Source organism: Neomonachus schauinslandi, chromosome 6, assembly GCF_002201575.2.
Source record: "Neomonachus schauinslandi chromosome 6, ASM220157v2, whole genome shotgun sequence".
NCBI classification, from domain to species: domain Eukaryota; kingdom Metazoa; phylum Chordata; class Mammalia; order Carnivora; family Phocidae; genus Neomonachus; species Neomonachus schauinslandi.
The window spans coordinates 102,072,650-102,197,166 of NC_058408.1; the positions used below are offsets into that span (position 1 = coordinate 102,072,650).

At 50.0% G+C, this 124,517-nt stretch overlaps 6 protein-coding genes across 33 annotated transcripts; 4 read left to right on the plus strand and 2 right to left on the minus strand.

The window, feature by feature from the left end:
• The first annotated feature begins 5,579 nt into the window (after positions 1-5,579).
• SEC24C (SEC24 homolog C, COPII coat complex component) lies at positions 5,580-30,185 on the plus strand. Of its 2 annotated transcripts, XM_044916063.1 has the most exons (24): positions 5,580-5,638; positions 7,331-7,530; positions 9,589-9,724; positions 18,198-18,373; positions 18,583-18,954; positions 19,262-19,398; positions 21,985-22,096; positions 22,530-22,657; positions 23,823-23,972; positions 24,176-24,292; positions 24,437-24,561; positions 24,711-24,902; positions 25,112-25,205; positions 25,417-25,533; positions 26,117-26,287; positions 26,799-26,895; positions 26,998-27,143; positions 27,374-27,512; positions 27,661-27,779; positions 27,872-28,051; positions 28,296-28,487; positions 28,724-28,813; positions 28,954-29,099; positions 29,693-30,185. In XM_044916063.1, exons 2-23 carry the CDS (start codon positions 7,359-7,361, stop codon positions 29,092-29,094), a joined length of 3,303 nt encoding a protein of 1,100 aa, XP_044771998.1. In that variant the 5' UTR covers positions 5,580-5,638; positions 7,331-7,358; the 3' UTR covers positions 29,095-29,099; positions 29,693-30,185. The 2 variants fall into 2 exon arrangements, with proteins under 2 accessions (XP_044771998.1, XP_044771997.1); XM_044916062.1 differs by lacking the exon at positions 5,580-5,638 and having other exon boundaries at positions 7,220-7,530; positions 28,954-30,185.
• Positions 30,186-30,380: 195 nt separating this feature from the next.
• FUT11 (fucosyltransferase 11) lies at positions 30,381-34,771 on the plus strand. The gene is made up of 3 exons (XM_021699880.2): positions 30,381-31,107; positions 31,232-31,857; positions 33,475-34,771. The coding sequence occupies exons 1-3, from the start codon at positions 30,400-30,402 to the stop codon at positions 33,620-33,622; spliced, it is 1,482 nt and encodes a 493-aa protein (XP_021555555.1). The 5' UTR covers positions 30,381-30,399; the 3' UTR covers positions 33,623-34,771.
• A 3,700-nt stretch (positions 34,772-38,471) lies between these two features.
• CHCHD1 (coiled-coil-helix-coiled-coil-helix domain containing 1) lies at positions 38,472-39,745 on the plus strand. The gene is made up of 3 exons (XM_021699692.2): positions 38,472-38,614; positions 38,736-38,854; positions 39,454-39,745. The coding sequence occupies exons 1-3, from the start codon at positions 38,491-38,493 to the stop codon at positions 39,562-39,564; spliced, it is 354 nt and encodes a 117-aa protein (XP_021555367.1). The 5' UTR covers positions 38,472-38,490; the 3' UTR covers positions 39,565-39,745.
• Positions 39,746-42,062: 2,317 nt separating this feature from the next.
• Positions 42,063-56,082, plus strand: ZSWIM8 (zinc finger SWIM-type containing 8). Its single transcript, XM_021699471.2, is given in 27 exon segments — positions 42,063-42,338; positions 44,433-44,586; positions 44,837-44,931; positions 45,120-45,160; positions 45,162-45,293; positions 45,470-45,577; positions 45,693-45,774; positions 45,909-46,029; positions 46,270-46,471; positions 46,591-46,766; positions 47,139-48,132; positions 48,881-49,012; positions 49,150-49,329; positions 49,432-49,615; positions 49,827-49,925; positions 50,513-50,637; positions 51,323-51,563; positions 51,662-51,820; positions 51,917-52,145; positions 52,322-52,611; positions 52,771-52,994; positions 53,557-54,045; positions 54,274-54,433; positions 54,582-54,758; positions 54,929-55,048; positions 55,305-55,483; positions 55,605-56,082. Coding segments are annotated over 27 exon segments (5,505 nt in total). The 5' UTR covers positions 42,063-42,130; the 3' UTR covers positions 55,809-56,082.
• A 116-nt stretch (positions 56,083-56,198) lies between these two features.
• Positions 56,199-61,900, minus strand: NDST2 (N-deacetylase and N-sulfotransferase 2). Of its 5 annotated transcripts, none has more exons than XM_021699574.1 (13): positions 60,620-61,900; positions 60,340-60,427; positions 59,896-60,050; positions 59,526-59,711; positions 59,120-59,248; positions 58,806-58,988; positions 58,615-58,711; positions 58,089-58,212; positions 57,787-57,961; positions 57,415-57,486; positions 57,199-57,308; positions 56,925-57,048; positions 56,199-56,828 (listed from the first exon to the last, which is right to left on the minus strand). In XM_021699574.1, the coding sequence occupies exons 1-13, from the start codon at positions 61,622-61,624 to the stop codon at positions 56,703-56,705; spliced, it is 2,574 nt and encodes an 857-aa protein (XP_021555249.1). In that variant the 5' UTR covers positions 61,625-61,900; the 3' UTR covers positions 56,199-56,702. The 5 variants fall into 5 exon arrangements, with proteins under 5 accessions (XP_021555249.1, XP_021555248.1, XP_021555246.1 ...); XM_021699573.1 differs by having other exon boundaries at positions 56,925-57,027; positions 57,415-57,585; XM_021699571.1 differs by having other exon boundaries at positions 57,415-57,585.
• A 3,107-nt stretch (positions 61,901-65,007) lies between these two features.
• Positions 65,008-120,155, minus strand: CAMK2G (calcium/calmodulin dependent protein kinase II gamma). Of its 23 annotated transcripts, XM_044916067.1 has the most exons (23): positions 119,992-120,155; positions 118,541-118,635; positions 107,499-107,558; positions 100,260-100,314; positions 99,306-99,371; positions 96,788-96,860; positions 96,537-96,639; positions 96,020-96,103; positions 95,500-95,594; positions 94,774-94,896; positions 90,948-91,031; positions 90,662-90,704; positions 88,064-88,126; positions 85,953-85,996; positions 78,580-78,612; positions 76,357-76,425; positions 75,155-75,199; positions 73,270-73,318; positions 71,967-72,080; positions 69,823-69,898; positions 69,419-69,513; positions 67,686-67,930; positions 66,953-67,028 (listed from the first exon to the last, which is right to left on the minus strand). In XM_044916067.1, the coding sequence occupies exons 1-22, from the start codon at positions 120,054-120,056 to the stop codon at positions 67,698-67,700; spliced, it is 1,767 nt and encodes a 588-aa protein (XP_044772002.1). In that variant the 5' UTR covers positions 120,057-120,155; the 3' UTR covers positions 66,953-67,028; positions 67,686-67,697. The 23 variants fall into 23 exon arrangements, with proteins under 23 accessions (XP_044772012.1, XP_044772002.1, XP_021555515.1 ...); XM_021699840.2 differs by lacking the exon at positions 78,580-78,612; XM_021699843.2 differs by lacking the exons at positions 78,580-78,612; positions 88,064-88,126.
• Positions 120,156-124,517: the final 4,362 nt, after the last annotated feature.

Genomic DNA, 124,517 nt, shown 5'->3' on the forward strand with positions numbered 1-124,517 from the left:
CAAAACAGAGATCCATATCCCACTGCAGTGCTGGGTGCAATATAGCTTTTAAAGCTACTGGTTTCCAAAAATAAGCACAGAGGATTAGATGATTATATAATGAAATAATCTATTAATGTATATACACAATGATTCCCAGGCCTCAGCTCTAGGAATTCAGATTTTATTGGTCTGGTACCCAGTACTGCCATTTTATTTTATTTTATTTTTTATGTTTTCCTGCTTTTGGCAACTGTTGCCATTGTCCACTTTGTGATTCCCTGTTCATTTAGACCCTGAATTTTAGGGACTTGCCAAAAATTAGAAGTAACTCCCTTTTCTGGTCTAAGCCTAATTATACTTTTTAAATAAGCAATGAGGCAAGAATGTCTAGACACCAAGAGTTTTACAGAACAGAACATGATTCTTTTTTTTTTTTTTTTAAGATTTTATTTATTTATTTGACAGAGAGAGACACAGCGAGAGAGGGAACACAAGCAGGGGGAGTGGGAGAGGGAGAAGCAGGCTCCCCGCAGAGCAGGGAGCCCGATGCGGGACTTGATCCCAGGACCCCGGGACCATGACCCGAGCCAAAGGCAGTCGCTTAACCAACTGAGCCACCCAGGTGCCCCAGAACATGATTCTTATGCCATACCTTTATTTTATGCGAACCAGTATCACAAAACACTAAGATGGTCTAATAATGGGTTCTGAATGTCCTATGTCTATGCTACTTCTCTTTTCTCTTTCTTTTCTTTTCCTTTCTTTTCTTCCCTCCCTCCTTCCCTTTCTTTCTTTCTTTTTTTCCTTTGGGATAGTCAAGCAGATCCAGACTCTAACTAATGTCTGGGAGGTAGGCACAGAGGCTTTGCCAGGCTTCCCACTCCAGACTCATGCTTCCGGGATATCTGGTTCTTTTTATAATCCCTCTTGGGGAGTAATAATAGGTAGTGTAACATTCAGTCATAGCTCTAATACATCATTCATGTTGCATCATGGACAGGCTCTCTCTATTCTTTCATAGCAACATTAAACAGGTATACTTTGGGAACACAATTTTTTTTTTTTTTTATAGAATCTTTGCAAGGATGCGTGTCCCATTTTTGCATTTTTGCAATAATATTAAATATATCTTGGCCCCCCAAAAATCTTACTGGCATTTTAAAAAAGATTTTATTTATTTACTTGAGAGAGGGAGGGAGCACGAGTTGGGCAGAGGGACAGAGGAAGAGGGACAAGCAGATTCCCGCTGAGCAGGGAGCCTGACACTGGGCTCAATCCCAGGACCCTGAGCCAAAGGCAGATGCCTAACTGACTGAGCCACCCAGGTGCCCCCTTACTGGCATTTTTATTGGTATTGTGAACTTTATAGATTAATTTAGGGAGAATTGACATATTTTTGATGTTAGGTTTTGCTACCCACTGGAATATTAGTTCCTAGATGGCAAGGATTTTCTCTGTTTTGTTCAGTTGTGTATCTCCAAAGCCTAGAAAAATGCCTGGCATATAGTAAGTGCTGTTTTTACTGAATGAATGAATGAATGAATGAATGAATGGGATGCCTTTACACTTACACTTGTTTTGATTTTATGTTCCTCAGAAGTGTTTTAAACTTTCTTTGTGTAAATCTTGTACATTTTCTTTCTTTTAAAAATTTATTTATTATGGGGTGCCTGGGTGGCTCAGTTGTTAGCATCTGCCTTTGGCTCAGGTCATGATCCCAGGGTCCTGGGATTGAGCCCCACATTGGGTTCCCTGCTCGGCAAGAAGCCTGCTTCTCCCTCTCCCACTCCCCCTGCTTGTGTTCCTGCTCTCACTCTCTTTCTCTCTGTCAAATAAATAAAAATAAGATCTTTAAAAATTATTTATTGATTTATTGATTGGTTGGTTTATTTATTTATTTAAATTCCAGTATGGTTAACTACAGTGTTACTTTTGTTTCAGATGCACGATATAGTGATTCAATAATTCTATACATTACTCAGTGATCATCACTTCATCTACTTCACTATCCCTCCACCCACTTCCCTTCTGACAACCATCAGTTTATTCTCTACATTAGAGTCTGTTCTTTTGTTTGACTCCTTTTTTCTCTGTTCATTTGTTTTGCTTCTTAAATTCTACATATGAATGAAATCATATGGTATTTGTCTTTTTCTGACTTATTTCACTCAGCATTATACCTTCTAGATCCATCCATGTTGTTGCACCTAGTATTGCCGTTTAAAAAAGTACCACAGAAGGTGTGCCTGGGTGGCTCAGTTGGTTAAGCTTCTGACTCTTCCTTTCAGCTCAGGTGATGATCTTCCTGGTCAGGATATTGAGCCCCACCTTGGGCTCCCCGCTCATCAGGGAGTCTGCTTCCCCTCTACCTCTCCCCGTGCTTGTGCACTCTCTCTCTCTCAATCAAATAAATAAATAAATAAATATTTAAAAAAAAATAAAAAGTACCACAGGTGATTATAATGTGCAGTGCTGGGCAATGTAGAGGAATTCTAATCAGCCCTACCCCAGTTGAATTGTTGCCTCTTCCATAAAGCCTTTCCTGCCCATCTCCCAATTTCCTTCCTATAGAATTAATCCTTCCTTCCTCTGGGCAACATATGTATCTCATTCATATTTTTATTGCATTTCTCAGCAATATTGTAGTTTGTTTATAGGCCTGTCTTCCTCCTAGATGGTGAGAAATTTGAAAGGACTATATGCAATAGCCCATCAACAGCCCAGAGAGCAATGCCTGATGTGATGAGTGCTCAATAAATGTTGGCTAAATTAAATAACTTCTTATAGCGCACAGGTGGTCATGGAAAGATAGATACAGATAGGTGTGCATAAACGTGCCAACCCATGTTAATAATAAAATCTCTACTTATTTTTAGGTTTCCATTCAATGAACGTACTCTAAGAGATCTCTTTCTGTTATAAATCATTACGTAATGATGCTGTAAGTAGAGTCATCAAAAGCTACAGGATTTCCTGGAATAGCTGTTGTACTAGTGTGCTAAATGCTGTTTGCCTTGATGTATGATGTAGTCATAGAAAACACTTGGGGTTTAGGGTCTAGACTGGATTTGGAATCTTGTTCCACCATTTATTAGCTGTGTAACCTTGGACAGTTACTTGACCTCATCAGTAAAAAGAGTATCTAAATGTCCTTTTTTAAAATTTAAATTTTATTATTATTTTTTTTCGAGAGAGAAAGATTTCAAGCAAACTGGGGAAGGGGCAGAGAGGAAGAGAGAGAATCTTAAGCAGGCTCCACAACCAATGCAGAACCTGAGGTAGGGCTCGATCTCACAACCCTAAGATCATGACCCCCAAATCATGACCTGAGCAGAAAGCAATGCTTAACCAACTTAATCAGATGCTTAACTGACTGAGCCACCCAGAAGCCCCTCTAAATATCCTTTCACTCACTAGTCAAATATTTATTACTTGCTACATGTCAGCCATTGTGCAATACCAGTGACTTTCAATTAACCTTGAGCGCACATTAGAATCACCTGGCAAAAAAAAATTATTTTTAAAGATTTTATGTTTAAGTAATCTCCATACCCAATGTGGGGCTCGAACTTACAACCCTGAGATCAAGAGTTGCGTGCTTTACTGACTGAGGTAGTCAGGTGCCCCTCACCTGGAAAAATTTTATTTTATTTCTTTTAAAGATTTTATTTATTTATTTATTTGACAGAGAGAGAGAGCACAAGTAGGCAGAGGCAGAGGGAGAAGCAGGCTCTCCGCCAAGCAGAGAGCTAAATGTGGGGCTCCATCCCAGGACCCCGGGATTGTGACCTGAGCTGAAGGCAAATGCTTCACCGACTGAGTCACATAGACCTGGAAAAATTTTAAAGCTACTAGTTCCCTAAAATAAGACAGTGTATATAAGATTAGATGATTGTGTAATGAAATAACCTACTAATGTATTTTATATATTTAACACCTATAGCAATTAATTTAATTACATATAGTAATATATGTATGTGTAATATATGTATTAATTACAATAGTAATATAATTAATTACATATAATAATATGTAATATAATTAATTACATGTAATAATATGTAGTATAATTAATTACATATAGTAATATATACAGGATTAGATGATTGTGTAATGAAATAATCTACTAACATATTTATATATTACATATATAATATATAAATATATATATATAAATATAATACATATTTTTCCTATGCTGATATGAGAGTTAAATGAGATCAATTATGTGAAAACGCTTAGCAAAGGGCACAGCCTAGGACAGGTGCTCAACAAATGTTAATTGAATTTGGCAAATTACTAATCTAGATTAGTAGGTCTCAATCTTCAGTATGCTATGGAATTGTCTGGAGGGCCTAAAACCTTGGTTTACTGGGTTTCACCTCCCAAATTTCTGATTCATTATGTCTAAGGTGGGTCTGATATTTGGGTTTCTAATAGGTTCCCAGGTGATACTGATACTGTTGATCCTAGGATCACACTTGGAGAACCACTGACCTCGACTATAAACTCTTGAGGACAGGAATAATCGGCCTGCTGACTAAAGCATGCTCAATGCCTAATATAGCTTCCAGCACAGACTAGAAGTGCAATCTTTTTCAATGAATGAACCACTCCATGCCTCAGAATAACTGTTATTTACTGTCAATCACAGGAGAGCAAGAACTTTTGTTCACTACTGTATTCCCAGAACCCAAACCAAGGCTTGGCACACAGCAGTGCTAAAAAAAGAAAAAAAGAAAAAAAAAAGTTAAAATTAAAACTATTATTGAAAGGATTAAGTGAGGTCATGTATGTTTTTTAAAAATCCTACAACTATTAGCTACAATATTGTTAGTCATTAAATGGGATAATAATTACTCCAGGAATTGTATTCTTCCAACAGGCTGGGGGCATTCTGAGTGCAGAGATCATCAGGCTCTGGCAGAGCTCTGCATCTAAATGAAGCCACTGTATAAAAATGGTTAACTAATAACATCTGACATCTACTGAGTGATTGTTACGGTGCCAGGCAGTCTATGTGACTTGTCTAATTCCATCCTCTCAACAAGCTATTATTAGAAGGGTATTTAGTATTCTCTCCCATTTTACAGATGAAAGAAACTAAGCTGGTGAGCTGCAGAGCCGGAACTTGAACACATGAAGTCTGAAAGCAAAGTTAGTACCCTTTACTATAATAAATTCCGTAATCTCATAACCAGCAAAAGTCAGAGGTGAAAGCAACTTCGTCGACGGAAATCAACGGGGTCGGGGGTCAGCAGGAAGTGTCTACAGGACTCTAGCTCAGAGGTCACTAATGTGTCATAAGAGGATTGTGGGGGCGTTACTAAAGATAGTTTGACCTAGTCTTCTCGATCGCATCTCAGTTAGTGGGACGGTAAAGTGACCAGAACATCTGGGGGAAAATAAAAGGCGGAAATGCATAAAAATCTGCGGAGCCTCCCAGGGCTCAGCCATAATGGGAGGGAGCAGTGGCGCATGCGCGGCATCCGGGTTCTTGAAGTCACGTCTACGGCAGACGTGGCAGAAGGAGTGTCCCGCCCCGGAGCGTGGGGGAGGAACTTCCGGGGACGACGCTCCGGCCCCCCTCGGAACCGGAAGTTGGGCCTGGGAGCCTTGACGTTAGGAACGAGGTCGAACCTGGATCTGGAGCCGGGTGAGGAGTGGCATCGGGAGGTTGGTGGGTAGGAAAGCAGGGGAGAGGCCGAGGTATCACTGGCCTGATCGGGGTCCGGTCTGAGAAGGAAGGGAGGAGCCTGGGGGCGGGGCACGGGGAGAGACCCTCACCTCACGCATCCACAGTCCTGAATCAGTTCTAGACCCTCCCTTCTCTCCTCCCGGCCCAGATTCCGGCTCCCGCTTCCTGCGCCAAGCCTGTTGAAGGGCGCAAGACGCTCGATCTCCATGCTTAATGGACCAGCCCTCTCGTCGTGGCTGGAGAAGCTAGTTTGGCTTCTTGGTCTTGATCCCCGGCGCTCCCAGCCTCCACAAGCTCGACTACTTTCAGAGTTCTAGGAAGCTTGCCCCGCCCCCTGGGTTGTCACCCTCGGCTGTCTACCCAGAATGGAGTCCAGACTTGAGCCTTACTCCAAACTCTTGGGTGTGAGATTATTTCCTGGCGAAGAAGCTCCTTTCCTCCGACCCCCGCCCCCACACTGACTTTAGGAAGATACAGGGGAAGGGTCATCTGTCAAGCTTAGTGTTGTGACCTGTGCAAGGTTTAGGATTTGGAAGAACAGTTCCTGGGATGGCTGTAAGATTAAAGAATTCTAGTCCAGAAGCAGTTCGGCTTTTCAAGATGACCCTCTCTAGCAAATGGGAGAGGCCCATTGTTCTACTGCAGCAGCTGTGAACTCTCCTGCTTCCTGTGCCCCATCTGTCTATAGAGTAGCTGGAATGATCGGGCTGTTTAGATGTGATTAGATAGTGTTGTTCTTGGAAGGACCCGGGAAAGGCCCTCTAATTCATTCCTCTGTTGCTGGTCAAGATTGTAATAACTTCAGTGGTGGCCTAGATTCATGACAGGCATATAAAGAAAGCAGAAACAGAATAGTTGGAGAAGTTCATGGGATTTGGAATACTCCTAGTTCCTCTGCTTGAAGGTTAGATGAATGATCTTTTTACATGAAATCTAACTTTGTCAATGATCCTTGGGCTGTTTTCGTAGGTTATTGTGAGAAGTTTTTGGGCCTGGCCTGCACTTGATAAAGTCTGGTACCTTGCTGGAGTTTTTGGGTGTCCTTTACATTTAATTATTTTAATGCTTCAGTTCTCAAATCCATACATTCTCTTGGTGGGAAGACTGGGAATGGAGTAACATTTGAATTATTGCAGTTCAGCCAAAGAATTTCATTTCTCTAATCGGTTACTCTAAAATTTGTCTTTTGACAAGGAAGGAATTTAGCTGATCTGTTTTATATGTGTAGCCTGAGTGATTAAAAATGACTAGCACATTAGAGAGTATTGTGTTTGTTGAATGAATCCATGCTAGAGTGAATGAATGGGAAGTGAAACATTGTTTCATTTACTTATAATATCACAGTAGGTCATCAGTGGCAGGACTCCTTGTGTGAGTAGACACTAGAAATCATTACCCCTGGGGAATGGAGGCTGTTTCCCCATTCCATTGGGCCTGTCTAAAGTTGAAATTTATACCCTCTTGGCAGTGACAAAACATGGGGTTCACAGTAACAAATTTTTACTTTGAAGGGGTAATCTGGCTACTGTCTGGGGCAGAAACTGCCTGATAAGGTCAGTCCTTTTTTCTGTCTATTTCCTATCCTGTATAGTTGATCTGTCTTTAGAAAGTTGATTTTGATTAATTTCTCTCTTCTCTTTCATCTTTTAGGTGAGACCAAGTTGGGGATGCACTCATAATGAACGTCAACCAGTCAGCTCCACCTGTGCCGCCATTTGGGCAGCCCCAGCCTGTCTACACAGGGTATCATCAATCCAGCTATGGTGGGCAACCAGGGTCCACAGCCCCACCAACTGCCTATGGCGCCTACAATGGCCCAGTACCAGGCTATCAGCAAACACCTCTCCCAGGTGTGTTTCCAAGTTTCCTTTGAGCTAAGGAGAGGAATCAGTAGTGTTCAGGTTGGGTGGTATTGCCCTACCTAAGCTGCCTAGAGAGTTGGAGTGGCTGGGATTGTGGAACATGACTCTGGCTCTCAGTCACTGAGAACTTTGTGGGCAGTCTGCCCTTCCCTGTTTTTACATAAGTTCTGCCTTAAGACATCTAGTGGAAGCACATCTTCCAGTTTCAGTGGTAGTTCATTTCATGTGAATGTCACCCTATACAGCCTCAACTGCCTGCTTTGTTCACAGCTGGATGGAAAGGTTGTGGTCAAAGCTCCTCCAGAGCCTGTGACCAGGATTAAATATTTCCTATTGACCTAAAGTCTCCCTGAAATCACTTGTTCCTCATATATATTGATAATGCCTCTCATTGGATTAATGGTTCTATCTATAAATGACCCTGTGACAGGGAAACTAATTCATGGGTAAAAAGTGTGGTGTTTGTGTGCTTCTCCATTCTTTCTGCTCATATCATTCTTTGCCTTTGCTTGAGTTTCATCTGCTTCTTAGATGCTCTGTAGTATCAGGGCAATAAGAGAAGACTAATCTGGTGCTGCCTTAGGATCAGTGTTTGGCTTTTACATTACTTTTTCAAGAAGAGCAGCTGGTACTCTACAGCTTCTCTGTATGGCTTTTTGGAAAATGGCTAACAGTAGATCTTTGGTTAGGCTAGCTGAAGACTTAGGGTATGCCAAACGTTTTATGCTTTTTAGGATAGTAAATTCTATACAGGGATATGGGGAAAACAGGGCACCAAGGAGGCATAAGTAAGATTTGGGAAATGAATGAAGTATTACCATTTTAATTATAATTTTGAGAAAAAAATTTGTAAAGTGGTGAGATTAGGTCTCAGGTCTTTGGAAGAGCCTTATTCTGGATTTGGACTTTGGCTGGACAGAGTCCACCTCTGATCTCTCAAGTCCTGGCTTATCAGGACGGAGTTTGGCATTGCCCCAAGAGGAAGCTTTGTTATTGAATGGAAAACGTATCTGGTTCTGTGATAGCTAGTGAGTAGGTTCAGATTAATTAACCTGTAGGCAGGTTCTAAATTGTCTGATCTCTACTGAGGAACAGAGCAAAAGAAAAACAACTGTTTGAACAGGGGTCAGCAACATTTCCAAAGTGATGTGCCAACTTACTAATTCCCTGCATTTCATGTGGGAAGGATGGTTGGGGATGGTATGCGGAAAGGATGGTTGGGGAGTTAGTAGAAATAGCTTTGATGCATCTCTGATGGGCAAAACGATGGAGTACAGCTTTTGTGAAGATAAAGGTGGCAGCACTAATGGGAGGGCAAATCAGTTGTCTTGACTGAACCACTGGGCAGAATCTCCAAACTGTGAGAACACTTTCCTGAGCCATGTGATATTGGGAGCATCAACACTTAGAAGTGGATAAAAAGAAGATGGTTAAGATAATTAGAATATATGAAAAAGAGGCTGACAGAATGGTCTCCCCAGGAGGAGCCTTTCTTTATAATCTAGTTTGTTATATTACTTGATCATCTTCTGCATCAACTTTCTCATATGCTCTAAGTTTCTGAGTTCTGGAGTTGGATCTTTTCCTTAAAAGAGTTGGCTTTTTGGGGTGCCTAGCTGGCTAAGTTGGTGGAGCATGTGACTCTTGATCTTGGGGTTGTGAATTTGAACCCCATGTTGGGTGTAGAGATTACTTAAAAATCTTTTTTTTTTTTTAAGAGTTGACTTTTTGTCTAGGATAAGAACATTAGATTGACCTGGATTGAGTGGGAGTGTATGTTGATCACAGGAAGCGTCTCCATTCTTGTAGCTCTGGTTACAGCTTCATCTGTAGTATATCTGTCTAGGAGAGTGGAGACACCCTGACTGGTCATCCATGTTCAGAATCTGTAACTAGAGTTGCATGTTCCTGGTATCCTTTTGATTGCAAAGCTGTAATATTGGGCCAGCGAAGGTTTGAGCTTATTTATCCTTGCTTTACATTCCTTGCTCAGGGTGGAGAAGAACGTTATTTCTCAATCATTTAGTTTCTGTCCTTTACCCTCAGGTGTGTCGAGAGCCCCACCTTCTTCAGAGGCACCTCCAGCCTCAACAGCACAGGCCCCTTGTGGCCAGGTTGCATATGGCCAGTTTGGCCAAGGAGATGTACAGAATGGGCCAAGCTCCACTGTTCAGATGCAGAGGTATGTACTTGGGTCAACCTAAAATTGGTCTGATGAAGCTAGAAGAATTAGGAATGGATGAGGGCCTGTTTCCTCTACTTTTTTCTTTGCCTTTCCCTTAGATCCTCTTTTCTCTTCCCTCCACTTTTTTTTATTTTGTTTGCATTTTTCCAGGTTACAGGTGCTGCTTTTGTCCACTCTGTAGATCATTATCCCATTAAGTTCTTTTGTGTATTCTTTCTTTTTCTGTAAACTTGAGTTTTTTCTTGACTAGACATGTATCTTCAATAATAGTTGCAATCCTACCGAATCTATCCTCAGGGGGAAACAGGAAAAAGGGATCTCAGATTTATGTCTCTTCTGACTTCTTCCTTTCCTCTCAATCAGCAGTTAGTAGGACTTCTTGGTTAAGTTTGGGTGTGACCAGTTATGAAAGGAAAGATACTCAAAGAAAAACCACATAAATGATAAAAACTTTTGTGGTTCATGATCCAATAAACACCTGTCTTTGTATGGAAGTCCATTAAAGGAAGTCAGTCATCTCTGTTGGACGGTTGTTTATTTCTTGGTAAACAAAGAATAAAGTATAACTGTGAGTAGGTTGTGTGGTAATGGCATTTTTATTTAAGTGTCCAGAATATACATATTTAGCATAGAACAATAGCCTGGAGAAAGAGCCTGGGAAGTGCTCCCTAACTTTGTATGTTGGTATAGGGAATTCATTCATTCATTCATCCACTCAAAAATATTTATTTTGTATTATTGTGTGTTGGCTCTTGTTCTAGCGGTTGGAGATAAAAGCAGTAAACAAAACAGACCAGATCTCTGTCCTGATGGAACTTATAATCTAGTGGAGTACACAGACCATAACAAGTAGACAAATAGAAATAAGAAATAAAACAGAGTAAGGATACACAGAATGCCTGGTGAGGAGGTAGGGAGCTGTTTTAAATGCATTGCTCAAGGAAAGCCTCTCTGAAGTGATATTTGAAACCTCAGTGAAATGATGAAGGGAGCTATCTGAAGAAGGGAGAAGAGTGTCTTGGGTAGAGGGAAAAACAAGGGTAAAGGCCCTGATGGAGAAATTAATTTGGCAGATGTGAGGAAGAGCAAGAAGGCCAGTGTGGCTAGAGCAGACTGGAGAGTGGAGGAGATAAGATAGGAATATAGGCAAGAGCCATATCATGTAGTGCTTTGTAAGCCATAGTAAGAAGTGTAAATTTGGGTGCCTGGGTGGCTCAGTTGGTTAAGCGACTGCCTTTGGCTCAGGTCATGCTTCTGGAGTCTGGGATTGAGGCCCGCGTCAGACTCCCTACTCAGTGGGGAGTCGGCTTCTTCCTCTGACCCTCCCCCCTCCTGCTTTCCTCTCTCATTCTCTCTCTCTCAAGTAAATAAATAAAATCTTGAAAAAAAGAAGATTTAAGAAGTGTAAATTTGATTTTAGTTGCAGTGAGAAGCCTTTGGATTTATGTGTTCGTTCATTTATGCAACGATTCTTTTCATTGTAATATAAAACACACACAAAAACCATATAGAACAAATGTATGGCTTCATAAATTATCATAAAGGGAACCCCCTTGTAACTACAACCCAGATGAAGAAATAGAACTCTGCCACGCACCCCAAAAGAGGCCCCTTCTGCATGCCTCAATTCAGTCATAACTCTCTCCTTATCCCCTTAAGTAATGATTATCCTAACTTATAGTAACCACTTTCTTGTGTTTTTAAAAACAGTTTACACCCAGGGCACCTGGGTGGCCCAGTTGGTTAAGCAACTGCCTTTGGCTCAGGTCATGATCCTGGAGTCCCAGGATCGAGTCCCAGGATCGAGTCCCGCATTGGGCTCCCTGTTCCGTGGGGAGTCTACTTCTCCCTCTGACCCTCCCCCCTCTCATGCTCTTTCTCTCTCTCAAATAAATAAATAAAATCTTTAAAAGAAAAAAATATTGTTTACACACAAATGTACATCCCTAGACACCACAGTTTAATTTTGCCTATTTAAAAAATAACAACAACAAGAACAACTTGACATGTCTTTTAAGTCTATAGGTTCCCTCTCTCTTTTTTTTTTTCTGTTTATCTGTTGAAGAATTGAAGCCGATTGACCTGAAGAGTTCCCCACAGTCTGGAATCTCCTGGTTACAAATTCATGTTACAGTTCAACATGTTCCTCTTTTCTCTGTATTCTCTGCCACTTGGCAGCCGGATCCAGAGACTTGTTATCTTAATATCTTGTGGGGTTTGTGTGTGTGTGTGTGTGTGTGTGTGTGTGTGTGGTAGTAGTTTTGTGTTAGCAGTTGTTGGTGCTTACTAATACATATATATATGAATTCCTTGGGTTTACAAAATGGGGGATACTTTTTAATTCTTTTTTCATTTATTTGTTTGAATACCATTATTGACATTTCTCCTCATGTGTTATTTGGTTACCAATTGTGCAATTCATTTACCTTTGTTTACCAGATTATAAGGGAATGAATTGGTCCTCTCTTATCTACTGAAGATGACCAGTTCTCCCTTTTTTTTGTTATTAAAGATTTATTTATCTGTTTGAGAGTGTGTGGGTGAGTGAGGGGGAGGGACAGAGGTAGAGAATCCCCAAGCAGACCCCCTGCTGAGCACAGAGCCTGACACCTGGAAATCATGACCTGAGCCGAAACCAAGAGCCAGATACTCACCCAACTAAGCCACCCAGGCACCCCTGGCTCTTCTTTTCTTGAGGCCATGGGGATGATAGAATACTGAAATATGCCATAATTTCTCATTTATTTTATCTCTTATATACAACAGTGTCAGTATAATAGTACTAACACTATCACAAATGTGATTACTAAAAACAGTATCTTTTTAAAAATTTGCATATGCTGCCTCATTCTCTAATAATTTTTTAAAAAATATTTATTTTTTAAAAAGAGGTGAGTGATGGATTTAAGAGTGGAAGTAGGGAATCCTATTAGGAGGTTGTTGTAGTAGTTCAGGTTTAGGATGGTAGTGGTAGAGGTGCTGAGAAAGAAATTTTGGATAGGTAGAGTCAATAGGATTGGATGTGAGATAAGAGAGGAAGAATAAGTCTGGATATCTTTTAACCTGCTGGCTTAAGCCAACTGGATAAATTGTAGTGCTGTTTACTGAGGTGAGGTATATTTGAGGAGCAGATTTTGGGGTGAATTGGAGGGTTTTATTTTGTACATTATAAGTTTAAGAAGCTACTAGCTACCAAGTAGAGATATTGAATAGGTAGTTGTATATACAAATCTGCAGGTGAGGAATGATGCCAGGACTAGAGATAAAAATTTGGGAGTCTTCAGCATAGAGATGTTATTTAATGGCATAGGACTGATTAGATGAAATCATTTAGAAAGTGATCACTGGGGGCGCCTGGGTGGCCCAGTCGTTGGGCGTCTGCCTTCTGCTTGGGTCACGATCCCAGGGTCCTGGGATCGAGCCTCGCATTGGGCTCCCTGCTCAGTGGGAAGCCTGCTTCTCCCTCTCCCGCTCCCCTTGCTTATGTTCCCTCTCTCTTTCTGTCAAACAAATAAATAAAATATTAAAAAAAAAAAAAAGAAAGTGATCACTGACAGTAAAGAACAGAATTGAGGGGACGCCTGGGTGGCTTAGTTGGTTGAGCATCTGCCTTCGGCTCAGGTCATGATCCCAGGGTCCTGGGTTCGAGTCCTGCATCGGGCTCCTTGCTCAGCGGGGAGCCTGATGCGGGGCTCGATCCCAGAACCCTGGGATCATGACCTGAGCCAAAGGCAGACGCTTAACGACTGAGCCACCCAGGCGCCCTGCTTACCAGCATTTTAAAAGGAGATCCGAGGAGGAGCCATCAAAAAACATTGAGAAAGAGCAGTAGTGAGATTGGAGATTAGCCAGGAGAGTGTGGCATCCTGAAACTAGGTGAAGAAAGTATTTCAGGAAGGCAAGAGAGTAACCAGCTGTGTTATTTGCTGCTGAAAGGTAAGATGAGGACTGAGAATTGGTCATTGTGTTGGGTGAGGTTCGGCATCGTTAACAAATGTGGTTTCAGTGAGATATGAAGACAGCCATCTAGTTGGAGTGAGTCAAACAGTTTCAATTGGGTAGTAGATTAATATAACCTGAAAACCCTTCTGCTACAAATATCTAGAAAGGAGAGGGGAAATAGAAGCAAAAAATGTTTTTCAAGCACATAATCAAGCTTAAAAAGAAAGAAAGTGAAATCCTCAAGTGCCAGAGACCAAGTGGGAACTGAAAATCAGAGTGGTAAGTAGACACCATGGCTGCCTTTGGAGAGGGTGGGAATGATCGTTTTGAGAACTTGGGGACTTCAGTTTAAGGAGGTACTGGGGATGGGGGGGATGAGTCTCGGCTTTTCTGAGCTGAGGTTTGGTCTGGAGACCTTATTTATGAAGTCTGGACCTGGGCTGCACCTTCAGTGAACAGGTACACTAGGAAAAAAAATATGCACACTGGCACTGGGGGATATTAAGGAATCTTATTTCTTGTGGGTTGACTGTGGGTAAGTGGAGGGAAAAATGTCTTAGGACTGCAAATGGACACAAGGGATCTTGGGGAATGAAAATGTGCTAAAATTAGATTCTGGTGATGGTTGCAGAACTCTATAAATTTACTAAAAATCATTGAATTGTACACTTAAAAGGAATGGATCTAACGGTATGGAAATTGTATTTCAAAACTTTTTAAAAAAATGTCATCTTGGGTGGCAATACCGTTGGAGTATCTTACAGAAGCAAATGTGAAACAACCACACTCCGTCAACTCAGGCTGTAAAGGATTCTCAGAGAGAAAAAAAAAAAACTGATTAGACTAACTAGAGACTATTAGAGGAGAGCAGATCGTGGACTAGTACCTGAAAGCATTAAGGGAATACAATTGTCAATGTAGAATTATGTACCTAGCTGAGAGAAAGCACAAATAAAGACATTTACAGACAGACTCAGAGTTTACCATGTATGTATAGACCTTGGTTGAGAAAATTATTAAGGGATAGACTAAAGAAAAAAAGGAAAATAAACCCAGAAAGAAGGATCTTTAAAAAGAAAGGGAAATAGGAACTAAAGACGTATTGGTAGAGCATAGACCATTCTTTTGTAATGTTTAGCTAAAGGAGGAGCAAAAGCTTGAGGGTGGTATGAGGTTTTAGGGCAGTTTTATTTGGCTGGATTTTTATTTATTTTTTTTAAGGATTTTATTTATTTATTTGAGAGAGCGTGTGAGAGAGAGAGCACAAGCAGGGGGGAGGGTTAGAGGGAGAAGCAGACTCCTTGCTGAGCAGGGAGCCCAATGCGGGACTCAAACCCAGGACCCTGGGATCATGACCTGAGCTGAAGGCCGACACTTCACCAATTGGGCCACCCAGATTCCCAGGCTGGATTTTTAGAAACAACTTAAATGAGATATAACTCACATCCCATTCAGTTCGCCCATTTAAAGTGTACAATTCAATGGTTTTTAGTATATTCACAGATATGTGCAACCATCACCACAGTTTGAGAACATTTTCATCACCTCAAGAAGAAACACCATATCCTTTAGCTCAGTAGCTACTATTATTTAGCTAGTCCTTCAATCCCCCTCAGCCCTAAGCAACCACTATAGTAGTTTCCCTTTCCGCAATCCGTAAGCAGATGATCCTCTTTCTGACGTACTATCAGAGGGTCAGTAGTAACTTCCTCACAAAGCCTTCATCATTCACTCCCTTTGTCTCATCACGTAGGCATTTTATCATCTCATTATCAGGAGAAGAAGGGTGAGTATAGTACAATAAGATAGAACATATTAAAAAGCTATTCAACTTCATAAATAATGAGAAAAGTACAAGTCAAAAAGCGTAACAAGGGGCGCCTGGGTGGCTCAGTTGTTAAGCGTCTGCCTTCGGCTCAGGTCATGATCTTAGGGTCCTGGGGATCCAGCCCCACATCGGGCTCCCTGCTCGGCAGGAAGCCTGCTTCTCCCTCTCCCACTCCCCCTGCTTGTGTTCCTGCTCTCGCTATCACTCTCTCTCTCTCTGTCAAATAAATAAAATCTTTAAAAAAAAATAACAAGATTCTACTATGTAGCCATCAAAGTGGCAAAATTAAAAAGTCTGATAGTCCCAAGTATTGCTGAGGAAAAGGAGTAGTAGGAACTCTTATCCGCTGGTGGTCAGATGCAAATTAGAACAACTACTTCAGGGAAATAATTTGGAATTATCTGTTAAAATCAAAGCTATACATACCTTCTGATCTGGCAATTCACTCATAGATATATGCCTTAGAAAAATTCATGTATATATAAACAAGTATATGAGTGTTCATAGCAACGTCGTCTATAATATTAAAAAATTAGGAAAACTTAAATATCCATCTACATTAAAATACTTAAGTAAATTATAACATTTATTTAGTGGAATAACATTTAGTGATGAAAGGCAATGCAAGTATAGATGACTTTCATAATTGTGGTTGAACAAAAGAAGCCAAACCCAAGGAGTAGATATGATGTGATTCTATTTACAAAAGTTTTAAAAAGTGACAGAACTGAACTATGGTTTGTTGTTGTTGTTGTTTTAGAGAGGGAGGAGGGAGGGACAGAGGGAGAGAGAGAATCTCTCTGCCCTGAGCAGGGCCTGACCCTGGGGCTCCATCTCAAAACCCTAAGATCATGACCTGAGCAGAAATCAAGAGTCAGACGCTTAACCAACTGAGCCACCCAGGCGCCCCTGAACTATGTTGTTTTAAAGACAAGGAAATGATTATTAGGAAGTTAAGAAAGTAGTTACCTCTGGGAGAAGAAAGAGGGCTGTGATGGAGGAGAGGCACACAAGGCCTTTGGGTACTAGTGTGTTCTATTTCTTGACTTGGTTTTTAGTTACATTGGTGTTTGTATAATTATTGAATACATATTTGTTTTATGTATTATTTCTATTTCCATTATATTTTATAATTAAAAAGTAAAGTACCTTGAACTAAGATCAAGTTTGGGCTCTAGTTCTAGCTTGGTTTTCTACTTATACTCTTCATGTCTTACTTTTCTATCTGCTCTGCCCTCATTTTGCTGTGAGGATTAAATTAAAGCACTTAGAGATGCTTTGTAAGCTGTAAGGCTATTTACAGACAATATTACTAGGGCATGTGGTGGAGTAACAGTGGGTAGTTGGTAGTATTATCCATATTAATGGAGTAGTAACCATGGAATATAATTATTCTGACAAAGGTTTGTGAGCATTGGCCATGGAGCTAACAGTATGTTAGGTGGTGTGGAAAACAAAAAATGCAAAGCCCAACAAAGACCTTAGGGAGGTGTAAGGTTCACTAGCATAACACTCAGAAAATAGTAGTTGAATGAATGAATGAGTGAAAAGTGTTAAACTGCAACACTGATAGGAACTAACCAAATATAATAAAGTACAAGTTATGTAGTAGAGACAAAATAAGCAGAAAGGATAAATCAGAATTTCAGTGTAACTGACTGTTGTGAAGATTTTGATTCATTCATGAAATCCCATGTGGAGCTTGTTATGTATAATACTCTATGTTGTAGATTTCTACAGTAATATCACCATAGAACACCAGTGCAGTTACTTGCTGATATGTAATGATACTGGAATGATTTTGTATTTATATTTTAATGTGCCATCTAATACCATGGGAATGTCCAGTGTAGCTATCCAAGTAATGAGGCTTTTGCTAGATAAACCCAGCTAGAAGGCTATCTGGTTTATGTCCTATTTCTCTAGTCCCTTTCTGGTAGAGTTGGCATCATCTTTCTGACTAGTACAGAATGTCAAACTCAGCTGACCTACTCTGCTCTTAACACCTTTGCCAGGATAAAGTAGTCAAGTACTTTGGTTTAAAAGTTAAACAATCAAACTACATTTGTTTGATCCCACATTTGTTAAGTGCCTGTTGTGTTAATGCTTCTGCACACTTTCCCTTTCAACTTCTTCAGGGCTTCTACTTAGAATACTGAGATGTTTTGTTTGTTTGTTTATTGAGGTGGTTTTTCAACAAAGGATTAAGTCAGAGGAGGTGATAATCTAGTACATATTTGAGGGTGCTTGGCATATGTTTGTGGAGTGAACCTAATGGAAAACAAGATTTGCCATGAATAATCATAGTGTAGATCATCAGGAACATAATATATCTACAAGTATACAAAAGTACAAAGCCATAAAAGAGCCCAGGCTGACAGTAAGATGCTGTAGAACAGTACAGTTTTGTTTTTTTTTTTAAAGATTTTATTTATTTATTTGACAGAGAGAAGACAGCGAGAACAGGAACACAAGCAGGGGGAGTGGGAGAGGGAGAAGCAGGCTTCCCGCTGAGCAGAGAGCCCGATGTGGGGCTTGATCCCAGGACCCTGGGATCATGACCTGAGCTGAAGGCAGACGCTTAACGACTGAGCCACCCAGGCGCCCTAACAGTACAGTTTCTTGTATGATGTGGAGCTCCTGCCAGCTTTGAAGAGTGTCCCAGCCTACTTGTCACCTCCACCTTCCTTGTCTTCACAGGTTTCCTGGGTCTCAGCCTTTTGGGTCAGTCCCACTGGCCCCTGTGGTCAGCCAGCCAACTGTGCTTCAGCCCTATGGCCCTCCCCCGACAAGTGCACAGGTGACTGCTCAGCTGGCCGGAATGCAGATCAGTGGTGCTGTGGCCCCAGCCCTTACCCCTGTGGGGCTGGGCTATGGTGAGTAGCTATGATCACAGGAATGTTACTATCCCCTTCTTTTTAGAAGCATCAGACTCTGGGGTATACCTGCATCCCTCTTATGTCTTGTGCTTCTGAGTGCCAGCAGATGGGACAATCATTCCTGCCCCTCGTGTGGAAAAGGAGTGATTTACTGAATAAGAAGGCAGAATGACTAGGGATCTGACTCTACCTCTTCTAATTCTCAGGCCCACCAACATCGCTGGCCTCAGCCTCAGGAAGTTTCCCCAACTCTGGTCTGTATGGCTCCTATCCTCAGGGCCAGACTCCCCCCCTTAGCCAGGCCCAGGGTCATCTTGGGACCCAGCCTCCCCAGCGATCTGCCCCACCACAGGCCTCCAGCTTCACATCTCCAGCATCAGGGGGTCCTCGGATGCCTTCGATGACTGGTCCACTCCTGCCTGGACAGGGTTTTGGGGGGCCCTCAGTGAGCCAGCCCAACCATGTGTCCTCACCTCCTCCTCAAGCTCTGCCTCCTGGCACCCAAATGACTGGGCCCCCAGGACCACCACCACCTATGCACTCCTCCCAGCAGCCAGGCTATCAGCTGCAACCAAATGGTGAGTTTTTCCCGAAGTCTGACTAGGAGCCAAAGGCTTCAGCTATTCAGGTGTTTTTGTTTGTTTGTTTGCTTGCTTTTAGTATTGCTTGCTAAGTGATGAACTAGATGGACAACTTTAGGGTATTTTTCCTAGGATGTAGGGTTTATAAGACATTCTTTTTTCTTTTAGTTCAGATAGTGTGGTCTTTCTCTGAATGGTTATTACCTCGTAATTCTACACTTACAGGAGTCTAGTCATTTTCCTGGGGCCTTAAGAGATAGGGAGGGGATTTTGAATTTATCAACCTTGTGCCCTTGTCTCTCAGGTTCCTTTGGACCAGCCCGGGGCCCTCAGCCCAATTATGGAAGTCCCTACCCAGGAGCACCCACCTTTGGCAGTCAGCCTGGGCCTCCTCAACCACTGCCTCCTAAGCGCCTGGATCCTGATGCCATCCCAAGCCCTGTAAGTAGATACTTATGTGGTCCTAGGGAAGGAGTTTGTGGCTGCCAGATAAGTGAGTTAACCTAGATGAGATGTTTGCCTAGCATTTTCTGATTATTTTCCCTTTTCATTCATCCTGTAGGTGTAGAACCTAGATGTAATTTTTGACGCTTTGAACTGGAACTTGAGGCCCCAGAAATCTTTTGGGGGCACTTTTACTCCATAGCTGGGCAGGGAAGGAAGGGAAGCCAAGAGTGTTCAGTAGTGTCGGTAGAGCTTGGGGTTGAGTGCTGTGTTCTGTCACTATTGGACATAGCATGGTAACCTCTGCCCTTGGAGTAGGAGTTGGGTCCAGGTCTTGTCCTCTTAGATTTGGTAGGATGGCAGTCTTTTTAATGGGTAGAGCTGGTGGGAATTCTCTGAGGGTAGGTGTTAAGAGAAGGAAAGTCTCACTGGTTTCTCTCTGCCCCTAGTTGGACAGTGTTTTAGGAGGAAACCTCCAGTACTTTGGTTGGCTAGAATCCTGCTGTGTAGATGAGGAAAAGTGATCTACAGTTTTTAGGGGCAATGTGGGGAAGCTGCTTTTCCCAGGAAGAGAGTGAATCTCAGCCTTGGAGCCATCATCAGAACCCTCAGGCCTTCCTTATCCTAGTTGGAATAGAAGTTGGGACTGTACTCCTAAGTGGGGGCTACTTTATAGTTCTGTCTACATTTGCTATGTCAGTTACCTCACCATGCTTAGCCATTGTCATATTCCATTCTGTTCTCTTCCCTCTTCCTTTGGGGAATTACCATGGTGAAGGACCCTGTTAGCTAAGAGGAACCCTAGAGGATTAAGCAGACTCTCCTTCAGGGAAAAGGAGAGTCTGGTCCGATGTAAAGAAAGGCTTCCTTAAGCATAAGCAGAGTCCTTAGATGGGAGGTTTGGCCTTTTGGAGGGAACATCCCTCTTCCTCCTCCTTAAGATTTCTCCCATTCAGCCCCTCCCTGTAAAACTCCTGCTGTTTTCCCCCTTATCTTTCTACGTCATAGTCTGAGCCATTAAAGCCTCTGTGTTGGGCCAGAGAGACTTGGAATTTCTGACCTAGGGAGGGCCTGATTTCAGCAATATGAGCTGGGCTCCAGCTATTCATGTCTAACTCATCAGGGTCGAGAGAAGTAACATCTGCTTCTTGTTCTTTTGTCTCCCTCCCTGTATTCCCCTGCTGCCTTTATTATTAAAACACTAAAAGCAACTCAATGAGCTGCCTCCTCAGCAGAAAACCAGGCACAGAATAGACCCTGATGCCATTCCTAGTCCAGTAAGTGCAGGGGGTGGTGTGTGTGTGTGTGTCATCCCTGTGTTAATGCCACCCATGCATGCCTGTGACCTCATCTTCACCTCATCCACCATGTTCATCCCTCTCCATCCTCTTCCCTTAGTCCTTCTAGATCCTCGCTTTTACAAACCAGAAGGATGTGCATGTCTCAAGTCACCATGTAATGAAATGACAAGCTGTTAGCAGTGCCTTGAGTATGGGGTGGTAGATCAGGCTCTAAGGGTGGGGTCAGGTGGCATGTTAAGCTTTGGTTTTAGTCCTGCTGGGTCCTCCAGGAGTCTGCATGTGACATTTGATAGAACAGGACAAAGTGGAGTGGTAGGTTCTTCCCCTTTGGGATTGATTTGTCTATAGCTTGTGGAGAAACTTTGGGTAGGTGACTACTAATGTACAAGTTTGGGGTACTGGCATTTCTCACAGGGGAGGAGACTGCTGCTTTGGGAAAGTGTGGGCCACTCTTTCATCGGGAGAGTCTGTTTGACTCTGATATATTTTAAGCTTCAACTCTTTCTGCTATGGGATATGGAGTCTTATTCTCCCTTTACGTTTTCTGGTTTTACCAAACCATCTTAAAGTAACTGACCAAATGTCATCAGCCTACACAAAGATCTGATTACCAACTTTGCAAATTTTTTTTTCCGCCTTTGCTGGGTCTGTCAGAATTGTGGGGGATTGAGGATTGGGCTTGTAAGGATCGGGTACTTAATCCTCTTCTCCCCTATTGACACACTGATGCTTACCTGAAAATAAGGTAGCATCTGCTTCCTCACCTTACCTGGTCATTTCTGTTTAATCCTCTCCTCACCCTGTCCCTTCTACTTTCATTGAGTGTAGAGTCATTCCAGGTAGATTCATTTTTACATGGTTACTGTTGTCTGTTTACCTGCTCTCACTCAGAATGTGTCTTGGTGAGAGGACGGGGAGGGGAGGCTTGCTGGGGGAGGGAAGCGGAATCTGATCATGTTGGAAGGTTTGTGATGAGACCTGGAGCTTTCCTGGAGTGGGGGGAATAAGGGGTGGTCACCACAGATTGGGGGTCAGGGCAATTCATAAAGAAGCCCATTCTCAGTGTTGTCTGTCCAGAGTTTTGCTGCTGACTATAGAGTGGAAGATTGGCATTGTAGCATCTTATGTGATCTCCAGAAGGAGGGCAGACCTGGTGCATGAGGTATTCTTGGCAAATTACTAGTTTCCATGCTGTAGCTCTAGCCTTTCTTTCTCCAGGCTCTCTAGGACTTGGTACTTCCCTTTCTTCTGTCACCTCACTCATTTCACTTCTTCTCTACAGATTCAGGTTATTGAGGATGACAGGAACAACCGGGGTTCAGAGCCATTTGTTACTGGAGTACGGGGACAGGTGCCACCCTTAGTCACCACCAACTTCCTGGTGAAAGACCAAGGTAAGAAGAGTATTAATTCCTCCCTGGAGGGCTTTTTCTCCTTATGGATAAGCTTTTGTCAGTCTTTTTTTTTTTTTTTTTAAGATTTATTTTATTTATTTGACAGAGAGAAGTGGGAGGAGTGCGCACAGGGGGAGGGGCAGAGGGAGAGGGAGAGAATCTCAAGCAGACTTCGCCCGACATGGAGCCCAGCGTGGGGCTTGACTATGAGATCATGACCTGCGCTGAAATCAAGAGTTGGATGCTTAACCAACTGAGCCACCCAGGCACCCTACTTTGTCAGTCTTTAATTAGAGACCAGTCCCTCCTTGGTCTCTAGGGGAAAAGCCGCCATCAGCTCTAGCATTTGTTGGGGTGGTGGGGTGGATCAGCAATGGAGAGCTGGTGTCTGGAGGGATTCTTTGATCTGACTCCGGTTTTCTACCTCCTCTAGGGAATGCAAGTCCCCGATACATCCGATGCACATCCTATAATATCCCTTGCACATCTGACATGGCTAAGCAGGCTCAGGTGCCCCTGGCAGCTGTCATCAAACCACTGGCAAGGCTGCCTCCAGAGGAGGTAAGTCAGGAAGGGACTAGAGTATAATGAAAGGGAGGAAGAGAGAGGGAGTAAGACTTCTTCCTAGAAATGATTCTGGCAGCCATAATGGAAGAAGTCTTGGTTGGGCGGGAAGGGAGAGTATCTTTAATAGCTTTCTACCCCAGGGCCCATGCCTGATGGGCATGGTTGGGATGAAGGGAAAAGCCCAAGAAATTGTTGGATGGGAGCAGGGTCCATATGGGAAACAAACTATGAAAAGAGGTAGGGCCAACTTATAGGGGAGGAGACGGCTGGATGCAGAAGCCTCTTGTAGCATGGTCATCTCCAGATGATTACAGATACATTATCCTGTTTTTCTTCCTGTACTGTCTATCATCCCAGGTAAGTTAGGGAATGTTAGGACAGCATATAAGAAAAAAAGGTAGATTAGGGTCCAATAGTCCATCTCTTACCTGACTTGGGCCCTGATTTATCACCTCAATACCTGAAATCAGCATGCAAAGAGAGAGCGAGCTTGTCAGCTGCTCTTCCAGCCTTTGGCACGTTTATGCCTAGCTTACTGAATTTAGGGTGGATTTCTCCATAACTGGAAGCTCAAGACTCAGTTTACATCCTGCCTCTCTCTGTCTTGCTCTGTGTTTTTCTCTCTCTGGGTCTCAGTGGGGTTGGTTAGACACTTGGCTTCTGATCTCTTATATGTAGGATGACATCTACTTGGGACATTGGTAGGTGTCACAGAAACCCAGGGATGGGGGAGGATCAGTGTTATAGATACTTGGCTGGGGAAGGAAGCAGAGTTAAGATCCCTAGGGTAAGATAAGAGTGAAGAGGATTGAAGATAGGGCCAGAAATGAGAATCCTAGGTAATCTTTGGCTTTCTCCTTTTATGTCTATGGCAGCCCCTGATTTGGTAGGGCCACTTACACCGTTCTTTTCTTTCAAAAAAGTGGAATTCTGGAGACAAGGAGTAAGGAGAGGGAACTATAGAATTTGGACTCTTAGGGACATTCCTGTGACCAGTACCCTCATCATTTATCTTCATTCCCCTTCACTGTCCTACCCCCTCTGGCAAAATATCTTAGCCATGCCCTCCTCCCTCCAGGTTGTTGCTCTTCATCTATTGCCACATGTCTCAACCCACTGTAGCTTTCCTCTGTCTGAGCCCCTCCCCTTTGCTCCTTAGGCTTCACCGTATGTTGTGGACCATGGGGAATCTGGCCCTTTGCGCTGCAATCGCTGCAAAGCATATATGTGTCCCTTCATGCAGTTCGTTGAGGGAGGGAGGCGCTTCCAGTGCTGCTTTTGCAGTTGTATCAATGATGGTATGTTCACTGTGGCTGGGATTGGGGGGGGTGTTCTTCTGTATTGCATCTTCATTGTTCTCTTTCTAGTGAGATAGGTGAGGTTCCCTTATTCAGGAACTGGGGAAGTAGGGCACAGATGGGGATGTGGGGCAGTAGAGTGAGCTCAGCCAGAGCCAGACTTACTAAGACTGAGAGTGGACGTTCGAGTAATACTCTGTCATGCTCCCCACAGTTCCCCCCCCAGTATTTTCAACATCTGGATCATACTGGCAAACGTGTGGATGCCTATGACCGTCCGGAGTTATCCCTGGGCTCGTATGAATTCTTGGCCACTGTAGATTACTGCAAGGTAAGGGAAAGTAGCATGGGGAGGAGTGGTGGGTATCTTTTCATTGTCTCCTCTTTCACTGTCCCCTTTGATGTTGACTTCTCTCTAGTCATTTAGCCTGCTTACCAGTACCCCTCTCTCCCCCAACGTTTCCTTCCTCTGCAGAACAATAAGTTCCCCAGCCCTCCTGCCTTCATCTTCATGATTGATGTCTCCTACAATGCCATCAGGAGTGGTCTTGTTAGGCTCCTCTGTGAGGAGCTCAAGTCACTGTTAGACTTTCTACCTAGGTGAGACCTACGGAGACAAGGTGCTTCCCTTGGATAATCGCTGGGGTGGGGGTGGTTCTGGGTTGTTGACTCAATAGGTAGAGCTTGAGGTCATGAAGCTGGCTGGTGGAGAAGGGGGCAAGTATGGGTAATGATGTTACCTTCTACAGGGAGGGCGGAGCAGAAGAGTCAGCAATCCGTGTTGGCTTTGTCACCTATAATAAGGTGCTCCACTTCTACAATGTGAAGAGCTCCTTGGCCCAGCCACAGATGATGGTTGTATCTGATGTGGCCGACATGTTTGTGCCACTGCTGGATGGCTTCCTTGTCAATGTCAGTGAGTCTCGGGCAGTCATCACCAGGTAAGAGCCAGATTGTAGAGGTAAAGTGGGAGTGGGGCAGAAACCATCACAGAAAGCCAGACAGTTGAGCAGAGGGGTCAGCAGATGGACAGGGACTGTGCCTCAGGAGTTTTCAATCTAGGGGGCCACATGATTCTTCGGAGAATTAAGGCCTGAGGAATCGAGTCTGGATAGCAGTTTTGATTGCTTCCCATCACCTATCTCTTCAGCTTATTGGATCAGATTCCTGAAATGTTTGCAGACACGAGGGAGACAGAGACAGTATTTGCCCCAGTTATCCAGGCTGGGATGGAGGCTCTAAAGGTACGGCTAGAACCCTGACAACTTCCTCTGCCTCGCTTTCCTCTGACCGTCTTGTACCCTGGGATAGAACTCCTGTTTCTTTAGTGATTGAAGACTGTCCAGTGAGTCAGCATATCTGACATAACTGGCACTGAATAAATGACGAGGGAAGGGATGAATGAATAATAGCTGAATAAAGGAAAGAATGAACAAGTAGTCCTCTCTTTCCTAGGCTGCTGAGTGTGCAGGGAAGCTGTTTCTGTTCCATACCTCCCTGCCCATTGCAGAGGCCCCAGGGAAACTGAAGAACAGAGACGACAGGAAGTTGATCAACACAGACAAGGAGAAGGTGTGGGTTTGGGAGATGGGGGGAGGACTTTCCATGACAGAGGAAGGTGCTCATTCTTGCAATGCAATGCAATGCAATACTCTTAACTTGCTTGAAGAGGTACTGGAACTAGACACTCTGCTCTTTCACATGTCAAGTCCATGACTGCCAACTTTCTTCAGTGCTCCCACACATCTCTACCCCATTTCATCCCAAAGCCCGGGACAGATTCTTTTTTTTTTTTTAGAGAATGTTCTACTACTGTTGGAAATACCTATGAAGTAGATCTGAAGTCTTACATATATTTGAATATCCCATATTAAATATATAGTTCTCGGGGTGCCTGGGTGGCTCAGTTGGTTGAGCGACTGCCTTCGGCTCAGGTCATGATCCTGGAGTCCCAGGATCGAGTCCCACATCGGGCTTCCTGCTCGGCAGGAAATCTGCTTCTCCCTCTGACCCTCTCCCCTCTCATGCTCTTTCTCACTCTCTCTCTCTCAAATGGATAAATAAAATCTTTAAAAAAAAAAAAGATATATATATATATAGTTCTCAAGTAGGGTGGAGCGGAGATATTTGAATGTTTTATTCTGTTCCTCCCCAGACTCTGTTCCAGCCTCAGACAGGTGCCTATCAGACCCTGGCCAAAGAGTGTGTGGCCCAAGGCTGCTGTGTAGATCTCTTCCTCTTCCCTAACCAGTATGTGGATGTGGCCACGCTCTCTGTTGTACCCCAGCTCACTGGTGGCTCTGTCTACAAATATGCTTGCTTTCAGGTAGGGCATGGGACTCTGGGTGGCAGGTGGAAGCAGGACTAGAATGTCTGCCTACATGCAGAGCAGCTCTTTAGCTGCTGACTCATTAATAGGAATCCTGGTGGGGGAGAAAACGCTATAATATAAAGAAGAGAGCCATAAGTGTAGTGGTTAGGAGCACGGGGCTTGTAATCAGTTTTGGGTTGTTATTCTGGCTCTCCCAGAATACTAGCAGTATGACCTAGGAGAAATTAATTATTGCTTCTTTGTTTCTTCATCTGTAAAATGGGAATTTAATATTTCTTAAGTAAGATTTGTCATCAGGATCAAGTTGTTATATGTAAAGTACTTAATGTGGTACTTGGCACATAGTAAATGCTTAAAAACTATCATTGTCATTATCATCATTATTATCATCTTCACTGTTATTGTTATTATGATTCAGCAGCTTGTAGAATGGAGGGGATGCAGGGAGATAGTCTCCAGGTTGTTATGTAATCAGTGATGTGACTCTGGGCCTGGGGGGCTGCAGGTGGAGAATGACCAGGAACGGTTCCTGAGTGACCTGCGTCGGGATGTCCAGAAGGTTGTTGGCTTTGATGCTGTGATGCGTGTTCGGACAAGCACTGGTCAGTCCTGGTTGGAGAGGAGCAGGTTGGGGACTAAACCCGGGAGGGAGGCAAGTGGCACCTATAATATCTGTAGCCCTGACCTTATCTATGTGGCCTCAGGTATCCGTGCTGTAGATTTCTTCGGGGCTTTCTACATGAGCAACACAACAGATGTGGAGCTGGCTGGGCTGGATGGGGACAAGACAGTGACTGTGGAGTTCAAGCATGACGATCGGCTCAATGAAGAGAGTGGAGCCCTCCTGCAGGTAGCAGGCGTGAGGCAGGGGCTGGGGAGGAAGTGTCAAATATCATTGTACTGGATATAAATAGGCTGCAGGGAAGAGGGAGGGTAGGAGGTGGGTGGAGAGGACTGGAAGAGGCCAGGGAAGGGATGGCTCCTATCTTTCTTCTAGCTTAATAATACAGCAAAGGAGCAGTTTTTCAGAGGGCTTTGGTGAGGGAGGGGTATGAGTTCTCCCTTTCTCCTTTCCCCTAGTGTGCCCTGCTCTATACTAGCTGTGCAGGGCAGCGACGGCTCCGTATCCACAATCTGGCCCTGAACTGCTGCACCCAGCTGGCTGATCTGTATCGAAACTGTGAGACTGACACGCTCATCAACTACATGGCCAAGTTTGGTGAGGGTAGAGGCAGGGAGGGCGAAGTGGGATTGGGGCTGAAAGGTGGTTGTCAGTGATTCCGCATTCCCAGGTAGGTGTGGTGGCAGCAAAGCAGGTGCAATGGGGTGGCCAGCCAGTGACTGCGCTATCTCCCTTTCCCATCCAGCATACCGGGGGGTGCTTAATAGCCCCGTGAAGACTGTCCGTGATACTCTCATCACTCAGTGTGCCCAGATCCTGGCCTGTTACAGAAAGAACTGTGCCAGCCCCTCCTCTGCGGGACAGGTGGGCAAACACTGGAGGAATTGTTGGGACACATGTTCGCATTTGGGAGAGATTGCCCATGATCATTCACTTTATTTTGGTAACCCCTGCAGTTGATCCTTCCTGAGTGCATGAAGCTACTCCCAGTTTACCTGAACTGTGTGTTGAAGAGTGACGTCCTGCAGCCTGGAGCTGAGGTTACTACTGATGACCGTGCCTATGTCCGACAGCTGGTTACTTCCATGGATGTGGCTGAGACCAATGTCTTCTTTTATCCTCGGCTTCTACCATTGGTGCGACTGAGGGCTGGATGAGACATTGTGTGCTGAGAAAAGGGTATCATAGGAGGAAGGGAAGGGTTAATATTATCTGTGTCTGACACTAGTGAATTTGTTTTTAACCTGCATTATCTGATGTAATTTTCACACTGAAAAAGTTACTGAGAGATTGAGCTCTCTGAAATTTCGTTGGGGTGGGGGTGCAAATGTGTCTTACAGTCTTTGGTAAATAACCTCTTGCCCCCTTCCTTTTGTCTAGACAAAGTCTCCCATTGAGAGTGCCACTGAACCACCAGCAGTTCGAGCATCTGAAGAACGTCTAAGCAATGGGGATATATATTTGCTGGAGAATGGGCTCAACCTTTTCCTGTGGGTGGGAGCAAGTGTCCAACAGGGTGTTGTCCAGAGCCTCTTCAGTGTCTCCTCCTTCAGTCAGATCACCAGTGGCTTGGTGAGGGCAGGGAGTCAAGGGGAATTTGGGTGTGGAAATGCATTTTGTGATATGAGTGGGAACCAGTAAAGTTTGTGTGCTAGTCCCCTTTAATAGCAGGGAACATTTGGAGAGGAGGGAGGGTGCTGTCATTATTCCCAGGCTTATTTCAGATGATGAATAAATCTGTGCTGGCCCATTTTTTTTACTGGACTCAGAGTATCTTACCATAAGGATAAATGAATTTTGTGTTGCAGAGTGTTCTGCCAGTTCTGGATAATCCGCTGTCCAAGAAGGTGCGAGGCCTCATTGATAGCTTGAGGGCACAGAGATCACGGTACATGAAGGTAACACTGATCTAAACCCTGGATTTCTTACCTTGGCCTCTCCTGGAAAGGGGGGTGAGAATAAGTGATTGGATAATGGGATTTTAGGGCATGTTTAATTCCTTTTGGCCCCGCCTCATGACCCTATTTTCTGGCCATAGCTTATCGTGGTGAAACAGGAGGACAAGCTGGAGATGCTGTTCAAGCACTTCCTGGTGGAAGACAAGAGCTTGAGCGGGGGAGCATCCTATGTGGACTTTCTGTGTCATATGCACAAGGAAATCCGGCAGCTACTGAGCTAGAGCAAGTGGGTAAATGGCATAGGGTGCCAGGCCAGCTTCCAGAAAGTACCCCAGGATGGCAGAGAAATTGGAACAGTTCCATATCTAAGTCATGTTAGCTGACCTCAGTCTCTTTGGGGGGAGGGGGAGGTATAAGGAGACACCTTTCTGGGATCAAGTATCCTACCACTCTGTCATGTCCTGCTGATGAAAGGTGCCCCTATCCCTTCACATTACCCTCCTTTTCCTGCTAATCCTGTCATAATGAATGTAGTTTCTCAGTTCACTGTATATGATTCGGTGTTGGGGGATTTGAAGGCACCCAGACTCTGGCAATATTATGTGTCCCCTTGGACCAGCCTCCAAGAAGAGAGGGGCAGGCAGGAAGGAATGGGAATCCCAGGGTTACCATGGGGGGGAGGGGCTAATTCAGCTCAGTGTCATCAACAACTTCCTATATTAGGGATAAAACATACAGGTGCACAAGAGCTGGGGTATAGACCATAGATGGTGGAGAGAGAAGTGGTTAGTCAGTCCTTCTTGGGCCTGGAAGTCAGCAACCAAGTCAAAGTTAGGGAGAGTGGTTGATTAGCTTTTCTCTCTCTCCTGCAATGATCAGTGATCACTCAATGGATAGAGGCACATTATCAGAGATGAATGAGCCTGGGAAATGAGTTGCAAAGAATATTAAGACCTGGGAGAGGTACCAGCCTCTTTTCCAGCTGGAGAGGCTCCAACACTGGATGGTTCTGTAGGGAGCCTGATCATCAACTTGCAATACCTCACAGAGCCAGCCCCTATCCCACTCTGAGCTCCCACTGGAAACACTGCTTCTCCAAGGTGGGAGTTGTTGGGGAGAGAGGCAGAGGCGGCTGGAGCTCTGTTCTCTCCTGCTGGGACACCACTCGAGCTTTGGTATTGACAGAGTGGCTGACAGTTATCTTCCAACCTGAACTGGCTGGGGCAGGACAAGGGCTAGGCTTGATGGTGGCCAGGCTTGTCTGCTCCCAGCCTGGGATTCCCCTGCTCTGGACCTCTCATTTATCTTCATTGGTTTATTTTTCAATGCATCTTTAATTTGTAAAGAAATAAAATAAATTAAGATGTAACAATTAGCCTCATTTTTACTTGTGATTTAAGGTTGTCCCCTGCATTCATTCCTGCTAGGCCTAGCACTTCCCAGGAAGTGGCCGGCTGAGCAGAACTGCGCATGCGTCACACGCACCGCGGGCGTAGGACCTCGTCCGTCCCGACTCACCGCAGGGCGGGGTCTGGTGCTGCCGGGAGGAGTTGGGGCCGGGGGGAAGGGGGCAGCTGCCAGTGGACATGGCGGCGGGCCGCAGCAGGGCTGTGTTTGCCGTCTTTGGCGTGCTTAGTGTTTGTGCGGTCAGCGGCTCTGGGCCCGTGGCTGAGGGGGAGACGGGCGGGGAGGCGGAGTGGACGGAGCCTTGGGATGGTGCGGTTTTCCGGCCGCCCTCAGCGCTGGGCGCGGTGGGGGTGGCGCGCAGTCCGGGGACACCCCGGCCAGGGAGGGAGGAGGCGGTGGACTTGCCGGTGCTGCTGTGGTGGAGCCCAGGGCTATTTCCCCACTTCCCTGGCGACTCGGAGCGCATCGAGTGCGCGCGCGGTGCGTGCGTGGCGTCCCGGGACCGACGGGTGCGGGGGCACTCGCGGACGCGCGCGCTGCTCTTCTACGGCACTGACTTTCGCGCGTCGGAGGCGCCCCTGCCGCGCCTGGCACATCAGAGCTGGGCGCTCCTGCACGAGGAGTCGCCCCTCAACAACTTCGTGCTGAGCCACGGTCCGGGCATCCGCCTCTTCAATCTCACTGCCACCTTCAGCCGCCATTCTGACTACCCGCTGCCGCTGCAGTGGCTGCCCGGGACCGCCTACCTGCGCCGCGCCGCGCCTCCGCTACAGGAGCGCGCGGAGTGGCGCCGTCGCGGCTACGCGCCGCTGCTCTATCTGCAGTCCCACTGCGACGTGCCTGCGGACCGGGACCGCTACGTGCGCGAGCTGATGCGTTTCATCCCGGTGGGTGGGGCCGGGCCGGGGCTGGGGTGGGGGGGCGAGGGGGCGCGTGCGGCTGAGGCCAGGACTTCTGGTGTCCAGGCCGACATGCAGCACCCACTTGACGGCCGTACTCTACCCCGCTCAGGTGGACTCCTATGGGAAATGCCTGCAAAATCGGGAGCTGCCCACTCCGCGGTTACAGGACACAGCCACAGCTACCACCGAGGATCCAGAGCTCTTGGCCTTCTTGTCTCGCTATAAGTTCCACTTGGCCCTCGAAAATGCCATCTGTGATGACTACATGACAGAAAAACTGTGGCGCCCCATGCATCTCGGGGCTGTGCCTGTGTATCGCGGCTCTCCCTCTGTGAGGGACTGGATGCCCAACAATCACTCCATCATCCTCATTGATGACTTTGAGTCACCTCAGAAGTTGGCAGAATTTATTGACTTTCTGGACAAGAATGATGAGGAATACATGAAATACTTGGCATATAAGCAACCTGGGGGCATCACCAACCAGTTCCTTCTGGATAGTCTGAAGCATCGGGAGTGGGGAGTGAATGATCCTTTGCTGCCTAACTACCTCAATGGTTTTGAGTGTTTCGTCTGTGACCATGAACTGGCTCGGCTGGAGGCCGAGAAAGCCCACGCAGCCTCTCCTGGGGACATCCCTGGCCCTGAACCTCACATTGCCCAGCCCTCACACATGGACTGCCCGGTGCCCACACCTGGCTTTGGCAGTGTGGAAGAGATTCCCGAGAATGACAGGTAAGGATAGCCGGGGTCCCTGTGGCCATCAAATCAAATGATTGACTTGCTTGCTGTGGGCAGTGAACTAGTACTAGGTGCTGAGGGGATTGTGTATGAGGAAATGATGACATGGGCTTACCCTGCCTTTAAGGTGTCAAGAGTCTAGTTGGGGAGATAGGACAAACTGAAAAAGCTCAGGAAAAGATGCAAAATATAATTCAAGGCAACAACATGAAGATCAGCTTATGTGAGCAGTGTTTGCAATAGTGATTCAGAAAAGGCTTTAACCAGAGCAGAGGGGCCTGTTCAGAGGAAGTGATGAGAGACAAAGTTGGGCAGATAAACTGGGGCCAGGCTATACATAGCCTGAATACCAGGCTCAGGAGTTGGACTCGCCTGAAAATCAACTCAGGTGTTTTATTTAGCACCTTCTAAGGGGTGGGGTCGGGAAGAGCAATACAAAGATGGATATTTTGAGAGAGGTTTGTCTGCAGTAGGGTTTACATCTGTTAACCTGGCATAATTATTAATAGTACCTCCTTTCACTCTCAAAAGTACCCTGGTTTGGATGATAAATTATATACATTCGCTTTAAACAAGGTAGGACTGCTTTCAATAGATAATAATGAACAATGGTGGGCAGTGTGAATTGGAAGAGAAGTGAGGAAGCTACTGCAGTAAGTGGCAAAAGGTGGTGCACTGGGAAACAAGGTCAGCATGGGAGGTGAGAAAATGTTGAAGACACTTGCAGCAAACCACATCTTTTCAGGGAGAGGTGATAAAAAGATTATTAAGCTTAAGAAAGCAAAGACTGCTAGAATGGCCTGCAGAGACTGACTTGCACAGTGGATGGCAGCAGAGGGCTGTTTATATACGCTGCTGACACAGTTTGGTTCTGGGAATGGAGTCCTCCATCAAGTAATTTGTATCTAGTTTATGCTGAACATAGTATTATGATTTAGTAGAAGAAAAGTGTAAAACATTAAAAAAAGAATATATGTTTTATCTAGACATTGGACAGCACTGCACCTTCATTTTGATTATTGAAATAGAGGTGCAACTTAGAAGGTAACCATCTAAAGAGGCTCCCTGGCTTTTCTTTTCTTTTTTTTTTTTTAAGATTTTATTTATATTTGACAGAGAAAGACACAACGAGAGAGGGAACACAAACGGGGAGTGGGAGAGGGAGAAGCAGACTCCCTGCCGAGCAGGGAGCCCGATGCGGGACTCGATCCCGGGACTCCAGGATCATGACCTGAGCCAAAGGCAGTCGCTTAACCAACTGAGCCACCCACGCGCCCAGCTCCCTGGCTTTTCTTACAGAGACTTCTGGTTCCATAGTCTGGCCCTTGCCCTGCCTTCCTCTGAACTCCTTCCACATTTGGGAATCCGGAGTGGGCAAGACAGGAAGTGTAACTCATTGGGGGTGGGCTGTGTGATAGATACCATGTTTGCAGCTTACTGTCACTTGTACTACTACTAGATTTATTTCACATTTCCTTCCCTTCTAAGGAGAGCCCTGTCCCAGACAGAGACTACTGTATCTGCTTAAGATTTCTTTGACCCCATTCAGAGAAGGCAGGACTCATAGCTGTGCAGAGGTTCCATAATCCAACTCCCATTTTGATGTTTCAGCTGGAAGGAGATGTGGCTGCAAGATTACTGGCAAGGTCTGGACCAGGGGGAAGCTCTCACTGCCATGATCCACAACAATGAGACAAAGCAGATGAAATTTTGGGATTACCTACATGAGATCTTCATGAAAAGGAACCAAAATCTCTAATTACCCTTGCAAGAGCCTTTAACTTGGTAGAGCTAAGGAGATGGAAGTCCTTATTCTACTATGGGACATGAGGGGCACCTGCTGCACAACCTTAATGAACACTGTCTTATCATGAGTTCAAGGAATTCCAGTTTCAGCCACTGATATTTTATCTTAATGATGTGTATCCAGTGTCTCAGCTTGTGGTAATAGGGCCTGTCCTCAAGGAGAGATGGAAGCCTCCAGTTCTTGGGATTAGTGGGAAGCAAAAGCCTGAAACACCCACTTGTTTCAAAGTGCTGATTGAACAGAATTTTAAAAGATCTGCATCTTTTTCTAGCCATTCCATCCTCTCAACTGTGATTGGAACAACTCCTTGGTACTTGTCTAAGAATGAGGTAAGATGGGTCAGGTTTATGGTCTTAAAACTTTGATGCTATTCCTTAAATTCTTCATTATTCAGTACCTTTCCTAATCTCTTTTCCTCATCTCCCGCTTTATAAACTGTTATGTTGGTGGTGAAGCAAAACTCCTGGTGGGTTGTATACTGGTTCTTGGAGTTGTATTTTTTGTATCATTTACTTGCCTTTGATGTCAAACTTTTTATTTTAAATGGATTTTTCTTTCCTGGTTGTCCACTGTATCTGATGAAGATGCAGTAGCCTTGCCACCATCCCCACATTCATTCTCCCCTGCATTAAACCGGCTATAGGTCTGACAGCTTTTTTTACTGCTGGTTTGCTTTTTTTTTTTTTTTAAGAGCATATCTGGAATTCCTTCTCATGAACAGAAAGACTCAATGGCTAATATATGCCCTGTCAATTTAATGAATTGTCCTGCTCTATTTTAGGTTAGAGATAGAGACTAAGGCTGGAAATGATAACAGAGTATATATATATCATTCATGTATATACATATATACATGAATGATATTTAAATGATTTTGAAATGTTAAAATAGACCAGTGCAAATCAAACTGCAGATTTTTATAGGTCTTTGGTCTTTTCCGTCTGCCTAATGAACTCTCTTTTATTATTTTTATATGCTACAATTTTAAGTCTCATTTTCCCCAAAGAGTCATGAAGATTATGTTGGAAAAAACAGCCCAGCAATATAGTTGTAGCAATTACCTCATATTATGTAGCATTTTTCACTTTATGTGGAATGAATATTCCAACTTCATTCTATTACCAATATCCGTCTGTACAACTTTATAGTACTTACTGAGACTACATTTTGATGGAACCCACCTAAGGTCCTAACCTCAAGAGGAGGTGAGGCAAGAGATAGCCACAAGAGGCTGGCTAAATAAAAAGCTGTTAGGCAGATTTTGGGGTACAGCCAAACCCTTTTATTGCTGTGGTTTGAAAATAAAGCTTAATGGGCAGTGAGACCGTTAGCTTTTTCTGGGCCAGTGGAACAAAAAAGAATACTTTGGACCTTAGTGCTATTCTGGTTGTAATGTAGTATTAATGAATTATCACTAGAGAAGTTCCATAGCTTATCAGTTTATCTGTTTGTAAATTATGTACTTTTACATACATATACACACACTAATTTACAACCAGATGTATGTGTGCGTGTGTATGTGTATGTATGTATGTATGTTAGATGGGTCCCACCCTTAATACTGTGACATCTAAGGATGTGGCCAAGGAGAGCTGTAATTTGGGCTGGATTTCACTGCAGCGTGGTTTTTTCCATTTTATTTTTTAGTAAAAAAATACCCTTCACACCAGCATGGAAAGTTTGCTTAGGGGTGCCTGGGTGGCTCAGTCGTTAAGCGTCTGCCTTCGGCTCAGGTCATGATCCCAGGGTCCTGGGATCGAGCCCCGCATCGGGCTCCCTGCTCAGTGGGAGCCTGCTTCTCCCTCTCCCACTCCCCCTGCTTGTGTTCCCTCTCTCATTGTGTCTCTCTCTGTCAAATAAATAAAATCTTAAAAAAAAAAAAGGTGGGGTGCCTGGGTGGCTCAGTCATTAAGCGTCTGCCTTCGGCTCAGGTCATGATCCCAGGGTCCTGGGACTGAGCCCCGCATCGGGCTCCCTGCTCGGCGGGAAGCCTGCTTCTCCCTCTCCCACTCGCCCTGCTTGTGTTCCCTCTCTCGCTGTGTCTCTCTCTGTCAAATAAATAAATAAAATCTTTTAAAAAATAAAATCTTTTAAAAAAAAGATTATTTATTTATTTGACAGAGAGAGACACAGCGAGAGAGGGAACACAAGCAGGGGGAGCGGGAGAGGGAGAAGCGGGCTTCCTGTGGAGCAGGCAGCCCGATGCGGGGCTCGATCCCAGGACGCTGGGATCATGACCTGAGCCGAAGGCAGACGCTTAACGACTGAGCCACCCAGGCGCCCCAAATAAATAAAATCTTAAAAAAAAAATAGCAACCCACAAAAGAAGTCAAATTCAGGACTCTGATTTCTGAACTTGCAATCTACTTAAATGCAGGTGCTGATTTATAGTGCAAAATACATATTACTCAAGTGCAAACTAAGGTTAGGAATCAAGTTTCATTATGTGCAATAAAAAGGGTAAGTGCAAAGTGTATAATCATCCTTACCTCTCCTAATTACAGCAGTTCACATTGGCATTCCTTTAGCACTTTTATGTTCAAAGTGGGCCAGTTGTTTATGAATGATTGTGGCTGGAGACTCATGCCTGCTTTGTGGACAGTGCTTCCCACTTTCTCCTTTAATCCTATCACCATAAAAGTACTCACAAAAGAGTACAGTAAACCAGATGCTAAATTTCCACAAGAGAAAGCAGAACCAATATGAAGAGAAAGCAAACAATGTGAATTTCCTCTGGTTTGGGCCCCCTTGCTCTGTAAACAGCAACAGGCTCAAGATTATTGGGCAACAGGCTCAAGATTATTGGTGGTAGAAGTGTCTGATTAGGAATCAGTTTTATTTGTGCTGCTGGGGTGGCGGTGGAGCATGAGACTGATGCCTTTATTACTCCATGTGTTGCAATTTTCTATTTTCTCAGGTTTCATTTTGTATAATAAATAACTTCTTTTTAAAAAGTGTCTTCTGCTTGGTTATATTTCTGGGCTGAGTATGATACACTTGGAGGCTTGGAAAAATATGTCAAAATATTTGCTTATTTAACAAGTATTTATTGTCACTATTCTAGGCACTGGGATTCAGTAAGACAGGGTCCCCTCTCTAATGGTGCTTACATTTTAAATGGATGTTGCTGGTAAGGAAGGCCGTAAATAAACAATAAAATGAACAAGGTAATTCAGACTGTGATATATGCTATGAAAAAAATGTAACAGCTTGATGATGGGGGGATGAGGGACGTAAGGGAAGGCCTCTCTGACAGGAACTGAGACTCGACAGAAGAAAAAGAACCAGTCATGCAGAGATCCAATGGGAAGATTAAACATCTGTGATAAATTATTTTAATTTTAGCACGCTAAATTTTACATAACCAAGTAAATATTGCTCCTCCAAAGTAGTCCTCTTATGAACTAAAAGCTGTTCAAGTTACGCTTCCATTACCAGAAACATTTCTTGAAGCTCATTTCTAAATGCCCTGAGAATCCCTGGCACATTTTTGAGTTTTGTAAACAGCTAAAAGTCACTTAGAACCAAGTCTGATGAAGCTAGGCATCACAACTGAAGGGTCAAGTCTATTAATAAGAATGATACCACCGGGCGCCTGGGTGGCTCAGTTGGTTAAGCGACTGCCTTCGGCTCAGGTCATGATCCCAGGGTCCCGGGATCGAGTCCCGCATCGGGCTCCCTGCTCGGCGGGGAGTCTGCTTCTCCCTCTGACCCTCCCCCCTCTCATGCTCTCTCTCTATCTCATTCTCTCTCAAATAAATAAATAAAAAAAAATTAAAAAAAAAAAAAAGAAAATTGTTAAAAAAAAAAAAAAAAGAATGATACCACCAAGTATCTTCACAGGATTGGAGAGAAGATTAAATTAGACGATAAATGCCAAAGTGCTTAAAACTCACCCTACCCAATGAGATCATTACAAAGGAGAGCAAAGAATATATAGTAGAATATATAAGTAGTAGCGACTTTATTTTTACTTATTTATTTTTAAGTAGGCTCCACACCCATCGTGGAGCCCAATGCAGGGCTTGAACTCAAAACCCACAGTTCAAGACCTGAGCTGAGATCAAGAGTGGGACACTTAACTGACTGAGCCACCAGGTGCCCCAGTAGTAGCAACTGTTTAAATGAGCCTAACTTGGGGCGCCTGGGTGGCTCAGTCGGTTAAGCATCTGCCTTCAGCTCAGGTCATGATCTCAGGGTCCTGGGATCAAGCCCCACATAGGGCTCCCTGCTCAGCGGGGAATCTGCTTCTCCCTCTGTGCTCTCCTTCTCTCTCTCTCTTTCTCAAATAAATAAATAAAAAATCTTAAAAAAATAAATAAATGAGCCTAACTTTTCTTTACGGTTTTGGGGTGGTTTTAAAGGTCGTAAGATCCAACAGTTCTTGAAAACTCGTCAAAATATAATAAGAATCTGTCCCAACCTAACATCTTAAAGTCTCATATTTTGATTCGCTCCCATACTCTGCCCTTGCCTATGTCAATCATCCTCTAGTTCAGCCGGCTACCACCATAAACGAGTGTCCTATTTATCGGGTCCTTTCCTGGATGTTCCCGGCCTAATACCGCCCGGAGCCCTCAGGGCCCGGTAGCCCACAAAAGAGCGGTCTCGGTCAGCGGACGAGCCCCAAAGACTCTCCTCCTAACCTGCACACAGGTCTTGAACAACCGATGTTGGATTCCCTCATCGGGTCTACAGGGCCAAAAGAGCAAGCTGGCCGGCCAGCTTCCCGCAGGCTGCGCGCCTAGACTCGTCGAGCTCGTAGGGGTCACGCAGGGTCACGCACGGCGACGCAGAGCCTGCCGGGAGTTCGGTGCGCAATGGCGACGCCCAGCCTGCGGGGTCGCCTACCGCGGCTGGGAAACCCCCGGAAGCCTATACTGAAGCCCAACAAGCCCCTCATCCTAGCTAACCGTGTTGGGGAACGACGCCGGGAGAAGGGCGGTGAGCAGTCGGACCCAGGGAGGCTCCAGAGCGGAAGCCGGAGGGATGCACGGGGCGGCTGGGTGGGAGGGCTGAAGGTAAGGGTTTCCTTGTGACTGAGGGTTCTCGTCTGCTCCTCCAGAGGCGACTTGTATTACAGAGATGTCGTTGATGATGGCGTGTTGGAAGCAGAATGAATTCCGCGACCAAGCGTGCAGAAAAGAGATCCAGGATTTCTTCGATTGTGCTTCGAGGGCTGAGGTGACAGAACGCTCTTAGGGTGTCCTCTTGGGAGGAGAGTGGGGCGGGGATACAAGTAATTGTTCTCCTCGCCTCTTGCTAGGTGATAGGAAGTCCTTATTTTAAAAAGGCGAGGAAAGTTGTGGGAGCGATTTCACTCACGCCACAGTGGAAAAAGTGATATTTTGAAGGCATTATGATCTTGAGCGATCTGTTTCACTGCTCTAAGCTTTAGCTATACCAGATGTAAAAGGAGGTTAATATTAATAACCACCTTACAGAATGTTGTGAGTGTTAAATGAAGGAATGAATGGGAAAATCATTTTATAAAATTTAAAGTGCTGCTCAAATAGACCTTATTGTCTGAAATAGAGCTAAAGATAGTGAAGGGCAGGTTATTTGGATTTTAGCCTAAAATTAATTGCTAGCTCGCATGGTAGCTTCAGGTCATCCAGTCATCTTTAGGTTCCACGTCCCTTTTGAAAGGGGACTGGGTAGATGACACAGATATTTCCAGGCTGGTTAATATATTAATGTGCTTTGTGGCATTGTGAGAACTATTGGCCTAGGTCAGGATAAACTGTAGAGCTGTCATTTTTGTTTTTGTTCTGTCTTTTCAGGGAGCCCGAAAGATGCGATCAATCCAGGGCACAGGAGAATCTGGGGATTTACCCCCCAAGAAACTGAATAAGTTGTTACAGAGATTTCCTAACAAATCTCATGTCACTTGAAAATGGAGAAGCATTTTCTATGACTGGACTGTAGCTACTGAGAACTATGCAGAGGTGTTTTAGAGACGTTTACACTGCCATGCTCTATTTGAAAGGTGAAAGGAGGCAAGACACCTTTTTCACCCTTTGGAATCATTGTCAGGATGGAAGTTATGCTTTATCTTGAAATAAAATCCTCTAAAGAGAACTTGGCCTTTGTTGTAGATTAGGTTCTCCCTCCATCCTTGAACTCTGTATCCTCCATGAGACTGGAAGCTCTTTGCTCTCTGATTTGCCCCAGGAGCAGGACAGATTTATTCTTGTTCTGCATTTGAAGTCCTTACACCATTTAGTACCCTTGCCTTTGGATGCAATAAGGGAGTTGAAGTTTGCCTATATGCAGAGTTTTTTGGTCATCATTCGTAAGTATTTAGTGACTGCCTATTTTGTGCATAGCCCCTGCAAGATGCTCCCAGAATAATCAGAAGTTCACAAACTGGTGCACAAAGTTACTACAGATGTATTTTATTTAGCCAACACAATTAAAAATTTCTTTTTGAATTAGATGACCACCTTCAAAAATAGGAAAGATGTCATTAAAAATCCACTTTGGAGCTTTCCATTAAAAAAAAAAAAAGGATCTGGCAACACCAATTTCTTATTCCTGCATGGCAATAATCGTGTAGAACTGATTATCATTTGTCTCTGTTCTCCATACCTGGAGAATACCTGGCATTGGCCTCTCTCAAATGGTGAAACTTAAACTTATTTGGCAATTATCTTCTTTGTGTATCACCTGTTCATTCTCATTAAGTTATCCACCTAGTTGCTAAAGGTATTAACTTCTGTGACCCCTTGATATTAGAAAGAATTGTATAGTATTTTATGTATACTCTGCCCTTTCAGGCATAACTAACTTAACCTTTCCTATATACGTTAAAGCATTAAATAGACAAAGGGATCAGTGAGGTTTCTAAATCTCCATTGGGATAATTATTCAGATAAAGAAGGGGTCTTGCCTCCCTGACCCCCACAGCTGCCTCTTCCTATAGTCCTCATTCCCCCTGGGTATGGCACTGGGCAGTTGCCTGGTTCCACAGCTGAGGCTTTTAGCAGTAGGAAGAAGCTCAGTGCTTAGGCACTTTGGACTGGACTTAGGAGTTCTTTTTTTTTTTTTTTTTTTTAAAGATTTTATTTATTTATTTGACAGAGAGAATGAGAGAGAGAGCACATGAGAGGGGGGAGGGTCAGAGGGAGAAGCAGACTCCCCGCCGAGCAGGGAGCCCGATGCGGGAGTCGATCCTGGGACTCCAGGATCATGACCTGAGCCGAAGGCAGTTGCTTAACCAACTGAGCCACCCAGGCGCCCTGGACTTAGGAGTTCTTAACCTAGGGTCAGTAGATTCCCAGTAAGAGGTCTGCGGACATGAATGGGAAACAAATTTTACCTTTAGCCACAACTGAAATTTAGTATTTCAGTTAAGACTGAGGGAAACAAACCACAGTATCAGCAATATCTATGTGAAATCATATTTTCATATAGTAGGTTGCAGATACCTCAATATCGTACCCATCACTAGCTTCAAAATGGTAGTTATTACACTTGCTGCTGGATCTTACTTAATGTGTAAATAAAGAAGTATTACTATGTTACAAATTTGTTTTATTATTTTAAAAATTGTATTTCGACATAATTGGTTTCCTTTGTAATTTTTCTTTTTATTTTGTGCACTTACAAACAATCTGAGAAGGGTGTCTATATAGAGACTTCACCAGGCTGCCAAAGGGTCCGTAGCACACAAAAAAAGCTAAAACATCTGAACTCAAAGGACCCACTGACAAAACAGTACAACCATTCCTGAAATCAAGTGCATTCTTTTCGCGGTGCTTCCCTGGTGAGACCCTGTAACAACTCTGATGGAATGCAGGCTTCTGGACTACAACTCCCAGAAGGTGATGCGGTCCCAGGGCCTATCCGGAGTTAAAACAATAACTCCACCCAATAGTTCCTGTGTTATCGCTTGACAGCCTACGATTCCCGGCATTCATGGCGGCTGTTTATTCCTTGGGGACACTATGGACGCCGAGTTATTGCTGGGATCTGTAGTCATTTCATATACCTCTGGGGGTTGGCTTCCTCTTACGGTATCTGAGGCTGGGTTCGAGAAAAAAGGGCAGGAAATGCAGCAATTAAACAAACAGGTCCTCTACATCTGCCCGTACCGTGTCCGGTTCCCAAGCGCGTGAGGGCGGAAGTGGTGGTGGCCGGCGCGGCCGGAAGTTCAGATCAGCTGATGGGGGAGGCGGCGCCGCAGCCGCCTAGAGGCCCCGGCTGCCGAGGGCTTCGTCCGGGCCCTGAGTCTCGGATACTGGCCACGATCCCCGTTCGCACCTCGCAGTTGGGCGAGGCCCGGTTCCATATCCCTTCCAGGCTTGAGATCCTCGTCCGGCACGGCCGCCCTGAGCGCCCCGGCCACCCCCAGCCCCGGCTCGCCCCTCAGGCCCCGGGCCTCCCCTCAGCCCCCGGCCGGCGGCCCAGGCCCCGGATCAGCGGGGGGGGGACCCGGCCCCGGGGGGTGCAGGCCCCATGGAGCTGATGTTCGCGGAATGGGAGGACGGAGAGCGCTTTTCATTCGAAGATTCGGACCGCTTTGAGGAGGATTCGCTCTGTTCCTTCATCTCCGAGGCCGAGAGCCTCTGCCAGAACTGGCGGGGATGGCGCAAACAGTCCGCGGGGCCCAATTCCCCCACTGGCGGCGGTGGCGGAGGTGGCAGTGGCGGTACCAGAATGCGAGGTGAGGGTGAGCGGAGGGGGAAGGGAGCGGGCTGGCTCTGCTCAGGCCTTGCTGGGGAGCTGTCCCTGCTCGGGAGCTGTCCCGGACCGCGAGCTGTCCCAAGCCCAGAACGGACTTCTGGATTCGCTTTTCCAGTCTTCCTGGGGTTGGCTTCTCCACACCAGCGTGTGTGTGTGTGTGTGTGTGTGTGTGTGTGTGTTGGAGTGATGGCTGGGAAATCCTGGGTTCGATAGGATTAGCGACAGAAAGTAGATCTTTTGTGGTTCATTTGCCTTAGAGATGGGGTAGGAGAAAAAACTCGTCTGACTTGGGAATACTCACCGAGTTCAGCGTGGCGAGCCAGAAAATAGAAGAGAAGTTGGGTAAGAGGTGGACTGTGAAGAAGGGACCACTTGAGGTGTGTCAGCTCCATTGTAAAGTGCATTGGGAGCTTCCTCTTAAGGGTGATGACCATCTCTGATCCTGGCTACACCAAGAAGGGATTCCATCCAGAGGAAAGTGGAGGTGAACTGGCCTGTGAGAAGAGATTCCACAGTTACATAGGTTCACATCAGAGGCTTAGTTCTGGGCCATATTGAACATCTGTCAGGAGCCGAGGCTGGGACCACTGGATTAGAGCCTTAGATTTCTATCATCTGGGGCCCGGGGAAGAGTGTAGGTAATTGGCTCTAGAGTCTCCATAAGAAACACTCTTCCTGCTTTTTTGCTGTAAGCTTCTTTCATCCTTGGGTCTTTCAGTGAATTAACTGATTACTGCTGTGAAGACTTTTCCTTTTATTAAAGGGGATTGAGGGGAGAGTGATGATAAGTGATGCTCCCTAGGCTCAAGACTCACCACATCCTTTCCCTGCCTTCCTCATGGCACAGTTTTTGTCCTGGTCCTCAGTGCAAGCTGACTTTTTCCAGCAGTTGGGGTTGTGATTCTACTCTGGCCATTCCAAGAGTCCTGTTTTCCAAACTGCCCTACAGAAATTTTTAGCACCCCTCTGGGACAGAGAGAAATGTACACATGTCACTTGTTAGGAGTGGTAGTGTTCAACTTCAGTTGGAGAGGTGGCATATGTTCTGTGTACACAGACCCACAAGCCCACAAAGATCATAGGCAGTTTCACTGTGGGTCTTCTGTGGTCTCTTTGCTTCTTTCACATTTGCATGTGTGGGTAGTCTTGGGGCTTAGAGCTCCTTCACTTTGAGGGAAGTAACCAAAGTCATGTTGGTGAACATTCTCAGCATACCAATATCTTCCTGAATAGGTTACGATCTAGGAAAGCATGTCCTTCCCCAAGCCCCCTGCCATCCCGGGCTATCCTCAGTTGCTCACTTGTGAAATAAGGAGATTAACTTTTTAAAAAAAGGTTTCTTTCAGCTCCATGATTTTCTGATCTTTCTTCTAATCTGACTAGCAATTTGTGGAGATATGTATGCAGTCTATTGTGTTTCACCACTTTTTGATTAAAACAGTGTAGGAAAGCTTGAGTGGCAATTCCATCCTGCTCCAGGTGATAACAGGTTCCCCTGGGATAACCCATCTTCCCCCCATCCCATCTTCCCAGGCTTCCATTGTAGGAAGCCAAGGTTCAGGTGTGCCAAAGGACATGCAGCCTCTCTTAACTCCTCTGGGCTCTGGCCCATCCTCACTCCTTGGGTAGAGGTTTAGAGTCATCTAGAGAAAAAGGGATAGTAAAAAAGCAATTAGAGAAGAGAATGTCAGAGGAGAGACATTAACAACGTAATATGAATCTAAAGTGCTAGGTATAAGGGAAATTAGATGCCGAGCCATGTGAGAGGGGTTACCTGCTAGGATCCTGGAACACACCTGTTTGGCCAGGAGTTTCTGGGATATCCCTGGTATCTTCTGTTCTAGACCTTAGGTAGCGGGCTGTGGGCTGCGGTTGATTAGCTCCCCACCCCCGGATGGGAGGCTTAAGGGTTAATGTATCCTAACAGGGGGTCCCTTGGTTTTTTATCCAGCTCTCCCCTTCCTTTCATAGTGAAGTGGGGCCCAAGAAGTTAGGCACTGGCATTGGTGCCAAGTAATCATGGCCCTTTTCATTTCCCCTTCTCTTTACCCTCACCCAAACATTTGTTTCCAAGATGGACTGGTGATCCCATTGGTGGAGCTATCAGCAAAGCAGGTGGCATTTCATATCCCATTTGAAGTGGTGGAGAAAGTTTATCCCCCAGTGCCTGAGCAGCTACAGCTCCGAATTGCTTTTTGGAGCTTCCCTGAGAATGAAGAGGATATCCGGTGAGGCTAAAGGACTGATGGTGGGGAGTGGGTCCTGATATTCCACACTGTGTACTGGGCTTCGTACAGAACACAGGAGATACTGTACTGGGGGCTGTGATAAGAAGAAGACGAGGGGAGGAGAGTGCCTGGGATTTTCCCCCAGAGGGAGTGACACTGGGGAGAGAGTGCCCAGGGCGTGGGGGTCTCTGACGGGGTCTCTAGAAGGCTATTTGCTGAGTTGTGCCCGTGTCCTCCTCCTCACCCCCAGGCTGTATTCGTGCCTCGCCAACGGCAGTGCAGATGAGTTTCAGCGAGGGGATCAGCTGTTCCGCATGAGGGCTGTGAAGGACCCACTGCAGATAGGTAAGGGTGCCCTCGTGCCCTGTGCGGGCCCCCCCCGCCCCCCCAACTCCTTCCATCCCCTGTGTTAGGAATGAAGGACCTACTGCAAGAAGCCAGAGCAGGTTGTCAGAATAACTGCAGGGCCAGGGGTGCGGGCGGAGAGTGATGTCTTGATGGCTCTCCCTGACCATACCCATGTTTCTCCCCAGGGTTCCACCTGAGTGCTACAGTGGTGCCACCTCAGATGGTCCCCCCCCAAAGGGGCCTACAACGTGGCTGTGATGTTTGACCGCTGTCGGGTCACTTCCTGCAGCTGCACCTGTGGGGCTGGGGCCAAATGGTGCACTCACGTCGTGGCACTCTGTCTCTTCCGCATCCACAACGTGAGGCCCTCCCAATTTATCCCGGCCCTATCCTACGCTCCATCCCCCCCTTCTCTGCTGCATGCCTGGCCACAATGTGAGCCCCCTTGCCTCCCTTAATCTGCCTGTCTTTCCCCAGCTCCAGCGTCAGCAAGCCTTTTCTCAGCTTGTTCTGTTTCTCTCTGTGTCCCATTCAGGCTTCTGCAGTCTGCCTGCGTGCCCCAGTCTCAGAATCCCTGTCTCGGCTGCAGAGGGACCAGCTGCAGAAGTTTGCTCAGTACCTCATCAGTGAGCTCCCTCAGCAGGTGAGTGAGGATGGCCGCCCCTCCTCCAACTCCAAGCTCCGGGACCGCATATAAGTCTTCACGGTAGACCAGTGCCTCCTTGGGTCACCTGCGCCTTTGTCCCTTTCCCCGTCAGATCCTCCCCACAGCCCAGCGTCTTCTGGATGAACTCCTCTCTTCCCAGTCAACAGCCATCAATACGGTGTGTGGGGCCCCCGGTGAGTGTGGAGAGAAGGAAGGGCGGTAGGAAGGAAGAAAGCGGGTCGTGCAGAGCAGCACTTCCTCAAAACTTGCTGTTGTCAGGCGAATCCAGGTCCCTGTCTCTAGGTAACTGACTGCCTATCACCCCCAGACCCCACAGCAGGGCCCTCTGCCTCTGACCAGAGTACCTGGTATTTGGATGAATCGACACTCACCGACAACATCAAGAAGACACTGCACAAGTTCTGTGGACCCTCGCCTGTGGTCTTCAGGTAAACTGGATCTCTTTACGCCTGTGTCTGCGGCAGAAGGGAGCGTCCCTCAGGCTGTTGACAGATCCTCTGTTCTTTGAATACCCGTGCTTCAAGAATTTTTGTCCTGGATATCCTTTTCCCCCCTACACCCTGTATTTTGGGTCGGGACCCCTTTTGTGTCAAAGCCCTGGTGCACTTTGACCCGTTGAAGGCGGCCCCATCTCAGGGTGAGCATTTTCCACTCCCCTGCCTTCACAGTGACGTGAACTCCATGTACCTGTCTTCCACGGAGCCTCCAGCTGCTGCTGAATGGGCATGTCTGCTGCGCCCTCTGAGGGGCCGTGAGCCAGAGGGTGTCTGGAACCTGCTCAGCATTGTGCGGGAGATGTTCAAACGGAGGGACAGCAATGCTGCCCCCTTGTTGGAAATCCTCACCGACCAGTGCCTCACCTATGAGCAGGTAACCCTCCAGAGTTGGCTAGGCCCGTCGTGGCTCATTTTCTCCTTCCCTGGACCTCATTCCCCTCTTGCTGACAGGGGCGCTGCGGAGGGCCGCTCTATCTTTCTCTCTGTTTGCAGATAACAGGTTGGTGGTACAGCGTGCGCACGTCCGCCTCTCACAGCAGTGCCAGTGGGCACACGGGCCGTAGCAACGGGCAGTCCGAGGTGGCAGCCCACGCGTGTGCCAGCATGTGTGACGAGATGGTCACGCTGTGGAGGCTGGCTGTTTTGGACCCTGCACTCAGCCCCCAGCGGTGAGTCTCTCCCCGGGCTCACCACAGCGCGGATGCTGGGCCCGCCCAGGACAGACCCGGCGCTCGTGTCCTGCGCACACACAAATGTGCTGTTCTTCTAGCCCTGGGGAGATGGCAGGTGCTGAGCAGCAGGGTTACCAGTGACTTCGGAGTCCTTTTTCTGAGAGGCTTTCTCCCTTCCCTCCCCTAAGTAGCTCCCACTTTGCCAAATACCTGAGTGTTGGAGTGATGTGTATGGGCTGGCTCAAGAAGTGCTTCCCTCGGCCCTTCCGCGGGCCCCTCTTCTGGGGCTTATGCCCGCTCTGTCTCCTCCCATCCCTTCTCAGGGCGGAATGTAGCCTCCCTGCAGCCTCCCCAACTTTGTTCCCACAGCCGCCGGGAACTGTGTGCGCAGCTACGCCAGTGGCAGCTAAAGGTGATTGAGAATGTGAAGCGGGGACAACACAAAAAGACCCTGGAGCGGCTCTTCCCCGGCTTCCGGCCGGCGGTGGAGGCCTGCTACTTCAACTGGGAAGAGGCCTACCCACTTCCCGGTGTCACCTACAGCGGCACTGACCGGAAGCTGGCGCTGTGCTGGGCCCGGGCCCTGCCGCCTCGGCCCAGCGCCTCCCGATCTGGGGGCCTGGAGGAATCCCGGGAGCGGCCCCGAGCTCTTCCTTCTGAGCCCGCTGTGCGGCCCAAGGAGCCTGGGGCCAAGCGCAAGGGATTGGGTGAGGGGGTCCCCTCGTCGCAGCGGGGGCCCCGCCGCCTCTCTGCTGAGGGGGGAGATAAGGCTCTGCATAAGATGGGTCCAGGTGGGGGCAAAGCCAAGGCCCTGGGTGGGGCTGGCAGTGGGGGCAAGGGCCCAGCAGGCGGTGGGAGCAAGCGGCGGCTGAGCAGTGAAGACAGCTCCCTGGAGCCAGACCTGGCCGAGATGAGCCTGGATGACAGCAGCCTGGCCCTGGGTGCAGAGGCCAGCACCTTTGGTGGATTCCCTGAGAGCCCGCCACCCTGCCCTCCTCCCGGTGGCTCCCGAGGTCCTTCCACCTTCCTTCCTGAACCCCCAGATACTTACGAAGAAGATGGTGGTGTGTACTTCTCAGAAGGGCCCGAGCCTCCCACAGCTTCTGCAGGCCCCCGTGGCCTATTGCCTGGGGAGGTCTGTACCCGGGACGACCTCCCTTCCACAGATGAGAGTGGCAATGGGCTCCCCAAAACCAAAGAGGCAGCCGCTGCAGTCGGAGAGGAGGATGATGACTACCAGGCATATTATCTGAATGCCCAGGATGGGGCTGGGGGCGAGGAAGAGAAGGCCGAGGGCGGGGCCGGGGAGGAGCACGACCTGTTTGCCGGGCTGAAGCCGCTGGAACAGGAGAGCCGCATGGAGGTGAGGAGGAGGGTGCTTCTTAGCCACAGCTGGGAGCGGGGCCAGCTGGCTGTAGTTGGGGGTGTCAGGACGTAGCAAGGCCGTTAGAATCCGGTAGTGGGCTCTTAACTGGCCTTCCTGCCTGCAGTCTCTTCACTGCTTCCATATTGATTTTCCTGAACTGTCTGATGGTGTGACTTGGATACTTAAAAGTCTCCAGCATTTCTCACTGCCCTCAGTTTAAGATTGAAGGTCCTTGGCATGACCTGTGAGGCTTCACTTGGTCTGATCTTTGCATGCTTCTCCAGACTCATCTAGCCATTCTGTCCTTTTTACTGGCCAGCTGAACCATTCCTCTAGCTTGCCATGCTTTCTCTTGCATCCTTACATTTGCAAAGATTGGCCTTTCTGCCTAGAATGTTCTTCCCTCACCTTACCTCCTGTTCCTTCTTCAGGTCTCAGATATCTTAGAGATCACTTCCTTGAGGAAGTTTTCCCTGACATTGCTCCTCTGCCCCAGGCCCCAGTGAGCTATCTTACCCACCTGTTCCCCTCTTGACCTTTCCCAGGGGTAGCTGGCTTCACACTGGTTTGTGTGTTCGTGTGTTTGTTTCTGTGATCAGACTGTGAGTTCCCGTGGTCTGCCCAAGACCAGTATAGGGCCTAGCATGTAGTAAGTACTCATGGGATGTTTGCCGCGTGAGTGAGTATGGTGTCCTGCCCCTGGAAGTTAGGGCTTCAACCTGTGTGCTGCCCCTGTGCTCTCCAGGTACTGTTTGCCTGTGCTGAGGCCCTGCACGCACACGGCTACAGCAGTGAGGCCTCCCGCCTCACCGTGGAGCTTGCCCAGGACCTGCTAGCCAACCCACCCGACCTCAAGGTAGAGCCGCCCCCTGCCAAGGTGAGAGACCCCCACCTACCTCCTTCCCCACTTAGCCCTAACCCTCTTCTGTGCCGCACCCCAAGCAAGAGCCTCCTCCTCACTCCACCAAGATGAGTCAGATTCATCTGCCTGCCTCCTTGTACTTCCCTCTTTAGGGCAAGAAGAACAAGGTATCTACGAGCCGTCAGACCTGGGTGGCTACCAACACCCTGACCAAGGCAGCCTTCCTGTTGACAGTGCTAAGTGAGCGTCCAGAGCACCACAACCTGGCCTTCCGAGTTGGCATGTTTGCCTTGGAGCTACAGCGGCCCCCAGCTTCTACCAAGGCCTTGGAGGTCAGAGGTTCTGTCTGAGCCTTGTACTGCCCTTTCCTCAGAGCCTTGCAGCTCGACCTCCATCGAAGTAGTAGAGATCTGAGCCCCTTCCTATACTGATAGGTGAAGCTGGCCTACCAGGAGTCTGAGGTGGCTGCCCTGCTCAAGAAGATTCCTCTGGGTCCGAGTGAGATGAGTACCATGCGGTGCCGGGCAGAGGAGCTTCGGGAGGGGACGCTCTGTGACTATCGGCCTGTTTTGCCTCTCATGTTGGCCAGTTTCATCTTTGACGTTCTCTGTGCTCCAGGTATGGCGCACGACTCTACAGCAAGTAGGAATCTTGGGGTAGGAGTAGTTTTCTCTAAGGAGAAACCAAGAGCCCCAAGGCTCTGAATTGCCTTTAGGACCCATCAGGCAGCTTCATGAGAGGTCTGGAATGATAAGGGTCTTGGGTTCCCTACATTTTGTTCTTTCCCATCATGCTTCTGTCTGGCTGACTTACTCCAACTTTTATCTAGTGGTTTCTCCCACGGGTTCCCGGCCTCCGAGTCGTAACTGGAACAACGAGATGCCTGGGGACGAGGAGCTGGGATTTGAAGCAGCAGTTGCTGCCTTAGGTGAGTCTAGCGTTATCTTGAGCACATCTGTGAACTAAGCCTGGCCCAGGCCATGAAGGGCGTGAGACATGGCCCTGTTTTGAAGGGGCTGTAGGGTAGTGGGACAGCCAGAATGACACGAATGAGCCAAGTAGTGCCTGTGAGACAGCCAAGAATTAGGAACAAAATGTTTGCTATGGCTGTTGGGGGTTAGAAGGGCCGCGAAACAAAAATCTAGGAAGAGGACTCAGGGAGGGTGTAGAATATGAAATGTAGGTTCAAAGATCAGCTAAGTTTTTGATAGGGGGTTCAAAACACCATGAATAAAGACACAGGGGCAGTTAAGTCTTGATCAGAGTGAGGAGTCCTGCTTCCCTGAAGTGATGGCTATGCTGTGAAGGCAGAGTGGGCCAGGTCACGAAGGTCTTAAAAAGCAGGTCAGAGCTAAGGCTGGATGTAGTAGGCGATGGGGACCTTCCACAGGGGATGTGGGTTGGACCAGAACTCCTATGTCATACGCTGGTGGCTCGGCAGCCCTGGCCTGTTCACCTTTGCTGTCTTGGGAGTTACGGCCATTCTCAGTCCCTGTGAGACCCTTCTTTTTACAGGTATGAAGACAACAGTGAGTGAGGCAGAGCATCCCCTCCTGTGTGAAGGCACACGTCGGGAGAAGGGTGACCTGGCGCTAGCACTAATGATCACTTACAAGGATGACCAAGCCAAGCTCAAAAAGGTAGGGACTGAGGAACTGGGATTTTGACAGGCAGGGAGCACATTTTACCACCTTTCTCCAGAATTCCAGGACAACGAGGAAAGGGCTATTCAGCTCATAGGAGATTAATGGAGAATCTTAGGGATACTTCATAAATAATAAGACCAAATTAGGGGGAGGGGGGAGTGGGTGGCTCAGTCAGCTGAGTGTTCAACTCTTGATTTCGGCTCAGGTCATAATCTCAGGGTCGTGAGACTGAACTCAGTGTCGGGGTCTGTGCTGGGTGTGGGGTCTGCTTGGGAGTCTCTCTCCTCCCTCTGCCCCTCCCTGCTGCGCTTGTTTGCACATTCTCCCTCTAAAATGAAAAACAAAACTAAAAAAAACCACCGCTAAAAAAGAAAAGACTACGACCAATGGTTCTCATAGGAGCGCTTGGGCAGGGGGTGGAGGAAGAGAAGCAGAGAGCATAGTCAGTTATACATTTATTTCAATATTTATTGAATATCAATATACTCAGTCCTGTGATTGTTAGGATATCAAGATATGTAAGCCAGCCCCTATCTTGGGGGGGGGGGCGGTTTCCTATGGTTGTAACTGGGGAAGCCTTCCTGAAGAGGTGGTATTAAGCTGTTTCAAAGAGAGAGGAAGGTAATAGACATAGAAGTCAGGAGATAAAGGGCATCTTGTCACTGCTTCTGTTCTCCAGATCTTAGACAAACTGTTGGACCGAGAGAGCCAGACGCATAAGCCCCAGACACTGAGTTCGTTCTACTCCTCCAGCCGCCCAGCCACAGCCAGCCAGAGGTCTCCCTCAAAGCATGGGGGCCCATCTGCCCCAGGGGCCCTGCAACCGCTGACCTCGGGCTCTGCAGGGCCTGCTCAGCCAGGGAGTGTGGCAGGGGCTGGGCCAGGCCCCACTGAGGGCTTCACAGAGAAGAATGTGCCTGGTGAGGTGGGGGCACTGGGCAGGGGGGATGAATGGTATGGAACCACGTTGGGGTCCCCTTTCCTGAGCTTATCCCAATGTCCTGTTTTCCCCACCTAGAAAGTTCCCCACATTCTCCCTGTGAGGGTCTCCCATCTGAGGCAGCTTTGACCCCAAGGCCAGAAGGGAAGGTTCCCAGCCGCCTGGCACTTGGCAGTCGTGGCGGCTACAATGGACGGGGCTGGGGCTCCCCAGGGCGGCCTAAGAAGAAACACACAGGTATGACAGCCTGTGGGATGATAGGGAGGGAAGGATATTCCTGAAGTCTGAACTCTGGAACTTCTGGCTTCTGAAGACTGACTTGTCTTGGGTTAGGCATGGCCAGCATTGACAGCAGTGCCCCTGAAACCACGTCGGATAGCTCCCCCACCTTAAGCCGGAGGCCACTTCGAGGGGGCTGGGCCCCTACCTCCTGGGGCCGAGGACAGGACAGTGACAGCATTAGCAGCTCTTCCTCGGACTCTCTGGGCTCGTCGTCGTCCAGTGGAAGTCGCCGGGCCAGTGCCAGTGGAGGGGCCCGGGCGAAGACCGTTGAAGTTGGCAGGTCAGTGGAAGAAGTCCCCGTCTCCTCTCATCTGGCCCCACCCTCAGAGCCACCCGCCTAGTGTCATCTAGCTGTCGTTCCCCCAGGGACCCCACTTGCCCTGGGCTCTCCCAACCCACCTGGATACCCATTTCAGAGAAACCCCAATCCCCGTCCCTACCCCATCGCCCCTTTAGGTACAAGGGCCGCCGTCCCGAGAGTCATGCCCCCCATGTACCCAATCAGCCATCAGAGGCAGCTGCACACTTCTACTTCGAGTTGGCGAAGACGGTGCTGATCAAGGCAGGGGGCAACAGCAGCACTTCCATTTTCACACATCCATCTTCCTCAGGGGGCCACCAGGGTCCTCACCGCAACCTGCATCTTTGCGCCTTCGAGATTGGGCTTTATGCCCTTGGCCTGCACAACTTTGTTTCTCCCAACTGGCTCTCACGTACTTATTCTTCCCACGTTTCCTGGATTACAGGTAAACCCAGTGTCTTGACTTGGCTTTGGGAGGGGGTGTTAACTGATAGAGTGGAGAGTCTTATCCTTGTGGAATTACCGATCGGATAGGAGACACCATTCCCGCTCCCCAGCAGTGCCCATACTAACCCCATTCTGATTTTTGCTCCTTTCCCTGAAGGCCAGGCAATGGAGATTGGCAGTGCAGCTCTGACTATACTGGTAGAATGCTGGGATGGACACCTGACACCCCCTGAGGTTGCATCCCTGGCTGACAGGGCGTCACGGGCACGAGACTCCAATATGGTGAGGGCAGCAGCGGAGCTAGCCCTAAGCTGCCTGCCTCATGCCCATGCGTTGAACCCCAATGAGATCCAGCGGGCCCTGGTGCAGTGCAAGGAGCAGGTATTTCTACAGGCAATCTGGGGACCTGCTTTGAGGCATCTGGGCAGGGCGGGCCATGGGGCACGGGGCAAACGAACGGTCCAGCTCTTGATCGCTGTATCCCGAAGTTCACAAATTACCTAGTTTGTCCTGATATGGTGATACTTGACATATTAATGCACTTTCACATCCATTACTTCTTTTACCTTATAACTCTGAGATCAGGATTATTTCTGTATTATAGATAAGGAAATGGAGGTCTATACTTTAGGGACCAAGGTGATCACCAGGCTGAAATCCTTAGGGCAGGCTTTGGGGAGATAGTGGAAGTGGATGGGAGGGAGTGGCTAAGTTAGTCTGGAACTGGGACTATAACCTGGGTCTTCTGCTGGTCAGCAGGTGTTTGTTCAGTGTGTGTGTGAAGCTTTCATTGCTCTGACACAGACTCTGAGCATTGGCCCTGACCTCTGATGCCTCCCCGGGACCCGGGAACCAGCCAATTCAGAGGGACACGCTGGAATGTCATTTAAAACCATGCCTGAGTACAGCCCCTCCCCCTTAACCCTCTGCCCCTCCCTTCCAGGATAACCTGATGCTGGAGAAGGCCTGCATGGCGGTGGAAGAGGCGGCTAAGGGTGGGGGTGTATACCCCGAAGTGTTGTTTGAGGTTGCTCACCAGTGGTTCTGGCTCTATGAGCAGACAGCAGGTGGCTCATCCACAGCCCGTGAAGCGGCTACAAGCTGTAGTGCCGGTGGGATCAGGGCAGCTGGGGAGGCTGGGCGGGGGCTGCCTGAGGGCAGGGGGGGCCCAGGGACTGAGCCGGTTACAGTGGCAGCGGCAGCAGTGACAGCAGCAGCCACAGTGGTGCCAGTCATCTCAGTGGGGTCCAGTTTATACCCAGGTCCAGGACTGGGGCATGGTCATTCCCCTGGCCTGCACCCCTACACTGCTCTACAGCCCCACCTGCCCTGCAGCCCTCAGTACCTCACCCACCCAGCTCACCCTGCCCACCCAATGCCTCATATGCCCCGGCCTGCCGTCTTCCCTGTGCCCAGCTCTGCATACCCACAGGTGAGACCAGTGTTCTGCTGGGGGGCAGGGGGCGGGGGCTGGGCATTGGGAGTTCATGTGGGGTTGGAGTGGGGTACTCTGGGAGAACAACAGGGCTGTCCTGGTGAGGTGGTGGAGGTCTGGGGGACCCAGGCTAACTAAGATAAGAAATGTAGAGACACCCAGTTGTGGGCCAAAGGGGGAGAGACGCATCTTAGTATCATTTCCTTCTCTTCTCCCTGTCTTTAGGGTGTGCATCCTGCCTTCTTGGGGGCTCAGTACCCTTACTCAGTGACTCCCCCCTCACTTGCTGCCACTGCTGTGTCTTTCCCCGTCCCTTCCATGGCACCCATCACAGTACATCCCTACCACACAGAGCCAGGGCTCCCACTGCCCACCAGTGTGGCCTGTGAGTTGTGGGGACAGGGAACAGGTGAATGGAGGGGAGGTACACTGGGCAGGGGAGATGGGGGAGGAACCCTCTCTGTCCCTTTGTGGGCTGTGAGTTGCTCACAGCTCACTTTCGTTCCCCTCCCCCCCCCCCCCCCCCCACCCAGTGAGCAGTGTCCATCCAGCATCCACGTTTCCAGCCATCCAGGGTGCCTCGTTGCCGGCCCTGACTACACAGCCCAGCCCTCTGGTGAGCGGGGGGTTTCCACCACCCGAGGAGGAGACACACAGTCAGCCTGTCAACCCACACAGCCTACACCACCTGCACGCTGCCTACCGTGTTGGTGAGAGGAGGACCCCTTCTGTGCCCCCACCTGCAGTTGTGCCTCAGGCTCTTCGGTGACCCCTCCCTCCCCACAGCTCTTCATTTGTTTACTGTGGGGTCAGGCGTACCAGGTTGGGGTAGAGGAGGAAAAGGATGTGCCCCCACCATGTGCCCACCCTTTTCTCCCAGGAATGCTGGCACTGGAGATGCTGGGTCGCCGAGCACACAATGATCACCCCAACAACTTCTCCCGCTCCCCCCCCTACACTGATGATGTCAAATGGTTGCTGGGGCTGGCAGCAAAGCTGGGTAACACCTCCCCTCCCCAGGACCATTGTCCGCCCCCCACCCGCTTCCCCCACCTTCCTATCCCAGACCTCCTTCCTAGCTCTTGCTCAGAGTTGAGGCCTTGGTCGGGTATGTGTGCGTGCGCGGGGGGCGGGGGGTTACCTCAGCTCCTGGGGTGGAGGGCGGCTCTCTGCCAGGCCAGAGCTGAGAGAGGAGAGTTGGGTCCCTAGGGCAGAGGTGGCCACCCCCGTCTCATGCCCCTCCCCCTGCCCCCCAGGAGTGAACTACGTGCACCAGTTCTGTGTGGGGGCAGCCAAGGGGGTGCTGAGCCCGTTTGTGCTGCAGGAGATCGTCATGGAGACGCTGCAGCGGCTGAGCCCTGCTCATGCCCACAACCACCTGCGTGCCCCGGCCTTCCACCAACTGGTGCAGCGCTGCCAGCAGGCATACATGCAGGTGACAACCTAGGACGCGTGGAGGAGGGGGGAGTCCCTCCTGGGCAGGCAGGGAACCAATTCCCCCGCTTGCGGGGGAGGACAGGCCTGGTGCTGTGCTTAGTGGCTTCATCCTGTTCCAGTACATCCACCACCGCTTGATTCACCTGACCCCTGCCGACTACGACGACTTTGTGAATGCGATCCGCAGTGCCCGCAGCGCCTTCTGCCTGACACCCATGGGCATGATGCAGTTCAACGACATCCTGCAGAACCTCAAGCGCAGCAAACAGACCAAGGAGCTGTGGCAGCGGGTCTCACTCGAGATGACCACCTTCTCCCCATGAGTCTGGCCCCTCTAGGGTCCTATACAGGGACACAGGCCTGTGGCTATGGGGGCCCCTCACACAGAGGGAGTGAATCTTGGCTGGACAGATCATCCCCACTCAGTTCTCTGGTAGCCCAGACTGGCAGCTGCTCTTGGGCCGTAGCTTGGGGCCAAGATGTCTCAGACCCTAGAAACCTAGGGTTGGGGGAGACAGCCCTGTCTGGGAGGGGGCATTGGGTGGCCTCTGGTATTTATTTGGCATTTATAAATATATAAACTCCTTTTTTACTCTAGTCTGCCTGGGCCTTCGCCTTCTTTCCCTCCATGTGCAGATGAGCTTTGAACCTGGGTGGGGGAAGAGACTGGTAACTTGCTTTAGTCTAAGTTTCTCCCACTCCAGTGAGGCAGACAAAACAGAAAAATAAGGATGTTTATTAAGGACATTTCTAGCCCACAGCTAGGGCTCATACTTAGCTCTATGAGCCACTGTCCAGCCTCATCCCCATTCAATGTGAATGACATTAGGGAGGCCGGGCCACAGGTAGATCCCACTGATCCCACAGTAGGGGGTCCCTCCCATAGTCAGGTATAGATATACTGCTGAGGATGAAGAGGGAAATCATTGGATTATGTTCCTCTACACCCTGCCTGGACCCTTTCATTCCTGCCCATCTTCCAAGAACATGGGTCAAAGGTGCCTAGTACCGTGATGTAGGGTATCAAGGAAAGCCCCTTTATAAGACCCCAGAGCTATAGGAAAGGACTGCCCTTCCCTTCTCAGCCATCCCAGGCCTGGGGGCCACTGAGGTAGAAGGGGCAGGGGCTGGGCCACTCTTATCCCCCTTGTGGGCCCTGCTCTGGGCTTGCCCTTTAGCGAACTAGGGGGCTTTTGCTGGTACAGGAGGCCCGGACATCAGCCCAGACTGGAATGTTGTAGTTCTTCCCGAAGCCATGAGGGCACTGGCTGTCCAAGCCGGCTTAGCAGCTTCGACAGATCCAAATTGTGGTTCCGGAAAAAATCCGTAAGAAAAAGGCGGGACTAAGAGAAGAAAAATGGAGGCAGAAATGGTAAGGAGTGGGACAAGGATGAGATCTTAGAGGCAGAGAGGGTTACCTTGTCCCAGGCTTTACTCACCTCAGTGTCCATATCTGGATACCTTCGTCCTTTGCTCTTGCCTAGACAGCGAGTCTTACCACCTTCAAGTCCCTGGCACCAGAATCCCTTCTCTTCATCAAACCTGCTCAACAGGAAGAGGCCACTGGTTGGCAGGGAGAAAGGAAATTCAAAACCCATAAATGTACACTACCTCTCCCAACTCACAGGGACACATGTCTCTTCCAAACAGACATGGTCAACCTGCTTCCCCATTTCCCCCAGATTCCTCCTCCCCTGGGTCATACTCTCCCACCTGAGGGTCCGTGTGTAGTTCAGAAAGGGTGTGATACCCAGGAACTTCTGGATGCTCTCCATTGAGGCAGCTGGGTTGGTACGCAGCTCTTGCCCATCCACAATCAGCAACTAAAGGGACAGGGATGTGGTTCCCTCTGTATTCCTTAGAAGCCTCTAGGCTGAGGGGAAGAGGAGGGGAAGGGGGACCCCAACAAGGGCTATTGGGGGATTGTACCTGTCCAGAAGGGTAGTAAGTCAGCCAGCGCTGCAGATGGGTGGAATAGTAGCCAGGGACAAGACAGCGGTTCTGCAGGGAACGAAGTGCCAGAGGGGCCTGAGAGGAGGCTGAAATCACCTGGTAGAAGGTATAATTCAGAGCAACTGGGTCTCCATGGGCTCGCTGGTGCTGAAGGACAAGGAACGGGAAGGGAAGGGATGGGTAATTTGACAGAATTATTCTGCCCTACTCTTGGTCTAGTGAATAAATAGCATAGGAATCCTTCCCCAAAGCAACTGGTTTAGTTTCCCTACCCTCTTGCTTTCTGTCTCTCTAGCAGTCACCACCTCCCTCACTTAAGCCCTAATGTATCCCTAGTTTCAGGCTCACCTGATACCAGGAGTAGGCCCTGTCAGCAGGGTTGGTGAGCACAGTTATGATCTTGGCTCGTGGCAAGAGGGCAGCCCCCCGACGTGGTACAACCTCTGAGTCAAAGTAGGTGGCACTTTTTTCAAACAGAAAGTCAGTGCTGGCATTGGAAGGGACAGGGAAGAAGTCCATGTACCTAGGAAGTAGTACAGATAAGAGGCAGAGAATTTGCAGAGTGAGCTGTGCTAGTGGAAGCTGGAATGGGGTATTTGGGGGGAAGGGAGTGTTCCTCTGAGAAGCATTCCAAGGGATCCCAGTCTCACCAATCAATGCCCTTGTGGTAATTAGGGCCGTTGAAGAACTGAATCTCCTCAAAGGTGCTGGGGCTAGGGAAGCTGCTAGTTACAGCTGGGTGCAGGCTCAGGAAGAAGTGAATAGCTGTGGTCCCTAAACGGGAGAGAGAGTCCAGACTATTGTGGGAAAGAAGCCAGATCAACAACATGAACTTTAAGGAGGTGAGACAATAACTACTCTGGGTAGTAATATCTCCTTTGGACAAACTATAGTGAGAGAAGGAAAGACTAAGAGAGGCCCAGGGAAGGGTTAAAATAGTAGTTCTCAGCCTTGACTGCATCAGAATCACTTGCGGATCTTAAAAAACACACACACAGACACAGACACACACATCTCTCTCTCTCTCTCCAGATGATCCTGATGCACCACCAGAATTAAGAATCACTGTCACAAGAGACTGGATTAAGGAGGGGTGGGTATGAGAAGGGAGTTCTTTGACCAAAGAATCCGTTGGATTTAAGGCAGGGGAAGAGAAGTTAGCTAGGGATGATTCACCTGTCTTCTGGGGTCCCACAATCAGGAACTTGGGGAGCCGATCACAGGTTTTCTCCTTGGACCAGATATCTTTGTGCCTCTTGTCATCACAGGGATTCTGAAGGTGAGGCAAAAAATCAGATGTCTAATCTTTTCTTCAACCCTTCCCACCCTCATCCTGTCTCTCTGGTCAGCCTGAGCTCCATCCATACCTGCCAAAGAGGGCTCCGCTCTTGAGGGAACAGTTCAAAGTACTTTTGTGCAAGAGGGACGGGAGGAAGGGTCTGTAGGCGCAGCCGTGTCCAGCACTGGAGGAAGCGCACCAGGCTCTCAAAGGTATACAGGCCCAGCCGATCATTTCCATAATTGGACAGATGGGTCATAAAAATGCTGATCTGCAAAGGGGTGCCTGCATGTCAGAAGCGGAGAGCCTATCCCACCTCAGAATCAGGCTTGGTGCTCAAAGGTCCCAGCCTATATACACTTTGGCTCTCTAGTCTTCTAGCCCTTCCTCTCAGCACCTTACCGGATTTAGCAGCACTGTCAGAAAGAGCTCTCCACCTCGGATGCTCCGGTCTAGTTCACGAGAGCCTCCAGGATATTCATTATAGAAGATTGTGTGAGTGAAGAGGCCACACGTCTGCCGTGGCAGTACCTAGAAGAAGGGGGTAAAAGAAAGAGACAGATGAGATTTGAAAGGCAAATGAAAAGTAGATAAGGGACAAAAGTCCTACAGCATTAGAATTCCCTGGGTTTGCAGAGGACTGTCTTGAGTTATACCAATAAAACTTACTATGTGCGTGATGCCTTTTTACCCCTCTACCCCCTATTATGTGAACTTGGACTAGTAGTTGACAGGACACAGGTCAATGCAGGTTGGTGGCTATCTAAACATAGGAGTTTGATTCAAGTTTGTATCGGGGGTCCCTCACCATAATGCCATTGTGAATGAAGCCACGGCGGTAGCGGGCAGGGCGGAGATGGGGATACTCCTCAGTGCTGGTCACCTGGATGCCCCACACAGACTTCCAGGCCTCATAGAGCTGCGTGTGGATGGGGTATACACCCGAGTGGTGGGGGGCCACAGCATACCCCAGATCCGTGGGAATCCCATGCTCCTGGGAATGGCATAGACTCTCACCAGGACCTGGTGAGGTTCAGGGAGTAGAGGGTAAAGAGGGTGGGGATGCCTCCACAGAAAGAAAAATAGACAGGGTAGGGAAAGGGCACCCCATTAGGGGAAGGTTGAAAAGGAACCATTATCTCTGAGAAAAGTAAGGGGAAGAGATCCAAGGGTCTCACCAGAGCAAACTGTTTGTTGAGCCTCATCTGGTCAGCCAGCACGGAGCGGTTGTGGAACAGGTGTGGCTGCATGTGGCTCCACATGTGGGGGAACCACCAGAACTCTCTGCGGTGCTTCAGCAGCATGTCGTCCCCCGCATCCTCCTCCTCTGTCCCTATGATCACACACTGACCACTGACCACAGCCAGTTGGGCCATGTGCCCTCCTCTGTTCTGTAACAACACTGACCACCTTCCATTCTCGGGACAAGATTGCTGACCTCTGCCTACCTAAGCCTATTTGCCCCCCTGCTAACCTAAATTCATATCCACCGCTAGCTCCTCACAGCATTTTGACCCCACGCCCTGACCGTTGTCTCCAACTTGTTTGCCCAGGAAGATGAACAGTGAAGGGACAGATCAAACTAAGCTTGATATTCTGAGGGAGCAGGAGAATACACTCACCAGTATGATAGAACTTGCCCGAGAAGCCCAAGTTGAAGGTGAAGTTGGGCACTAAGGTCCTGAGTTTGTTCTGGGTGGTCAACAGAGCCTGGGAAGGGTAGCAGGAACATGAGAAATCATGAGAGCAGACTGAGCAGGAGAAAAATGAAAAGTAATATTCTCCCAGACTGAAAAGGGCAGGGATTAATACCTATGACAAGCTCAGAGTCAAGGGAGTCTGATAGGACAGAGCTTGAAACAGCTTCTGAGGAAAGAAATTTGAGTCAGGAAAAAGACTGACCTCAACATCAGTCACCTTCATGCGGGTACCTTCCTTGCCCACAAAGATGTCATCGATGTCTACCAAGATGTAGCGGTCAAGGTCGAGGCAGAGGCGCTTGCCGGTGAGGTACGCAACAGCATCAACAAAAACAAGTTTGTGGAGCCAGAAGGAAAGGCCATGGCCAAAGAGCACCCGCTGGATGCCATCATGAAGCCCCAGGTCCTGTATGACAGTGGGAAGCCGGGTCCGGCGAGGCACTGGTGCTGGCATAGGGGGCTCAGCTGGCCGAAGGCTGGCAAGAAGCACTGGTTCATATGTGCTATGATTGGATTGGAAGATGGTCCAGTCATCACCCGGCAGTGGCCCAGGTTCCAGGCGGCTGGGGCGTGTGAGATGCAGTAGGGGGGCAGAAGGATTCACTTGGTAGTCCCGGAGCCCCAGATTTGAGTGTAGGAAGAGGGGAAAGCCCTTGAGCTGGGCACTCAGTAGGCTATGTTCATGGGCTCGGAAAAAGCCAATGATGCCCACACCATACTCCACACAGTACCGGTCTAGCAGTTCCCGACTCCAGGCATCCAGGTTGACATACTTGAGCAGGTTTTCATAAATGACCAAGACATAGCGGCCATGGGTATGATCGGTCAGTGTGGGCATGTCCCCTCGGCCAGGTGCTAGCTCAGTGCTGTAACGAAAACGACTAGACTCCAAGATGGCCACAATCTCCTGCCCCAGCTGTGAGTATGCACTCTCCACAAACACAAGGACCACAGGTTCAGTTCGCACTGTCTCTGGTGGCCTGGGGGGCCGTGGTGGGACTGGAGGACGTACAGGGCCAGGGCCAGCTGCCCCACCACTGCTGCAGTCTCCCAAGGGCAGGGGCAAGGGTTCCTTGGCCTTGGGGCTGGTGGACACGTAGTAAGCCAGGAAGCCCATGGAGCCCAGACTGAAAGCAATCAGCAGCAGTATGAGGCGGTGCAGTTCCAGCTGCCGAGCTGGGCGTACCACCTTCCACAGCTTGAGCATGGCGGGGAAGGGGAGGCAGGGAAGGGGAAGCAGGGATGGGGACTACCTCAGGGGATGGGAGGTAGGAGTTCTATAGGCTGGGGCTCTCTCAGGAGGGTAGAAGGATAGAAAAACGAGGGAAAAGGATTTCCTCAGGGTCAGTTCCCTGAAAAGTTGGAGTCAAGTCCCCTTATTTTAGGGTAGGGGAGTTAGAAGGGGCAATAAGGGGCAACTGGACAGAGTCCATTGGTCTCAGGTCACCATGGCCCCCTGGTCCATGGCTTCAGGATGCAGATCTAGCCAGGCTCCACTCTCGGTCCTGCTGAGCTCCTCACATCAGAGGTCAACAAAGTTCATAATCTCTGCTCTCACTATTTGTAAGACAGAGAAATCAAGGGTTACTTCTCCACCTCAAAGTGTATCATTAATCCATTCCCCTCTTCACCCATCTCTCTTACCTCCTGCTCACAGGATGACTTGTTCTCCAAAAAAAAAGCTCCTGTAGAAGAACACCACAATCTGAGTCTCATACCTTCACTTCACAGCTTGTTCCCTTTCTTGGAATACTGTCTAAAGTCTCCTTCCTGAGCTAAGTTCTGAGCTAGAGCAGTATATTCAAGGGTTGGAAGGGAACAAATCTCCCACGAGCAAGAGACCAAACAGCCCAGGAGGCTGAAAATGAACCTGCTCTGAAAGAAGTTCCCAGCCCACGACTGAGCAGTTGGTCAGCCAGCAGGAGCTCTGGTCAGCCTGGGAGGAAGGGACGGAAAGCCCCACAAGTCCCGTGCTCCAACGAAATATCAGATAAGAGGAAACTCATGAGTCTGTTAATCTTCCTCATCAATCAAACCCACCATCACAAGCTAAAAGCACTAACGAACTTGTAGTCAGGAGGACACTATGGTGGGGGGAGCTGAAGAGGCAAGAGAAATGCTGCTAGCTAATCATTCAATTCACTTCCAAACCCGGAACCTGGGGACTCTCTTTTCCATGGCTTGTGAAAAATTACTCAACCCTTGCCCTTCACCTCACCTGCAGCAGTGTGGGAGAGAGGATAAAAATGTAGCCCCAGGGCAGGCCACATCACTGGGGTCTGAGATAAGCCGGAGAACTGAGTCCAGAGTCTCTCTCCCTATCACTTTAGTTTTCCTTCCTAACTTAGCCTCCGTGATACTACATCCCATCACTGAACAGCTCAGAAAGGTCCTGAGCTAGCCTGTGGAGACATGAGGGATTGAATCCCATTACAAAAACAGAGCAAACTGAATGGGGCTGGTTGAGAGCAACAGGAGCTTAAGTCATATCCAACCAATAAGAGAGGGGTAAGGACAGTGTGATCAGAAAACAGTTTCAGGGAGACCTAATTCTGGAGACTGCTTCCTTCAATAGATAGACCGCTTCTAGAAGCTTTATTGTTGCTCTCTCCAGCTTAGCCATTCTTAGGAAGGCCAGTGACTGGCAATCCCTCTCTACTACCCCCTCCCAGACACACACATCTCAGGGGTGATTAGGCAGAGACAGGGTTCCTCAGAATTGGGAGATTCAATTTAAGAACAGTTCAGCTTTGGCCTGGGTCAAATGAACTGATGTGAAAAGAAAGCTGGGAGAGGATCAAAATGGTGATGGGAAGGGGTGAATCCTAAGAGTTAAAGGAAACTCTTGAGGGGAAACACAGTAGTGAGAAGTCATCACTGAGGTGAAGTGGACACTCACTTAAGTGTTAAGAATAATGTAAATAATTACTGAGAGCTTACTCTTTGTCAGACACTCTTCTAAGAGCTTTCCATATATTTAATGCTCACATCAGCCCTGGGAGGTAGGTAAGAGGTAGAGTCTATTATTATCCCCATTTTACATAGGAGTAATCTGGCGTCCAGAGAAGCTTAATAACTTGCCCAGGATCACACAGCTCAGTCAGTGGAGGAACTGGGATTCAAAGTCAGGCCTGTCACGCTCCACAGCTGGTGCTCTTTAACCACTGCATGTTGGCTTCACACCTAGAAGAAGCAGCGGTATTCAGGGAAGGGGTGCTGAGGGAGCTGTCGGGGTAGAGAGCGGGGTGGGAGAGGAGCACGGCGTAGGGGGTGCTGTACGCGTGGGCAGCAGCGGGAGGTTTCTGCGGCGGAAAGCAAAGGGGTCACCCAGGCTCGGGCTGGGCGACAGCACCAGTGATAGAGACCGGGGAAGGTGGGGCTGGGGGCCCCGCGCGGGGAGACGAGCGGTGCAGACGCCGTGGGAGGAGGGGGTACCGAGCCGCGACACGGGAATGCGGGGCGGAGGGGGGGCTGTCACGGATGGAGGGTCCCTGCTGAGGGGGGACATGGGGTCACAGGTGGATATGAAGGGAGCGCCGGATGGGGACCGGGCAAGGGACGCGCTGAGGAGAGCCTGGGGTGACATCGAGGCAGGCGTTGGGCTGGGAGAGCCCGGAGGGGAGCGGGAGCCCCGTCCTGAGGGCAGTGAGGCCACTACAAGGGAGGCTAGTGGAAGGGACGCAGGACAGGGGCGCTCTGGGCCGCACTGGGGGCCGCCCAGGACAACCCCGCGGGTGGTTATGGTGGCAACACTGAGGGGAAGTCTGTGAGGGGAGGAACTGCGGGCGACCGTGGGTGGGGGGCCACACTCTGAGTGGGGGTGGTTACCCTCAAGGGCGGCTCACCCGGCGGACTAGGCGGCGTCCCCGCTGGCCCCGGGCTCCGCCGCGTCCCGGGGCTGCCCGGCTTCCCAGCTCTCGGGGCCTCGGGCCGCGTCGCGGCGGCTCCGCCATCTCCGAGCGAACACTCTGCCGCAGCCGGGCCCAACCACCGCTCCCACCCGGGGGGGAGGCGGCGCGCTGCCGCTCGCGGCGCCCGCTCAGGTCCCCGCGGAGTCCGGGCCTCGCAGCCGCACCGCCGAGGTGCCGGGCAGCCGAACGGTTCGCCGCAGCGCTCTGTCAAGCCTCGGCCTCGGAGACGCCGGGCTGCGCGGCCCGCCCGCAGAGGCGCACCCCCCCCCCGTTCCCGCCCGGTGGCACAGTCTGGCGAGCGTCGGGCGCCGCGACTCCCGGGGCAGGGGCGGGCCCAGGCTGCGGGCTGGTCCACTTAAGCCCGGCGAAGGGGGAGGCCGAGCCGGCCCACTGAGGGGCGAGGGGGGCGGGGCAGCCCTTGAGGCGGGCGGGGCTCGGGGGCGGTGCGAGACCCCTGGCCCACCAGCGAAGGGCCGGCAGCTTTCCTCCCCACCCCGAACTCGCCTCTGCAGCCCGGCGGGCTGGTTGGAGGCTGATGAGTTTATGAGGAAGTTTTCTTCTAAAATGAGCCCCAAGGGAGTGGGAGAAGCTACATCTCTCCATCTGAAGCTTTAACTCAGGAGGCTAAACTCTTAAGCCTTTGGCCATCAGCCTCCAACAGCAGTAACACAATGGACTGTTTAAAGGTTATTTTATTAAATATCTTCAGTTCAAGGTTTCATTGTAACAAAGCTAGGAAGGGTCTACCAACATTCAGAACAAACACTAACTATTTTTAAATTATTTCTATGTCATCATGCAAAAATTCTGCATCAAATGCCTTCCATTTCCTGTTTAAAAGGTGATTTTTTTTTTTTTTTTTAATAGTCTATTGTCTATAGATGCTGACATTAGCCCCAGAACAGGAGTAAGAATGCTAAGAAGTGGGGCTGGAGCAGCCATATGAAGCTATGGGTCTTAATGAACTCTAAGACCATTTGTCTTCAAGCCAGCAAAACCAAACCCGGTGGTGAAGGCGTCTGCGTGCTGGTACTGCAGGCTGCAGGGCAAGAAAGGGCTAGGCCCAGGGGCTGAGGCATGCATGAGGTGCTCAGAGGAGCCTGGCTGAACCCAAGCACCAGCACCTGTGTGTCTGCTCTCTTCTCAGCTGGCTCCAAGGTAAACCTGTAGCTTTGCCTCTTCTCCCAGCTCCTGTGCCTCCTGAAGGTAGTCCAGGAAGCTAGGGTTTACCCACCTTTCCCCCAATAGTGCAGATATTTGTGCAGGTAAGTCTGCACAGTTGTTTTGGGGAAACCAAGGCCATGACCAATTGCTCCTCCATTATCTTCTCTGCTATCTGCTTACAGTATAGATCTTTCCCTCCTGGAATGGAACTCCATGAGCACAGAGAGGGACAATGAATGTAGGAGCCTTGGCTCTGGACACCTCTTTTGGGTACATGCAGGTGGTGTGGGGGGGGTGATGCCCATGCAGATTGTCCAGCAGTAAGTCATATACTTCAGTTGGTCAGTAGAGAGGCCTCTTTAAAGAGAACACCTCTTCTTGCCAGAGCAGTCAGGTCAATCTCAAAGACAGGAAAAGAGATGGACGTGCAGCAAGGGAAGAGTAAGAAGGGAGGCAGTCCTGAGGGCAGCCTGAATGCATAGAAACAACCATCAGCTCAATCCTGCTGCCTCATCCTCCCATCCCACAGGGGCACTTGGCAGAGGGCCCAGGCCCAGATGGGGGTCAGCACGGGGACCACCACCATGAAAAGGCAAGACGAAGATGGTCCAAATCAGCACAAAAACAGAACTGCCAAAGGCAGCAAGGGGAGCCCTGATCAGGGCCTGGCTCTCTCCTTGCTAAGTTATAAGAAAACAAACACAAAGCAAAGCAGCAACCCCTCCCTCTTCCCAGCTGCAGGTATTGGGCCTCAATATCAGGGCCCACGTGCATTGTGCATCCTATAGAAATGGATGAGTAAGTTGAGTACGTGTCAGACTAACAGGAGGTTTCTCATCAGCTTTGTAGCGGACACACTTCTGCAGCACCAATTCTCTTCCCTTCTACGCTAAATGGAACAGTACAGCAACGTCCAGGCCCTCAGTCCCGAGGCCACTGCTTCTCAGCTGCCTCCACAGCAGGCTGGGAGCTCTGTGTTCTCTTCCAAGTAGGTCTGATGGCCACGATGTTCTCATCAGCCTCATTCTAGGCGCTATGCAAGTTCAGAAGAAGTCCATTCCTAGACCTGGGGCAGGCAGGCCACCTCAGGGGCTGCAATCACATCACAGCCCCCAAAGCTCCGTCAAGAGTTCTTGCCTGGTCCCCTGAGTCCACGGAGGCCAGAGGCCGAGCTCACCTCTTCAGGGCTGGGTGGGTGAGCCGGCTGCTCACGCCAGGATGGGTGTCACACAAACTCCTGCCTTCTTCCCAGCCCAAGGGCTATCGGTGGTTTTAAAACGCATCATGGTATGGATTCCATTTTTTTTTTAAACAATCTTTTTTCTTTTTTTTCTTAAATGTAAAAAACACCTCGGTACAGCAGAGACAGACACGAAGGGCGGGCGGGAGGGCTGCATGCAGGGGCGTGCATTGGCTGCTGCCGCTTTGTAATTTAATTGTTTAAACCTCAAACGAACAGGACTGCCGCTGTCACTCAGGCCCTCCAGAGCCTCTGGCTGCGAAGGTTTGACCTCCGGCTGGGATCTCCTAATGCCCCTGTCAAAGAGGACAGACGTGGTAACAGAACAAAGGACAATAAGCACACAGATGAGTTCCAGGGACTTCAACACACGAAACACGTGGCCAAGTCTGCCTGAGAAGGTGGAGGATGGGGGAGAAGCTAGCATTTAAATATAACATTGGGGGCGCCTGGGTGGCTCAGTCGTTAAGCGTCTGCCTTCGGCTCAGGTCATGATCCCGGGGACCTGGGATCGAGCCCCACCATCGGGCTCCCTGCTCAGTGGGAAGCCTGCTTCTCCCTCTCCCACTCCCCCTGCTTGTGTTCCCTCTCTCACTGTGTCTCTCTCTGTCAAATAAATAAATAAAATTTAAAAATAAATAAATATAACATCGCTTCACATTTGCTGAGCAAATGCTTCACTTATGAGTATCTTATTTAATCCTCAACTCAGTGAAGTAGGTACCCCTCTCTCTCTCTCTTTTGACAGCTAAGGAAACTGAGGCTTAGGGTAGGGAAGTAACCTGTCCAAAGTCGCTCAGCTTGGGAGTCCTGGGGCCAGACGCAAGTCTGTCTGACGGCTTCTGCCACTCCTCTGGGATGGTCCACGTCTCCTCCCCCAGTGCCACTTTTCAACCTCCTCTTCCTCCTCTGATCCCATCTGTCCCCTTCCTCACCCCCCCTACCAGGTGCACCTGTGGCTGAGCTCACTGCAGCGGTGCAGCAGGGGCTCCTGAGCAGTGATAGTGGACATTGAGCCACTTGCCATCCCGGCGGTGCCAGACCCGGGTCTCCTCCGACTGGCTGGTGCGAGGCCGACCCTGCCCATCGATGTACTGGGTGAGGCGGATGTAGGCGATGCAAGCTGCGTCCTCCCCGATCACGTGGACGTGCGGGTTCAGGATGGTGGTGTGGATGGGCTTGCTGTTCTTGGACAGAACTGCAGGGGGCAAGGCAGAGTGCGGGAGGTAGGAGGGCGTCAGGCCTGAGCACGGATTTCCCTCCCCGCCTGCACTTCAGGTCTCACCCTCTCTCCAGCAGCCATTCAGGGAGTCTCTAAGTCCCCCACACACCAGAGGCCAGGAAATCCCAGAACATTAGTCTCAGTTATCCAAAAGGAAGAAAGAGGTGGAGAACAATGATAATAGCAACTGCTACTTTAATCAGACATTGTGCTGGGGGTTTTTACATACATAAGCTACATTTCTTGGTCAATATGATTATCTTTATTGTAAGATGATGAAACAGGTTCAAGGACGTTAAGTAATTTGCTCAAATCACACAACATTTGAACTCAGGACCATATGACTCTTCACTAAAGCCTAAGATCTTTCCACTCTTCCAGGCTGATGTTTAGATTTCCTAAGGGTTGGCTTGTCCCTAACTGGCTGCAGAGCAAAATCAAGAGCTTAAGATTTCAAAGTGCATTTGTGATTTAGAAAGAAAAAACCAAAAACGTCCAAAGTTAAAATAGAATCACCAAAGCACCAAGCTCAGGAGATCCCCAGGGTTCTCAGGTTTCTCTGGGGGAAAGGTAAAAGAAGTTGTGTTACCATTATCATGAACACGGCAGATTGTGTGGCTTTTAATGAGATTCACATTTTAATTCATTTCAAATGTGGGACAGGGGCTACCTGAGACCCTCCCTAGGGCTTCTATAAACTCTGAAGCTGCTTCTGGCTAATAGAATTACTTAGATAGCCAAGAGTTTACATTTGCAGCTGAGACATGATGAGGTTGGTAGTTAGTAGAGAAAACAGTGACAAAATAAAACAGAACTCGGGGCAGAATGGGGAAGGCCTAGGATAATGTAGGAAAGAAAAGAAAAAAAAATAGGGAGGAGGAGGGTGCTAGAGAGTGGAGAGAAAGATAGGAGGAGGTGGTGATTCATCTTCTTATCCCCTGGGACTTCCACGAACTGTCCAGAGTACACAGCCCCTCAGCCAGGACTGTCTCCCTCCATATTCAGGAGGGACCCAAGCCACAGCTTCTGATCTCACAAATCACCTACAGTGCCCTGCTACTTGCTTGTGCATTCTTATCCTGGTTTTACTTTCCTCTACTGTGAAACCTGTAGATAAAGAGCTTCATTATTACTTGCTGACATCTCAACCTGATCTCAGTGGTTTCCAGTCTTTGAGGAAAGAGGTGAGGCTGAATGGAATAGTGACCCTGATTGTGAAACCAGTTCTGCCACAAAGCTGCTGCAGAATGAAGGGGCACGTGGGGCTCTGGAGCAGGTCCTTCCAAGGTGTCAGTTTAAGACCATCCTCGGGGTACAAGGAGGCAAACACATAGACCAGGGTGCAGCCAAGCAGGTCAAACAAGGGAAAAGCGGGCAACTGGGAAGAGGAGAAGGGGAGCAGGGACAGAGGCAAAGGGGGTGAAGGGGCAGGCAGGAGTATATCAGCAGCACGAACCCACTCACGATTCTCAAAGTAAAACTTATGGAAATCCATCCCCTCCACGAGGTTACCAAGGGCCTCAGGCTCAAAGGAAGTGAGGCCTGGATCGCAAATCTTCCTGCAGAAAGAAAAGCAGCCTGTCAGTCTCCTACAGGGGTGACTTGTCTTGTTTTCTTGTCAGTGGCATCTGTCCTGCAGCAGGTTAGCTGTGGGCTAGGCCTGACAAGATGGCTAAGATCTTCGGAGGTGCGGGGTACTATCACAGGGTATCTACCTGGGAGAGATCCCAGCCCAAGGGCCTGGTGTTTAATTCAGGCACTATGCCCAAGGCCCAGCTTTCCCTTTTCCCAGGGTCCAAGTTGATTTTGGGGAGGAGGGAAGGCCTCAAGAGATGACTTGGGTCACAAGGAAATGGGTCTCTACTCACGTGTAGGCTTCAAAGTCCCCATTGTTGATGGCCTCAATCAGTTGTTCTGTGATCTTAATGATCTCCTGTTTTCGCACTGTGGGGGGAAAAACCCAGCAATTTACCTGCATGGAACTGGGGAGCTCCCGAGTGACAGAGCCCTCCCCAATCCTTCAGAGAATCCCCTGTGATCTCTGTGACAAAGATAACCCTCTTCCCTGTCTTGAACATTAAGGCCCTCTGCAGGAAAAGTGAGCCCACTTTTCTCTTCAATCCTTCTCTGTTGTCCTATAGAGCTAACGGCCCCCTCCTCCCAAAGCCCACCCATTAGGTATGGTTCTCTGGCCTTTGTCTCCCTCTCCATCAACAACCAGGATGCAGAAAACACTCTTGTCTTTTACAGTTGAGGAGCCTGGCCATCATTAATACTCTGCCCAGACTCCGTGTATCCCATCCCCAGCACGTTCAGCCTCTCTAAGAAGCATCTCCTGATATGGCTATCTCCACCACCTGCTTACTTCTCTCACCTGAAGGGGCTCAGTCAGGTCTCAATTACTATCACCACCACACCACCCCTAGCCCTCACTCAGTGGTCCAGAACGTAGCCTTGGGCAACAGCCAGCCTGAGAGCAGAACCTAGCCAGGGATGAGGGCTCTGAAAGGATGAACGGAGCCCTGGATGGATGCTTAATTCTCTTCACCCTGCTCATCTCCTCCACAGGGCTTTTCTGGGATAAAGGATCTTGGAACTATAAACATTCTTTTTAAGTGGAGCTTCTCACCAGAGAGATGGCTCCATTTACCCTGGACGAGCCTTGGGAAAGCTCTAAATCTCACACCAGCTCTCATGCCAGGATGTGTCCCTCAAGGAAACCAAGACAAGGCTCAGAATGACAGGCAGGCAGAATTGGTGCCCTCAGAGCCCCCCACCCCTACCCCATCCAAAGCCAAGGGACTGCTGCTGGTGGTATCCTGACAGGGAGCACCACTATGAGCAGGGGCACCGCTAGGGTCAGAGAGGGCTCAGACTGTGCTCAGGCTAACCCTGACCAGAGCCCCGGCTGGCCCAGGCTCTCCTCACAGGAGTGGGAGGCTGCGAGACAAATGCACGCATTAGAACAGCGCAGCCAAGGGGCACAGCTGGGAGAGGGCAGCACAGCCAAAGACATGGCCAGGTGGGGGCCCCACAGCCACCAGCCCTGTCGTGGAGGCAGCTCCAGGTGAGTAAGCAGCACGTTAGGGGAACAAACGAGCTCTATCTACGTCCCAGAGGCAAGCAGGTAGGTTACGTGTACACACACACACACACACACACACACACACACACACACACACACACACTCACACACACACACACACACACACACACACACACACACACACACACACACACACCCAACCCCACCAAACCCATTTGCAGGACCTGACCGGGGCCCTATGGGTGAAGAGGATTGTGTTTATAAACTCTAAAAGGATAGATGGTAGAAGGAAAAGAAGCAGACAAAGGCATTCTCTACACAGACACAACTTAAAATATAAATATGAGCTACCATTAACCCAGCAAGGCATCGTATCAAGACATTCTACTATCTCATTTATTTTTCATGACAGTGCTCTGAGGTAGGTGCTGTTTTATTCCCACTTTATAGAGAAGGAGGCTGAGGCTCTGGGAGGTGTAAGCTGCTTCACACATTTCTGGAGGTAGTGTAGCTGGGATTTAAACTCGGGTCTGTTTCACTCCAAGCCTCATGCTCTTAATATGATATGCTGAGCCTCAGGCAACACCACATCCCAATATGGCTCTTGGCTACAGCAATTTCATCATCAGCCCCGCTCCCACCACCTTTGACCTGATTTCGGACTCGGCCCTTCTTTCTTGCTCATTGCTGCCGTGAGGCCCACTGAATGTCCCCGGGGCTTTCTGTTCCTTCCCACCATGCCAAGTTCTTCTACCCACTCTCCTTTATGTCTTTGGGCCCTGGTCCCAGGGGCCCCTGCCTGGCATTAACAGCACCTCCAATCAGCTCCCCCACCCAGCAGAGGCCGAGCTTACTAAGACAGACAGCTGGGTTGGGCTGACAGCTCTGGGGGGGGGGGGAGATCCCTGAGGGGCTTCAGGATGAGCCAGGGAGACAGAAGCCAGATTGTGCCTCCCTCACACTTACTGGCTGAGGAGCAGAGAGAAGGCTGGGGCTGCATGCCTGCAGAGGGGGCTGTTCTGTCCCGGGAGCTCCGTCCTTCAGGCCCCGAGCTGCCATTCCCAGTGCGGAGCGGGGCAGCTAGCCAGCCAGGGCAGGGCAGGGCAAGGCAGAGCAGCCAAAACAAACAGAACAAGGCAGGTGAGCGAGCAAGCCAGACAGGACCCAAGCCCGTGGCACTGCAGAGCCGGGGCAAGGCAACGCCTCGGGCTGCTGTGGACACCTGGACCACATCCCACGCTGCCGCCTCTGCCAGAGAGGCCTCCCAGCTGACAGCCCCAGGAAGGTGCAGACTTGGGCTTGTGGCTTCCAGAGGAGCCTTCAGATAGCCTGTATAAGGACCCCTGCTCCCAGGGAAGATGTTGTAGGGGGCCAGGCTACAAGGTCAAGAGCCGTGAAGGAGCCACTCCACGGCATCACCAGAACTGAACTGCTCTGGCCTGAATCCCAGCAGCCCTAGAGGTACAGTTCTTTACTACCTTATATGTTTATGCTTTCTATTTTTTGGTTCCCAAAGGTTTAGTGCCCCTTTACTGCCCCTGGGTGTGCTCTCTCAGCTCTGTCCTTCAGCATTTCTCCATCTGTTCTGCGAGCCTGGCCTCAGGTCACTTACGGATGGCAAAGGGAGCAATTCCAGGAGGCCAAACCGAAGAACAGGACAGATTCCCGGTGGTCTGGTCTGCCATGCCCTCCCACACCCCATGGCCCTCTGGCCAGGCCCACACTTAGGCTGGTGGTCCTCGAGAGACCACCAGGACATGGCCAAATGTGGTCCTGATTCCATCATTCATGACAAGACTTTGTGACAAGAGTCACTGATCCCAATGTGCCCAGGACGGTTCCAGTTTTAAAACTGAAAGTTCCACATCCTGGGAATCGCCTCATCCCTAGGGGAATCAGGACAATGGGTCACCCTCCTAATGACTCACTGTATTTGTGGGCTACTTCTGCAGGGACTCAGGACGTTCCTTTACTGGGATGTTACATCATTATCAGCAATAGGAATAGTTCTCTGAGCCCTGGCCCTGGAAAGCCTCAGGAAAAGCTCTGGTTTAGCTATTCCAGACTTGGGGTCAAAGAAGAGAAGCCTCTTGCCCAGCCCAGCCAGGTCAGGCAGGGACCTCACATCTTAACCCAAGAAAAGGAGCTTTTTATGCCAAGTCCTCTCCTAGAGTATAAGGAGTCATCATTCTCAATTCTGGGGACAAACAAGAGCCAATGTACCTGGGACACTGCTGGGGTCCCTTCCCCACCAAGGGTCAGCACCTACCTTTGAGGTCTTCATCTTCTGTGGTGGTGTTGCAGCTCTCTGTGGAGCCCTGTAGGCCAAAAAGAACATGTTTCTATACACTCAGGCCCTTGGACACTAAAGGAACCGAGCAGAACAAAAGCAGAGTATGTGCTCCTGCAGGAGGTGCAAGGAAGAATCATGAAAGGATTGATTTTCACCCTTGCCATCTGACTTTTTTTACAGAACCCTGGATTCCCAAACGCAGTCTTCCCCAACCCCCTACTCTTCCCCAACTCGGTAAATGACACTATCTATCCTGTTGTTAAAACCTGGAGTCCTCTTCTAGGTTTGATTCTAGGTTGAATCTTAGCTTTCTCTCTTTCCCTTATATTTTATTTATCTAACCTAAATTCAAATCTATCAGTCCTACCTCCAAAGTAAATCCTGTCTCCTACCTCTTCTCTTCATTTTTTTAAAAAAGATTTCATGGGGGCGCCTGGGTGGCTCAGACAGTTAAGTGTCTGCCTTCGGCTCAGGTCATGATCCCAGGGGCCTGGGATCGAGCCCCACATCAGGCTCCTGGCTCAGAGGGGAGCCTGCTTCTCCCTCTCCCTCTGCCTCTCTCCCTGCTCATGCTCTCTCTCTCTCTTTCTGTATCTCTGTGTCTCAAGTGAATAAATAAAATCTTTAAAAAAAAAGAAAAAAAGATTTTATGTTGAAGTAATCTCTACACCCAACGTGGGGCTCGAACTCACAATCCCGAGATCAAGAGTTGCAGGCTCTATCAACCGAGCCAGCCAGACACCCCTACCTCTTCTCTTCAAACGCACAGCTATGCTCTGAGTCCAAGTGACCAGTATCTGGCGCCTAGACTACAATAGCTTCCCAGTCCCCCTGCATCCATGCTTGCCTCCTCCCTAAAGTTCTTGCCCCTAACATGGCCAGAGGGGCTTTTCAAAGTGTCAATGAGACTACATTACTCCCCCGCTAAGAACCTCCAATAGCTTCTCCTTGGTGCTGGAAGAAGATGCATACTGCTATGAAGTCCTATGTAGCAGGCCTCCTGCTTCTCCAGTGCCATCCCCCTCCTGCCGCTTTCCCCAGGCCTCACACTCTTGGCTCTGCTTCATTTCCTCTGTTCTGTATGTTGGCTAAGCCCCTGCACTTGCAGCTCTCCTGTCTAGGGCACTCTGCCCCAGAGTCTCCCTGGCTGTTTCCTTCCCACCATTTAGTTTTTAGCTCAAAGACTCAGCTCCCGAGGGAGGTCCTTCCCTGGCCACTTAAAGAAAAGCCCTGTTCACCCCCTCTCTTTCCTTTGTGTCATTTTCTTCATAGCACTTACCACTATTGGATTTTATCTTACTCATATGGATTTTGGTTTATTATCTGCTTCCCCTACACCCGTGGAGAGAGATTTTTGTCTTGTCACCTCTGTAGACCAGAGCCATGGATGGTTTGGGGCTCGGTAAATATTTACTAATGGGGGTGCCAATAAGACGACAAAGTTATTGACAGCATAATGGGGTGAGGCAATGGAGGATGCTCTAGGGTCTGATTATACTCTCGTCTCTTTTTCTAGCTGTTTGCTGTCATTTAAGCCTCACAAGTCATGGAGGGAGGTGCCATTATTATTATCCTTCATTCACAGATAAGGAAATTGAGGTGCAGAGTACTACAGTGACTTACTCAGTGGCCCAGGATTCAAACCCAGGCCTGTCTGACTATAGGGCATGAAGCATAATGCCCTTTCAGGGACTGGAGCGACAAACAGGTACACATTATCCCCAGCCTAGACTCTGCCCACATCTGGCCTCAAGGCGCGGCCTGCAGGCTGCCATCTGCAGGCCCCACAGACCCCACAGGACCCAGCCCACCTGTTTCTCGCTGATCCCTAAAGCAGGAGACCAGCTCAGGAGCCACTCACCTTGATCCCATCTGTAGCGTTGTGTACCACGGTGGTTTGTGGCTCCTGTGAGAGAAGATGAAAATTATCCTCCTGACCTGGGGACAGAACTACGGCTCTTCACTGAGGGACCCCATCCTTTAGCCCAGTCCCTCTTAGACCCTACGATGACCACAGAGGCCTGCCCACCAGCCACTCCCACAAGACAAAATATCCTGGCTCACCTGGGTCCCAGGTAGCTGGGAAGCCCCAGATTTAGGGGAGAGTACTGGCTGAGTAAGAAGGACAGGCCTGGCACTTAACAAGAGCAGGTACCAGAGAAGCTAAGAGGACAGGGCCTCTGTCCCCAATTCCTGCTGGATCTAAGGTTCTTTCCTCACGGGACAAATATGCTGGAGGAGCCGTGGGTCTGAGGGCCCAGGCCAGGCCCTGCCAACAGCGTTCACCAAGGGGTGTGTAGGAGGCGGGGACATAGAGAGACCGGACTAAAGTCTCCCAGAAAGACCCAGGATTCCCCCTCAGCAAACCGAGCCCAGGGAGCTGCCTGCTTTACCATCTGTGCCTGCGTCAGAGTTCCTGGCCCTACTGTGCCGTGAGGCAGCATGAGGGTCCCAGGCTGCAGGCAGGAGCAGCAGGCCCGTCACCCCTCCCGTCTCTCCCAGGCATCCCCGCTGCGAACTCTCTAGTTAGTCACTACCAGCAGAAAGAGCTCTGGGAGCACACGGTGCCCCCAGCATGGGGCTCTCCAGGACCTCAGAGGCCTCAGCACCATGCAGAGGTGGGGGACCCCAGCCCTCCTTCCTGTTTGTAGCTTTGCAAAGGAGAGGCTGAGGCTGGTTTTACAAGGAGGCCTCCAAGAACTGAACGACAGGTCCCAAGAAAGCTCCTACCCTCTTTTATAAGCCACTCACCTTCCCGGCCCCCACAGCAGACCCATGGGGCCCCCGCCTGGGGCTAAGAGGGTTAGCTGAGAGCCCTGACCACTCTTCCCCACCCCCAACAGCAAAAGGAGCAGGAGCAGAAGTTGTGCGGTGCAGGAAGGAGCATGGCCACATGGGAAAATGAGGGGGAAGGGGCCCACAGGGCAGGACACAAAGCAGCCTGCTCTACAGGGATGAGAAGGAAAGGGCCAAGGAGGCCTGGGAGGGAGGGCAAGAAGAGGAAAGGAGAAGGAGAGGAAGGCAGCCAGGGGCAGGGGTGGAGAAGCCGGAGTCAGGAGGTACCATGGCCGTCTGCAAGGGCGCGGGCTCTTGGGCTGGGCTTACGAGACTGTTTTTGTTGTTGCTCTGTGGCTGAGACAAGAAAACAGATGGTTTAGTTCCTCTGGAGTCACCAAAGCCGCTCAGGTTCGACTCCCAGACCTCCCTTGCCCCCCGGCCTGGCCCGGAGGAGCTAGGCCTGAGGTGGCCTCTGTAATACTGTGTGGATGGGAACAATGGTCGGAGAGATGATCGACTGGAGGAGGGGAGTATTTGGAGGGGCCCAGAGACCTAACGCTGGAGGCACTCTTAAGGTGGGACCGGGCCAAAGACTTGTTTCAAAGCATCTCTCCAGAAATCTCTGCTTATGCCAGATGCCATGTCATTGCACAGTCACATTTTACCCAAAGAAATTCAGGATCTTCTCACTTTACAGGAAAAAGAAGGGGGGTTTATAAGAAAGCAGAACAAAATGCAGAAACTCTGGGTCCCCTATCTGTAGGCAGTTTCCTGCTGCCCTTTCAACCTGCCACCTGCATTTCCTTTCCCTTAAGACACCAGCCTGAAGCCTGATCTGAAAAGAGGAGGAACACGAAGAGAAAGAAAACCTCGCCTAGAAGATGGTGTCCAGAGAGGAAACAGGGGGGATGTGACTTTGGATACAGAATGCACCCACTGCCCCCAGGGAGCAGAGACAAGGCTGTGCTGTTGGCCTTTCTGCCTGGTAAGTCGTGGACTTGCTCAACTAGGAGTGAGGGCAGAGCTCCAAGGAGGGGCAGGTGAATCTGGGGGTGGGAGGTGGCTGTAGCCTGAGAACCCCGCCCCTGGGAGAGTAGGCTGCCCAGCAGGCCAACATTCCTAACAGCAGCAGGCCACCGGGGTATCTTGGGACATCTCCTTGCCTTTTGAAATGTTACACCGAGTGGCACAGCAAGGGAGGGTTTGGGGAGATGATGAGGAAGGAAGGAGGCTGCTCTCCAGGGCAGAGAGCCTCTTACAATGCCCTCACCAATGTACTCAGTCTCACCGGGAGTCCCGATGGAGCCAGTGGCCACCGAGGAACAGCCTGATCCCTGCAAGTTCTTCAAAAGACAAACTTGTAGCTACCATCTCTGAACAGGGCACAAACGAGGAGACCCTGGCAGGTAGGATGTGCTTCTTCTCTCCTAGGATACACACGGAAAGCTATCCAGACTGTCCTATTTCTTCCTGCCTGGAGGCTTCTTTTATGGCCCCTTGGACCAGACCTGAAGGCATCCAACCCTAGGTTGCTGTCAATGGCTGAGATGTCCCCAAACCCAGGGCTAGGCATGGAACCTTAAGCCAGGCACCAAGTGCTACCAGACCCCATTGAACCCTTCAGGCTGGAGAAGAGGGGTCCCAGGAAGAGTCAGGATGTGGGTCAAAACTCATGTGAACTCTGCTCTCTACCATTCCCCTGAGAAGAAGCAGAGCTGTCATCGCTCAGCTACTAAGTCCGACCTGTTTGGGGCTGACCAGATAAGGCTGTCCTGCCTGCAAAGCCCAGCTGAGACAGACACCCTGGCAGGAGGCAAAGACTCCAGGGCTCCCTTAAACCCGCCCTATGTGCAGAGGGCTGGGATGTCACCCACGTGGCCCCACCTCTGGCTTTAATGGATGGTTTCATAACAATTCAGGCCTGCTATGCTCCCTTGGTGGCCTGGGTCCCATGAGAAAGAAGATGCATTCTCTCTAGTCTTTCAGCTGTCCCCACTGAGGGCTGGGTGGGAAGGATGAACCGCTGGCACGGCCTGTTCACAGGCACTCGCCCAGGGGCACAGGCCCAGAGAGCGAGGCTCGGGGCTGTGAGCCTACTGCAGACCAGCTCTCTGCCCACCGCACACATGCCCACCGGCTGCCAGTAAGTGCCCAGAGAGCAGGGCCTCTCCTCCTGAGCAACGGCATGTGAGGGTCTCTCCCTGGGACTCCCCCCAGTCCCTGCTAGCTTCACGTCCTGCCCTGGGCTGCTGGAGGCAGTCCAAGCTCTGCAGTGGGGGGGAGCGGTGGGGGCGGGGCACACCGTACACTCCGATGCCCACCGGTCAGGCCACCGGGAGACCTTGGGCCGCGGCCCCCGCCTGGCAGGACAGGCCGCGCGTGCCCATACAGCACATACATGCAGTGAGGATGAGTGAAATACACGCACATGGCAGAATGGGGTTGCGTGGCTGGCAGGCGGGTGCAGGCAGCATGGAGTAGGCAGATGGGTGGGCAGGCAAGGCTCACCATTAGGTGCACGCTGGAACTCGACTTCCTTTTCTGGACACACCACAGCGAAAGGGAAAGAGAAGGGGAAAGAGGAGGTAAGAAGAGAAGCACAGAGATGCTGCAGGTTAGTGCACCAGCGTGGGCTCTGCCTCAGGAGAAAAGAGCGGAAGAAGGGGACCTGGAGCCCAGCACCCGAAGGATTCACACAGCACCTAGCCCACCAGGCACACACATGCCTCCGGGCCCTTCGCTGTCAGGTTCACAAACACGGATTTAGTATATTCTAAGATTCTCAGCCTTGCTCACAGAAAGCTTTGTGAAGAGGTTAAGTCACAAGTTTATAAAGGTAACATCTGGCTGCAAATTTGTAGGTTTGGGCTTCTAAGCCTGGCTCACTGTAAGGCTATTTATTTTCTCTCGTTACTCGGTCTGCCTGAAATTTGGCTGAGCAGCTACCAAGTAAATAGCAAAAGCCATTCGAGGCTGTCCTCAGCTTTGGAAACACTAGACTCCTGAACTGAGACTTTTTTGCTACATCCCTACACTGCTTTTCAAAATAAAGATGGTGAGCTTTGGAAAATCATCTGATAAACGGTGAGTTGGCGGCATCCCCTTCTTTGTCAGTATGGCCGTGCTCATCCAGAAGATTTCAGCATCTCACTGCATTTTGCAATTAGTGGGACATGGGAGAACAGGAGTGCTGGTGACTAAAAGTGGAGTGATCACAAAGACGTCAAGATGGAAACCAAGGGGGATGCTGCAAGCATGATTCCTCAGGCTCGGCCAGATGCTCACGGACGTTATGTTCAGATGTGAAACAAGAGCATAAAAATAAAGACCACATGGAACACTGAAAATACATCTCAGAAGACTGTCTCAAAGGTGAAAGGCACTTAAGAAGTTTATAATTAGCTTCCTGGGAGACAGAACACCCCTCGGAACCTGTCTACCTGTTGTCTGACTACTGTTCTAGGTACAGTGAATGTGTCAGGTAAATGTTCCTTCCCTCCAGAGGCTGACATCCTACTTTAGAGGACATTTTCAGGACAATATTAAATTCAAAAGGAGGGGACTACAAGTATTTAAAAGAATTTAAAATTATACCTAAAGAAAAAGAAAACCTGTAAATAATTGGGCTTCTTCTTTTTTTTAGGTAAATTCTGTGCCCAACGTGGGGCTCAAACCCATGACCCTGAGATCAAGAGTCGCATGCTCTACTGACTGAGCCAGCCAGGCGCCCCCAAATTGGGCTTCTTTTGCATTAGCCTGTTGTTTATGCCCCAAATGTGGGATTTTATTTCCAAAATTATTCCTCAAAAAGAGGACGTTGCTTTACATTCATACTTATCCTTTTATCCAACCAGAGTGTTTACAATGTGAGGGAAGGTCCATCTCTGTCATCTCCTCTGTGCCTAGCAAAATCCCTGAAAGGTTGCATATGATCAACAAACTTTTGCTGAGTTGAACTGGGTTTGCTGACTCTGGTTTTCCCTCAGGCTAAAGCAGAGCACAGGTCTCTAACTTGCCCAGGATCACTGGAGTGAAAACTCTGGGAGCACTGACCGGGCCCACCCTTGGTTCTGGTGATGTCCTTTCTTGCTGTGAAAGGCCGGAGCAGGCAGCTTTCACCCGGACCTTGCCTTAGGCCGAGCACTTTCAATTGTCTGCTTCACCTAATGGGGAGGAAATTCCCAACCGCAGCTGGATCTCTTTTTCCTCAACTGTCTGGCGTGAACACCCAAGACATTCCTTTTTCTACTCAAGGGTTGGTTTCTACTGGATTAGTAGACCTCTGTCAGTTCCTCCCTCCTTTCAGGGCTTTGCCCTCAGCCACGCACAGCTGAGCTCCTCTCAACCAGCCCACTACAGCACTGTTTAAACACCAGATCATTTTTAAAGAACCACATCTCACTTTTATTTACAAATTAAATATTTATTTAAAATTGAAATCCAGAAAAGGATTCAAACCTACTTTCCACACTTAAACAAATATTCAAACAGTACTTAAGGAAATGGCTATATCCCTTTTTCTTTTTTTTCTTTTGTTCCTTTATTTTTTTTTAAAGACTGGATGGCCACTCTGGCCTGGGATGAGCAACATGCACTAACTGTCCTCAACTGGGGGCCTCTCGGGATCTGAGCATTTGTGGCCCCTCCAGTCTTGTCCTCGCAAGTGGCTGTCATTCTTCTACAGACCCTGGGTCCCTGTATCCACTCTCAGAGAAACCGAATCAGAACCTGGGGTCCCTACACTCAAGAGCACAAAGTGGACTCAATGCTCAAACCAATGCAATAATAATATTCCAGCATCTTGTGAAAGCTTCTGGAGAGTGAGGAGGAAACCTTCCGATAGACCTTAAACACCAGGAACTGGGAAGTGAGAAGCTGGGAAAGCAAGGTGGGGTCTATAAGAGACCCAGGCTGCTCACAGGTCAGCATCTTCTGAGCAACCTCACAGGCCTCCCTCATACACATGGGTCGTCACCTTGACCTTCAAGAGAGTCCAGAAAAGTCGAACCCCACACATCTTGCTTTGCCTTCCCCTCTGCCTTTCGCAGCACTTACGTCCAACCATGCCATTCATTGTTATATACACGTTCCAAATTCTAAAACGTCTGCAGCCACGTTAGGAACAACTTGGAAAACAAAGAAGGGAAAAAAAAACCCCACCCATAATCCTCTCTCTCTTGCTAGTCTTTTTTCTCATGTAATTTAGAAACATCATTATAAGCTACATCCGAGTTGATGCCTTACTTTTGAAAACAAATAGTATTTTGATTTTAATTCTGATTTTCAAAGGATTGCATGGTCTAGGTAAAAAATGTAGAAAATACAGAAAAATATATAAAATGAAAGTTTCCCAAATTCCCATCACCCAGTGAAGTTACTATTAACACTTCATGGGGTTTCCTCCAGTTCCTCTTCCATCCACTTAATATATACTGAATATAATCGACAAACACATCGTTTTTTTAAACAAAATTTATATGACAGTGTATGTACTGTTTTGTATCCCACTTTTCCCACTTAATATAAAACATATCATTATATAGTCATGAAAAATTAATAACTCTGTAAAGGTCTAGTAAATTGGTTTCCTGTAATTATTTAGTCATTATCTTATTGACTTTTGAAATCGTCGCCAATTTTTTCAGTTAGAATGTCATGTTGAACATCCTTCTGCTTTCAGTTTTTCCATACTTTGAATTATTTCTCTTTACTCCTAAAGTTTGTTTATTTTAGTATTCTCTACATCCAGTGTGGGGCTTGAACTCACGACCCCAAGATCAAGAGTCGCATGCCCTTCCAATTGAGCCAGCCAGGCGCCCCTTGAATTACTTCTTTAGGAGAAATTCCCGAAGTAAAATTAAAGGGTAAAACCAGCAGGGACAATTTTTATGGTGTTTGACATGCTGGCTCTTTCCAAAAGGGCCATTGCTATTTACGTTACTATCCCAAACTTAAAGAGTCAAAATATGGCACCTCATTTCAACTTGCATTTTGCTGATACTAGTGAGGCTAAACCTCCACATTTGTTAACCAGTTCTACCTCCTCTTTTCTGGGTTTTTAGTGCAACCTCTCTGACCATTTATCTACTGGGTTTTGGGGGGGGACTCTTATTTGCTAGGGAGAGTTTTTTTTTTTTTTAAGATTTTATTTATTTATTTGACAGAGAGACACAACGAGAGAGGGAACACAAGCAAGGGGAGTGGGAGAGGGAGAAGCAGGTTTCCCGCCGAGCAGGGAGCCCGATGCGGGGCTCGATCCCAGGACCCTGAGATCATGACCTAAGCCGAAGGCAGACGCTTAACGACTGAGCCACCCAGGCGCCCCTACGGAGGCTTTTTTGTATAAAAATAATATTAACCCTTCATATCACACCTGCTGTGAATATTTTCCTCAACTTGTTGCTGGCCTTTCAATTTTGGTTGGTCATTCCCTTCTTAAACATTTGCATCTTTGCCTTTGTTCCCACCACTATATTCAAAGTCTTTTCTCATGCACAGAACTCGCTGGGCGCATAGCAGGGTCGGACACTAGCTTCCCCACGTATGTTCTCATTTGAAGCAATTTATTTAACCGTCTGCTTGCCATGCCCTCATCCTTTTCAGTGCTCTGTAAGGTCCGACATTGTTGCACACTTCTGTTCTTCCCCCACCTCTTCTGCCTTTTGATGATTCCTCTTCTTCTTCCAGCCTCTCAATGACAGATGGCCCTGAAATTTTGTCTTTACTGAACTCTTAAACCTTCATGTGCTTTAGATTCATATGGGAGAAGGGGAATATTATTAAAATTCAGATTCTGCCTCCCACCCAAGGCTTCCTGAATCTGAATTCCAGGCTGGACCCTGTAAGCTGTATCTTTTTAATTAGTTCCTTCCACTAATATTACATAGTTGCGCCTGACACTCATCCCTGGGGTCAGCCATCTAGAAAGTTCCATTAGAAACCTATCCTTCAATGGCTTCATTATCCATCTTTTTACCACCATCTTGGCTGAAACTGCTTTATTTCAGGTCCTGTTTTGTGCAATCATTCTTTCCTTCAGCCTTTCGGAGCTACTGAAGTTCCCAGAATCATCACACTGTTTCAAATCTATATATCTTATGCTATTCCCTCTGCCTGGAATATCCCCCTCCCTGTCCTGCTCACTTTTTTTTTTTTTTTTAAAGATTTTATTTATTTATTTGAGACAGAGAGAATGAGAGACAGAGAGCACGAGAAGGAAGAGGGCAGAGGGAGAAGCAGACCCCCTGCTGAGCAGGGAGCCCGATGCGGGACTCGATCCCGGGACTCCAGGATCATGACCTGAGCCGAAGGCAGTCGCTTAACCAACTGAGCCACCCAGGCGCCCTGTCCTGCTCACTTTGACCTAGCAAGATCCTTCAGCCCAGTTCATGGGTCATCTCCTTCAGGAAGATTTCCTGTTTTGGCTTAGATGCTGGTCTCTGCTCCCCCAGGGCCCACCCTGAGCACACCTCCTTCGACAGACCTGCCCAGAGCACCCAGGACTGCTGGTTTCCCTGATTCTCCCCAACTCTGAACACCTTAAAGGGTGGATTATATCGCTGTCTTCCCAGCTCCTGAAGGACGGAACTGGCCGAGTGAGTGAACGCATGGGATTCACTCACATGAGTCCCCATCTCCATGTGTAGTACTGACCTCTTCCCTGGGCCACATCAGGTACTCCCAGCACCTTAAAAGCCCTCTCCCCCCAGATCACCTGTCTCTCCATCTCAGTGGGGTCCAAATAAAACTCTTGCTATCAAAATGGGTATTCTTTCACAACTACTCCCATTTCTAGCAGAGGTACCACCAATTCTTCCAACATTCAAGGAACTTTGACATCATCTCTGATGTGTCCTTTCTAACACATCCAGTATGAACTTCCTTGGACACACCTCTAAACAGAGCTAACAGCTAATCAGAGCCTCACAATCCTGGTGAGAGCTGGACCAATTCTCCGTAGGTAGTGCCTATTCTCGTTGGTTGGTGCCTGGGTTCTTCTGGGGGTGAAGTATTTTCAATAGTAGTCCTTTCTAATCACCTTTTCTTCACCCTATGCCCAGATTATAACAAATCCTAACTGATACCTCTGTGTCTAGTTCCCACCCTCTTCTAGTCATCCTTACACACTCAGCAAAATCTTTTAAAAACACTGCTCTCACCCCCGTAGCTTCCCTGCTCAGTGGCCTACATTTCCTGTGGTCTGACACACAAACCTCCAATCCCTCTGCCCAACTGGAACACGGGGTTTGTGCTAGAAGGATGTCGAAACTACAGCTAGATTGGTCTGGTTGGGCAGAGAACATCAATATATAGGATAGAATCCATAAAAATATTTTGTTGTTTTTAAGTTATAACAGGAACACCTTCTCATTTTAAAGAAAACACGTGTACAAAGTGAAAAATGAAAGGTGTGTCTTTCCACCCTGTCCTCACCTCCAATCCCATTCTCTAGAGGCAATCGCTGACTGGGTTCCAATCTTCCTACATCCTTTAAGCTTTCTCCAATAAGTTTTTGCCCAGTAGCTTCTTGGACTGAACCATGTAATGTAGGGTCCAGTACCATAGACCATTCAGTGCTTAGCTGATTCCAGGTGTGTCCAAATTCCTCTTCAATTAACCTTGCAACTTCTCAAAGCTAGATGAAAACCACATCACCTCTTCTACCTTTTGTGGGCCCCTAGAACTGAGTGCAGCACTGGGCCTCTGATAGGTACTTATTAAATACTTTGTAAAGAATAACTGATTCTAGCTTCTTTCCTGGATAGAAATATGCAAAATCTCTCTCCAGCTAAGCCTGCCACCTTTTCCTAACTTGGTTCCCCCATTCCAGTTCATGTCCCTATAACTGGGGGGCTGCTGGTCACACCCCCAGATCCACGTCAGTTGGTGTGTGTGGAGCCCAAGCTCCCCTCCTTGGTGCAGAAGCACACAGAAGCAGGCATGCAGAGAATGAGGGAAAGAGGAAGGGGAGCGGGGAGGGGAATGGGGCACACATGTATATCTCAGCTGGGGACAAAAGATCCTGGGGAAAGGCCCAATTTCAACTTTGGTTGGGATGTAAAGGTTTGGATAATTTCATTGTTTGAAATACCCTATGGTGTCAATTGGTAGGCTTCAAGATAGTATGAACGCCTATCCGATGCCCCAGCCCCAGGACCCGTTCTGCCCCCAAAGCATTTACAGAACACTCTGGGCCCTGTGAGGAGGACCCCTAGCCACCTCTCCTTCCCCTTCACCAAGCAGCCACTCCCACTAAGGCTTGCCGCTGGTCCCTGTGCGCCCCTGTTCTCTCCTCTTGCTGTGATCCCACGGGAAAAGCTCCCTCATCAAATGGGAGCGATCTGTGATATACCACATCCCTCGCCTATTTCTGAGGAGCCTATAACTCTAGAAAGTTGAAGACACTTTTCACTTAGTGGCATTTGAGCTGGGTTCTGGAAGTGCTTTGGAGATAAGACAAAAAACTAAAAGGACAGGGGCTTCAGGTTCCAAGCCCTGTACCCTGGGTCAACCAGGCCAACTTTGCTTTCATTTGATAAAAAGGGTTTGTGCTCCAAAAAGAAAAAGGAAAAAAGAAGATTACCCAAATGATCTCAAAAACCCTGAGAGTCAAGCCGTGGAGATGAGGCATGTGTCTGCAGTCAGGTTCAGGACTGAGCTCTAGGAAACCATAATTTAGATCACTTCCCCTGAGTCTTTATGTTCCAGCTAGGGTCAAAAGAAACACATTTTTCTTCTGCCCTCCCAGGCCAATGGAACCTGCTGTTCTGAGCACAAAGGTTTCTGGTTTTAAAGCAGAAAAGCAAGGATAGGAAGGTTCCTGGGGAAAGGAGGAACAAAGCCAAGAACCCCTCCTGGGCTAGAGGGGCGGAGACACCTACCTTGACACCGCCATCCGACTTCTTGTTCAGTAGGCTTTTGGCAGCTGTGAAAACAAAAAGGAAAATCAAGCCTCTTGCACTGTCCCCTCTCCCTAGTCTAAGTCTGGCAGCCGGATCCGCAAGAGTCTGTTGTGTCTGACAAGGGGGACAGGAGTCTCCTGAGGCTCCTGGAAGAGGCCCTTCCTGGGAGCCCCAAAGCAAGAAGGGCTTCTCAAGCTGCGTCAGACCCTCAGGGTGGCACCCCAGGATCTCTCCTGCCACGGAAGAGGGCTCAGCGGAAACAGGGACACACTGCACATGGGAGGAGAAACCACATTCAGTACAGGAGCTGCCTGGGGTACTGGGAACTCTGCCTTCAAGAGCTTCCACCCAGGTCTGGAAGCAGAGTGCCAGGGTGAAAGGTGAGGGCTCCGTCCCTAGATGCCATGGAGTTCCTCAGAACGGCCAAGCTGGAAGGATGCAAGACATCTCCTGAGAGCTCTTAAGAAACAAGAGTGTCACAGTTCACGAAGGAGACCTCAGACGTGAGGACAGACAGACACAGACACAGAGACCAGGACCACCTACAGGAGGGTTTTGCCAGGGGGGTTGAAGCCTTGACTGGGCAGGTCCTCACCGGGCTTATGGGGTCCTATCTGCCCTTCTTTCCTCAGTCTACTCTCTGGAACCACTGAGCAGGAAGGACTGGGCAGAATAGCGAGGTAGTAAACGGATTCCAGCCAGGCACGGATGAGGCTCAAGGCTGACGAACTTTGTGTAGGAAGGCTGGTGACACCTGCTGGTCACCAAGGCCACAGGAACGTAGCACAGTGGGATGGGAGAGTCTGGGAGCCACAGGGGGATGGAGTCAGCCCAACTGTCTGATCCACCTGGACTTCACTGGATCTACCAGTTGGTACCTGTATGACACTGAGTGAGTTACTTTATCTCTCTGAACCTCAGTTTCTTTATAAAACGGGATAAAATAGGGCCTAGGTCACAGGACAGGCGTGGGGACCTAAGGGGACCATGCATGAAAAGCACTAGGTGGAGTGCTTGGCACGTAGCAAGTACTCACTAAGTGTAAACCATTGTTACTATTACTGCTGCCATTCTTCCCTTCAGGGGCCATTCCTACCCAAGCCGGGTCCCATCTCTCTCCAGTGAGAATAGGGATCCCTCCCTCACAAGAATTCTGACCTCCCAAAATGGCCTATGAGCCTATCTCCAGTCATGCTGGGGTGATGTGAAACTTATTTTTTTACATGCTGGGGGGATCTGAAACTTATTTTTTTAATGTGTTTACGACGATGCCTGACCACCTGCTATGTTAAGTGCTTTATATACATCAGAGTTCTGAACTCTGGCTGCCCTTTAGAATCACTTTTGGAGAGCTCAACAAAAATCATTATGCCTATCCCATGCCCTAGGGATTCTGATTTTATTTGTCTGGGGTGGGGGTGTCGGCATCAGGATGTCTGACAGGCTGTCCTCTACAGGAGGGTTGAGAGCCTTCGACGTACATGATCTTAATCATCGCCGTGTTAGTTATTAGCGCCACCGGAGAAAGGAGGAAACTGAGGCTGGGAGGGCTGACGAGACTCACTCGGGGTGTGGCAGGGCTAGGATCCAAACCCAGGGACGGCTCTCCCCACAGCTTCTACACTCTAGAGCCTTTCAGACTTGGAGGCCTGCAAATGCCAGACTTCACAATTTTGAGGGGGATGGTGGCTTCCTCTGTGGGGTCTCCCAGCAGTGCTGACGAAGCCTAGTCCTAGCACTGGGCAGCTCCGGCCACGCCCAGGACTGTGTCTTGGGGGGGCTGCCGCCGGCCGCAGCCCTCAGGCAGGCCAGGCTCTCGGCCGTCTGGAGGAAAGCCTCCTGCTGCCCAGCTCCACGTCCCCAGGCTATTGCCTCCTGAGAGTTGGCAAGCGCCCAGCATGCATGGCTGGTTAGGGGGCTCTGTGACACCAATGCGCTCGCAGATGCCAAGTTAGGTGGTCCATCCGGCATGCCCATCTCAGCCCGCAAGCATGGGACTCGCCTCCCTGGTGAGTGGGCCTGGCATGCTGGCCCTCCTGGTGGGGTGGCAGGGAGCCGAGGCAGGCGGTCGGGGGACTCATGCCACGTACCTTGCCCGGCCAGGCCGGCGGCGCTCGCGGCAGGCGAGGCGGGGGCGGAGCTCTGCCTGCCAACTGAGGGGATACAATCTCTCAGTGCACAGAGCTGCCGCAAAGCCACAGGGGCCCGTCAGCAGCGAGCATGCCCCAGCACGAGGCGCGGGAACCGCTGGCCGCCCACGCACAGCAGGGCCCAGGCGGCGTGGCCAAGCCAGCCGAGCTGGGGGAGCGAAGGCGCCAGGGGCAGGCTGATGAGCAGGTGCAGCCAGCCCTGCAGCAGTCTGGGGACCTGAGAGGACTGGGTTCGGTCAGGGTGTGGGGATCACCACAGCTCTGGCACCTGTCCCATGAGCACCTCAGGCCAGGGTCTCCAGGTAAAAGCCTGAATCGGTGAGAGGCGGTGTCCTTTCTGAGGCAGCTGAGCCCTAGCTTGAGGCTGTGAGGAAACGGAGCCTCATCTTCACACTTTCCCTCCCTAGGGGACCTAAATGAGGACATTATCAGAGAGCCCTGTCCTCTGGCCATATTCCAAACAGGAGGGACTCTGGCATTTGAGGCCCATGGAGGGTGCATGGCCCTTGTTCAGCTAAGTTTGCTGATGGGCCCCAGCTCCCTATCCCTCTCTTAATCCTCTAGTTCCTCAGAGACACGGGTTGCTTTCCTTCTTCCAGGCAGGTCGCCAGGACAGACCGTTTTTCTCAGCCTGTATTTCAGTATTCCGAGGGTGAAGATGCCCAAGAAATGAGCCCCCGGAAAGAAAACAAAGGCTGCTGAAGCAATACATTCTAGAAGCCCTGATTCCACTATTAGCGAACCTGCTAGAGTCCAGGTCGCACCCCGTTTGGGGTAAACTCAGCAAACAGCCTAGTTCACGCCTAAAAAAAACAAACCACACAGGCGCTCTTCCTTCTTGATATACTTGGTGACACCTCTTTCTAGAGAAGCTTCTAGAGACAGGCTCTGTCCCTACCTGTTCCAGAGTCAGGGCAGCAGAGGTCATCCTAGAATGCTTGTAGCACTTTTTTGGTCTCCTCTGACCCAGGGCAAAGTGAGCTCAATGGCTGACAAGGTCTGGGCAACAAGGACAGGAGGAGGCTCTTTAAGAATGAGTGAAAATGCGTTGTCCTAACAGAGAGCCCAGTCTCCTGAAACCAGGATACCAATTTCCTGAAATGGATGGGGGGTGGGGTGGGGGTTGAGATGGAGGATTTCCCAGGCTAGAAGGGAAGTAGTAGCCTGTCGTCACATTTCTTCTACTTGGAGAGACAACAGATCACCATTCTAGTTTGGCACAGAAATGCCCTCGAGTGTCCTCCGAAAGGCTCTCACACTTCTGAGAAAGTAGAAGCTTCCAGTAATTCTGAGGACAAGAAGTCTGATATGGAACTACAGCTCCATCTCTACTCTCATTTGTGAGAGTAGAATCCACAACCACGTCTTCCCCTCATGGATACCCACATAAGAATGAGCCCCAAACCAGGAGCACAGGTGATGGGCCTGAGGTGGGACACTTCCCTGGCTCACTCTCCAGTCCTGCCCCTCCGGCGCCCGGTGGCCCTTGCTTGGGTTAGAGCGCATGAAGCCCTAGGACTTCTCCCCTACGGCATCCTCAGACCTGGGGCCCTTAGGTTACCCTGAACCAGCACAGACAAGCCCCTCAAGCTCAAGGGAGCAACCTTAGCCTACAGTGGCGGCCAAACAACCCTGTCTCCATGTCAGTGTAGAAGGAAAGCAAGGGAAGGAATCTCGCTATGAAAATGAGAAAAGGGAGTCTTCAACCAAAACAGTGGGACTGGGGGGTTGCAGGGCTGGGAAGGCCGGGTGGGGGGTGGTGTGCAAGGTGGGAAGAGACCTTCTGCCTTCAGTTAAGTTTTGACATTAACCTTTTCCTCAAAGAAAGCCACTGTGCTTCCCCACTGAGGGCAAACAAGATGGGGGTGGGGGTGGGGTGGGTGGGGTGGGGTGGGGTGGAGTGTCTTGCATCTTAAAAAGAAATACCAAGTGATTTACAAATTACTGGTCCCAACTATCCCAATTTTTCCGTCAAATTTAAGCAAGTTGCTTTCCCTCCATCCTGGGGCTCTCTCTTTCTTCCCTTTTACAGCTAGTACTGCAAAGCATATTATAAGCACAGTCTCTGGAAAATGATTAAACATCTGGAAAAATTTCTATTAGTCATTGCTATTTAGACACAATGAAGTAGAGACCGTCCCAGTAGACAAATTAATGGTGGTGGTTGAGAAGATTCACTACACCTCATCTCTTTCTTTCTTTTCCCCAGCCCATTGTCCAATACCCTATCAACTGGCTAAAATCCTAAAGCGCTGAGAGTCTTTAGAAAATTAAATAGGAATCCCCAGGCACAAGGTAAATGGGAGGCTGGGCAGGTTACTCCTCGGGAGGGTCTAAGGAATAGAATTCATAAATGTGAACCCAAGAGAAGTCCCCCAGAATCTCATGTTATAGGACCCAGCAGCAGCAGCCCCCTCAAAACAGGGTCTTCTTCATCTTGGTCAAGGTGTTGCCTAAGACACCCAGCACCGGGTGGCAACACCCCACTCTGACCCGCTCACCTCAGCAGAATTAAAGCGCACAGCTGGGGAAACATACCTGAAAAGTTTCTGGAGACAAGCATGGTCGTGAGGATGGCACCCTGGGGGAAAGAAGAGGGGCCTGTGAATTCAGCTGGACTCTAGAAAAGCATAGCCTGGTGTTAGGCAGAGGGCAGCCACTGGCCAGAACTTCAAGACCTCAGGTCTTTGGGGCCCCCCAACGTGTATAACCTTCATAGCTCAGCTCCAGCCACAAAAGGGGCTTCCTCTTGTGATGGGGCAGGGGGTGGACTGTCAACAGCTGTGATTTCAGGATGCTGGCAGCCTGGAAAGGCAAGACTCACCTTCAGTTTTCTCCGAGCGTTGAACTTGCGCAAGCACTCCACAGTCTCTTGACGATGCATCATGGATGCCACTGTGGATCGTTGCTGGAAGCCAAACAGACAGGCCTGTGAGCCCTCCAGCCGGGCCCTCTGCCCCTCACCCTAGTCCCGGCACTGACGGCTGTGTGCTCAGCCGCCCCAGAGTTGATCCAAAGCTAAAATGAAGTCATAGATGTGAAAATGCTTTTAGAATAAAAGCACTACCCCAAACTCAAGGTTATGTAAGGACAATAATCTGAACACAAAAACACCACTGATAATTGATGCTAGATTAGGAGGGTGTGTGAGACAGCACTCTCCCCTTCCTTGGGAAATGGAAGCTATGGAACAGAAGAGAGTATCCTGTGTGTTGTGATCCCCATACAGTCACTCCTTCAGCAACTGTTTACTTAGCACCTACCGCATTCCTGAGCAGTGAGAGAACAGGCAGGGTTCCTGCTCTCTACAGAGAAGGTTCATTCCTTCCAAGAGCCCCTCTCAACACACCCCCACAAGGACCTTAATAAAGCTGTGATCTGAGAAGCTAAGGGTCTTCACCTTGAAGCATCCATTCTTTTCATCATTTTGGATGGTAATTTTTCTTCAATGTAACTTCCTTCTTCCTTAAAGAGTCCACTGGAAATGATTTACAATGATTTCCTTGATGACTCAGTATCAATTGTTACATAATATCATAATATAGTGACATCCTCAGGGGCTACTGAGTTATATAAGTTGGTGGAGGGTGGGGACTCCAAAAATGACTCCCAGAACATAGTATATCCCTAGTTTTTGAGTACCCGTTTTAAGTTGCTCACCCCTTCCCTTAGCTGTTGCTGTCCTTGCTAGCCTGCTAGGAAGATAAATCCTACAACATGCAGCTTGGTGCCCATAACCCCATTGGGCTGCCCCACAATCCTGTTCCTCACCCCTGGCCCACTCCCTTTCCTGGTTTCCAAAGCAAGTCTCCCAACCCCCTCTACCTTTTCTGAGTCTTATAATTTTACCTCTTCCTCCAAAGTATAAATTTCTCCACAAAGAGAAATCAGAGATCCTCATGCAAGAACTCCTTCGACTTCAGACCCCCGTCCACAAAGTGATTTTCATTTGCTTTCAACCTCTTTTTACTATCCCAATCTTTGCTTCCTCAGTGAGTCAATATTTTAAACCCCTTATTCTAGACTATATTCATCTCTGCAGTCTAAACACTATATTCAAGCCTCTCCTTAAACAAAAACTTAAAAACTCTCCTGACTCATCATCTTCTCTCTATAGTACCATTTCTTTCTCTCTTCATCCTCACTGAAGAAAGGTTTTGGTCTCTCCCTCCACTGCCTCTGTCAGTGAAATAATAAAACTGGCTTTTGGGCGCCTGGGTGGCTCAGCTGGTTAAGCGACTGCCTTCGGCTCAGGTCATGATCCTGGAGTCCTGGGATCGGGTCCCGCATCGGGCTCTCTGCTCGGCAGGGAGTCTGCTTCTCCCTCTGACCCTCCCCCTCTCATGCTCTCTCTCTCTCTCTCTCTCATTCTCTCTCTCAAATGAATAAATAAAATCTTTAAAAAAAAATAAAAAATAAAACTGGCTTTTAATTGGTCAGAGTCCATGGATTCTTTCCCATCTTTATCAGGGACTCTCTGTGGCATCTGATTACAGACGCTCCCTTACTGAGACCTCCTGTTTCTTAGGGTCTCCTGCTCCTGAACCTCCTTCTGCCACAGAAGTTCTCATTCCCAGCCTCCTTTGCTGGCCCCTCTAACTCAGCCTGTCTTTCCATGCTGGTGTTCAGTGGCCATCCCTTCTCTTACTGAAGCAAATACAAACCCACAGTGGGAATTCCATCAGCATAAAAACAATCCCATTTATTTCAACACCACCCACACAGAAACGACCGCAACCTGCGTTTCCAATTTTGACTTCTTTTCTAATCTCTGGAACCACATTTCTGACTACCCATCTGATATCTCCAGCTAGAGGTCCTCAGACACCACACTCAATCAAACTAAGATCATCATCCTTTCTCACAAACTGGCTCTTCCTCTGGGTTTCCTCTGAGTCAGTGAATGGCACAACTCCGTGCTTCTTACCAGCTCAAAATCTGGCAGTCCCCACAAGTCCCTTGCTCTCTTTCACTCTCTAAGTTCAACTGGTCACTAAATCCTTTTGAGCCTATCTACCAAGTATCTCTCAAATTTGTCTACTCCTTGCCATGCCACCCAGGCTCCTAACACTACCCTTAGCTGAGACCTCATTCGGTCTTGCTCAGGCAATTACAACAGCTTCCTGAACTCTCTGCCCCAGCCTCCTTTCCTTTCAGTTCCATTTTGTACACAGCTTCCAAAGTGACCTTTCTTAACTGGATTCATTTTTTTAAAAGATTTTATTTTTGGGGCGCCTGGGTCTCTCAGTCAGTTAAGCATCTGCCTTTGGCTCAAGTCATGATCTCCAGAGTCCTGGGACTGAGCCCTGCATTGGGCTAGGGAGCTCATCAGGGAGCCTGCTTCTCCCTCTCCCACTCCCACTCTCCCCTGCTTGTGCGCTCTCTCTGTCAAATAAGTTAATAAAACCTTAAAAAAAAAAAAAGATTTTACTTTTTTTCTAAGTCATCTCTACATCCAACGTGGGTCTCGAACTTACAACCCCGAGATCAAGAGTTGCATGCTCCACCGCCAGAGCCAGCCAGGCGCCCCTTTGTTCCCTCTTTAAACCCCTTAAATGGTTCCCTATGCTTCCCGAATAAAATCCAAACTCATTAGGCAGAAACTTGTATGTCATGGAATCTTTTTGGCTTCATTCTCTTGCATTTTTGTAGGCGTATCTTCATCTACAACTAAACTACTTAACATTCCTTCAACTTGCCACAATTTCCCATGGCCTTTCACCCCGGCTCATGCTAACCTCTGCCTGCAGGTTATCATCCTGAGGAACTCTCAGCCATTTGCCAAGAACCAGGATAGGGGTCACCTCCTCCATGCAGCCTTCAGTAATCTCACTGCTCACCAGATGGCAAGAGTTCCTGTGCACTCATTAGATCCTTTTATGTACTTGCCACATTGCAGAATGGTTGCCTGTTTGAGTGCCTAGCTCCCCAGATAATTTTTAAGATGTTTGGGGGGAGGGACCACGCCTCGCTCATCTTGGTATCGCCAGGACCCATGCAGCGACTGGCACTGAAGAGGCGTTCAGTAAACGTGGGAAAGGACAAATACATAAATGCATCGTGGCTGTCAGGAGGCCTAACTGTAGCAGACCCTGTTCTTAGTTTGAAAACAGACATTTCACTTTATAGAATTTTGCAGAAGTGTTTATGAAAACAGAATATGTTGATCCACACTGACAGCCCGATAGGAAGGGGGGGTGGGGGTTCGTCTAGGGTGAGTTTTTTTTTTTTTTCCCAGTCACGAACTTCAAGATGCTCTTTTTAACTGCCCAGAGGCCCCTTTTGTTTATTTGTTGGATCTTGGTCACATTTCCATTACAGCTTTGACAGCTGAGATCTGAATATGCACCCGAAGCTTGGCAGTTCACTTTAGGTTCTGCGAGCTGCTTTCCCTCATCAGCTACCTAGAGTCTCAAGGGTCAACCAGAGCCCTCATTCAGAACTAAGTCACATCTGACAATTAAGTGGGGGAGAGATAGGTTGAAGCCAACGAGGCCACCTGCTTCCTTGAATCCCTCCCTCTCTGCTGGGTCCTTGCTCAGGGCCCAGAACAATCATTCTCTGCTCATAAACAGGAGTGTGAAGAGAGTACTGAGGGCACACTGAGGGCTGACATCCTGAGCTCCTCCACCCTGGGTGAAGACACTTACACAGACCCATGGATGCTTGAGAGCCTGGTCAGCTGTGATGCGCTTTGCAGGGTTTATGGTCAGCATCTGGTTGATCAAGTTCTTGGCTTCAGGAGTCACTGTGTCCCACTCTGGCGATGGGAACTAAGCAGGAAGAGGGAAAGGAGGCATATGAAATCTGTGAGCCTCACACCCTGAAACGGAGGCTCTGTCTTTGTCCCAACTCCTACAAGCAGGATACCCCGTGCTATCTAAACCTGCCCGGCAGAGAGCTGGGGAAGCCCTGGGGCATCCCAGTACCTGTGCCTACTTAAAGACCAGGCGAGGAAGAAGAATCATGGTTAGAACGCCAGAATATCCGGTCAGAGCAGGGACTCCAACATATTCTGGTTCAACCCCATCTCCTTACTAGAAGGAAACGGCGGCTCCACAACGTGCCCAAGGCCCCACGGCAGTGGGGGGAGCCACGCCACTTCTTGTCCCTATGTTATGTGGCACACCACACTTCTCAGGCCATTCTCTGCAAATAATGGATCAAAGAGCTTCGGTGGGCTCCTCGATTTTACAGCTACCAAGAAAGGCTGTGCAAAAAAAGTTGCTCCTGGGATACGGCGTGGCAAGCATCGAGACCTGTATGCCCATCCTTGGGTCCTCAAAGTCCCTTGACACTCCCTGTATCCCATGACACACTAAACATGCCCCCTCCTGTGGATACAGCCCGAGGGTCAAGAACAAACCAGTCCTTACATCATAGGCCCCAGCCTTGATTTGTTGATATAACTTGTGCTGATCCTCATCCCAGAAGGGAGGGTATCCCACCAGGAGGATATACAGGATGACCCCTACGAGACAGAACACAGGTCATCGGGGTCAGTCACCGACTTCACTGAGGAACCAAGAAAAGCCACACAGGGCTCAGCCACCCAGAAAGTCAAGGTTATACCGGAGGTTGAAGTGGCCATCAGCTGATAATGCTGTGCTTCACTCCCCATGTCACCGAGCCCCATCGGGGACCTCTTTAGACGTAACCCATCCTCTAAGGCGTGGGTCAATCCCTCTTTAGGAAGGATGCAGTATAACCCAGGAAACACTTGGGGCGGAGCGTGTGATGAGAACAGCCATCCCGGGGACACTAGAGCAAACACCATGATTTCACACACGCCCCACACTTGTAGGGCCCACAAGGAATAGCGATGCTTCTTTCTCACCATCGCTGGAAGTTGAGGGCCCTTAACACCAAAAAGCTGAGAGTGTGGAATGGGCTTACCGCAGGCCCAGATATCCACAGGCTTTCCATAGGGATCTTTCCTCAGGACCTCAGGGGACAAGTAACCTGGGGTGCCAGCAAAACCTGCAGCAGAAGAAAGGGCGGAGGCACACTGAACCCACTTTCTCTGTCGTTAAAACCACATCAGCAATTTCCCCCCAAGCCCCTCCTCGTTCCTGCTGTTTTTGCTATATAAGCTCTCAGCACATGGGCAGCGAGAGATGACAGGCTGGGTTTCTTGTAGTGCCCAGAATAAAATCAGAGGGCAAGTCCGTGTGCCTACCAGGAACTCCCATTTCTCCCCAGGGGCAGCAAGAATGCGGTGCTGACAACAGCTAGACTCACTGCACTGAGTCGCCTAGGGCCAGGGGCCGCTCTGTACCCTCCACCCCCTTCTCCAGTCTCTGAGGAGACGGGGACTGTGAAGGGTCTGGCTTCTAGTTCTGAAAGAGGAAAGCAGATCAGGAAGAGGAGGAAGGGCGGGGGCCACATTCCAGGAAGACAGGGTCACTCTTACCAAACCAAGCCTGCTGCTCTCCCTGTACTTCGATGGCTAGGCCAAAATCGGCCAGCTTGACGGCGGCACCCTTGCATTTACTCGCCAGCAGCAGGTTCTCAGGCTGTATGAGGAAGAGAAGACCTCGTGAGGCACCCACCCACCCTCTGGCCCTGGGGAAGCCTAGTTTGGGTCCCCGCAGTCCCACCACCTGGCACCAGGTGGCGCCTACGCTTCACAAGCAGGAGGCGAAGGGGGAGCCTGGGTAGTACCTTCAGGTCCCTGTGGACGATGTCATGCTGGTGGATGTGGTTAACACTCTCCAGAATCTGATGTATACAGTGGCTGCAAAAGCACAAGGAGAAGGAATGTCAGCCACTCATCCAGGACCACACACTACAGATGAAAGCATGGAACTCTGGGTTGCGGAGTCACAAGGAAATCACCGAACAACAGCTAAAATCTTGGGACTCTGGACATCATCTAGTTCAACCTATTTTACAGAAGAATAAACTGAGGGCCAGGCATATTAAGTGGTTTGTCCAGGGTCTCCCACTAGATAAAGGCTAGATAGAGAACACCAGATAGACACTAGATAGAGGACAGACTAGCACAGAGTTCACCATGCCTCCTTAGACGGTAAAGGGCCAATACCACCAGTCCATTTCCAAGAGACTGGGGACACTCCTGAGCAATAGAGACCATCCAACCCCTTCCTTCTTTTCTTCCCCCTATAGTAACTCTGTTCTTGGAGAAGAGGTTTGTGGTGGCATCTTAGGAAGGATAGTACAACTGTACCTCAGTTGTTTTGCTGGGGGGGGCACACTCATTCATTTATTTAAACATTGACTGACTATCTCCAGGCACTGTGCTTGGTACCACACAGACTATAAAGATGAGTAAGACCTAGTGCCTGCCTTGAAGTTTATCATCTAGTAGGGGAGATAAAACCCAGTACACAGACCCCTTTAAGAAAAGATGTCCTTAAGAAGGTTCCAAACAGGGCAACCGAAGAGCATTTCTGGTAATGATTTTGCATAGAAAAAAAAAAAAAAAACAACTAACCCAGGGTCACCTTCAGCTGCGATTTCTTTTCTTTCTTTTTTTCTTAGATAGGCTCCACGCCCAGTGCGGGGTTTGAACTCAATATGGGGCTTGAACTCACGACCTTGAGATCAAGAGTCGCATGCTCCACCAACTGAGCCAGCCAGGCACCCCCACTGCCATCCTGAATCAGGCTGCCCACCTTCCAAAACATCCTGCCACACTTGCAGTCAAACTCCTGGCAGGGAGCATTGGCGATCTAGAGCAATGGTGAAAACTGGGGGACGTCTGGTAATGCCTGGAGACATTGCTGGTTGTCACAATTAAGGTGGAGATGCTACCGGCATCCAGTGGGTAGAGGCCAGGGATACTTCTAAAACTCTACAGTGCACAGGAGTGGCCCTCACAACAAGAAATCATCTGGCCCCAAATGTTCGTGGTGTTGAGGTTGAGGATCACGGGCCTAGAGAATGAGGCCCCCGTCAGCAGGTACCGGCAGGTACGTGCAGCAGGCTTGCAGAGAGGTGCTCGGCTGGTGACCCGGACTTCTGACTCCTTCTCTAAAATCTGATTCTGGGGCTTCCACAAGAGCCAACGGGTCTTACGAGGCTCCTGGAGGCTGAGGCTCAGGCCTCCCTTCAGAACACAGCCCATGAGTAGGCCACAGAGACTTTAAGACTGAGCTGAAGAGGCGAGTCTCCACAGAAATGTATAATTAGAACAGAGCCAGGCTAGCAGAGAGAGCCTTCTGGCCAAAAATGGCAAAAGTGCGAAGTGTCCCAGCAGAGCCAGGCCAAGCCCACTGGTACAGTCACACACCACCCCTCCCCTCCCCCTGGCCAGCCCTCCCTCCTCCCCGCCAGGCTCCCAGGGCGGTCACCGCCTCCTCCTGCCCCAGGGTCTGGTCCTCCCCTGCCGGCACTGGAATTCATCTCCCCACTTGAGAAGTTTTCCTGAGGCTAAAGCATCTGAAGTTGATCAGCAATCACTGGCCTCTCAGGGTTGAGAAATTTGTGAGGAAGCTGCACTCCCCCACTCTCTAGAGGCAGCCAGAGCTGCCACATATGCCAGATAAGCTGCAGGCAGGATGATCAAAACCAGGTTGCATGGACATCACCCTCGGAGAAAACTCGGGGCCTGGGGGAGGAGCCGAGGCGGGAAGGACAGGCCACACAAACACCCGAGAGCTGTGGTGTGGGCAGAATTCTGCCAGGGCTGCCACGGGGGGCTGAGGTATGTGGCCAAGGAACGGTCCTCCCGCCTGAGGTGCCCCACACCAGGGCTGGTCGTGGTGGTCAAGAGACTAAGGGATCCAGGCTGGAATCTCTTTTGAGAAGGTTCCTGGTTGATTAGCCCAGATGTTTACACTCCTTCAGAACACAAACCACGTTTTCTCCATCTCTGGATCATCCCCAGAGTGCCTTGCACACAGTAAAATTTGTCAAAGGAAAGAAGCAGGGGTAGGGAGGGCCCTTGGGCAGGCTTGCAAGTACACAGTAGTGCAAAGAAAAGGTATTTCTGGGGTGAAAGGGTAAAGGAGACTTGCAAGTGCTTCCCCTCTGCCAAAAAAAAGACGGCTCTAACTTTTAACATCACCCATAAAATGCAGCCCAGGTCCAGCTCTATGGAATCTTTGTCCAGACAGAAGATCTTCTGATCTATATCCAAAGACTCTTCAAACAGGCACAAAGCCTGTCCCCCTGAAGTGGCCAAGACTCACCCGGAACTCTAGGGTCCTTGTCTCACCTGGCATCAGCTTCACTGTAGTACTCTCTGGCCACGATGTCTTCAAACAGCTCCCCGCCGGTAACACTGCAACCAACAGACAGAGAGGGTCAGAGGAAGCAGGTCAGCTGGCCAATCCCAGCATCCAACAGGCAACAGGTCACACCACGGAACAGCTTTTAAAGAAATCCCAACTCCACATGCATTCCATCTGAGAGCCCAAACATGTTCCATCCTTCAATGACGTGGGGCTTCTCTCTGGGGTAACGTGGGCCCTCCCTTCCTCCTGCACATTTCTGTGTCTATAATCTACAGATTAGCTAATACTCAGGCAAAGATGAATATACAGGGATCTAAGAGAAAATTATCAACCTACTCAGAAAGTCATAGTTTTATTTGAGACCAATATCAATACTGAGATACACAGCTGCCCAAGAAGGACAGACCTACTCCTAAAGTTGAAGAATAATGAGATCAAGGACACAGAGACCCAATCCTGAAAATACCAGAGAGGCATTTCCAGGAGGTGAAGAGCTACTTTTGAGATATTTAACCACAACCAAAGTGGAGGAGAGACCAAGTGGAGTCCAGTTTATGACTAATAAAAGCCACCTTTAATTTCCCAGAATTTTTAAGGTCATGCGAAGAGCTGTAGTCTATTTCTCCACTAAGGACAACACAACAAGAAACAAGAAAAAAAAAAAAAAGCATCTGCACAAGGTGTGCTGCTGAACAGAAATGTGAGAGTAATGCCATCTGGGGGTTTGGAGCCCTGGGGAGACCGTGAGTGAGCAACGAGGTCCCCTCCGCAACCTGCCCATTACCAGAGGAAGGTCAAAATCAAATCCTTTCCCTCAGGCAAAGGAGAGGGGGCCCTCGGCAGAGGCTGAAGACCCAGTTTAGGTCTTTCTCCAAGCCTTCATGGTGAGCCAGCTGAAGGGAAAGGCCCCCACACCCTCAGAAAGTGGCACTTACAGGTCAAACACGAGGTAGTGAAACCCTTCTTCAGAAATACTGTCATGGAGGCGCACTGCAAGAGAGGAGATGGGGACAGAGATTAACAGAGAGAAACCTTGGAAACCTACTCCTCTCCTCAGCAACCCCACCCCTGCCCCAGCCTGCCAGCCTCCCTGGACGATCTCCTGAAGGAGTGGCAGTGAGAAGTGGCAACATGCCTGTCACCCCCACCCCCAAGATGAGGTGACACGGCTGCAGAGCAGAGAAACAACCAGACCCCGGGTCCAGTGCTCCGGCTGCCACCTCAGACCGCCTCAGACGTAGGCAAGAGAGAGAAGCTTTGTGGCTAAGAAGACAAGACAGAGAGAAGCAGGAACCTTCCCAGAGGGGCTAGTCCCAAAGAAGGAGGTCCTGGGATCTGCTGCATGACGGTGTAATGCAGGGCAAGAGCAAGGGGCGCCGAGGGAGGCTGACCGCAGAGGGACAGAGGATGACAAGACCGGAGGGCCCGAGAGCCCTTTCACAGGAGTAGATGGGAAACGGGGAATTAAAGGGTGGGGAAGAAGCTGGAAAGGTAACACCCAGTGGGAAGTCACAGGGAGTGAGGCTAACGGATGGTGAGCATGGGAGGCAACATGCAGACTCAAGCAAGGACAACAATCACTGTTTATTCGGCGCTTCTTATATGCCAGGCCTGGGGTTAGGCTCTTTGCAGACATGACTTATTCTACAAGGATTTACTGAGTGCCTGCTACGTGTGGGACTCCATGCTAGATGGAAGGACAAAGTGGCTGTCCCTGAGGAGTTGATTCTTCCGGACGACCACCCCAAGAGGAGGATTCCTCCCATCCCACAGATGAGGACGCTGGGGGCTCAGAGACATCGTATCTTACCGAAGGCCAAAGATGCAATAGGTCAAGATGTAAAGCCAGCTCTTTCTGCCTCCACAGACGGGTCTACCCCACCGCTTCCTCTAAGAAATGTGGTGTAGCCCACACAGCCAGGCACCAGAGCAATGGGGCCTGTGAGAGAGACTACCCACGAGCATGCCTACAGCAGCAACACGGACTGGTCTGGGAGGCCAGGGCACCGAGCAGAGCGGGGCAGCTCACCAGCTGCCGGCAAAGGCTTGCAGGCAGAATCCATTCCCACTTCCCGCCTCCAGAGCTCCTGGGCAAAAAACCAGCCTAATGTCTTCTGAGGTCTCCTCCTCAAGCTTCTGCCCACAAAGCCACCTCGGGCTTAAATGCCAACCCCTGAGAACCATTCTCATGCAAACACAAGGCGATGCTTTGGCAGGCTGTCGAGACTGTCCCTGTCCCTTCCCTCACCTGAACCCTCCTGATGCGGAACCTCTGTCTGACCTTCACGCCAGCCCCGGGCAGTTTCAGGAGCACCTCACAGAGCACTTTTAGGAAGGGCCTGACACCAAGCTGGCCGGTGAAGTTCTCGGATACACAGGAGTCACCATGTCTCTTCCTTGGCGGGACCCAGCCTGCCAACTGCCCCACACGACAGGTCCCATTTCCGGTGTCAGACTGTTTCCTCAGGGCTGGGGCGCTTCCCTACAGCCTTTCCCACCACAGCAAGATCATAAATTACAGGCACTTGGCCATTCCTACAGCTCCGTGGTTCTCCTCAGCTGACAAAAATGAGGACTTGGGCCTGCCAGGGCTAGATGGAGGGCCTACTGACTGTTGACACTTCCTACTGCCTGCTTTATTTGATCTGATCTGGTTATCCCAAATTCCACCCCCAACTGTGATTTACCATTGGGATCAAAGGCAGGGGGTACTTCAAAAATCCCTCCTCCTCCAACTGCCGTCTCCCGTACTTGGGCGAGCAAGCTCATACTTCACTAGGCCCCCAGATGACAGAAGGAAGGAGCTACAGCCAGACCCATTCCTCCCTCCCACCCTAATCAACCCGGGCATGCTCAAGTGAGCTCCCCCAAAGCCCTGCCAGCCCTCTTCCCACGTGCGCTTCTCTGGTCTGAGTCGGTGCTGCGCACAGAGTCCTGCTGTAGCTGCGTTCCCTCGTGTCCAAAAGGACTTTCCATTTAATTAAAAATTTGCTATTAAAAAGCATTAAAGTGTGTAATACAAATAATCCCCTGGAAATCAGCTGTCCCAGAAGCTAAAGACCAGCCTCATTAGGGAGGGGACTAACAGTAGAGCAGGTAGGATGCTAACAACCACTCCCAGGGGAGTCCTGCCCCCTGGCCCTGCCTCTGCCAGTCCCCACCCCTGGGCCTGCCCCCTCGTCCCACACAGCGGGGCTGAGAGTGCTGCACAAAGTCCAGGTGCCCAGGCCTATGCCGAGGTGGGGAGGCATGGGCACTTGCCCTTCTCCAGGAAGGCCACACACAGAGCCCAGGTGGGAGGAAGCAGGGCAGGGGAATCAGAAGAGAAGAGCCGCAGTGGAAGATTAATCCTTCCAGGCCACTCAGCTCAGAGAATGGCTTTGATGTGTGCCCCAGAGCAAGGTACCACTGAGACAAGAAAGGACAGGTGCAAAAGGCCTCATAGCTGAACAAGATGCTTTTTTTTTTTTTTCCATTTGTAAAGAAAATTAAGAGAACTGAGAACAAGAGGAAAAACTTGACTGTGCCACCCTAAGTGCCTATCCAGCAGAATCTTGATAATAATGACCCAAGTGAGCACCACTACTTAGTTGTTTCTATGTGCTAGACACTGTGCTAAGTGCTTTACATACGTTATTTTATTGAGCTCTCACGTTACCTCTCTTACCCCCATCTCACAGGAGAGAAGACCGAGGCCCCGAAAGGAACTCATCCAAGGTCATCCTAAGTGGCCGAACTGAGACTTGAACCCAAAACAAACTGACAGCAAGATCCTTGATACTGTGGAATTGCCTGCGAGGAGTCCCCTTCTCTGTCCTCTTAGGCAAAGGAACTCCAACTTGTCCCCACTAGCTCTGGCCACTCTGTTCCGCCCAACAGTGTCCATGAGGCGCCTTTCCAGAAGCAGGCGTGGCCACAGAGCTTCCGGGTCAATGGGGAAGATGGGCTTTAAACTGGCACTTACACAAATATGTCACTACGCACTACTGCGGAAAGGGCTACGAAGTAGAAGTGAAGGATGCTATGGATGTGTGGGGAAAAAAATAACCTGACACTCAGTCCATCCCACAGTATATGGCTTGAAGGCCAAGGAGGGCCAGACCAAGTCCACAGACAGAAAGACCTGGAAAAGAATGATAAAGCATCTGCTGCATTTCAGCGATAAAACTAGTTACTTTTTCTTTAAAAACTGTGGAGGGAAAAACGGCCCAAACACCTAAATACCTTCACTTGACGTTTCATACCTTAAAGGACTAACAACGCCATAACCCAAATGCGGTGGCTATTTCCGGTTCTTTAGAAACCACCCAACAATATGCCACATTTTAACTAGCAAATCTTGGCTCAAAAAGCTCTGAGAAAGTGTCACTGTTAAAAGTGTCTGCAGCAATAGCACGATGGAAAGGAGGTCCTGCTTCCTGGGGGCCAGTGGGGGACTGAGGCTGCCCCCCCAGGAGCAGGTGGGCAGGACTGCCCGAGGCAGAGATTTAGGAGCTGCTTGGTCAGGATTCAAGGTGTTCTTCTTTTTCTTTGCCCCTGTTTCTGCTCCATTTAGCGTTAGCTGAATGGGGCCTGGGTCCAAGATAAATGGCAGCCTGGCTTAAATACCCTGCAAACTGAGCTGCGGCTGAGGATTTAGGGAAGGTCACTTCTGGTAGCTGGAGATCCTGTTTTCATGGCCTCCATTCTTTCCAAGCCGAGGCCTCCTTTACCCACTGAACCCTCTCACAACTCCACGAAGAGGCTAAATATTCTGCTGGAGGTTGCAGCTCCAGACCAGCAAATCCCACACGCAAACATGGACGACACGATCGCAAAGCCACACACCCTGCTTCCCCGCACACGGCCCGCAGACCAGCAGTGTGAGCCTCCCCTGGAGACCACACTCCCGAGGAAGCTCAGGTCCACCCCAGACCTTCTGAATCAGACCCGAGTTTCATGCAATCCCTTGGTGATTCCTGAGCACATAAAAGTTTCAGTAGTACTGCTCTAAACCATCATGCCAGACTGTGATTGAACCTGCTGGGGCAGCTCAGCACGAAGGAAGACAGAGTCTATTCATTAGAGGAATTTAGAGCAGGGAGCAAGCAGATCACAGGTAGAACATGCTCCATTCAGGCTGGAGACAGGACGACTACCGGCCCCTCCTCTTCACTCCACACCTCTGGCCATTCTCCCAAAGCTGTTTCAGGTTCCGCAGAATGCCTCATAACCAACAGGCTTTTTTTTTTTTTTCACCAATAAACTTTATTTTTTTGAGTTTAGGGTTCATAGCAAAACTGAGGAGGAAGTCCAGAAAGCATCCACATACCACCTGCCCCCACACACATGGCCTCCCCTACCATCAGCATGCCCTACCAGCCTGGCACATTTGTTACAATCAATGAACCTACACTGACACATCGCTGTCACCCAGACTCTGCGGTTTACATGAGTATTCGTTCTTCCAGCAGGCTTTTTAACTCCTGGGATAGAATGTCTATTAGGGAAGAAAACTGGGGATGCCTGGCTCCTTGCACCAAAAATTCTTCTGAGTTCAAGTACAGCAGCCAGAGAGGGACCATGTACTCTCTGTTCTCAGCTTCCTCAACTCTGAGCCACTCTTGGGCTGGTCCACTTGTGTCCCCGTGGGATGGAGTTAAAGAGGCTGGAGCCAAAGGGGCCACAACTCTGAAGGACGGGGCAGCAAAGAGAGGGGAAGAATAGTGAATTAGGGCACAAAACGGCCTCCTCTCTGCCACAAGCCAGATCAGGATCCATGGCAACCTCAGCCTCCTGGATCTACCGCCCCACCACGTCTCCAGGAGCCCGGTTCCCACCGGAAGCCAGAGAGCCCGGCCAGCCAGCTCTCCCAGGACATAGTCCTGACTCACCCTTCCCTCTCGCTGCTCTTGATCCCGGAATAAGGCCCCAGAAAAACATCCCTCAGGATCTGGGAGCAGTTGTGAAATGAAGCACAGTTCTAGGCAATCAGATGCTGATGAAGTGAGTGTGCCTGGCCTGGCCTGGCTTGGATCTCGCGGGGCCCCTAACAGGGCAGATGATTAGGGTAGGCGGTCCCCCAACTGCCAGGACCCCAGGTCGAGCTGGGGGCAGGTGATTAAAAAGGAAAGAGCTACCAAACCAAGTGAGGTCTAAAAGGTCAAAAGTATATATTTAATTTCTAGAAAGGCATAAAAAGAAGGGTACGACTGTTTTCAGCTAGAATCCCATTTTTGTCCTTCCTGGTCATTTCTCAACTGTCTTCATCTTACCCCAACCCTTCCAGGGTCGATCAAGTCTGTGCTATAGACGATGCAGATGTGGTTCTGCCTCCTGCATCGCCCACCCCACCTTTTATGCTCCTCCTGGCATGAGAACAACTCTACGAGTTGGTCACAAGTAGCATAAGGGAAGGAAGTTGCCGTCCTCAGATCCTGAGACCTGGGACTGGAACATTAAAATGCTCCCGTGCTTGTGGATGACTCTAGTTACCCACATGCTTTTTCTTTGTTCTGGAACTTCTAGGTTAGAGGTCACAAGCTCAAAAGCCTCCAGGGACCAGGTAGGCAGTGCAAACGTAAGGTTAACAAGGGAGTCGGCAAAGGACAGTTGGCCAGTAGACTTTGGGGGGCAGCCACTGCCCAGCCCTAGCTGATTCTGGCCGCATACAAATGCGGGCTCAGCAGAGCCCCAATGTCTGATTCGCAAAACTGGGAAACAGAATTTTTGTTCCCCCAAATGCAAAATCTTGTTTTTAAATACTGGCAAATAATAAAATATTTTTAGACCACTGAGCTGGCCAAACAAAACACGCCCGAATTTGCGACTGCTGCTTGGCGCTCCTCTCATTGTCTCTCCTACCCAAGGTGACACATTGGTCCCCACTGTGCTGTTTGCAGGTGAGCGTCTGACTTCGGAGCTCATGCAGGGAGCTCCAGGAGTTCTAAGCCTGGGACCCATTAGCTGAGAGGTGTTGGCTCAGTGGGACACACCGCACCAGCAGAGCTGAGCATTGGCTATGTCAATCCGCTCCGGGTGTAATCCAAGCTGCTGATTGCGATCTGTAAAGCCCTGCATGGTTGGAGTTCTGGTTAGCTCAGAGCTACTCCTCTCCCCTTGGGCTGGAGTACGACCTCAGCTCTCCCACGTTAAGAGCTCACGTTAAGCTTTCTAGCCGAAGGTCTGGCAGACCAGAGGCTGGGTAGCTCCAGAGGAAGCATCAGGCTTCAGCAAGTCACCTCCCAGCCCCGGCCGCCAACAGAGCGGAGCAGGCAGCCTCCGGGGCACTGTGGGAGCCCCGATATTTAGGCCATGCCTGAGGAGCAAGGAACACGTGTTTTTCTTTGTGATGACTCAGGGCTTTCAGGGAAAAACCTAGGAGATGTTCCCTGCTCTGCCTCAAGTCAAGACTGGGGTTTCTGCTCAGACACTGCAGCCAGCCCCGTTTCTATCCCCTCTGCGAGAAGCACCAAATCAGGGCCAACGCTTCTGGCAAAGACTATTTCAGCTGAACAATGTAAAACTGAGCTGGAGTGGGTTGTGGCAGGCAAACCTCCTCAGGCTTTAGAACAACCAACAATGTGCTCTTGTCCCCCAAGTCAGGGTGGGAGCAGGGAGAAATCCTCTTAATTTTTTTTCCTTCCCCATGAGAGTGGCTCCTGCCTTCCCTTCTCCAGAGAAGCCAGGTGGGTGGGCAGCTTGCTTTCCTGGCTCTGGGGAATACAAACAGGAGCACCATGGAAACCCCCAGAGTGCGCACGACACCGTAACAGGAACAAAACTCTTTCAAGTCCAGAAACAAAATCCGGACCCTTTTATGACGGCTGTGGAAGGCCCCTGGTGAGGGATGCTGGCAGGCTACTAGCCCGGAGCCTCACACGCTGCAGGCCCTGGACCTCAGCCCAAAGACGGAAGGAGAAGGAGAAGAAAGGGAGTCTGAAACCTGTTCTAGGACCTCCTATCCTGGCCCTGAAATGGCAATGTGGGGATGGAGACCCGCAGGTCTCTAGAGCAGAAGGCCCCAGCGTTCTGAGCAAGACACACCTGCTATCCCACTTGGACAAAAAAAAAAAAAAAATTACACCAGGCAAAGATCCAGGGACAGAACTGGTTTCAGACACAAAAGCAGTGGATCTCTGTTCTCCCTACCTTCTACCAGATGCCCAAGAATTACCCCGAGCGAAGGTGCTTACCAATGTTTGGATGTTTCAAAAGTCGGCATATCCGGGCCTCACGTTCTAGTTTCTGGTGATCTAAAAGCAGAAAAGAGAAAACAAAAACCATCAGCCATCCGTTTTATTTGTGGCCACCTGGCTATTCATAGTCCTTCAATTATTAGGCACCAACTATGCACTTTTTACTAATTTGCTGAATTAATGCAGCAAGTCACGGCAATCCTAGAGACAGGTATTATGACTTTTTTCAAATGAGGAAATGCCCTAGGAAAGTCCCTCAAGTTAGGGAGGCAGAGTCAGGACTTGAATCCAGGTCTTCGACTACAACTCTGGTACCCTTTTCACTACAGCAGGGATTTCACTGGGCCAGGGCGTCCAGAATCTCTTCCTTGATAGAGATAACTAAGTTTTATTGAACACCCACTATAGGACCAGGCACTGTGCTAGGAATTTTGCAAATATTCTCTGATTTAGTCTTCACAGTATCCCTGAAACATAATGATGCTGACAACCAAGATGATGATGAAGATGATAATGATCTGACAAAATGATAAGCAGAGCTAACATTTCTCGAGAGCTTACTTCTACACCAGGTACAAACATCTTTTAATTTATTCTCATAACCACTCTATGAGGCTGGCACTATTATGATGCCCACTTTGCAGTAATTTTGCTTCTCCCCAGGATCCTCCTGGCCACACCCTGCTGTGAGCGCTCACCTCTTGGCACTCAGGCACTGGGGTTACTCTGTTTTGGTGAAAGGACCCAAATCCAGGAGTCCCCAGGTACAAGCAAGCTGCATTGGTCGGTTCCTTCCACAGGAAGGCAGAGCTCCAGGAAGTAGAAAGAGAGGATGCTACCACTCAAAGCAAGGCAGCCTAGCAGCCCTCCCCACTCTACCTGCTGCAACAGTCCCCTCCTTCACAAAGTCTTCCCTGTTCTTCCTGGCAGATGTGACTTCTCCTCTCTCTGAGCATCCCCCCATCTTCTGCTGCACTTCTTAGAATTTTCACATCGTACATTATGTCCGGTATCTTTTGGTCCCAAGCTCTTCAAAGGGTGGGACCTCTCTGAGTGATGCTTCCTATCCTAGAGTTCCTGCCTTGATGGGGCTTCGTACTGGTTTATCAATAACACCAATGGTAGTAACAACCATTATTTACTGAGGAGTCACTATATGCCAGGCAGAGGCGTGGGTTATCTTCCTTCACCCTCACCGAGACCCTGTGAAGTAAAGGATCTAATGAACTCCTTGCCATTTGTCCAGTTCATTTGAACTCCAGTTCATTTGAACTTCATTTGTCATGAACACTACATGACAAATGAGGAAACTGAGGCTTGAAAAGTTGAAGTAACCCACCCAAGGTCCCAGGCAGTGGATGCAGGCAGTCTGAGCCTAGAGCCCTTTCTCCATCACTATGCAATGATGACAGGATAAAGTGAGGACAGCTAGTAAAGACTCCGGGCTTTGGGAGGCATTTCTCCAGGTCTGGGCAGGTGCCTTCACATCCACACCTGCCAAGCAATTCCTGCCTCCCTTGGTAGGGGCTTCTGTCCACCCCACCTCTAGCTCAACAGCAAAGAGCCTCTGTAGAGCTCCCTATGACCCCCACAACCATCCTACCAGGGAGGTGCTATCACTGTCACCTCTTCACAGATAATGAAACTGAAGCCCAGAGAAGTTAAATAACTCGCCCGAGATCCTGCAGCAGGAAAGGGAAAGAACTGGGATTCCAACCCAGGCCTGCCAAAATAATGTAGTCTGAGATAACACAGGGATTATAGACTAAAACGATTCACATTTGTTGTTTCACCAATCACCCCCCGTTTTGTCCTAAACTTTCCCTTTAGCAACAGCTCTGCTTTGTGCAAGAAGGAGGTGGGGACAGACAGAGATTAGTTCCTGCTGCCCAGCTAATCCATCCCAGCTGCCCAAAGATCTGGGTCAGGTCCTTCTTTCCATCCTCAGTTTGGCGTTAGCACTGACCAGGATGCAGCCAGAGAACCACAGGTGACCCCACAGTCCCACATCACCTGGGATCCGTTGGTCCCCGGGACCTGCACACCCTGGAGGTAGTTGAGGAAGTAGTGCTAGCCCTGCTCAGTGGCAGGGGTGCTTGCTTCTTCCAGATCTGGCCGGGAAGATGCCAGGGCTACCCCGCCTTCCTCCCAGCTCCTGGAACTGGGCTGGAAGTACCAAGCTAGCCAGCCCCAAAGATTCCGCCCTCTGACCACTCACCTCGCCACCCTCTGACCCACAACCCTTGGGCTTGGCTGCCCAGGCAGGTGCAGGAGAACAGCATCTTGCAATGTGGAGGTGGCTGCTGAGGGGAAGGCCTGGAAGATTAATGTTTATCTCCTCCCTTAAGTCTCTTACTGGCTAATGGTTACAGTCCCACAAGAGTAGCAGCACTAAAAATAAGGGTGCTCTGGCTTCACCAGTGACTCAGAACAGGGAGAGGAGAGACACAGATTCAGACTTCCAGCTCCTCGAAGGAGCTGCCCAGCGTCCAGAGGGTCCTTGTTAGCCACTTAATTCAACCCTGTCTCCAAGGAGCCAAGTCCCCATGTCTTCTCTGAATCCCAGGCTGCTCCTTAGTCTTTGTGCTGATCCTTAGCGTGTACTACATCCATGAACACAACAGTTTTGGAGTCAGACAGCCCTGGGTTGAGTCCGAGCACGGCTATGGCAGGTGAGTTATTAAATCCATCTGCGCCTCATTCATTCATTCAAAAACACTGTTCTGAACGCTACGGCTACAGCAGTGAACAAAACAAGACAAAAATCCCTGCCTTCGTGGAGGTGATATTCTAGTTGGGCTGGGAGGGGGGGAGGGACAGACAAGAAGAAGGGGATGGCACAGGAAATGTCATGGCAAGTGCAAAATGTGGGAAAATAAAGCAGGGAAAAGGCACAGTACACATTTAAATAGGACGGTCGTGGAAGAGCCTCAGCAAGGAAGTGATGTTTGATTGGGACCCGAAGGAGGTGACAAAAGGAGCCAGGCACATATCCCGGGGAAAAGTTTCCTCACTTGGAAAACGGAGGCAGGGCTCTCTGCAGATTAAATGCGGTAACTGGGTAAATGCTCAGTACAGTGCCTGGCACACGGGGAGAACCTGATCCAAAGACACTGAGCGAGTCGGACCCAGAGTCCGGCCAGAGTCCACAGCACACCGGCAGAGCCCTCTGACTTGGCCACAGCCCTCCTGAGGGGGAGGTATCCCCTCTGGGCTGGAAGTACCAAAGCTGCTGCTTTGGGTGGGGCCCGCCCTGGGGAAAGGAGAGCAACAGGGGCTTCTCAGAGAGAGGACAGCCTAGCCGCGCCACTGCCTACGGGATCCCCCCTCTTCCTCGGCCTCACCCTTGGAGGCGGTGGCGTCCTGCCATCCAGAAGCTCTGCTCAATGAGCCATGGGGTTTCTGCCTACCATACTCTCCCTGCGTCCTTACACCGTGCACCGTGGGCCAGCGCCCCAGGCTCCCCGCTGTTGTCTCCTGCCCCCGTCCCCCACACACCTCCCGTCCTGGAGTCCCCTCCGGGACCGGGCCCTGTCTGGGCAAAAAAGCAGAGGGCTCCATGCCAGCAGCAGCAGTGGCATTTCAGGAACAAATATGGTTTGTGGAGTATCTTGCCCAACGGCAAGGGCTGTCCCGGCTAAAGCACAGCATCACAACCCCAAAAGGGGTGAAGCCACTGAACTGACTCAGTCCACAGGAGCAGCCTGGGCATCCGGAGGTGGTAACACACCAGCTGGTGCTTTTGTCCCAAAGATGGCCTTCTCCCTCGAGACACCCCTCCTTCCATGGACCCCTGTGCTCGCTGTTCCAAGGCCTTCAGAGGCTGACCCTCTTCCCACCCACCTTTCAACTGGGCTATTTCCCGCCCCCTCACGTGGCCCAGCCCCCCCTTCCTGTTTGACAACAGCCACTTCCCGCTTCTGCACCGGGCCACTTCCTGCCTGCCTGTGTGCTGCTGCCATGGACAGACCCGCCCCGGCCGACCTTCAGCCCAGCTCTGACCACATCTCTCTGCAAGGTTTTCCCCCTCAGCAGCAGAGGTAGCAACAGGAGCAGAAAGCAGAAGTGGCCGTTATCAGGGACCTGCTCGGGCCTTCCCTAACAGCCCACCCAGTGTAGAGCCAGGCCCGAGAAACAAGCATCCGTGGAGGCCTTGCCTCTCCTGCCTTTGGCCCAAGCACTTCGAGCCTTGGTCCAGGCCAAGCACCCATCACAGGAAGAGCGGCAAGGAGTGACCAGGTAGTCAGTGCCAAGGGAGGCAGAAAAGAGGAAGCAATGAGGAGACAGCATGTAGCAAAGGGGCGGCAGGGTTCTAGAACCACCTCTCCCCTCAAACCAAACGAGAAGCCTACTCCAAATGCACTTGCCTTCCCCCCCACAGGACCAGGGGCCAGGGAAGGCTGGCCACTGATCCTCCATGGCCTTGTAGGGACATGACTGACTTAGTGACATTTCCCTAAAACCACAAATGCCAGTACTAGCTTCACATAAGATTCTACTGCCACCTGAATACACCACCCTCTGTGATGGGAAAGAACACACACGGCCCTACTCTGCCTATGAGGACCCTCCCCACGTTCCAATCCCAATGACACCTTGGACTTCCCAAAGGGTATTTCAAGGTGCCTGTGGTCCTGACATGAATGACGAGAAGATTCCTACAGCTTCCTACAGCCCAATTTCCGATGCTCCAAGTGGAGCGTCTCCTCTTGCTGCCCTCCTGAGTGCCCTCCTCGTCCTTCCCAAGCGGCAGAGGCCTCCGTCTGGCCCCCGGGGCCTCGCTCTGAGGAGAAAGAACAAGGGCACCATAGGGATTTGGTGTCATAATCCACATTTCCAGCTGCTTATAAACAGCCCCTGGGCTTGGGCACTGACCAGTGGGAATCCCAGGCCACAATCCCATTGACCTCATCCTGACACTGCGATGCCACATCCCTTCCTCTTTGAATCTCACTCCAAAGGTGCAAAGAATCTCCAGTTAAGAGCAAAGTCCATCCACCATGCCTGCGCAGGGGTCACGGCTTGGAATTCCTTCACACTCACACACCCGGGACCAGCCGCGTGCTGTGAGTACAGTGGGATGGGGCCCGAAACGTGCTCACGTCAACCCCCCAGGCTCTGTCCGAATCTGGCACCCTCCTTTTCTCTTCAGTCCTCACTCAAGCAGCTCTCACCAGATGACACAAAGACCCAAGCCCCACTGTGGCCTCTGTGTTCCAAGAGAAGCTTTAACTAAGGAGGGAGAGGAGAGAGGCACTAACAAGTGCCCCATAACCAAAGTCTCCCAAACCAGCTTAGATGGAGAAAATCCCCGTGCGGTCACTTGCAAGTTCCAAGAAGGCAGGGCTCAGCCTCTGGACACTCTGGATTCTCTCCGGGCCAGAACCGGGTCAGCCGCTGAGTTCTCCATGCCCCCGGCAGGGATCTGGGTGCCTACAGCCTTTGCCCACTGTTTTGGTGACATTTCCTTCATGGTAACCAGCCCAAGTAAAACATCCCAGGAAGCAGCCCCTAAAAATAGCTCCTCCCAGGGCAGCAGCAAGCTGGGGGGAGGGGAAAGAGAGAGAGGAGAAAAGAGGGGAGCAGATGGGAAGCTGCTGCTGATAGGACCCAGGAAGTAGAGACGGTGCTGGGTGGGGGGTGGCTGGAAATATCCCCACCACAGAGGGGTCTGTACCCAGAGAGGTGGTACAGATGAGAGCGAGGCCTCGGCCAGCAAAACAGAGGGATTTGCTCCACGAGGCTTAGAGCTCTGGGCCTAGATGGAGGTGTGGATATCAGCACGTATCACAGGAACAAAATGCCCAGAATCTGTGTTTTCAAGGGAGGAGCCACGGGGTAGGTGAAGACCATACTGCTTGAGGATGCTGGGGTCTGAGCACTGGCAAAATCACTGGCATACGTACAGCTCAAAAATAAACCAACCAACCTTTTGTGCCTTGGTTTCCCCACTGGCCCTGGGGCAGATCTTTCTGGCCATGGGCAGATAACAAAAGGCCTCTGCCAAGAGGCACTCAAGAGGTGCAAAGTGCCCATCCCTTCCTGTCATCACCCTTTTGGCACCCATAGGATCAGGCCCCTGTCGGCCTGCCAAGGCTGTCCAGAGAGCAAGCACAGAGCTGGGGGCAGGAGCCTGTCATACCCACTCCTCCCCTTGCCTGTCTCTAGCCTCAGCAGAGAATGGGGTCAGCCACTCACCTCTAGGGTTTCAGCATAGCCCTGAAGCTTGGAGCACAGCTTCTGACAAGAGACCAGGGCAAGCAGCAGGGAGAGAGCAAGGATGGGGCCACCTTCCAAACTCCATCCCCACCCCATGAGGCCAGAACCCAAAGTCAATCTGGGAAGGTGGGTGGGATGGCAGGGTGACGGGCCAGTGTTGTACGAACTAAGTCACATAGCTCACAGCGTGACTGTATGACAAGACAGGCCCAGCATAAGCCTTTGGCACAGAGAAGGGACCTCCAGGCTGCTTTCTCATCCACTTAGGGGAACAAGTCAGTGGAAGCTCAGTCATTTATATACAGGATGCCCATTTCTCTGTCGACAGAAACTGACTGGCCTGTTATCCTCAGGAGGAAAGCACGGTTTTGTATACGACCTCCTTAAATGCTTCCTCAAGTAGGAGAGTCCCGGCGTTCCAGCGCCGCATAGATCGCTCTTCCTCCCCCCCACACACCCCCCCGCACCCCCAGCCCCAGCCCTGCACTGCTGCTTCACCCTCCCCTCCCTGCCTCCCCCTGCTTCACCCAGATCCCTAACAGGAAAGTCTCACTTGGAGATACCACAGGGTACACAAATGTCATGGGGGCCACTCAGGCCAACACTAAGGGGGTGGGGACTTACAGCTGGCACCACCCAGGGGGATCTGATTTCAGTCCCCAGGGCCAGCTGGACCCAGAAAGGGACAGCCTTTGCCTTTCTGGTGGCCAACATGCCACAACCTCAGGCACTCAGCTCCGCCACAGCCTTGGACACAGGCCGACACCCCAGTCTGGGGGGTCAGAGGAGGCCCCTAATCACAGAAAAGCCCATGGGTACAGATGGCCACATACCAGCAGAGATGCCACCTGGAGAAGGCTGGGCCAAGGTTTGTCTGGGAAATCTCAGAGAACATGACAAGAGCTACCGCTGGTGCGTTTGCTGATTTTAGATGGCATTTCTTAAACCGTGGCTGGGGGACCACCTGCATGAAATCCACTAGGGCCCATAAATTCACTATACTTGTTTAAAGTATAGATTCTGGGGCCCAATGCCAGACCTCCTGTGGATAAAGCCCAGGAATCTGTGTTTTTTAACCATACTCAGGTGATCCTTATGCACACTAAAATTGAAAATCGCTGCTGAGAGGAAGTCCCAACATTGCCCTATAAGGGAAGAAAGAATCATAAGCTACACTGTGTTCCTACATCTCTCACCTGCTATATATGCCCCAAGCACAGGTCTTTAACCTCATGTGTCCTCTCCAACAGCCATGTCAGGCCTGCAGCCTGGCTCCATGGATCAGAAAGGGGGAACCCAAGCCAGCACCAGGGTATGAGAGTTCCTACAACTCGGCTCTGAGTTTCCTGAGAGCCAAAGCCAGGAAGCAACCATGACTGGTTATGTAGTCCTCTGAATCCATTCGTTCGACATGTATAGGCTAGGTACGTGTCAGGCACTTTGCTGGGCCCTGCCCACACAGAGGTAAAGAAATAGATATGGTCCCTACCCTTTACCTCCCAGGTCCTCAGGAAGAGGAAAGCTTTTGCTTACATTTAGCCTCAATAGAAACTTCTTCACATGGGGTACACAGATTAATAAATAAATAGCAAGTGCTGTAACAGATTTCAAAATATTGTTTCTGGTAGCATCTCTTAGTAAGGCCAAGTGTCCATGTAGTAAAAGCAATTGGAATCCAGATAAATGGGCCAAATACAGAGGTTCCTTATGAGGCCAACTGTTCCAAGGATAAATCCTAAACTACGGAAGAATAAAGGACCATTTGCCCTTCAACTATAGCAATATGGGGAAACGCTTTGGATGTAAGCAAGAGAGCAGGATATAAAATGTTATGCTCCACGAGGTGAAAATCTATATGCATATGAATAAAGATAAGAAGGGAATCTGAAGATTTAAAAATAAAAAAAGACATAAGGGCTCAGGCTCCTTGGGGGGGGTGCTCTTAAATCTTAAAATAACGACTTATCATTGCCATCACCTGGCCCACTAGCTCCTGCATCCAAGCCTATTTTAAATGCCTCCTTCAGCCTAGTGGAGGCTAAGCTTGGAACCACGGGCTCCCTTAAGAGCCCCAACTCCACACCTATGACTGTTCCAAGCAGAGGGAGTGACGTTATATGACTTTCAGTGACTTTATGTAGACAGGCCTGCAGACAAAGACGGTGCTCAACGCACAGCCACACGAACTCCCTACCTTGTAACACAGCTACGAACGTGGGCCTCTGAAGCCACAATGACAAGAAACAACAGAGCAAAAGGATTCCCACCCAGATTCAATCCCCCCGTAAGACCAGGTGATCTCTCCCCATGCCTCCTGAGCGCTTCACTGCAGATGCCCGGGAGAAGCAGCTTGATACTCTTTTCTTTCCTTTTGATTCGCAGCACGGAAAATCACAAACAAGAAAGAACACAGGCAGAGAGACTCAGCAAACAAGGCAAGCCCCTTCAGACCCTCATGGATGACTCTGGTGGGCCCACCACATTCCTGGACACAGAAATCCAACACCTGCGGAGCCCTAGACAGACAGACAGCGAAGAGTGAAACCCAGCCCCAGCTGCTGCACCTTTATAAAATATACAGCGTAAACTGAGAGGCTGCAGGGTAGCCACGGGCCTTCACTCCCTAACCCCATGGGCACCAGCCTAGTGGGCACCCTGGCCCAACTCTCCAGGAGCTCACATCCCCTGTGCCCACACCTACGGCACAGCCCCCAGCTTGGTCCCTCCATCTCCAAGACAACACCCTCCCACTCTCCCACCTCCGAACCATACTGGCACTGACAGATTCCTGACCCCTCTGTTGGCATCTGTGCCCGTCAGCCAGGACCAAGCCTCTGTCCCTAAGTTAACCTGGTATGCAAGCCACACAACAGAGCCCCAGTCTTGGCATAACCATCTCGAAAGAGGGGGAGTTGATGTCTGAAGCATATGATCTTACACAAGAATCCTTTCCTTGAGGGACAAAAAAAAAAAAATCAAAGAGAAATCAAACCTCATCCAATTTGGGCAGGGAAAGAAAGATGTCAGTTGGAAAAGACAAGGCAAGGTTTAAAGGAGGTGAGGAAGGGAATAGGACATGATGACACAGGTCAGGGAAGTTCAGGTGGGTAGGGAAGGAGGAGAGAATGACAGCCGAAGGCAGGCAGCTTCACAAAGTCACCACGACAGCAATCCTCACATCTCAGAGCGTGGCTCCCAGCGTCCCTCCCTCCCTCACCCCTGGGTCAGAGGACACTGGTGAGATGAGGAACACGAAGCATTGCATCATTAACTGGAGACACCAGACACCAGCCCCATTTCTGATGCACCAGGGCTCTGCTGTGTGGGCACAGGGAGGTATCCACTCTTGAGCTGCCGTCCCTGCCTGAGCCCTGCACCCTTGGCCATAGGATGTCTGCCAAAGAGCCCAGCCCACTGTGTCATCCCCCTACCCCAGGGGAGGAGGGCATCTGACTGCCCACATATCTCTATGGCAACCGTCGCCTCCGACTCAAGGTACCCAGAGAGAAAGAAAACAAACAAATAAGTCAACTTTATAGCCAACGTAGAGGAACCGCAAAAGATGGAGGCTGCGAGGGAGACAGAAAGACAAGCCCTATTTGTGGGGATGAAGAGAAGCCCTCCCAGCCAGGAGGCAGACACAGCCTTGCTAAATAGGTCCCAGAACAACTGGACACATGACAGGAGCCCACTGTCATCTCCGTGGAATTTAATAGCTTCTCCGATGCTTAGGGACATCAACTATAGCTCTCACCCCGGCGTCGCCTGGGTCGCTATTAGCCACAGCCCTCACCTTCCCCAGGGCATCAGTCCTGGCTCCTAATATATGTGTGGGCATCCTATTGCCCCATACTAACTCCTTTCTCTGGGTCTAAAAACCTTTGTCCCCTGCTGCACCCCACAGCCCTCAATGACGACCCATCCCCATACCTCGTACTCACCAGACCTATTCACAGAGCACTGCACACACTGCTGGGTCTATACCTATCAGATGAGGTGAGCTTGGCAAGCACCCAATACAAGGTTCAGGGAGTGTAGGTTCAAGGTGTGAAAGACAAAGACAGGGCCTCACCCTCCTGGCCCCAGGTACTTGGGAGGATCTCACAAATCAGGCTCCAAGGCCTGGGCCTTCACAATCCTCGGACCTGGAGGCAATGCTGCTCCCACCCAGACCAGGCCACTGAGATTTCCAGACCATGAGGCATCACCCTCCACCCAGGACAGGCTGCATCTGCTGCTGCACCACCAACTTTGTAATTTGATCAAAAAAGCAATCAAGTTCATCTGGCAGGATTTGTTCCCGAGAAGCCCTCGCCAGCAGCAGCCTCCCCTGATGTTTACAGATTCCCTTCCCTTGGGAGTCTGTTCTGCCGCCTGGTGGGCAGGGGGAGGCTGGATTTGTCAGAGCTGTTCACTTACTGCATTTCCATCCTAAGTCACCACTGGGGCACAGGGACCAAGACAGGCCTGGAGCGGCTGCCCACTGCCCGCAACACAGAGACTCCAAATTAAGAGCTCTCCGTTCCATGCCCCCATCACTCCCCATGTCGCTGCCTCCCTTAAAAACCAAACTCCCTTGAGCCTTCAGGTACCACTCCTCCCTGTAGCTACCTACATGTCTTACATCTTTTTCATTCTTTTCTACCTGAGCACTTCTGGTTCCCCATGCAACTCCTTGCCTGGCTTCCAAGTCAACCAACCCTGAAATTCCAATTCTTCTGCAGGGGCTAAAATACACAACTCTCAATTCCTGGAGCATCTTCAGAAGCTATAGCCCTTGGAGGCAGCCTAGGGAGAGGCCAAGATGGGGGAACACTCACCCCGGGCAGATAACTTCTTGGTGTTGATGATTTTTGCTGCGTACTCTTGCGTGGAGGTTTTCTTCACACACCTGCGGACCACAGAGAAAGCACCCCTGGAGGGAGAAGGGGGAAAGAACTGGGACACGGAGCAGAGCAGTGACACAGACATGCTTCAGGTCTGAGAACAGCGATGCTCCCGTCACCAGCCCTTTAGTCAAAATCATACACACCAGCGTAGTGACCATCACCTTCTAACCTGGGGCAGAAGGATGTGGCCACTGCATGACACTGAACGGATGTGGGTGGAGGACCACCCCATCCCACCCCCCACATCTACTTTGCTGGACAAAGCAACAGCCCCAACCTCAGGCTGTACATCAAGAGCTGGTGGGCAATGCTTAAAACACACACCTGCTGCATCTCCCGGACAGCCCCGCAGTCCGGCCAAGAGAACCAGGAGAAGGGACAGAGACCCTGCCCTTCTCTCAGCAGAAATAGTTGAGGGCAGGGGAAGGAGAGATTAGGAAGACGGTATGACTCCGAGAGGGAGATCTCCCTCAATCATGGGGGTAGGTGAGGAAAGTGAGGCTCAAACCCCCCACGACCGGCTTCATCCCACTGCATCCCTGGCTCAACTGACAGCAGCGAAACAGAGGATCCAGTTGTAGGTCTCAGACACCAACAGCTCCCCTACCCCATGATTTTTTCCACTACTTTCCCCCCAAATGGGAGCTCGCACTCTCTAGCTCTGGAAACGTCTAGGGGGGCGGGCAGGGCGGGGGCTGCAGTGGCCGGGCTCGGCGCCGCGGGTGGGGGTGGGGGGGCCGGGGCTGCTGCAGCGGCCAGCTCAGTGCAGAGGGGAGGGGGATGCTGCGGCTGCGGCGCGCGGCTCCCGGGACCACTGCAGGGATAGGGGGAGGGGACAAGGGGGTGCTGCAGCACTGCCCAGCAGCGGGGCTGGGATCCTGAAAGCATCACTAGCGGGGGGCGGGGCCGGGCACCAAACATCCCCCCACACTCGGGCACCGCAGCGGGGTTGGAGCTGCAGGGCCAGGGAAGGTCCAGAGTGCCAGGAGCGTGGGACATGGGACAGAGTGCTGAGTGAGCTCCCAAGCAGGGTGAGGAGGGGGCGCGGCGAGCAGGCGGGGTCAGAATGGGGGGCGCCTGAAGGGTGAGGGAGGGGCGGGGCTGGAGGGCGCCCAGGAGCGGTCCAGGGGCTGCAGTCCCCGCGGCAGCGCGGTGTGCAGCAGCCCGGGCAGCTGCTGCAGGGCACGGAGGGGGCTGCGGGGCACGGAGCTGGGGGCGAGGGGGCCCCGGAGGCGGCGGGCTGGAAAGGCTGGGGGTGGGGCGGGCCGAGGGGGCGCTGCAGCGGCCGGTGCAGGGCCGGGGGGGCGGGGGGGGGAGGCGGATGGGCGCCGGGCGGGGGGGGACGGGGTGGGGGGCCGCGGCGGGAGGCGGGCGGGTCGTACTTGCCGAGCTCCTCGAAGAGCTGATAGTCGTCGGTGAAGCGGGTGCAGGTGGCTGTGGTGGCCATGCTGGCGGGCGGGCGGACGCGGCGGTGCAGCCCGCGCCGACGTCGGTGCACAGTCACCGCCGCCCGGCCGAGGGAGCAAGAGGAGGAGACGGGGCTGAGCCCGGCAGCACCGCGAGACTTTACCGGGGAGAGCGAGGGAGGGAGGGACACCCCCGCGCCCGCCCGCCTGCCCCGCCCCCAGCCCCGCCGGCCCCCCCGCCCGGCCCCCGGACCGCCCCCGGGGAGGGGCCTTCTGCCGTCGGCCCCGCCCCGCCCCGGCAGCCGCCCGGGCTGGGCCGCGCGCTCGGGGTAGCAGGGGGCGGGGGTGGGGTCCCAGCCGCGGGCCACCAGAAGGGAGCTGAAAGCCTCACGACCTGTGGGTTTGTCCCAGGGTGGACCCTGCAAGGGCTCGGAATGTGCGTGCTATGTGTGTGTGTTGGGAGTGTGTTGGGGTCTGGACCACCGAGTTTTCTAGTCGTCCTTAGCCCCCGGCTCACACGATGTGGAGAGAGGGCCAAGGTCAAAAAGTCCGCTGTCAAGACTGCACACGCGGGAGGCGCCCCCAGCCTGTGCAGAGCCAGTTCTCTCAACAGCCTTCCCTCTGGAAGCGGACAGTCTAGACTTGTGTAAGCATCAGGGCCATTATTAGATAAAACCCTTCAGGCATGGTTTGTTCAGGGAGACCAGGCCAGGGCCAAGGATGCAGGTGGAACTCTGCCTTCCTGCACTCCAACCCTGGCGATAAGAGAATGTTCTCTCTCAGGCCAGGAACGAAAGGGATGATGAGGTGGGAACGATTAGAAAGGTTTTGTGCGGTTGTGGGCTAGAAGAGCAAGTGGAAGGAAGGAGAAAAAATATCCCCATTTTTCTTGCAGGGCACCCTGTATTTTTATTTTATAGCACTCATCACATTTTGTCATGATATATTCAATTTACTGCTACGAGAGGCAGTAGAGCTAGAATGTGGTTGTCTAAAGAGTGAATTCTGATGTCAGACTGCCTGCTTAGATTTCTGGGCAACTCACTGACCAGCTGTGTGATGTTGGGCAAGTCACTTAATCTTTCTGTGCTTCAATAGTTTATCTGAAAACTGAGAAGAATAATAGTATCTACCTCACAGGGTTGTGAGTATTAAATGGGCGAAATCACTTAAAGCACTTTGAATAGCTCCAGGCACCTAATTAGAACAGAGGTAGCTATTATTATTTGTTTAATATTTGCCTTCCCACGAAGTTGTAGGCTCCAGCAGCGCAGGGCCTCTGCCTCCTCTGTTCACCATTGTATACTTAGCCCCAGTCCCTCAGTAAACATTTGTGGAATGAAGAGACTACTTGGGGCCCCCGCAGGGGCAGTTACCATCCCTTCCTCTGTAGCCACTGTCAGAGGACGGTAGAACTGAGGCACACAACTGTCTCCGTGGAGGAGAAACAAGCTGGGCGGGTTCCCAACCTTCCCTGTCCAGGCAGCTGTACCCCAAGTCAGGGGCCAGCCCCAACTGGGCAGGACAGGGTTGGGCCGACTGCTGCAGCTCAGTCTGGATTACAGCAGGACACCCACTGGGAGTCAGGCCTCCATTGTCAGCAGGCTGGCTCACCGAGAAGGCAGCTGAGAGGCGTCCCAGCCTCCCAGGCTGCCTCCCTGAGGGGGTGGGTGGAGCAAAGCTCCCAAGGAAGGCTCCCTTACTTTCCTCACCCAACAGCCCTGGGAGCTGGGGAAAACCAGACTGCCCAGTGGGGGCGATTAAGGGAATGGGAGAAGAAAAGCTTTAAGAGATTGCCTGGGAGGAGGGCAGCAAGGACCAGAGGAAAGGGCTGAGGTGACAGAACACCATGCCCCACCCCTCCCCAGGGCAACAGGAAGTAGGCGCTGGGGAGTAAGGCCACTTCCTATCTCAAAGCACTGGGGTGAGAGCCCCGTTCTGAGTCCCAGCGTGGGGCAAGGCAATGAGATTATACGTGGGGATGACAGTGAGTCCCAAGTTCCTGTCATCCACCTTAAAGGCAGAAGTGATGGCTAGTCTGCACTCCAGAAATAGGGGCTGCATATTAATCATCAACGTGCCCTTCCCGAGCCCTCAGGACAACTTGGTTCCCGACCTCCTCATGCTGAAGCTTGATATTCATTAATGTAAGGTGGCTTGAAGAAGATGGAAGGAGATCAGAACAAGCTAGGGCTGCTGTGAAGTCCCCAGGAGGGGTATCCCAGGAAAAAATGTAAAATCAGGACTACAGCTCCCAGGTACCCACTGCGAGAGGGGCTATCTTCCCCACTGAGGGGGAGCGTTCTATGCTGGGTTTTGGAGGGTACCCATATAAAGCCCTTTGCACGGAGTCTCTGGGTAAAAGGAAGAGTGATGAGAAAAATAGTGGGGGGAAGCCTGGGGGATGACTCACACTGCTGGGTAAGTGGGACTAACTGCCTTTCAACAAATGTTTATCGCCTCCCTACTATGTGCTGGGCACTGCCTCTCGTTTTGAGAAAGGTCCAAATAAAGTGGAAAATTAGACATCACAATGAAAACAAAACTCAAATCAATCTCTCCTTTTTCTTTTCTTTCTTTCTTTTTTTTTTAAGATTTTATTTATTTATTTGACAGAGAGAGACACAGCGAGAGAGGGAACACAAGCAGGGGGAGTGGGAGAAGGAGAAGCAGGCTTCCCGCGGAGCAGGGAGCCCGATGCGGGGCTCGATCCCAGGACCCTGGGATCATGATCTGAGCCGAAGGCAGACGCTTAACCGACTGAGCCACCCAGGCACCCCATCCTTTTTCCTTTCTATGTCTACCTCGCTTCTCCCTCTCTCACTACTTCTGTCAACAGGTCAGACTCTGACGTGGCCAGAGTGGCAATTTGGAGCCTATAGACACCTTTGTGTACACACACAAATACACACCCTCGTACACACCCTCCTGATCCCCATTGCTGTAGCACCCACACAACCTCCAGCTGCCCCACAGCAATTAGAGGGAAGATACATATAAATAATAACGAGTTCACCAGCTCCCTGCGCATCAGTATCTATGGCAACTTCCTGGGGTCCTCGAGCTGCACTGTTCCGGTTGCAGCCAGTCCCCTGGGCAGCACCAGCACTCAGGCCCTGCCCACAGCACGGGGAGCAGGGGATTACACAGGAAATTGATGCCCCAGTAATCACCAGAGGTGCTCCACTGGGTGGGACCCTCTGTCATTCTTCCGATCTTTCTCTTCGAAGTCTCCAAAAATTACACCATGGGACTTGCCCCCCTGAATGCGAGAAGCTTCCCTCCCTAATTTTGGAATGCAGTTTTAGAGTGTAAAGGTACTTATTCTTCAGACTTGAGGAAAATGGGGCAATTGAAAGTGGGGTGTTCAAATGCAAGGGGGATGATGCTCTTGGAGACAAAGAATAGTTAATCTGCTTGTTGGGGGATGTTGTAAAATAAATTTGGAGACAATTTAGTCTTGTGCCCATAAGGGGTTTTCGATCCATATTCCACAGAAACCTACAGGTTACATGGTCATGCCTCGGCAGCTGCTCAACATATATATTGGGGTTCTGCTTAAGATTTTGTTGAAGAAGAATCCTTGGCTAAAAAAAGTCCCCGAAAGAAGTTTGAAACTTAAATCTTAAAAAAAAAAAAAGGGACGTCTGGGTGGCTCAGTCGGTTAAGCGGCTGCCTTCGGCTCAAATCATGATCCCAGGGTCCTGGGATCGAGTCCCACATCGGGCTCCTTGCTCAGCAGGGAGCCTGCTTCTCCCTCTCTCCCCCTCTGCTTGTGCTCTGTCAAATAAATAAAATCTTAAAAAAAAAAAAAAAGTTTGAAACTCCCTGGACCAGTGACTTCTGAAATCCCCTCCAACTCTAAGATTCTCTGGCTAATTTTGGAGAATTAGTGGTGATGAGGTCATGGCCTCTCTCCAGGGACTCTGAGCAAATTATTAGTGATGAGGTATTTGAAACTAGTGACAAGATATGATAATGGGGATAAGAAAGAGTGAGAAAGGGACGCCTGGGTGGCTCAGTAGGTTGAGCATCTGCCTTGGGCTCAGGTCATGATTTCAGGGTCCTGGGATCGAGCCCCTTGTCAGGCTCTCTGCTCAGCGGGGAGTCTGCTTCTCCCTCTCCCTCTGCCCATGCTGCATCTCTTTCTCTCTCTCAAATAAATAAATAAAATCTTAAAAAAAAAAAAAAAAGAAGAAAGAGTGAGAAAGACAAATGAAAACACTTAAGTTTCTTTCTGAAGTTTTATTTGTTTAAGTAATTGCTACACCCATTGTGAAGCTCGAACTCATGACCCTGAGATCAAGAGTCGCATGCTCTTCCAACGGAGCCAGGCAGACACATTTAAATGAAAACATTTAAATAAACAATTTCTAAACTAGGGCGTCTGGTGAGGGGTGCCCCTCTCTCCCCTGGAAAACACATCAGATCACAACCATGCACGGAATAGTTGATATGCCCATCCTCAGTAACTACTCCCAACAGTCATTGTCCTTAGCGGG

Bases quoted from the DNA above. Each gene is read 5' to 3' on its own strand.
- SEC24C (XM_044916063.1), top strand. From the start codon at position 7,359: ATGAACGTCAACCAGTCAGCTCCACCTGTGCCGCCATTTGGGCAGCCC. The intron at 24,562-24,710 runs GTGAGACCTACG...TACCTTCTACAG, and splicing joins CTGTTAGACTTTCTACCTAG to GGAGGGCGGAGCAGAAGAGT. The intron at 28,052-28,295 runs GTGCGACTGAGG...CCTTTTGTCTAG, and splicing joins ATCCTCGGCTTCTACCATTG to ACAAAGTCTCCCATTGAGAG.
- FUT11 (XM_021699880.2), top strand. From the start codon at position 30,400: ATGGCGGCGGGCCGCAGCAGGGCTGTGTTTGCCGTCTTTGGCGTGCTT. The intron at 31,108-31,231 runs GTGGGTGGGGCC...TACCCCGCTCAG, and splicing joins AGCTGATGCGTTTCATCCCG to GTGGACTCCTATGGGAAATG. The intron at 31,858-33,474 runs GTAAGGATAGCC...TTGATGTTTCAG, and splicing joins GAGATTCCCGAGAATGACAG to CTGGAAGGAGATGTGGCTGC.
- CHCHD1 (XM_021699692.2), top strand. From the start codon at position 38,491: ATGGCGACGCCCAGCCTGCGGGGTCGCCTACCGCGGCTGGGAAACCCC. The intron at 38,615-38,735 runs GTGAGCAGTCGG...CTGCTCCTCCAG, and splicing joins ACGACGCCGGGAGAAGGGCG to AGGCGACTTGTATTACAGAG. The intron at 38,855-39,453 runs GTGACAGAACGC...CTGTCTTTTCAG, and splicing joins ATTGTGCTTCGAGGGCTGAG to GGAGCCCGAAAGATGCGATC.
- NDST2 (XM_021699571.1), bottom strand. From the start codon at position 61,624: ATGCTCAAGCTGTGGAAGGTGGTACGCCCAGCTCGGCAGCTGGAACTG. The intron at 60,428-60,619 runs GTCAGTCTTTTT...TACCCTTCCCAG, and splicing joins TGAAGGTGACTGATGTTGAG to GCTCTGTTGACCACCCAGAA. The intron at 58,989-59,119 runs GTAAGGTGCTGA...ACCCCTTTGCAG, and splicing joins TGACAGTGCTGCTAAATCCG to ATCAGCATTTTTATGACCCA.
- CAMK2G (XM_021699837.1), bottom strand. From the start codon at position 120,056: ATGGCCACCACAGCCACCTGCACCCGCTTCACCGACGACTATCAGCTC. The intron at 96,104-96,536 runs GTAAGAGTGACC...CTTCTGCTGCAG, and splicing joins AGAGCAGCAGGCTTGGTTTG to GTTTTGCTGGCACCCCAGGT. The intron at 88,127-90,661 runs GTATGTTTCCCC...GTATCCCCTCAG, and splicing joins TGTCTCCAGAAACTTTTCAG to TTGGCAGGCAGAGCTCCGCC.